The sequence below is a fragment of the Neoarius graeffei genome, chromosome 13 (genome assembly GCF_027579695.1).
Source record: "Neoarius graeffei isolate fNeoGra1 chromosome 13, fNeoGra1.pri, whole genome shotgun sequence".
Classification (NCBI taxonomy): domain Eukaryota; kingdom Metazoa; phylum Chordata; class Actinopteri; order Siluriformes; family Ariidae; genus Neoarius; species Neoarius graeffei.
In genome coordinates, this window is record NC_083581.1 from 62,922,769 (window position 1) to 63,066,947 (window position 144,179).

The window sequence follows — 144,179 nt, forward strand, 5'->3', positions numbered from 1 at the left end:
ACCTACCTGGGGAACATTGTATGTGAGTTTGACCAAAATTCAAATCAATTAATGCTGTAGGAGGAATAGCAATTTTTGTAAATTGTGGATAGACGACGACGGACAGATGACGCGTGATCGCATACACTCATCTGGCCTGGTCTATGGCCGGATGAGCTAAAAAATTATAAAAAGTATGATGTCCCGTCCATCCATCATCTGTAGCCACTTATCTTGTGCAGGGTCGCAGGCAAGCTGGAGCCTATCCCAGCTGACTACGGGCGAAAGGCGGGGTACACCCTGGACAAGTCGCCAGGTCATCACAGGGCTGACACATAGACACAGACAACCATTCACACTCACATTCACACCTACGGTCAATTTAGAGTCACCAGTTAACCTAACCTGCATGTCTTTGGACTGTGGGGGAAACCGGAGGACCCGGAGGAAACTCACGCGGACACGGGGAGAACATGTAAACTCCGCACAGAAAGGCCCCCGTCGGCAGCTGGGCTCGAACCCGGACCTTCTTGCTGTGAGGCGACAGCGCTAACCACTACACCACCGTGCCACCCAAAAGAAAGAAAGAAAAATAAATAAATAAATAAATAAATAAATACTGCTGTGGTATAAAGGAACAAAACACACTTTGGGATGTGGAAATACGCATTTTGTTTTTTTTTTATAGATTTGTAAAGTCACACATCCTTGTGCACAACAGTGATCAGGAGGTCCATCTCGTATTCTTTGAATCTTGTATTTTGTTTCGAGAACATCGGGCTACATTAGCCGACACATTATTACATCCCTGTATTCAGTCAAGTATAGTTTAACAGTCAAATGATTAAAAATACAGGTTACAATGCAGCCCACTTTGTGATTAGATTCTAAGCCAAGACTACACAACACAGCCTGAATTCTGTATATTACACTGTACTGTAGTTTATTTACGAGACACTTACTAGAAAACACTAACATGCAATGTGCAGCAGGCAGAAACGTAAGGTTCTGTCATTATTAATGGTGTTAACTGATGAGGGGAATAAAGGAAAAAAATCCGTTCTGAATGACATGCATACAGTGTCTTGCAAAAGTATTCATCCCCCTTGGTGTTTGTCCTGTTTTGTCACATTACAAGCTGGAATTAAAATAGATTTTTAGGGGGGGGGGTTAGCACCAGATTTTGGTTTGTGTCACAAAAAAAATGAATACTGGGATGAATACTTTTGCAAGATACTACTAACCTTTGTCATCAAGACCGGATCTTCAGTGGCGGCAAATTTATTTTATAAAGAATTTTCACACTAATACAGCAGTCCTTATCAGCTTCTAGATCACTGACGAGCCAGGCTGAAAAATGGTGAGAGAGAAAAGAAGGAGCTAAAAGAGAAAACCGGACCTGAAAGCGAGACAGCCTTTCGATTTCATAAAGTCGGTGAAATTTAGCTCCCTCTGAAAATTTGGTCATTGTGATACAACCCCGATTCCAAAAAAGTTGGGACAAAGTACAAATTGTAAATAAAAATGGAATGCAATGATGTGGAAGTTTCAAAATTCCATATTTTATTCAGAATAGAACATAGATGACATATCAAATGTTTAAACTGAGAAAATGCATCATTTAAAGAGAAAAATTAGGTGATTTTAAATTTCATGACAACAACACATCTCAAAAAAGTTGGGACAAGGCCATGTTTACCACTGTGAGACATCCCCTTTTCTCTTTACAACAGTCTGTAAACGTCTGGGGACTGAGGAGACAAGTTGCTCAAGTTTAGGGATAGGAATGCTAACCCATTCTTGTCTAATGTAGGATTCTAGTTGCTCAACTGTCTTAGGTCTTTTTTGTCGTATCTTCCGTTTTATGATGCGCCAAATGTTTTCTATGGGTGAAAGATCTGGACTGCAGGCTGGCCAGTTCAGTACCCGGACCCTTCTTCTACGCAGCCATGATGCTGTAATTGATGCAGTATGTGGTTTGGCATTGTCATGCTGGAAAACGCAAGGTCTTCCCTGAAAGAGACGTCGTCTGGATGGGAGCATATGTTGCTCTAGAACCTGGATATACCTTTCAGTATTGATGGTGTCTTTCCAGATGTGTAAGCTGCCCATGCCACACGCACTAATGCAACCCCATACCATCAGAGATGCAGGCTTCTGAACTGAGCGCTGATAACAACTTGGGTCGTCCTTCTCCTCTTTAGTCCGAATGACACGGCATCCCTGATTTCCATAAAGAGCTTCAAATTTTGATTTGTCTGACCACAGAACAGTTTTCCACTTTGCCACAGTCCATTTTAAAGGTCTCACTGCATCGTTTTTTCATTAATTGTGCGGTGGTCTCTAGTATGAATGAATGCCCTGTGAGCCGGTTTTGGTGGAAAAAAAATGCTGTGGTTCTCCTGTTTCAGGCTGTTCTAGTTTGGTGGAGGAGTGGGTGGCGGGAGAACGAGATGATTTCAGCTCTTACTCATTAATATTCATGACATGTAAACGTGTTACCTCTGATTGGCTAACAGCAATCAGTAAACATGTTACCTCTGATTGGCTAACAGCACTGTGATGCTACCTCCAGTGGGTCAGAACAAGCGGATGTGAGTGTCTTTGTAAAAACTGTCTTGATTGGCTATTATGGTCTCGACATCGATGTTTTGACCAATAACAATGTAGATAACACAAATTTTACATCACATTCAACGAGATTTAAACGAGACTAAAGATGGCGACTTACAAATAATGTGTAAACATCGTTGGAGTTAATAAAGTTTGAACAGCATGAAGGAACATACCCCAACCCCCCCGAAATTAATAAAAAAAAAAATTCTCAACGGATTTGGCATAATATAAAAAGGTCGTTTTTTACTCAGAAAAAGCGGAAATCTGCCGAAAAGCGGAAAACTCTCATCCCTGCCTAGCTTGTGACCATGTCATGCATGCTAACGTGGAGAATATGAACATGCTATTTTGTAACAAAAACCTTCGAACAAAAAGTTCATGTTTTACTTCCAGCTTGTGAGCTGGTGGTCGATCGTCTTGACGGTACAGATCCAAGTATTAAAAACAACCTCGAAGCAAAACCACTACTGAAGGCACCGAAGTTTGAAAAGTCACTGTGGTTGAAATGATCAGAACACTACTAGCATTGCATTATACTTCGCTGGTGGTGTTCCAAAGATAAATTCCAAACATTTCTTCTTCACCTCTTCTATCTTGGGCAAGAAATGCAACGTTGATGTGTTACTGCCACAAATAACACAGGCACGAACTTGTTCAGGCATGTTTTCAACTTGCTGTTAGGTCCTCTTTGTTAGCTACTGACGAGATGGGCTCTGCCATCTCTCCTCGTACTTAAATCGAACTTTCTTCCTGTGGGCGGTCGCAAGCCAAGGTGGGCAAGGCCATGAATACTAATTTTCGAAGTGACGCAAGTTCGTAGGGCTTTTTCAGATTCGCTCGTTTTTCCGACTATTTTCTTTCATAAGCTAATACAGGGAATGGGAGTAGAATTACATTTTCACATGCAGCATGTATATGCAACTCGGAGTGAACTATGGTATTTCAAAAAGAGCCAGTATTAAGCGTTTTTGGTGGAAGGGCACCTTTTAAATGAGCCTTGGCCCAGAGAAGACGTCTGCGCTTCTGGATCATGTTTAGATACGGCTTTTTCTTTGAACTATAAAGTTTTAGCTGGCAACGGCGGATGGTACGGTGAATTGTGTTCACAGATAATGTTCTCTGGAAATATTCCTGAGCCCATTTTGTGATTTCCAATACAGAAGCATGCCTGTATGTGATGCAGTGCCGTCTAAGGGCCCGAAGATCACGGGCACCCAGTATGGTTTTCCGGCCTTGACCCTTACGCACAGAGATTCTTCCAGATTCTCTGAATCTTTTGATGATATTATGCACTGTAGATGATGATATGTTCAAACTCTTTGCAATTTTACACTGTCGAAATCCTTTCTGATATTGCTCCGCTATTTGTCAGCGCAGAATTAGGGGGATTGGTGATCCTCTTCCCATCTTGACTTCTGAGAGCCGCTGCCACTCCAAGATGCTCTTTTTATACCCAGTCATGTTAATGACCTTTTGCCAATTGACCTAATGAGTTGCAATTTGGTCCTCCAGCTGTTCCTTTTTTGTACCTTTAACTTTTCCAGCCTCTTATTGCCCCGTCCCAACTTTTTTGAGATGTGTTGCTGTCATGAAATTTCAAATGAGCCAATATTTGGCATGAAATTTTAAAATGTCTCACTTTCGACATTTGATATGTTGTCTATGTTCTATTGTGAATACAATATCAGTTTTTGAGATTTGTAAATTATTGCATTCCGTTTTTATTTACAATTTGTACTTTGTCCCAACTTTTTTGGAATTGGGGTTGTACATGTTTATTTCTGTAATATCTCACAAAATATCAGGCCATTCTGTAGCTGGGAAGTTATTTAATTTGAGGTGATTCCCGAGCAAAAAACGTGCACGAAATCGCTCGCTTCGTACAGTCAAGCAGACAGAGGAAGTCCGTGTGCGCATGCGCAGGTTTACCTTGACCGTGCACTGACAATTACATCATTCCATCACTAAACAAACAGCTGATCACACCGAGGTGCTCGCTGACCGCCGATATTTATTAGTTTGGTCCTGCGTTTCCTTTCCTTCGCAACATAACGTCTTTTCTTCTTCCTCTCCGTTACTGTAGTCGCTTTCATGTTTCATTCGCACACTCACGTCCTCCATTTTTCTCTCCTGTTTCAAATTTGTATCCCACAATGCTTTGTGCAAATGAGGAAAGCCTGTCACGTGATTCATGACGTAGTATCTTGAATTGGGTCATGGTGAAGCAGGAAGAAATAGCGGAGAATTTAGGGCCATGTTTTTTTAAATTGTGTAAAAAAATCTATTTAAAAAAAAATAATAAAATTGGAAGTCTGTGATTCGAATTCAGTAGCTTTCGATCCACTAAACAAAAATAATTGGGTGTCTGGAAAAATTCTTTTTATGACCTACACTTGAAAAATCTGAAAGGCAGTCTAGCTTTAACTGTTGAATATTCATTGTGACTGTAATACCAATGTCATGACACACAATGAGTGACACACAACCACCAACTGCTCAGGAGAATAACAAAAACACAGTGCCAGAGGCACATCGCAAACATTTTAATATTAACTCTTGTAATCATATTTAACGTATTTCAAGGTGGGCTTAAACATAACAGACAAACGCATGATAATATGATATGATAATGAAACCACATTCATGAATAAAACTCAAATGCATTAACACAAAGACCACTATTACCTTCAGTGCCTTTTTCCAATTCTCGACCATCTTAGCTGTGACTTTTGTGGTCTTTTTGGCAGATTTTTTTGCCGCCTTCTCACCTTTCTTATCCACTTCCTCATCCGAGCTGGCAACCTGAAATCACAGAGAACTATTGGGTTAAAATGAGATTTTACTATTAGTCAACACAACATTGAAAGGACTGACACGGAATTCTCAGATCCACTAAGATTACTCTAAAAACTAGAACAGGGCTCAGAGAGCAAAGACCTCAGCCAAGGACACTTTACACGGTCCAGGATATGAAGTTTGTCTTCGACGGCATCACATCTCAAACTGCTATTCACATGAACACACGTGGCGCCATTAGGACTAATCACCATGCACCCAGGGCTCGACATTAAGGACTGCCTGATTGCCCGGGGCAAGTGAAACATGTATTCGGGCAAGTGGGATATGTCCTCGACATGCTCGACCGGGCAACCTGGAATGAGCATATATTACGATCTAGCACCACAAAAATTAGACTTTTTGATCTTTTATTTCAGTTCCCAAAAGCGTCTCTCACTACGTATTCGCCATTATGTCTTGGCTGTTTTCTTAGTCTTGGTTTCATTTACTGCTTTGCCAGTTATTTTATATACCCCGCAGTTGTAGCATGGTACGCATACTGTTTATAGACCCCTTGTGCATGACATCACGCATCACATGATAATTACAGCTGGGGTCAGACAGACACTGTCTTTCATGCAAGCAAGGCTTAATCCGTCTTCAATACGGTTAATTTTTGTGCTGTTTTTGCTTGTTCAAACAGAGAAATAGATAAAAGGCATTACCGTCTCCCCGCTATCAAGAAAAATGTTAACAAATAGAAGTAAATGCTTCAAGAACAATGAGGAAATGAGTGGTTACAGAATACGAGGAGAGGAGCTCAGCCTGAAAACTCCAGAGAAATTCACGATTGTATTTAAAATGCGTTTTACAAAAACAGAAAGTCGGAAGTGAGGATGGAAGAGTTTGTTTAAGAATCTTGGGGGGGTTTTTTTTCTGCTCGCATTTGAATTAGCGCCTTCATGAAAGTGTTTGACTTTCTTACAGGTGAAGCAGCTTCCTTGTTTGAAACCCAGATTGGTTTCAAGCAATTCGGGCATAAAAAAAAACTCAACAATGAGCGACATGCGCGATAAATCCTGAAAGAACAGAACAGAGCAGAGAGAGATGGAGCTTTGTTTCTGTTATCAAAGGAGTACAGTCCTGTGCAAAATATTAATATATTGTGTTTTTTAATAATATGTATCATCCACCTCTAGGTTTATTTAAAAAAAAAAAACGCGCTGTCTCAGGACGGACCAGCTGCACTGATTCAGTTACAGGTTGCCAGGTCTGTATAAAACACCCACAATCTACACACTAAATTTTAAACTCAAACATTATCCTGTCTCATGACAGCATGGGTATTTTTTCTTTAAATCTAGAGGAAGATGATATTTAAAAAAAAAAAATAAAGATATATAAATATTCTCAAACACAGTACTGTTCAAAAGTCTTGATACCCTCATTTTCTTCATATAAACTTTGTTAGATTTCTATTTTATGATTTCTACATTAATGAACCTACAGTCTGAGAGAGTTCTACACAAACACACTGAACTTTACAACAGCTGTATGCATGTGAAATGGAAATAAATCAACTAAGACAGGAAAAACTATTCTGGATAAAACGGTTATTGTCAGTTACAAGTAAAAGTCAAACGTAACCAAGAACCAAACTTAATAATAAATGATCAATAACTAAACTTCAACTCAACGTGTGATCTTCATTTTATGTTGCAATTCACAACTATTCTATGGTGTTCCTAACAAAAAGTAGTACTCGCAAAATAGGGGGAAGTGATAATGTTGGGGGACAAGTGGAAATTTAGTGGGCTTAAAAGTTCATGTCGAGCCCTGGCACCTGTTCCAAATTAGAGCGCAATCACAGCGCACACTTATAAGGACTCTCTAAACGCACAGACTTTGTGAAGTATATGTGCTAACCCTTTTGTCTCATGTTACCAAACCTTTCGTCGCACTGTGTCGATATTCTGGTTTCTGACTCCGTTTTGGATTTTGCCCTTTGTCTTTGATATCTTGTCTGTACCTCACTTGATTTTTGATTGATGATTTGGATCTGTTTGTCAGCATGTTTTTAAATCAAACTCTTCCAGCGATTACAGCCATCAATTGCCTGCATTTTCTGGCCAAGTTTACATTAGACCGTATCTGTCTCATTTTCTTCGCGGATGCACTGTCCGTTCACATTAAAACGCCGGGAAACGCCGGGAAACGGGAATCCGCCAGGGCCCACGTATTCAACCCAGTTCGTGTTTGGTCCGGTGCTGTGTAAACATTGAGGATACGCGGATACGCTGTGCTGAGCTCTAGCTGACGTCGTCATTGGACAACGTCACCGTGACATCCACCTTCCTGATTCGCTGGCGTTGGTCATGTGACGCGACTGCTGAAAAAAGGGCCCGGACTTCCGCCTTGTATCACCTTTCATTAAAGAGTATAAAAGTATGAAAATACTGCAAATACTGATGCAAATACTGCCCATTGTGTAGTTATGATTGTCTTTAGGCTTGCCATCCTTCCACTTGCAAGTGGTAAGTGACGCGCATGCCCGATATGCACTGGGATCACACACACAGCGGCTCAGTCCCGAATCACTGCTCGTGCGCTTCACTCGCGCGCTCTGTGAGCTGCGCAGGGCCGGAGTGAGTGCGCACCCTCCAGAGGGCACTCGCTGTTCAGGGCGGAGTGATTTGGAGCGCAGGATGCCTGCAGAGCCGAGCCACTGAGAAATTTACACATTACACATTTACACATTTCAACTTACGTGCCGTCTAATTAGCCATGTGATTAGCGTATCCGTGTATTGGCATTGCTGTGTGCACGCGAATCGTGTATTGGCGTTGCTGTGTGCACGCTAATCGTTTTTAAAAACGTTAATCTGATGATCCGCTGATACGGTCTAATGTAAACCCCACCTCTGACAGACAGAGAGTACCGTACGTTTACGAGTAGCCATGACAACAGTGCTTACAAAGTAAAGACTCAAGTAAATCTGCTTTTAGCTTGTAAAATAAAGCTCTTTTAAGGGATTATTTGAAGTCAACGATTGCTGTTCTCGATAACTGTCAGTGGTTGATACCTAAGTGAGTCTCTTTAAGTCTTTGTTTTACGGCATTAACACGTATTGTTAACTTGACTGAGGACTTGATTACTTATTGTTTGTCTCTAGTGGGAAGAGGGGCGCATGGCTCAGTGATGTTTTTTGAAGACTCTGACTCACTGTCATTAAAGTGCATATCACGGGTAAATTCAGGAGCAAGATCAATGTAATTCTCCCATTTTATATTAAACTTTGGTCAAATATCTGTAACATTCTGCATTCTCTGCCATTTTTTTTTTACCTTGCGCAATACCAGAAAAATTCAGTTGAAATCAAGCCATTTGAGGCGAATTGGTCCGCCTCTGAAAAAACTTGGCATTTGGATTTCCCAGCAAACACTGATTTTTGTGACGTCGCGTGCGGGACGCCTCCTTCTGAATTCTACGTCAGCGCTGGTTTGTTTATGAGAAAACGACGTGGTGGTTTTCTGCAAATTTCTTCAACGTTATCACGTAATTATTAAAATGGTTAACAGATGTATCGTAGGAGGGGTTAGTACTCATCGTTTTCCAAAAGACCGGACAATGAGAGAGAAATGGGAGCGCTTGGTCTACACAGGCTGTGCACTGAAACCGTGCAAAGCTCGCGCAGCCTGCTGGTGCTTCCGCAGGTAACATCACGAATCTGGCTCCAGACTCCCTTGGGATTTTTCCAGACGCGTTTTGTTATTTTATTTTTTTCTGCTGTAGACAGATGGCCTTGTGCAAAATTACCCTTCTGGATAAGTGTGTAAAGGGACATTCTTTCATATTAAAAAAAAAAAAGGTTTTAGTAACCTTATCTCATGACTCGTATTGGCAACTAATCGCAATTAAATATTATACTTATTGGCCTATTCGGTTTTTAGCCATGTTGAATTTAGTTCGTTTGGTCCACGGCAGGCGTCGCTTATCCACGCGATCTTCACGAGACGTGTGCGAGACTTCGAAACGTGAAGTGTCAGCCAGGTGTCAGTGCCGCCATTTTGAAAACTGTTTTCCAAACGAAATATTGCACAAAAATGAGTTTAAATGACGATTACTGCCTACTTTTTTCAAATTTTCCTGATTGCTATCAAAACAAACAAAACTTCCGGCTTGATCACATCAGCATTCGAAAGAGGGCGCGCACGTCTTTTGACAACGCTGGCAGATGTCTGTCACTTTGATTTCCGCTGTATGTTTTACTTCCGTCCTACAATGTCTCGCACAGGTCTCAACGAATCTCGTTTACGGCCGTTGCTTTGACATATAGACTGATATATTACAGAGCATATTTCAAAACACTCATAACTTGCTATAGCAGTGACAAAATAGCTGTCAAAAATGCAATGCTATATTTAATAAAATGAGGTAAATAGAATTTTGATAATAAAAAGTTTGCCTTCAGTTCTCCTTTAACATCAACAAGGTTCCAAATACAGCCATGTGTGCACTCAATTAACTCCTAATTATAACATTTGACCAATCAGATGCTTCTAAAAGTAATTAAATCAATCTACGAGATCTTTCAGACTGTTTAAAGAGACACTGTATGACCCACTGGATTTCTGATATGGTGAATTAAAGCTGAAATAAATCCGTCTCTGATCAATTGTTTTAAAACGACCGTTGATGTGAACGAAGTCAATGCCCTAACTGACTTGCCAAAAAAATAAAGTACAGTAACAAGAAATGGACGGAGTTATGAAAAACAGATTAAATATTTAGCTGAGATGCATGTAAATATTTTGCCTCAACTGTATATAACAAAATACTATATTCCCATAGTGTCCTGCTCATAATCTTTTCCAGGAGAGCCATCTACTAAAAAATAAGGACGTACCTCCAGGTGAGATGGAAGTTTGTGGTATTTCTCTTCCTCGTCATCCTCTGAACTATCCGTGTCATCGAAATTCAGAAGCGTCTGGTCGTTGTCCTGCAGAAACTTGTAGAACTCTGGATCCTTGTCTTTGAGCCTTGAAAGCTGATCTTTGTGTTGAGATGCTTTACCCTTATTTTTGACATTCCTTTAAAAAAAAAAATGCAGAATTTAGAAATCTGCTGATATGTGCCATGACAAATAATTTATAATAAAGAAAAAAAAATATCGAGATCATGACACTTTCTCTCACAGAATTAGTGAACACAGGGTTAGGATATACAGTCATGTCTATTATAGCACATTCAATTTAAAAGTAAATTTCTAATATTGTGAGATCTCTCGGTCATTATTCACATCTTATGAACCAGTAACACATTTCTGTACAATTTGCAATTAAGCGCAGCTATGATTTGGCTGTAGACACGAGCCTGGAGCTGGAATTCTGTTACATTTATTTATTTATTCATTTTTCGCGGTCCAAATCCTGCGCTCTGATTGGCTGGTGAGCAGGTCCATATCCTACGGTACGGACCCCGGTTATGGACCTCTGGCGACTCGCTCGTTCACAACAACAACAAACATAGTAGAATTTTTTGTCAACATTTATCTTTTTTTTTTAATAAGATTTATTTATAAGATTATCAAAAATCTTATAAATTTTTGCCAGCATTTCTCAGCATAATAGCATTAATTTTACAGCATGGATAGCGATAACGACAGTCTTCACAGCGAAAGCGAGTTTTACTACCCTGAGGAAGAAGAAATAAAAGAAAACATTTCAGGAGAAAGCTAAAACCTGTAACTTGCTAACGCCGAGCAAAAACATGGCTGAATCCTGAATGAGTCAATTTTGTATAAATAGGGGACTACATAGGCGGCAAAATGTAGTTTTTTTCCTGCCATGGAAGTGCACTTGTATACCGAGGAGGAAGCCATTTGCATTACAACCGTGAATGAGGATTCAAAATGGCGGCTCGGCTCAGTTTTCCCTTTCGGGCACTCTTGTTTTCTGTTAGAATTTGGTAAAGAAAAAATAAATAGATTATTTACCAGCTTAAGGTCGGTCCGTATGGTGAAATACCGTGACCTCGGCCTTGAATACTGACCTCGGCACAGAGGGCCTCGCTCAGTACTTTCAAGACCTCGGTCACGGTATTTCACGATACGGACCTCCCAGCTGGTAAATAACAAACACACACACACATTTTATATATATATATATATATATATATATATATATATAGTCTGACTTGGAGATTGCAGTCTGGCTGAGACCATGTGGTTATACAGAATGTATTTTAGTAATTAAATGGGAGTAATTTGTAAATATAGGACATAGTTATATCATTTAAACTGAAGTTTCAGCTATGGTCAACACACACTTTTGTTCCATTTTCATGACTTTGCAATTTTTTTTTTTTTTGTATTTGGTGTACTGCTCAAAGCGGTGAGGTATAAGAATCAAAATAAATCAAATCAAATGCTTACACTCAATTAAACGATGAAACTGAAATACAATGCAACAGGAAATAACACTCACTTCTGACGTGCGAGTGTTAAACTAGATAGAGATTGTGACTAAAGTCACAGTGATTTGCGGCAGCTGTTACAAACCAGGATGTCTGGTCACTGTACCTTATAGATCCAGAATGGTAAGAGACAAAGAATGACGCTTAGTGAGGAAAAGTTGTGCCCTGAACAAAATTTATTTAAAAAAAAAAAAAGATTGAGGAATTTTTTTTTTTTTAATCTTGAAAATTGACAGAGTTATAAGTAATTGCAAAAAAAAATCCTGTTTTTCATGGATCATTCTGGAAAAGTGGTCTGGATCAGCACCAAAAATCATAGCAACGCATTTCAACCCAGAGGTATTCTTCATGTGAAATGTGATGATGATTGGTTGAAAACTAAGGGAGAAATAGCATCCTAAAAATGTTCAAATAATAATAATAATAATAATAATAATAATATTATTATTAGTATTAAAGTAGAAAGCTCCTGAGTGAGAGTAACAATAGCCCCCAAGCATAGCATCATCATCACTTGTTCATCGCAGTGCATTATGGGGGATCGCCAGGGTCGGGAGCTGTGCAATATAGCGGATGTTAGATCAATTTTACGTGAGAGCAATGTGAGAGGAGCAATTTTGCCGTGCTCTGTCGTGGAAGACAAAGAAATTGGTGATTTAAAGAGGTGGATGGCATGTTGAGGGTTTACAGCAGGAACATCGGAATCCAAATCAAGCTTGGTGAGAAGGTAAGAGATAAGTGACAAGAACTCGTACGACCTAGAGACTGACCGAGTCGACCACATCATCAAATCTCAGAATGTCTTATCAAAACATTTATAAATGAGTGATTAGTTAAATAAAACTTGATATCAGGAAACATTACTACACAAATAAATAAATAAATAAATAAATAAATAAGTAAAATCTTTGGAAACCCGTTGATCTGCCATGTCATGTTCAGTATAAATGCATTTTCTTCAAAAAATGCTGCTAGTGAGGTACACTGAACATTATCCATACCCGAAAGAGAACCCTTCGTGGTTTGGGAGTTTTATCAGTCCGACAAGCTCGTTCGGCTGCCGAGTGCTTTGGTACATTGTGAGGGCAAAGGCAGAAGAATACTCCTTTGTTTTACAGGCTTTGGAATATCGCTAGTTTCAGACGATGAACAGTGTTGACTTATCATCATCTATAACCGAAAGGCTGTTCCGCAGACCGTGGAAATATCGCTGGGCCACAGTTTAAGTACATCTTTTTCCCACCAGACAAATGTAAGCAAACACTTATATTTCGATTCAGTTTGAAGGTTTTCGTTGCGGATTAAACTTAACCATTTCTTTCTTCTCGACTGGCAGCTGATAAAAGCTCAAATTAGGCGTTCTCTTTGCTGTGGAGAGACAGTAAAGCACACAGCAATTCACCTTAGACATGGTTAAAACCAGTCAGACAGAACAACGCAGTGTTTAACAAAGGCGAAAGTAAACAATACAACGGAGCTGACCCCGGGTATCGCCCATAATGCATTGCGGTAAACAAGCGATGATGTAATTATGGGTTAGCGTCATTGACAGAGTTATAAGTGATTGACGAAGGAGGAAAAAAAAATAAACACCCTTTTTTTCATGGATCATTCTGGATCAGTGATCCAGACCAGCACCAAAAGTCATAGCAAACGTATTCCAGCCCAGAGGTATTCTTCATGTGAAATTTGGTGATGATTGGTTGAAAACTGAGAGAGAAATAACATCCTAAAAACATTAGGATAATAATAAGAACGATCCTGAGTGAGAGTAACAATTTGTGCCAGCGCAAATTAATAAGAAATCCCCTGCTGACTGTTTTTCATTCAAACAATTTTGGAGAAATAAATTGAAGGTTTTGCTTTTCAGCGTGAAAGATTTTCAGCATGTTGCTACTGAATAGCAATAGTTTGTTGTTGTTTACTAGTGTAATTGCATTTTCTCTATAATACTCTCAATCGCAATTAAATCCATGCTTACTTGTGTTGGGATGCAGAGTTATCGGCCTCATTCTCCAAGCCTGAAGCCTCATCTTCAGACTCATTCCCCTCGAAAGAGCCAAATCCGGACAACAGGAATTCATCCACGCTCAGATCCTCCAACTTCCTGTGACACAAAACACAATACTGTACAAAAAAATGCACTTGATGTTCTAAATTAGAGGAGTAAAACTGAGCAAGCGTGTCCAGTTTGGGTCTCTTATTTTCACCTGATCCAACTTACTAGTCTAGTTCTGTACCAAGTTCAACAGGCATCATGTGAATCAGTGTAACTCTGTGTCATGAGCCTTAATACATAGTTTTCACTGACGTCACGGCATTCCGGGGAATGCCCTCCAGCCGCCATCTTGTGGGGCAAACAAAACGGACCATCGCTATTACCGGCTACGTTATCTCGGACGAATTTATGAAGTTATATAGTCAGTTTTCTAAAATAAAGATCAATGTCGGCAAAATCAAGCAAACGGAAGTATATAGATACATTGGACGACATCTCACGACAACGGTATGCAGCCAAACTGGCCTTGATTGGGGGAATTGACCCCTACGAAGTGGACAAAGATGCATTTTCAAGTGACTATGCAGGGCTGCCATCCATATCGTACCCTGATATTGTGAACTATTTCGTGAATAGTAAAAGTGCCTACACACTTGACGACCTCAAAGCATACAAGTCGCTGGAGTCGTACAATTATTTTGTCTGTGGCTGGGTCCGTGAAGTCCACCATATAAAAACAAGTGACAGTCGTGTCCTAATTACAGCCAAGGTATGTAAACATTGGAATTTTAGAGCTCTCAACACTGCATATAAATGTGTGTGTGTGTATAATATCGAGTTGATTTAAATCGGAATTGATTTACATCGGAAAGCTGCGCACATTTGCGCAGCTTTCCGATTCACTGTTTTTTTCTCATCCTTATACTTCCTATGTTTCATGGACTGTAACAGATTTGCAATTGATTGTTTATTTAAACAACTTACTAGGGCTTTGACCTTGGCCCAAAAATCATATTCGAAGTTCGTTTGGAAATTAATCTAGACATTCGAATAGTATTCGAACTTTTATTAATTATATTATTCTTAAATGCCTCACTAACACCTCGGCATCAAAATTAAATATGATATTCAGTCCACCAGGGGGCAGTGTTCAATGTCAATAAGATTACGTGTAGGAAATATGAAATATTCAGGCGTGTTTTTACAACCACTACTAATGAAACGTGCAGTGTCGCAGTAATTGGCATTATACCGGCTGACACTTTTAACGTTACATAATCCACAAACTTCGTCGTTTGTCCGTTGCCTTTTTTGTGTGAAACGCTGTTCCTTCGGTTTCCTGGTTGCTTGTACTGATGAAAGCCTCTAAACTGTAGCCTCACTGACAATCAAAGGGGAACGTTTACAAAATGAGCAGGTACTACTACGCCTACACCTAATCTGTTTTATAACACTGCCGTTCCGAGCCCATTCGTGTTGGCTTTTGAGAATGTTTGTTTTGAATGAGAGCGGTGTCAGCGGTCATGTCACTGCTTCCTGCTCACGTCTCTGATTCACAATTCAAACAAACACGGACACGATATAAGATCACAAATTAGTTTTACGTGCTCACTTCGTTAACTTATGAACTTCATGGTATGTAAATTCCACCATGTGTAGGCTAAATTAATTTAGGCCTATAGGCTACTTGCGCAAGTAAGCTAATAGTTTATTTTTATTTTTTAGCAACTATCCCAAGTTGACAAAAATAACAGCGCATGAAAGCATTACTGCGCAGTGTCGCATAGTCTACGTTAGTAATTTCATTTCTTATGTTATAACATCAGGTGTACAAAAACCAACCAAATATCTGCAGAAAAAAACAAACACCGATATTTTCAGAAGAAAAAGTCACATTTTATATTGCATTTAATCACATCAGCAGTTACATTACACTTCATTTATTGTAGGCCTATTTTACAGGTAACCTTTTTTTTTTAATCGCATTCTCCATCTTTTTTTTTCGAATCCAAAATTGCGCCACACATCACTTTTTAAATTCTCCGGAGTGCAAATCTCCAACGTGCTAGCATCTGACTCCATTGTTCAATGCGTGCCAGCTTGACGCTAACGTCTACAGGTGCCCAGATAAGACAAAAGACAATGACCTTCACGATTCACATAAATTCCACAGACGTTAAAAAAAAAAAAAAAAAAACCTGCGACCTGAACTGAAAACGTTTACAACCACATTCACAAAAATAAAAGAATTATGCCTAATGATACCATATACAGGTTCGAATATTTAGAGCTGCCTAATATTCGTTCGAACACCTCTTTTTTTCACAACATTCGAATTGTATTCGAATATCGAAGTTCGAAGTCAAAGCCCTACAACTTACCACTTATAAAATGATCGGAGCAGACTTTGCTGTGTTTGGAAGGCTGATAATCCTTGCGGTTGATTCTCGCAAGCCATAGATTTCTCCTTTGTATGCTGAGTTTCTTTGTTTGCTCGCCTTCGTGCTCCCGTACAGTGGGAATTCCATAAAAGCTCCGCTTGACTTCATCATCTGACCTATTACGACAGCTGTGAATACAACAGGTGTGCACCATTGCTAGCTTTAAATAGCCTGCTTGGGTTCTTTTGAAGACTTTGTACTCGCGCGTTACAATGTGTGCTCAGTGACCCGTATGGTAAGCTTGACCCGCAAGATGGCTGCCACTAGGGAATCCCCGACTCTGTGACGTCATGTGAAAACTATGTATAGGCTAAAGGTTACCTGAAATCAATAATTAGTGCATCTATTTTAACTCTACATAAATCAGGAAGGAGGTTTTTAGGTTCACATCACAGTGCTGAGTTTACAGTGTGAATTAGCTAAGAGAGTTATTCTGATTCTGTACAAACACCATCAAACCAAACACCGAGTTTAATACAGAAGACAAGATTTCAAATCATCATCATCATATTCCATACTCTTCTAAAGCTTCGGAGACTGTTTTCCTCCATTTGGACCTGTCAGCTGTCTTTCTTTTTGCCTCCTGTGGAGTGAGGCCAGTCCACTTCCAGATGTTCTCCATCCATGTTAGCCTTTGTCTGCCTCTGAAGCATCTGCCTTCAGCTCCTCCTTCTAGGACATGTCCATCCATCTGTAACCGCTTATCCTGTACAGGGTCGCAGGCAAGCTGGAGCCTATCCCAGCTGACTAGGTGCGAGAGGTGGGGTACACCCTGGACAAGTTGCCAGGTCATCACAGGGCTGACATTTTATAGAGACAAACAACCATTCACACTCACATTCACACCTACGGGCAATTTAGAGCCACCAATTAACCTAACCTGCATGTCTTTGGACTGTTGCCTGCAACCTTGTACAGGATAAGCGGCTACGGATAATGGATGGACGGATGGACGGACGTGTCCTAGAAGGAGGAGCTGAAGGCAGATGCTCCAGAGGCAGACAAAGGCTAACATGGATGGAGAACATCTGGAAGTGGACTGGCTTCACTCCACAGGAGGCAAAAAGAAAGACAGCTGACAGGTCCAAATGGAGGAAAACAGTCTCTGAAGCTCTAGATGTTGTTGATGATCTGAAATCTTGTTGGGGAAACCAGAGCACCCAGAGGAAACTCACACAGACACGGGGAGAACATGCAAACTCCACACAGAAAGGTCCTCGTCAGCCACTGGGCTCAAACCCAGGACCTTCTTGCTATGAGGCGACAGTGCTAACCACTACACCACCGTGCCACCCCTCTAGGACACGTCTCTCAAGGAAATTATAGTCTCTGGAGATATGTCCATAGTAGCACAGTTTCCTCATGATTATCATACTTAATATCACCGGTTTGGTGTTTATTCTTTCCAGGATGGTGTTGTTTGTTATCTTCAGGGTATCTTACACTGAAAGGATTCTTCTGTACGTCCACATCTCAAATGCTGTCAATGGAGCACTTGCATGTGACGTCACAGCCGATCCAGATTGTGACAGACGCCATCTTGTCAGTCAAACGCCATTTTCCGCCTTCTACTTCTACCTTTTCTTCTGGAAAACCCTACTATATACAATTCTACTACAACGGCTGCGGCTACAAGCTCTCCCTACCTGTGCACGTTTTTTATGTTTATTTTTGTGTGTTGTTCGTCTGTACCAGACTTCAATATCCACTACAACCGTATGGACTTACTGGACATTGGTTTCCAGCAGAAAATGACGGTTTGTAGCGATTTCCATCGCATGCACAACATTCCGGACGAGATAGCGAGACCAGCGGGGTCTCCGTGGATTGTTATCGGAAGCAAAGCGAAGGAGGCGGCGTCGGGAGCGGAAGCAAAAGCGAGGCTGCAGGCAGAGCCGGCCTGTTGACTAAGCTCAGAAAACAGCCACTCAAATCTCCACTGCTAAGCCTTTACCTCTCCAACGCCAGAGACGGACGATTTGGAATTACAGCTGGAATTACCTTATTCTATAATCGGCTGGTCAGTGCTATACTCAATACTTAAGTGACTTACCCGTCCAATGAGGATTATTTTCTTGTTTACAAGATGCCACGGTTGACAAATCCTGAATTTCTGTAAAGATAACTGTCCAGAGATTTATAAGCACGCAGTGCTTCACCACTGAACAGCGACGGAAAGTTAATGAGGTAATTATACACGTCTGGGTATTCCGCTGGCAGTTCAATATCCACTGACACGGTCGTGAAAACTCCGTCCGGTAAGCCATAAGGGTCACTAATCTGTAGATCGTTTATTTTAGACATATATCTAATCTGTTCATTAGAAAAATGAGCCGTGTAGTCTGTCGGTTGAAATTGATCCATTCTGTACATGAGTGCAGTAGTATTCAGCTGTGTTTTTTACCGACAAGATGGCGGCTGTGCACTTTCCGGTCACGTGACTGCAAGATCTCTATTGCTTTTCATCTGCTGCTTTGAGTGTCCATGTCTCACATCCATAGAGTGCAACTGACCATACCAGACTCCTTAAGAGACGTAGTTTGGTGTTGATGCTTACAGAGTGGTCTTTCCATATGTTCCAGAGTTTACTACAGATGGAGCATGCCATTCCTATCCTCCTCCTTATTTCTATGCTGCATTTCATTTGTGCTGTTTAATTCTTCCCCAAGGTATGTGAATCAATGCACTTGTCCAATTTTATTTGACCTGATGTATATATATGCTTGTACGGGTGACTTACTAACTACCATAACCTTGGTTTTCTTGACATTCACCAGCACCCCATAATCTGCCGAGACCTGAGCCACACGATCGAGAAAAGCTTGTAGGTCATCTTTGGTTGCGGCTAGAAGAGCAGTGTCATCTGCATATCGCAGATTGTTCTTCCTCCTATTTTGATGCCAGTGTTGTCAAGGATTGCGATCCTCATGATTGCCTCGGTGTAGATAGTAAAGAGGTGTGGGGAGAGGATGCATCCTTGTCTCACCCCTTTTCCATTGCAGAATGAATCAGTCTCTCCGAATAGGGTGTGAATGTGGGATGATTGTGCAGTATATGGTTTTTCGAAAAGGGCTACTAGGTGTGGTGGTACTCCTAGTTGGGTCATTGTCTTCCAAAGCTTGGCATATTGCTGGGTTTCAGTCACGTGACTTTTCTTAGCAGTTTTACCAGAAATGAAACAGCTGGTGGTCTAAACAGCTACCGTAGTGCAAACAACTAGTGATAACTTAGAGTATGCTCGTAATCTAGAAGCCACTGCTCGCTTTAGATATATTCAGCTATGTGTAATGGAATCCACCCCTACAGTCTGGGAAAGAAGGATTTCTCATATGAAAACGACCCTTCAGTCGAGTTCCCTGATATCTCAAACTATCTGGTGTTGCAGATGTATTTCTACAGCGCAAAACAGATGAAAGTGTCAGAGTACGGAGGCTTACAACTTTTTTGTATGTGGCTGGGTAAAGGACCTCGGTATCAAGTCGCTACCGAATTAATCCTGTATTGTTTTTGCCCGTGTAAGTATGTTTTTGCCCATGTAAATATGTTTTTTTAAGCTTTTCGTTCGCGTCCTTACTAGGGATGTTAACCGATGACCGTTTGACCGATGGTTGACCAAATCAACGTCAACCGGTTAATTTTTTTTTGGTTGTCGGTTAAAAAAAATCAATCGTTTTGAAGCTGCCGATTTTAGAGCGGAGAACCTGGAATTCTGTGTTGTAAACACTTGGGGCATGCCATGCGGTGTAAGGACGACAGCTGACAAATCAGAAACACCCATTCAGTCATGTCTCGCCCTCCCACCCCAGTTGAACACAGCTACCACTCGGCAAAAGAAAAGTGTAGACACAGGCTTTTTAGCTTACAAATTACTATTCTGTTTTTTTTTAAATTATTATTATTAGAAGGCACATCGAGTTTAGTCCTGCCTTGGCCAGTGCATTCTGAAAGTATGTTTCGGTCTGTAGCCAACAATGCATGTTATTGCAGATCATATCTCTCCACACAAACTAAAGGCGCAGATGCCGACTTTTTCACGGCTGAATCGTGCAGATCCGATTTTTTTTTGGGGGGGGGGGGGGGGGGGGGGGGGGGGGCGTTGGAGTGTCTGAATAATTTCATCAGAGTAAATTCTGTATTAAAATTACTAAATAAGCAAATGCCGTTACAGTCCATGAAACATAGGAAGTATGAGAAGAAAACAGTAAATCAGAAAGCTGCGCACGTTTGCGCAGCTTCCGTGAAAACGTGCGCAGCTTTCTGATTTACTGTTTTCTTCTCATACTTATACTTCCTATGTTTCATGGACTGTAACGGCATTTGCTTATTTAGTAATTTTAATACAGAATTTACTCTGATGAAATTATTCAGACACTCCAACGCCCGCCCCCCAAAAAAAATCGGATCTGCACGATTCAGCCGTGAAAAAGTCGGCATCCGCCAAAAGGCGCACCGTTTGCATCCCTGTTTAAACTCATAGGTTAACCGGCTAATGAGGCTCGGTGGTCGGTCAAGATTGTTTTTAGTTTTCGCCATCCCTAGTCCTTACAACAAAGTGCTGCAAGTGTAAACAAACAATAGTTCACTTGATTCTCACTTGTGTTGGCTCTTATCTCTCAGGTAAATCATTCACAAAGATCATCAGAAACCCCTTTAAAGACCTGGATCTTAGTTAAACAAGACGGAGAAGTGATCACGGCGCATTGTGACTGTACGGCTGGGGAAGAAATTTGTCGCGACCTTCATGCATATGGACTTTGCGAGGAGTAAACAAAGAAACAGCTGGGGACTTTAGCGCTTCGTGACTAAAAAAAGTACCATAAAATAATGACACGTAGCAAGAAAAGTACTTGGAAAACACTAAGGACATAGCAAAGAGGGAGATACAGTACAAAACTTTCACCAAGTGATCACTGCAAACTCGAGCATGCTTCGACTCGGCTCCCTTCGATTTCGGTGAGAGGTTCAAAAGCCACCTTTCTCGACATTTTTTTGTGAAATCCTGTGTTCGTTCACCCTTTTTTTTATTAAGTTTCTTCAGGGTTTCCCGTAAACTATCAGCTTCACAGTTTGGTTGATTCGAACAACCTAAAACAACGCAAGCATAAGGCATTTTTCACGCGAGCAATGAATCTTCTTCGTACAAACGCTTTGTCAACTGAGCTTTGGTTGACCACCAGTTAAAGTTTTGAATAAGTGATGAGGCGGATGTGACGTCACGTGAAACCCAACAATCGAAGGCTTTTGGATAACAGATGTATAAAGGAATGTCAGTTTCCCTTATTTTCTCCATTATCATGCACATGTTGAAAAGCTAGTCTCTGGTGCCTCTTGCACTTTTAGATTTCAAATAGCTTTCTATAAAACCCTGAATATCACAGTGTCCATAATTCACAGTGTAGGAATAGCTGACCAAGTTATATACAGAATCTCAGGTACAAACCCCAGTTTAAATCTCAGATTAAAGAATTTTTATTCACGAGATATTGTTCTCAGGAGTCTTCAGCTTTTATTCAGTTTTAAACATTTACTTACACTACCGTTCAAAAGTTTGGGGTCACCCAGACAATTTTGTGTTTTCCATGAAAAGTCACACTTTTATTTACCACCATAAATTGTAAAATGAATAGAAAATATAGTCAAGACATTTTTCTGGCCATTTTGAGCATTTAATCGACCCCACAAATGTGATGCTCCAGAAACTCAATCTGCTCAAAGGAAGGTCAGTTTTATAGCTTCTCTAAAGAGCTAAACTGTTTTCAGCTGTGCTAACATGATTGTACAAGGGTTTTCTAATCATCCATTAGCCTTCTGAGGCAATGAGCAAACACATTGTACCATTAGGGTGGGGTTTACATTAGACCGTATCAGCGGATCATCAGATTAACGTTTTTAAAACGATTAGCGTGCACACAGCAACGCCAATACACGATTAGCGTGCACACAGCAACGCAAATACACGGATACGCTCGGCTCTGCAGGCATCCTGCGCTCCAAATCACTCCGCCCTGAACAGCGAGTACCCTCTGGAGGGTGCGCACTCCGGCCCTGCGCAGCTCACAGAGCGCGCGAGTGAAGTGCACGAGCAGCGATTCGGGACTGAGCCGCTGTGTGTGTGATCTCAGTGCATATCGGGCATGCGCGTCACTTACCACTTGCAAGTGGAAGGATGGGAAGCCTAAAGACAATCATAACTACACAATGGGCAGTACTTGCATCAGTATTTGCAGTATTTTCATACTTTTATACTCTTTAATGAAAGGTGATACAAGGCGGAAGTCCGCGCCATTTTTCAGCAGTCGCGTCACATGACCAACGCCAGCGAATCAGGAAGGTGGATGTCACAGTGACGTTGTCCAATGACGACGCCAGCTAGAGCTCAGCACAGCGTATCCGCGTATTCTCAATGTTTACACAGCACCGGACCAGACACGATCTGGATTGAATACGTGGACCCTGGCGGATTCCCGTTTCCAGGCGTTTTAATGTAAACGGACAGTGCATCCGCGAAGAAAACGAGACAGATACGGTCTAATGTAAACTTGGCCTAGAACACTGGAGTGATAGTTGCTGGAAATGGGCCTCTATAGAGATCTTGCAGTCACGTGACCGGAAAGTACACAGCCGCCATCTTGTCGGTAAAAAACACAGCTGAATACTGCTGCACTCGTGTACAAAATGGATCAATTTCAATCGACGGACTACACGGCTCATTTTTCTAATGAACAGATAACTAGATATATGTCTAAAATAAACGATCTACAGATTAGTGACCCTTATGGCTTACCGGACGTAGTTTTCACGACCATGTCAGTGGATGTTGAACTGCCGGAGGTGGAATACCCAGACGTGTATAATTACCTCATTAACTTTCCCTCGCTGTTCAGTGGTGAAGCACTGCGTGCTTATTAATCTCTGGACAGTTATCTTTACAGAAATTCAGGATTTGTCAGCGACTCAGATGTGGCATCTTGTAAACAAGAAAAAAGCAATCCTCATTGGACGGGTAAGTCACTTAACTATTGAGTATAGCACTGACCAGCCGATTATAGAACAGAATAAGGTAATTCCAGCTGTAATTCCAAATCGTCCGTGCTGTTTACCATGGATCTGGCGTTGGAGAGATAGAGGCTTAGCAGTGGAGGTTTGAGTGGCTGTTTTCTGAGCTTAGTCAACAGGCCGCTCTACAGCCTCGCTTTTGCTTCCGCTCCCGGCGCCGCCTCCTTCGCTTTGCTTCAGATAACAATCCACGGAGACCCCGCTGGTCTCGCTATCTCGTCCGGAATGTTTTTTTTTTTTTTCTCGTCCGGAATGTTGTGCATGCGATGGAAATCGCTACAAACCGCCATTTTCTGCTGGAAACCAATGTCCAGTAAGTCCATACGGTTGTAGTGGATATTGATGTCCGGTACAGACGAACAACGCGCAAAAATACACACAAAAAACATAAAAAGCGTGCACAGGTAGGGAGAGCTTGTAGCCGCAGCCGTTGTAGAAGAATTGTATATAGTAGGGTTTTCCAGAAGAAAAGGTAGAAGTAGAACCAGAAGTAGGAAATATGGCGTTTGACCGACAAGATGGCGTCTGTCACAATCTGGATCGGCTGTGACGTCATATGCAAGTGCTCCATACACCTATGGAGATATTGCACCAAAAACCAGACATTTGCAGCTAGAATAGTCATTTACCACATTAGCAATGTATAGAGTGGATTTCTGATTAGTTTAAAGTGATCTTCATTGAAAAGAACAGTGCTTTTCTTTCAAAAATAAGGACATTTCAAAGTGGCCCCAAACTTTTGAACGGTAGTGTATTTTTATTGCATACTCTAACTTTTGTTCACGTGTTGATCATGTCACTCCTTTTGGACCACAATGGAAACAAACGCTTGGACTTTGTGTTATCCATTTATTATTATTATATTATAGTATAATTTTCATACAATGTCATTTTAATAATGAATAAATCAATTCAAAAACTCAAAAATAAGTGCTAATACTACTCCCATGTAGCTCTCTAGGTGGCTAATGCTAATGTTCAGTTCTTATTACATATTAGAGAAAGTACTTGTGTTAATCAATCAGCTCTCCATCCTGTAAACTCCCTCTATTATCTAGGAACAATCCGGATTAATTATTTACGCTGTTAAAGAAATACAAAAAACATCGCACTTCACGTTACCTCTTGGTCTTTCCTGCCATGCTGGATTGCAAACGTGCTTCCGGATGCACTACCCACAATGCACCGCTGTGCTCTGTTGATCTTTTGGGTCGCGTTGTATTCCAACACCGAGACTCAAAGCTTAAAATTAGCACAGAAAATTAAGATGACACTTTTTTTTAAAAGCTATGTACTTTTTAATATGTGGTTAAAATGTTTATTAGATAATGTAACTCGTTTTTTTTAATTGCTCAATGTTTGAAACTCCGCTGTAGGCGTTACGTAAAACAAAAAATTTATTTGTTTCTTTCGGCTTTCACGGCTGTCCAACAGAAAGAAGGGAGTCGGGGTTGCCAGGTGCGTACTTTTCGTGAAGGTACTAGCACAAGTGAATGATTTGAATGTGACTTTGCATCATTTGCATCCATATATAAACCATTAGTTCTGTACACTGCTGTCTGACTATCCATCCATTTATTATCTGTAGCAGTTTATCCTGTTCTACAGGGTCGCAGGCAAGCTGGAGCTTATCCCAGCTGACTATGGGCGAGAGGCGGGGTACACCCTGGACAAGTCGCCAGGTCATCGCAGGGCTGACACAACCATTCACATTCACACCTATGGTCAATTTAGAGCCACCAATTAGCCTAACCTGCATGTCTTTGGACTGTTGGGGAAACCAGAGCACCCCCACGCAGACACGGGGAGAACATGCAAACTCCACGCAGAAAGGCCCTCGCCGGCCGCTGGGCTCGAACCCAGGACCTTCTTGCTGTGAGGCGACAGTGCTAACCACTACACCACCATGCCGCACTGTCTGAATATATTAGGACTAATTATAGCACAGACTGTTAACTTTTTCTTCTTGGTCAGAAGGTAATAAATTAAGATTGGGGGAATGGTGTTATAGGAAAACAATTCACACAATGGGAAAGTGTCTTGTGGCTTTGCTACTACCTCAGTTTGGATTATTTTCCTATAACAGCACATCCAAAAGTGTTCCTCTTATAATATCATGACTTGCCAGCAATTATCATTTTCATGTATTAATAAAATGACATATTGTACTTAAATCAAAGCCCACCCACACTTACACCCAGGGTCTTGAATCACCCTGAAAGGGTTTATTTTGCAATAATGACCAACTCACTGTACATTATCTTGCTTATTACACAGCTACTTAGTAAATAATTCAATAGTCCATCCATCCATTATCTGTAGCCGCTTATCCTGTCCTACAGGGTTGCAGGCAAGCTGGAGCCTATCCCAGCTGACTATGGGCGAGAGGCAGGGTACACCCTAGACAAGTCACCAGGTTATCACAGGGCTGACACATAAACAAACAACCATTCACACCTACAGTCAATTTAGCCGCCAAATAGCCTAACCTGCATGTCTTTGGACTGTGGGGAAAACCGGAGCACCCAGAGGAAACCCACACAGACACGGGAGAACATGCAAACTCCACACAGAAAGGCCCTCGCCAGCCACTGGGCTTGAACCCAGGACCTTCTTGCTGTGAGGTGATAATGCTAACCACTACACCACCGTGCCACCAATTCGATAGTCTGACACACACAAAAAAAGAGATCTTGTGAGTGTATCGTGTGTGAGAAAACCACAAAATTGCATTAAATGGCTTCAAACCACCAAAATAACCACAAAAACTTTCTTCCTGATTTTTTTTATGTTAATACCTAACTAACCCTAACCCACACATGCTTGCACAAAGTACTTTTTGGTGTTATTGGTGCTAAAGTGCAAATTAACCCAAAATATTGCTTTAAAAATGATTTCGTTGCTTCTGCTAATGACATGGCCTAGAGTAATGGTCTGTTATTCACAGTAACAGTCTGTTATACAGAAATACTGACAGCAGAATGCCATAACTGACCAATCAGTATTGAATATTTAACAATGCCATGTAACACCCATGGCCTAAAGGTTAGAGAAGCAGCCTTGGGCCCAAAGGGTTGCTGGTTCAAGTCCCAGGGCTGACAGGAAAAATGTGAGGGGAATTGAGTGAATAAACAGCACTTTCCCCTCCATCTATATCATGACTGAAGTGCTCCAAATGCTCCCTGGGTGCTGTAGCATAGCTGCTCACTGCTCTGGGTATGTGTGTGTGCTCATTGCCCACTTATGTGTCTGTGTGTGTGTTCACTGCTTCAGATGGGTTAAATACAAAGGAGGAATTTCACTTTACTTGAGTGTACATGTGACAAATAAAGGCTTCTTCTTCAAAGAAGTAAAGGATAACACACTCCAAACTATTCTGTTATGCAAAAATGCCACCGGAGGGGGATGTTGCACCAGGTGCAAGTGGAGTGTTACAAAGTGCTTATGACTGAGTCTCCTTCCATAAAAGTCTCCTAAAGAAAAGAGTCGCCATGCCATTGAGTACAGGTTTTACTTTGTTAAACAATACGTTGTTGTTGTTGTTGTTGTTGTTTTTTAATCTGTTGATTATTAGTCTTGGATTATGTGGAGTGTCCACTGTACCAGGACCTCTATCTGAGCTGTTACTACAGAAACAATAAGGGCACATTAATATCATTCATGTTACAGCTTTTATACAAAAATAATGCACAACTCCTGACCAGAAAATATTGTGGTACAATATTCACCTATGATTACCTATGATCACCAAAACCCTTATGGAGAAACAATCGAGGACCGTGACGTTACTCGGTATGGCGCAGCCGGGGCCCCACCCTGAAGCCAGGCCTGGGGTTGGGGCTCGTATGCGAGCGCTTGGTGGCCGGGCCTTTGCCCATGGGACCCAGCCGGGCTCAGCCCGAAGAGGTGACGTGGGCCCGACCTCCTGTGGGTTCACCACCCACAGAGGTAGCAATAGGGGACTGGTGCAGTGTGGATTGGGCGGCAGTCGAAGGCAGGGGCCTCGACGACCTGATCCCCGGACACAGCGGCTAGCTGTTGGGACATGATTACAATTTGTATGTGTAAAAAAAAAAAAGTCTTTTTAAAGGTTTATTGTTATATTTAATCTTGTTGAATGTCCACAAAATAAGTTCCCAGCTATCAGTTACTGTAATCATAGATATACTTTAGTTATGACACATAATATGAGATTTTTACACAATGAGGAAATTAAGTACATTTTTGTTGTTGTTGTTGTTTTCAGAGAGCTTCGCTGAAATGTATTATGTATTATACCTACAGTGGTGCTTGAAGGTTTGTGAACCCTTTAGAACTTTCTATGTTTCTGCATAAATATGACCTAAAACATCATCAGATTTTCACACAAGTCCTAAAAGTAGATAAAGAGAACCCAGTTAAACAAATGAGACAAAAATATTATGCTTGGTCATTTATTTATTGAGGAAAATTATCCAATATTAGATATCCGTGAGTGGACCTCTAGGATTAGCAGTTCATTTGAAAGTGAAATTGGAGTCAGGTGTTTTCAATCAATGGGATGACAATCAGGTGTGAGTGGGCACCCTGTTTTATTTAAATAACAGGGATCTATCAAAGTCTGATCTTCACAAGGGCGGCACGGTGGTGTAGTGGTTAGCACTGTCGCCTCACAGCAAGAAGGTCCTGGGTTCGAGCCCCGGGGCCGGCAAGGGCCTTTCTGTGTGGAGTTTGCATGTTCTCCCTGTGTCTGCGTGGGTTTCCTCCGGGTGCTCCGGTTTCCCCCACAGTCCAAAGACATGCAGGTTAGGTTAACTGGTGACTCTAAATTGACCGTAGGTGTGAATGTGAGTGTGAATGGTTGTCTGTGTCTATGTGTCAGCCCTGTGTACCCCGCCTTTCGCCCGTAGTCAGCTGGGATAGGCTCCAGCTTGCCTGCGACCCTGTAGAAGGATAAAGCGGCTAGAGATAATGAGATGAGATGAGATGATCTTCACAACATGTTTGTGCAAGTGTATCATGGCACGAACAAAGGAGATTTCTGAGGACCTCAGAAAAAGTGTTGTTGATGCTCATCAGGCTGGAAAAGGTTACAAAATCATCTCTAAAGAGTTTGGACTCCACCAATCCACAGTCACACAGATTGTGTACAAATGGAGGAAATTCAAGACCATTGTTACCCTCCCCAGGAGTGGTTGACCAACAAAGATCACTCCAAGAGCAAGGCGTGTAATAGTTGGTGAGGTCACAAAGGACCCCAGGGTAACTTCTAAGCAACTGAAGGCCCCTCTCACTTTGGCTAATGTTCATGTTCATGAGTCCACCATCAGGAGAACACTGAACAACAATGGTGTGCATGGCAGGATTGCAAGGAGAAAGCCACTGCTCTCCAAAAAGAACATTGCTGCTTGTCTGCAGTTTGCTAAAGATCACGTGGACAAGCCAGAAGGCTATTGGAAAAATGTTTTGTGGACAGATGAGACCAAAATAGAACTTTTTGGTTTAAATGAGAAGCATTATGTTTGGAGAAAGGAAAACACTGCATTCCAGCATAAGAATCTTATCGCATCTGTGAAACATGGTGGTGGTAGTATCATGGTTTGGGCCTGTTTTGCTGCATCTGGGCCAGGACGGCTTGCCATCATTGATGGAACAATGAATTCTGAATTATACCAGCGAATTCTCCCCTCCTAGAACTGCCACCTTATTGTGGTGGAGGGGTTTGTGTGCTTGAATGATCCTAGGAGCTATGTTGTCGGGGGCATTACGCCCCTGTTAGGTTAGGGTCTCCCAAGGCAGACAGGTCCTAGGTGACAGGCCAACCAAGAGCAGTTCACCAAAACCCCTTATGGATAACAATCGATCAAGGACCGTGACGTCGCCCGGTATGGCGCAGTCGGGGCCCCACCCTGGAGTCAGACCCGGGGTTGGGGCTCGTATGCGAGCGCTTGGTGGCTGGGCCTTTGCCCACGGGGCCCGGCCGGACTCAGCCCGAAGCGGTGACGTGGGCCCGACCTCCTGTGGGTTCACCACCCATAGAGGTAGCCATAGGGGATTGGTGCAGTGTGGATTGGGTGGCAGTCGAAGGCAGGGGCCTTGACGACCTGATCCCCAAACACAGCGGCTAGCTGTTGGGACATGGAATGTCACTTCGCTGGGGGGGAAAGAGCCTGAGCTTGTGCGAGAGGTTGAGAGGTACCAGCTAGAGATAGTTGGGCTCACCTCCACGCACAGCTTGGGCTCCGGAACCCAGCTCCTCAAGAGGGGCTGGACTCTCCACTTCTCTGGAGTCGCCCATGGTGAACGGCGGCAGGCTGGTGTGGGTTTGCTTATAGCTCCCCAGCTCAGCTGCCATGTGTTGGAGTTTACCCCAGTGAACGAGAGGGTTGCCTCTCTGCGCCTTCGGATCAGGGAGAGGGCTCTTGCTGTTGTTTGTGCCTATGGGCTGAATAGCAGTATAGAGTATCCGGCCTTCTTGGAGTCCCTGGGAGGGGTACTGAGAGGTGCTCAGACTGGGGACTCCATTGTTCTACTAGGGGACTTCAACGCTCACGTGGGCGATGACAGTGATACCTGGAGGGGCATGATTGGGAGGAACGGCCTCCCTGATCTGAACCCGAGTGGTGTTTTGTTATTGGACTTCTGTGCTAGTCACGGTTTGTCCATAACGAACACCATGTTCGAGCATAGGGGTGTCCATAAGTGCATGTGGCACCAGGACACCTTAGGTCAGAGGTCGATGATTGACTTTGTTGTCATTTCATCGGATCTCCGGCCCTATGTCTTGGACACTCGGGTGAAGAGAGGGGCTGAGCTGTCAACTGATCACCACCTGGTGGTGAGTTGGATCCGCTGGCGGAGGAGGAAGCCGGACAGACCTGGCAGGCCTAAACGTATGGTGAGGGTCTGCTGGGAACGTCTGGCCAAGCACTCTGTCGGGGAGGTCTTTAACTCCCACTTCCTGGAGAGCTTCTCCCAGCTTCCGAGGGAGGTGGGGGACATTTGAGTCTGAGTGGACCATGTTCTCTGCCTCCGTTGTCGATGCGGCTGTTCGGAGCTGTGGCCGCAAGGTCTCCGGTGCCTGTCGTGGCGGCAATCCCCGAACCCGGTGGTGGACACCGGAAGTAAGGGATGCCGTCAAGCTGAAGAAGGAGTCCTATCGGGCCATGTTGGCCTCCGGGACTCCTGAGGCAGCTGACGGGTATCGGCAGGCCAGGCGTGCCGCAGCTCGGGCAGGGCAAAGGATTTTGCAAGGGATTAGCGACAGGCTGCCAGGTCGCTCTGTTGTGTGTAGTTGATGTTTATTTTAAAAGTAACTTGGTAAATTACAGGGTTAGTAATACCTCTGGGACTCCTGAGGCAGCTGACGGGTATCGGCAGGCCAGGCGTGCTGCAGCTCGGGCAGTTGCGGAGGCAAAAACTTGGAACTGGGAGGAGTTCGGTGAGGCCATGGAGGAGGACTATCGGTCAGCCTCGAAGAAATTCTGGCAAACCGTTCGGTGCTTCAGGAGAGGGAAGCAGTACTCTGCCAACACTGTTTACAGTGCGGGTGGGGAGCTGTTGACCTCGACTGGGGACATTGTCGGGCGGTGGAAGGAATACTTTGAGGATCTCCTCAATCCCACCATCATGTCTTCCATTGAGGAAGCGGAGGCTGATGACTCAGAGGTGGACTCGTCCATTACCCAAGCCGAAGTCACTGAGGTGGTTAGCAAGCTCCTCGGTGGCAAGGCACTGGGGGTGGATGAGATCTGTCCTGAGTATCTCAAGTCTCTGGATGTTGTGGGCCTGTCTTGGCTGACACGCCTCTGCAACATCACGTGGCGGTCAGGGACAGTGCCTCTGGAGTGGCAGACTGGGGTGGTGGTCCCTCTTTTTAAGAAAGGGGACCGGAGAGTGTGCTCCAATTATAGGGGAATCACACTTCTCAGCCTCCCAGGGAAGGTTTACTCCAGGGTACTGGAGAGGAGAATTCGGCCAATAGTCGAACCTTGGCTCCAGGAGGAACAATGCGGTTTTTGTCCTGGTCGCGGAACACTGGACCAGCTCTATACCCTTCATAGGGTGCTCGAGGGTTCATGGGAGTTTGCCCAACCAGTCCACATGTGCTTTGTGGATCTGGAGAAGGCATTCGACCGTGTCCCTCGTGGTATTCTGTGGGGGGTGTTTCGGGAGTATGGGGTTCGGGGCTCTTTGCTAAGGGCCATCCAGTCCCTGTACGAACGGAGCAGGAGTCTGGTTCGCATTGTCAGCAGTAAGTCAGACCTGTTCCCAGTGCATGTTGGACTCCGGCAGGGCTGCCCTTTGTCACCGGTTCTGTTCATAATCTTTATGGACAGAATTTCTAGGCGCAGCCAGGGGCCGGAAGGAATCCTGTTTGGGAACCACAGGATTTCATCTCTGCTTTTTGCAGATGATGTTGTCCTGTTGGCTTCTTCAAACCAGGACCTTCAGCATGCACTGGGGTGGTTTGCAGTTGAGTGTGAAGCGGCTGGGATGAGAATCAGCACCTCCATGTCCGAGGCCATGGTTCTCGACCGGAAAAGGGTGGCTTGCCCTCTCCGGGTTGGTGGAGAAGTCCTGCCTCAAGTGGAAGAGTTTAAGTATCTCGGGATCTTGTTCATGAGTGAGGGAAGGATAGAGCGTGAGATCGACAGCCGGATCGGTGCGGCTTCCGCAGTGATGCGGTCACTTTACCGGTCCGTCGTGGTGAAGAAGGAGCTGAGCCAAAAGGCAAAGCTCTCAATTTACCGGTCGATCTACGTTCCGACTCTCACCTATGGTCATGAGCTTTGGGTAATGACTGAAAGAACAAGCTCGTGGATACAAGCGGCCGAAATGAGTTTCCTTCGCAGGGTGGCTGGGCGATCCCTTAAGGTGAGAAGCACAGTCACTTGGGAGGAGCTCGGAGTAGAGCCGCTGCTCCTCCACATCGAGAGGAATCAGCTGAGGTGGCTCGGGCATCTCTTTCGGATGCCTCCTGGACGCCTCCCTGGGGAGGTGTTCCAGGCATGTCCCCCTGGGAGGAGGCCCTGGGGAAGACCCAGGACACGCTGGAGGGACTGTGTCTCTCAGCTGGCCTGGGAACGCCTCGGTGTTCTTCCCGAGGAGCTGGCTGAGGTGTCTGGGGAAAGGGAAGTTTGGGCTTCCATGCTCAGACTGCTGCCTCCACGACCCGGCCCCGGATAAGCCGAGGAAGACGAGACGAAACCAACGAATTCTAAAGGAAAATGTCAGGACATCTGTCCATGAACTGAATTTCAAGAGAAGGTGGGTCATGCAGCAAGACAACGACCCTAAGTACACAAGTCGTTCTACCAAAGAATGGTTAAAGAAGAATAAAGTGAATGTTTTGGAATGGCCAAGTCAAAGTCCTGACCTTAATCCAATCGAAATGTTGTGGAAGGACCTGAAGCGAGCAGTTCATGTGAGGAAACCCACCAACATCCCAGAGTTGAATCTGTTCTGTACGGAGGAATGGGCTAAAATTCCTCCAAGCCGGTGTGCAGGACTGATCAACAGTTACCGGAAACATTTAGTTGCAGTTATTGCTGCACAAGGGGGTCACACCAGATACTGAAAGCAAAGGTTCACATACTTTTGCCACTCACAGATATGCAAAATTGGATCGTTTTCCTCAATAAATAAATGACCAAGTGTAATATTTTGTCTCATTTGTTTAACTGGGTTCTCTTTATCTACTTTTAGGACATGTGTGAAAATCTGATGATGTTTTAGGTCATATTTATGCAGAAATATAGAAAATTCTAAAGGGTTCACAAACTTTCAAGCACCAGTGTAATACATTGTAATAACGTTATCTATGAAGGCTTGGGCTATTTTTCTCTCACGTGGATCTGGCAACCCTGGGAGTGAGTTCTGTGTTTGAATGCTACATGTAATTACCACATGTCCGTTTATTTATTTTCCCGTTTCGGGTCCAGTTTTAGCTGAGAGGAAGAAAAGGTCGCTCGGACGCTGTAACACCGGGGCTGTTGGTGAAACTGGAGAGAGCTTTTCACAGAAAGCAGAAGCAGGCGCTGTCACTCAGACCCAGGCGACGCCGTCAGGTGAGTTCTGCTCTGTCTGAGGTGTTTAATTAGCTGAAGCCTCTTTGATTGTAACCTTCACTGTTAGCTAAGATAGTTGGTGAGTCATGGTGTTTTGTTAGTTTGATGGCGGAAAGTAAGAATGATCCTGAGCTGCAGTAAACGGGAGTGAAATGAGGCGCAACTTGTTTTCTCTCAGCGCCTTTGTTCAGGTTTTGACAGACCGGAGTGCAGCTGTGAGGAGGAAACCAGTCGCCGCTAGCCGGGTTGCTAACTGCATTTTAAAAAGCTGCTACCGGTGAACTGGTGCTGGGTCAAGATCATGGCTAGGTGCTAGCTAACTGCTACCTATCATTTCCTGGAAAACAAACAAACAAACAGATAAACGAGCAAACAGACAGACAGACTGATTGATAGATAGATACGCAAGCAGACAGATAGATAAACGAGCAAACAGACAGACAGATAGATAGATAGATAGATAGATAGATAGATAGATAGATAGATAGATAGACAGACAGACAGACAGACAGGCATATATATAATGAGAGAGAGAGAGAAGCAAACAGACCAATAGATAGACAGACCGATAGATAAATAAATAAGCAAACAGACAAATAGATGGATAAACAAACAGACACAGGAAGATAGATAGACAGACAGACAGACTGATTGATAGATAGATACGCAAGCAGACAGATAGATAAACAAACAAGCAAACAGACCAACAGATAGATAGATAGATAGATAGATAGATAGATAGATAGATAGATAGATAAACAGACAGGCATATATATATATATATATATATATATATATATATATATATATATATATATAATGAGAGAGAGAGAGAAGCAAACAGACCGATAAATAAATAAATAAATAAGCAAACAGACAAATAGATGGATAAACAAACAGACACTGGAAGATAGATAGATAGATAGATAGATAGATAGATAGATAGATAGATAGATAGATAGATAGACAGGCAAACAGACCAATAGACAGACTGATAGATAAATAAGCAAACAGATAAATAGATGGATAAACAAACAGAGACAGACAGGAAGATAGATAGACAAACAGACCGATAGACAGACAGACAGACCGATAGATAAATAAATAAACAAATAAGCAAACAGACAAATAGATGGATAAACAAACAAACAGAGACAGACAGGAAGACAGACAGACAGACAAGCAGGGAGATAGATAGATAAGCAAACAGACTGATAGATAAATAAATAAACAAACAGACAAATAGATGGATAAACAAACAGGAACAGGAAGATAGATAGATAGATAGATAGATAGATAGATAGATAGATAGGCAAACAGACAAATAGATGGATAAACAAACAGATAAACAAGCAAACAAAGATAGATAGATAGATAGATAGATAGATAGATAGATAGATAGATAGATAAATAAACATACAGATAGACAGACCGATAGATAGACAAACAAACAGATAGATAGATAGATAGATAGATAGATAGATAGATAGATAGATAGATAAGCAAACAGACAGATGGATAAACAAACAGACAGGCAGATAAATAGATAGATAAGCAAAGAGACATATAGATAATTAAGCAAACAAAGATGGATAGATACACAGGCATATAGATAGATAGATAGATAGATAGATAGATAGATAGATAGATAGATAGATAGATAGATAGATAGATAAGCAAGGAGACAGACAGACGGATAGAGAGATAAGCAAGGAGATAGATAGATAGATAGATAGATAGATAGATAGATAGATAGATAGATAGATAGATAGATAGATAGATAAGCAAGGAGACAGACAGACGGATAGAGAGATAAGCAAGGAGATAGATAGATAGATAGATAGATAGATAGATAGATAGATAGATAGATAGATAGATAGATAGATAGATAGATAGATAGATGAGCAAACAGACAGATGGATAAACAAACAGACAGGCAGATAAATAGATAGATAAGCAAAGAGACAGATAGATAATCAAGAAAACAAAGATGGATAGATAAACAGGCATAGATAGATAGATAGATAGATAGATAGATAGATAGATAGATAGATGAACAAACAAAATAAAATAATAATAATTAATCCGTAACATTACATCTGAACGTCCAAGCGATAATATTCACCTTTACATGTCCGCACTAAAGGATTTCGGGGGGAAATAAACCCAGTTTGGATTTAAAACCCAGTTCGTCAACTTTTAAGGTGGACGGATTTCCGCTTGTGAGAGCAGGACATGCCATTTACTTTCTCTCAAATATGTCGCGAGATATTTTCAATATTTGTGCTTGAGGAATTAAATCGGTGCATAATTATTAATCGACGGCTTGAATATGGTTATAAATGATATCAATACAAATATTTCAGTGCGCGCTACCTTAAATTATGACGTCAGCGCGCAGCACTCGCGCGGCTGCATTTACGTCAACAACATACAGAAAGCGCAAACTGGGTCTGTGTGCGCGCTTCATGCGGACTGGGACTGGCACAGCTCAGCTGGCGGACTGAAGCTTTCATTCCACTCATTAGCAGAGGAAACAGGCGTCGGTTGTTGTCCCAGGTAAGAAAGCAGTGTTTCCCCGGGGATCCTGAGTGTGGAGTAAATGAGCAGGGGGTTTGGGGAGGAAGTGTGTGTGAGGTGAGGAGGAGATGATGCTCAGTCATTTTCCAGAGCAGTGCTGAGACTCTGCATTGCTGAGCCATAAGGCATTATAGTCACTCTAGGCTATAAACTAAATGGACAGCTGTTATTATCAGGCTTGGGGGGGAGAACATGCAAAGCTGCATTTAGTCATTGCATCTGTTGTTGTGATGTGACTCAGTATGCTGAGTCAGACAGACGGGTGATGATGCCTACAGGGATGGGGGTATTGGCATGGAAACAAGTGTGTCTACACGGTGTAGTTAGTGTGTGTGTGTGGGGGGGGGTGATGGTGGTCTTTCAGAGGAAAATGTTTCAGTAAGGTCACTTGCAGAAACAGCGCTTGCATGAGCAGATTATTCTTTGCCAGCTTTAACAAGTTAAAAGGTTGGGTTGTTTGCTTTAGGTTTTTGTTTGACAAAAGGGTGCGTTAGAGAGAATAGAATAGGTGTAGATGTCACTCAGCAACTGCACAAAACGTTCTTGTTCCGTGTTCATTTCATTTGTTTTCATCTTTTCTTTTCTCAGGCCCAGTGACACTCTTATTTAAGGGGTGAATGAGAGCAGCCTGTGGAAACATCATTAACACTGCTCACCTCGATCTAACTTGCTGTTCACAGGTCATTTAAGGCCAGCTATATGATGATGATGATGTCCTACTACATCTAGTCTACTTGAAATCCATGGACCTCAGTGACCTCTTGAAAGAGAGAAAAAGTGCTTTGTATTCTAATATTATTATTATTATTATTATTAATTCACTGATTTACCGGTCGATCTACGTTCCGACTCTCACCTATGGTCATGAGCTTTGGGTAATGACAGAAAGAACAAGATCGCGGATACAAGCGGCCGAAATGAGTTTCCTTCGCAGGGTGGCTGGGCGCTCCCTTAGAGATAGGGGGAGGAGCTCGGAGTAGAGCTGCTGCTCCTCCACATCGAGAGGAATCAGCTGAGGTGGCTCGGGCATCTTTTTCGGATGCCTCCTGGACGCCTCCCTGGGGAGGTGTTCCAGGCATGTCCCCCCGGGAGGAGGCCCCGGGGAAGACCCAGGACACGCTGGAGGGACTATGTCTCTCGGCTGGCCTGGGAACGCCTCGGTGTTCTTCCCAAGGAGCTGGCCGAGGTGTCTGGGGAAAGGGAAGTTTGGGCTTCCATGCTTAGACTGCTGCCTCCACGACCCGGTCCCGGATAAGCGGAAGAAGACGAGACGAGACAAGACACTGACTGATTAAACTATTTGGAAGTGAAAATTCATGAAATCCTTTTGTACAGCTGCCTTTCTTATTCCTGTTTGCTCGTACAGCAGGCTCATTCTGCTCTGTGAAAATGTGTTAAAGGAGCTGTTTATTATTTTAGTGCCCTTTACTGATTGCAGTGTGAACTGTAATTTCTCCCTCCATTAAAACCATGCAGAATGGTCTGACCGCAGAGCTGCAGTTTCAGGCCAGTGGCATTGAAACGCATGCGTAGTATGATAACATATGCACCTGCTAATTTGCATGATTGTACCGTATAGACAGTAACCATTTGTGCTGGTTGTATGTGTCGCCATGCATTACCATCCAGGAGCAGATCTCATTGCCCTAACCCTAACCATAACACACGCCCAAACCTAAAACGATTGAAATCTTGTGTAGCTCAACAGTTGCCAAGATAAACAAAACAAAAGTGTCGGTGCATGCACTGAATGCCACTGGGATTTGTGAAACCCATGATGTACGTAAAACTGTGGGGTGTAAAGGCCTCTGCATGCTCTTGCGACAAGGCTTTCGCAGATAGCTTTTCGCAGACAATTGTAATTTATCGTTGAGCGGGGAGTAATAGGCGTGTGCGATGTTATTCACCGCCACAACGCAAGGGGGCACAAAGTCGCGAAATCGCTAGGAGTAGTTGGTGGGTGTGGTTAGTGGAGTGTTTATCCTCCGGTTACTTATAATGACTAGAACTGGAGTCATATAGATGTACGTACTTCCTCACTTCCTCGATCAACCGCTCTTCGTGCTGCTCCATCTTCGCTCGTGTTTTTAAAAATGGCGGTCGTGAAAACAAACCAAACCGGGAAAGTAGGGAAGCGGAAATGCGTGTACAGCGGATGTAGAGTGGACCAATCAGAGCCCTCTTGTCTGCAACGCTGTCTGCAGTGGTCACAATTTTTGGGAGGTGCGCGCAGAGTGTCTGCGAAGGGGGGGGCTTCGCAGACGCCATCTGCGAGGACTGGGTTGTCAGCATAAATTGGCCTTGAAGCTGCAGCTCTGCAGACAGATATTATTGATCTCATGGGTTATCTTGGGAAAAGGGTCGGAGCTGTTTCATCTAAGGGCGGAGCCAAAAATCATGTCAGACAATTGCAAACGAAAGCTTAAAAGAAAGAAACTAGTGAGATCTATTGCACTGCCATATTAAGTCATTCTAAGGTTACATTTAAACAGGATTATTGTGTTCAGACTTGTTTTTGGATCCCTGCGCTGGCCTGTTTCTGAAAGAAGGATTTGCAAGTTCGCCTGATAAAATAAGTCAAGATTTATGAACATGTGGTTTCTTCTGTTCCAGATAGAACAATTACACCAAATCAAGATCAGATACCTGGGCAACTTGTACTGCGCAGTATAAATATGTCAAGTGTCACATTGTATGTGATGATGCCAATGAAATATTTGAACGAGATCAGTTAGGCTCACGTGTGCCACAGAACAAATTATAATAATTAATACAGGGTGGCCGCGGGTCCTTAAAAAGTCTTAAAAAGTCTTAAATTTAATTTTCCTAAAATAAGGCCATTAAAATGTCTTAAATTGTCTTAAATTTCAAACCCCGTGGTCTTAAATTTTCAATCTTAAATTCATGGAAATTTTACTCAGTCATACCGTTAAAATGTGGTACACTTTGGATGGGGAAAAAGTTTAATTGTTTTTGATGCTCACAGTTATACCGCGCAGGCTCCGAATCCACCGGTTGCTAGACACACGCGTGCTTGACAACCACTCAGTGCCTGATCTGTTGTGTAAGTCCTATCGTTTGAGAGAGAGAGCAGCCCCGCCCCTCTCTGCTCCCTGAGTGGAGCTCGTCGCCTTGGTAACGGTGCTCGCAGGTGCAGGGAAGAGACACTTACACTACGTTCACACTGCAAGGCTTAATGCTCAATTCCGATTTTTTTGTGAAATCCGATTTTTTTGTGAGGTCGTTCACATTAACGAATATATGCGACTTGTATGTGATCCTCAGTATGAACGAAAAGCGACCTAAAAGTGTTCCGCATGCGCATTGCAGGATACGACGATGTCACACGCAGTGAGCATGGCCAGTGTTTACGGGAGTAACCTAAAGTTTCCTGTGTATGACAGTAGCCAGCATGGAGTACCTGGCGATGATGCAGTTGTTGTTGCGACGGAGCCAGAACATGCACAATAGCCTGATGTTAAGGAGGAGGTTGAGAAGGAAGAGGGCAAGGGTTTTGGCTCAGGCATTCTGCGGGGTAGTGACTGCAACCTCCGTTCAAAGGAACGTGTGGGTGCGGAGTCGCATTGATGTCATGCGCCATGTTGTTGTAACTTTTTTTTGAGAGACCCGCCGCCTACTTCAGTGCAGAATAGTGACATTTGTGGCTTGTTGATGACGTGTAAGTCGGATGAATGCGACCTGGTGGTTCAGACTGAAGTCGCATATGAAAAGATCGGATAGGAATCGGAATTAGGACCACATATCCAAACGGCCTGGGTCGGATTTGAAAAAATCGGATCTGTGTCGTTCATATTGTCAATAAAAGATCGGATACAGGTCACATATGGGCGAAAAAATCGGATTTGAGTCACTTCAGCCTGCAGTGTGAACGTAGTGAATATGACAAGCAAAGAGCGCTTTTTCTCAGAGTTCCCTCTCCTCGAACAACGCTGATTTACACGGAAACGAAAGGAGCTATTCACAAAATTCTTTCACATTGAGTGCTACAAGGCTCCCATGAACACATTGATGTAAGTTTTTTTGTCCCTAGTGTAAAAAATGTGGACACTAGAGCGAGTTAAAAACAAGTGACATTTCTGATGTTGCAGTCAAAGTGCTGCCAGGTTTATAATGGGAGTCTATGGGGCAGCGCGCCTGTCCTCTCCTTACTTTCAGGCTTCTCATTCAAAAACTGTAAATCCTATCGCTCAGGTAGACACATTGTGTGAATCAAGACAAGTGTGGCTACTACTTTTGAGAAAATTGTGTGTAGAGTGAAAATTGTGGCTGAAAACACAGTTTAAATGAGAACGTTAGAGCTTTTTTTTTCAAGCTCTCTACACTCTAATGGCCCTTTTCCACTACCCTTTTTCAGCTCACTTCAGCCTGACACGGCTCGCGTTTCAACTACCTCAGAGCAGCGCGACTCAGCTCGCTTCAGCCCTACTTAGCACCCAAAACTCGCACGGTTTTGGAGTGGGGCTGAAGCGAGCCAAACCGAGCCGAGTGGGGCTAGGGGCGTGAGGAGACACTCCCCTGTGCACTGATTGGTGAGGAGGAGTGTCCTCACATGCCCACACATGCCCCGCGAGCACGCTGGGATCTGTAAACACCGTAAACCCAGAAGAAGAAGAATTACGAATTACGAGAATTATGAAGCCTTATGCGCCTCGCCTCATCTATATGCTCTTGCCAGTATCTGTTGGCGTTGTCGGTGACAACAAGCCACAGCACCAAGACCAGCAACATTAACAACTCCATGTCCTCCATGTTTATTGTTTACTCTCCGGGTTGTGAGACTACCGCTTAAAAGGCCACTGATGTCACTGTTTGCGCCGCCTAACGACATCACGTGACATCCACCCACTTTCGCTAACTCCACCCAATGTGTCCACCCATTTCCAGCCAGCACGGTTCAGCGCGGTTGTAGTCGAAATGCAACTCCAACAGCCCCGCTCAGCTCGACTCAGCCCAACTCAGCACGGCACGGCTCAGCCCAACTCAGCCGCGTTGGTAGTGGAAAAGCGGCATAACTTCCTGAGCCCCGCTGGTGTGTAACGCCATAGACACCCATTATAAAGTCTGAATTTCTCCAAGTACGCACATGGTGTTTGATCTGTGACTGATCAAAAAGTATAGAACCTAGGAAAAAAGTTGAATGCCAGATCCACACAGGAGAATTTTGTCTCCGTTTTAAAGTTTGAATCATGTCTCTAGGTGAAAGCACGGCAGAGCAGCGGATGTTTGAAAAACATTGAAAATGTGCGATTTTTTCAATTAATTCCATAGAAAATGAATGGGAAATTTTGTGTGATTTTTTTCGCGACTATGTCGTGAAAAAAATTGTAGAATGCTGAACAAAGTAATAGCATAGCGAGTCCGATTGAGCCGCACTTTTTGATGTATTGTTTGTCTGTGTGCGATGTACGGTTATTGGGTTATTCGAAATCTAAATTTGTACAGAAGATGAAAAACGGAAGAACAAGAGTTTGCTGTGCTTTGCTCCCTATATGGGAGTCAGTAGTTTGCAATGCATAGCACTGCATCACTAATAATAAACTCCTGTGCACGCAGTTCCCAGGATTAACTGTATTTTCCACAGACCATTTATTTATTCACTTTACTCAAATACAAAGTAAAATGGCAGTAAATCTTCTTTCTTTTCTTGCGTATTGCATCATGAGGCGTTCCTGGCTTGTAAATCTCTTATTTTCGGTGCATGACACATTCACGCAACTGAGCATGCTATGAATTAACAATGACAACGGTCTGCAGTGGGGCTACACAAACACTCAGTGAACATTTCTCCATTTGTGTATGCAAATACACTCCAACGACTCAGTTTGGTTTCATTTACAACCAACGGTGTCTTTTGATGCCAGCACGTAATTGAACGAGAGAAGACTGGTTTACCGATGACAAAATAAGCGTCATCTCTGCTTCTGTTCCCTCCGATGTCGCCTCCGACGGCCCCGACACACTACTGCCTCTGCCGAGTGTGCGCGCACACACCGCATGTCGGGGCTGCGGATGAGTTACTCTCCCTTGATCAACGAAGTTGGCGGGGAATTTGTGGTTATTATCGGTACAAACAGCGCGAATCACAACTTAAATGAGTGCGGTTCAGTTTGACATTATTGTCAGTCCGTTAGATAAACATTTTATTTTATTAAAATCAAAAATTAATATTTAGAGCCTGTGGGCTACAAAAATAATAGTCATTAAAGTAGCCGGCTGGACTTAATTGTGTAGTCGGCTGTATGGCCGGCAGCCGGCGCTTGTGGAAAGCCCTGTCGAATCAGCTCTGCGCATGCGCTGTGCAGCACAAAAAAATGGCAGCCACCATGAAGGAAGGAGATCCGGAGTTTTCAAACATTTGCTTAAGTGTGAAATCGCAAAATGGTATTCTAGCGAACAACAAAATAGTAAAGATTCAGAAAAACAAATCATTCAGTGATCATTTTAATAGTGTAATGTCATCCGAACTAGGCCTAACGCTCGATTCAGAACTACAAAAAGTCCGTGTGTCGGACATTTTAAGTACCTTTGTAAAAGTTTTGCAAATGTTGCAGTCAGCATTTAAAATGCTAACTTAAAGTTTTTGTACAAGTTTCAGTTGATTAAACCGTCATTTTATTAAATGTGTCTGCTTTTGTAATAAAAAAGTACTGAAAGAAAAAGCAAACACAGCATTGCGATTTTCTTATCCAGCCATTAAAAAAAAAATCCCTCCCTCCCTACTGAAAATTTTTTTGCTGACCCGGTGGACAGGAAACGGATTTTTTTTTTAAGGATGGCCTTGGATTCAAACATTGTGACTGCATTCTGATTGTCACATAGTTACAAGTTTATCCGATCCTTATATTGTGTTCCGAGTGTGTGAATGCCTGTCAAGGAAAAGAAATGAAGTACTTCTACTAGAATAGCGTTTTCTGGTGAATGTTTACAAGAACAATAAGTTACATTAAATTATGTACAGGGTTTTTTCTAGAAAAATTTAGTATGAGGGCGCTCACCATGGCGAGGGAGCGAAGCGGGGGGGGGGATGGCGCCGGTTGTCCGTCCCCCTCTCCGCCGTGTGAAGCCTTTGAAAAATTGAGGCTACAATGGGACATTCTGAGGCTATCTGAGAGGGAAATTGTAACAAATTGTCTGTCAACATTGAAAAAGAAAGAAGTAATCATCTTCTGCCCCGGACAGTCTTTGGCTTTCTTCCGTTTCGTGCCGCCCGCGGGATGACATCTTTAAATGCCCAAGTGTCAACAAAAACAACTCGCGAACTACTTCTGTCAAAAGCTCCCGCGCCGGTGGGTGAAAGGTCATTCAGTCTCGAGAAATCTCGCTCTACAAGTCAGCTGACCTTGTATGTAACCCATGTCAAATCTCGCGAGAGCAGCCGCGACAAGTAAACAAACATGGCGCCTCAGTCTGGAAAACGCCAATTCGGATTGTTTTTGCACCGTCTGGCGGTGTATCTACTATGATTGGAATATTTTTGGAGTAATTATAACGTATTTGATGATCAGACACATTGTCATGTGGTGTTGCTGGGATGTTTTCACGGAGAAAAGATTGTTTTGAGAAAGATTGCATGTTGTGCAGTAGCATATAAGTGCATGGCCTAAGTGTGACTTGGGGTTCAATCGGCACTTCGGTAAGGGGGCGCACGCCGAGAGTAAGAGGGCGCAGCGCCCCTGTTCCCCGGTTTAGACGAAAGCCTGATATAGTTTTTTTTTTTTTTTTTCAAAAGAGTACGTTTTTGCGTGACTTTAGATTTGGTCTTAATTTTTTTTGGAACATGGTCTTAAAAAGTCTTAAATTTAACTTGGACAAACCTGTAGACACCCTGTAATAGGTTCTCTCATAACTTGCATCATAGCAGGAGGTTTGGTTAAACATTTCTGGCACTTCCAGAGCTTGTTGGTTGCAAAAGTCCCAAATCAGCCAACCATCATGTTCAGTGATCTGAAACGGCCAATTTTAACTCGCAGCAAATTAATTCTTTCACAGTTTGTGATGTTTATCTGCAACCATTTTAACCTGCAAACTGTTAGCTTTAGTTAAGTTAATCCCAACCTCACAGGGCTCGACATGAACTTTTAAACCCACTTGCCCTGGGGGACAAGTGGGGGTTAATTTCCACTTGCTCCCCAATATTATCACTTGCCCCCTATTTTGCGAGTACTTCTTTTTTAATTTTTTTTTATTTATTTAAATTTTTTTTAGGAAAACCATAGAATAGTTGTGAATTGCAACATAAAATGAAGATCACACATTGAGTTGAAGTTTGGTTATTGATTAAGTTTATTATTAAGTTTGGTTATTGGTTACTTTTTACTTGTAACGGACAATAACAATTTTATAATTGTTTTTCTTCTTAAGCAAACTCTTCCATCCTCACTTTTGACTTTCTGTTCTTGTAAAATACATTTTAAATACAATCGTGAATTTCTCTGGAGTTTTCAGGCTGAGCTGCTCTCCTCGTATTCTGTAACCACTCATTTCCTCGTTGTTCTTGAAGCATTTGTTTCTATTTGTTAACATTTTTCTTGATAGCGGGGAGACAGTAACGCCTTTTATCTATTTCTCTGTTTGAACAAGCAAAAACAGCACAAAAATTAACCGTATTGAAGACGGATTAAGCCTTGCTTGCATGAAAGACGGTGTCTGTCTGACCCCAGCTGTAATTATCATGTGATGCGTGATGTCATGCACAAGGGGTCTATAAACAGTATGCGTACCGTACTACAACTGCGGGGGTATATAAAATAACTTGCAAAGCAGTAAATGAAATCGAGACTAAGAAAACAGCCAAGACGCAATGGCGGATATGTAGTGAGGGACGCTTTTGGGAACTGAAATAAAAGATCAAAAAGTCTAATTTTTGTGGTGCTAGATTGTAATATATGCTCATTCCAGGTTGCCCAGTCAGGCATGTCGAGGACATATCCCACTTGCACGAATGCATGTTTTACTTGCCCCGGGCAATCGGGCAGTCCTTAATGTCGAGCCCTGCCTCACCTGTAGTATTTAAAGACCTAATAATCAGTATGTGTTTAATCAGTGCCTTAAATGTCTTATGCTTCATCAGTTTGCAGGGATTTACCTATTAAAAGACTTATTAAATACGAATATGATGTTCTAAAACGCTTTAAAGTAAGGTTCAGCTTCCTTTAGCTGAAAACATACAGCACTTGCATACAACTTTTGTGCAGTCTGTTGTTTTTTTCCAACATTGTAGCTTGTATAGATAGTGAACATTTGGGGAATGTGTTGTTTGTTGTATTATGCTTTTAAGGAGATATTACCCCAGCTCAATCTGGTCGAGTGCCATTAAATGTGTATACGATGGCAAGTTGCGTTTTCAGAGGAATTGCTTAATTTCTGCTGTTATTAGTTTTCCACAGGCAGCTGCTGCTTTTTATGACCGTTCTATCACCAATATCGCCAATCTTCATAGGATTGTTTTAGTCCACGGTGCATGTCGAGCCATCAGTTTCTAATAAGAAACATTTTATACACGTTCTTATTGTTTTCCAAAGACACAAAGCAGTTATTATTTAGTCATAATTCACCATCATTTAAATTATGAAGTAGTACTCATAATTTATTAAGGCACTTGGTTACTGCAGCAGCTCTGATGAGGCCGCTTTCATAAATGATGCTGAATCTGCTCTTCGGGGAGTGAAAGATGGTGGTAGGGAACTACTTCCTGGTGGTTAAAAAATGAAAGGAGCCTATAATGTGTGGCTCCAAAAGGTGCTAGAGTTAGCATTAGCAAGGACTGTCATGATCTCATTTTCAAGTGCACTCAGCCATTCATCTACTTGAAAACCAAGTTATGTACATGTGAAATTCAGGACGTACTGATTTACGAGTGGTCAAGAGTATCTTTGTAATGAGTTCTCATGAACTTTTAAGCATTGGTGTTAGCATCATCTCATCTCATTATCTGTAGCCGCTTTATCCTGTTCTACAGGGTCGCAGGCAAGCTGGAGCCTATCCCAGCTGACTACGGGTGAAAGGCGGGGTACACCCTGGACAAGTCACCAGGTCATCACAGGGCTGACACATAGACACAGACAACCATTCACACTCACATTCACACCTACGGTCAATTTAGAGTCACCAGTTAACCTAACCTGCATGTCTTTGGACTGTGGGGGAAACCGGAGCACCCGGAGGAAACCCACGCGGACACGGGGAGAACATGCAAACTCCACACAGAAAGGCCCTCGCCGGCCACGGGGCTCGAACCTGGACCTTCTTGCTGTGAGGCGACAGCGCTAACCACTACACCACCGTGCCGCCCTGAGCTTGATTTTATTTTTTATTTTATTTTTCATGGTTTATTTAATAGGGACCATGCATATTGATGAACATTGTTGTATAAGAATACAGCATGTAAATATGCCAGAATTAGTAAAATAACTACTTTTCATCTGCAGTCCCCAGACAGGTAACATAAAACAAAGCATAAAAGAGACAGCTAAACATTCATCTAGCACTCACTCACTATAATGATGACATAGACATTGCCACAAAAACAAATACACACACAAAAAAAACAATGACAAGCAACAAAGAAAACAAGGACATTAATACTCATTCACCTGTACATTGACATTTAAATGGTGAAATATTTGGCAATTAATAGCGAGTGCATCTCTGGTTTTCTAGGAGCCACTGTTTTAAATGAGTTTTCAAAGTGTTGTATGTTGGACACTCTCTTATTGGGATGGGCAAAGTATTCCAGAAATTACCTCCTATTATTGACAATACATTTTGCCCAAAAGAGGTGTGTCTAAATGGAATTATACAGTCCCGTTTTACAGAGGCCCGTGTGCTACCTCCACTTTCAAGTCTTCTAAAAAAGCCATGCAGTGGAGGGGGTGCAAGATTGTATAACACTTTGTCTTTGTACAAAAAACAAACATACTTGAAGTTTTTAAAATTCTCAAAACTTAACAGTTTGTGTCTCTCTAGGATGCTGCAGTGATGAAATGACAGAGGCTTTTTATCTAATATTTTTATAGCTTTCTTAAAAAGGGATTCAATACTCTTAAGCGCGGTTATGTTAGTTAGTGACCAATTCGTAAAACAATACTCAATATGTGAAAAAATCATAGTATGTAAAAACAGCTTGGCAGCTTTTGTGTCAAGATATGGTCTAACTTGTTTAAAATTCTGCAGGTTGAATTTGACTTTGCTTACAACCTTTTTTACATGACTTTTAAATGTTAGGGTTGAATCATAAATCACTCCTAGATATTTAAATTCGTTAACAATTGATCTTGCAATTGTCCTCTTCCTTATACTTCTCTTACTGCTTTATAATTTGACTTAAAAATCATCTTTTGCATACACTTTGAGAGTGAATAATACAACAGTCACTGGTTAAGCAGGAGCCGTGTTTTTGTGTGCAGTTGCTGAAACCGAGGCTCAGGCAGCAGCAGGCCTCGGAGCGCAGCGCCATGATGGAGGGAGGCATGCAATTGCTGAATCGTGATGGCCACAGCATCTCGCACAACTCCAAACGCCACTACCACGACTCCTTCGTGTCCATGAACAGGATGCGGCAACGTGGCCTGCTCTGCGACATTGTGCTGCACGTAGCCAACAAGGAGATCAAGGCCCACAAAGTGGTGCTGGCGTCCTGTAGCCCTTACTTCCATGCCATGTTTACGAGTAAGTGATCTGACAGTTTATCTCATCAAATACAAAAAAAAAAAAATTTGAGAACTGTTTAAAATAAATTGGACTATCTCAATATGTTGGTTAAATATTTTTCAGGCTGTGTGTTTTTCTTATCTCTACATTATGTATAATTTGGTCTGTATGAATATGCGCATCTAATTCAATCACACTTGCATTCCAACTGCACGAAATCCTTTTAAGTCACGAAAACAAATACAAAACCTCTTATTATAAATATTTGAAACAGTTTCTGATGTCATTATAGTTAAAGTTAATACTCTTGGTGTTTGTCTCAGAGCTGAATTTGTTTCAGCTTCATCCTGAATCACTTCCTGTTTCACCTCCTTTCCCATCGGCCTATGTTTTCCGTGTGTATTCTTTTCCCTTTCCGGTCTTGTTCTGTGTTTCTTATTTGTCCTCATCACCACTGGTATGTGATGGGACATCTCAGGACAGAGTGGACAGTAGTTGTTGGGGTTCACCCAGTCGGAAACGGTCAACTTACTTCTCGGGACCCCCGCTCTCGTACCACCCAGACGTCTGGGGGGGGTTAGTCGCCAAGAAAGACAGGAACCCCAATGTAGTTCACATCTTTATTCGCAAGTTCCCCCTCAATTGGACAAGAATACAGAGGGTTATTATATACGAGTGTTATCTGTGTGTAAATGACATCACTGTTTGATATCTATGTGTGTGTGTGTGCATAAATGTGTGTATGTGTGTGTCTATGTGAGTGAGTGACATCATTTTGATATCTGTGTCTGTGTGTGTGTGTGTGTGTGTGTGTGTGTGTGTGACATCTTAATTACATCACTGTTCTAATGGAATGTTCAGATGTATGTGTGTGTGTGTGTAAATCACAACATAATGACATATTTCTGATGATACGACATGATAGCAAGGTACAAACAGATTTTAAAGGTCATTGCTTACGTACACCCCTTCAGGTCAGATAGAACATAGGGCGATATGTACTTAAGATGGTGATGGAATTTTTCAACAAAGATATGTTATAAGAAAGTAAACAAAAAATAAGAACAAACCTAAACAAAGACAGTCATAAGCAAAACATCTCATATCAAGAATATGTTCTTAACAATCCTAAATGATATTCTGTAATTATAAAACTAACTTAAAACTATAAAACTAACTTAAATCATTGAATGCATCTTATATCTAACAATTAAATCTAAATCACTGCCATAGTATATGCAATAGTCCAAAAATAATAAAGGATCTTAACACTTTGTTCAGCAATAAGGCTACCATTACATCCAACATTCAATCATTTCAACTTCAGATTCAACATTAAAGAAACTGGTTAAGTCTAACAATCTTAAATCACAATCCTAGCTATAAACTAACTTAAATCATGGCTTTAAATCTAACTTTTAATTCCCAATACACATTGGCTATGCAGCTGTGGTTGTGTGTGATATCAAAGGCCATTGTGAGTGTGTGTGATATCATCGCAGACCCTGTCGCCATCTAGACACATCTCTGATCAACAATACACATTTCATATCAAAATAAACAAAATGTTCACAAACAATGTCCAGCCGAGACATAAGGTCATTTTAACTGAACAAAATTAATCCTTAATTTTGTCACAAATAAATTACTGCCTTCTTGGTCAAGAATTCTACTTATATAAACCTAACAGTAGTGTACCTAGTGTTCTGATCTTCCCATACACCAACAGTCCTCTGACCTCATCTCTAACCTCTGAGCAGTTCATTTCAACCAAAGTGGATGAGTAACCCTTTCTGTGATGAGGAGAAAGTACTAGAAAGAGACAAGGCGAAATACAGCTTTTTTTCTCTATATATGTTACCTCTGGGTGATATTATTCGTAAACATTGTCTTAGTTTCCACTGTTATGCTGATGACACACAGTTGTATGTTTCTGCAAAACCTGATGAGAGACACCAGCTTAATAGAATTGAGGAATGTGTGAAGGACATTAGACACTGGATGCTTATTAACTTCCTTCTGCTTAACTCTGACAAGACTGAAGTACTTGTACTAGGACCACATGCAGCTAGAAGTAAGTTTTCTGATTACACAGTAACTCTGGATGGCCTTTCTATTTCTTCACGTGCAGCAGTAAAAGACCTCGGCGTGATTATTGACCCCAGTCTTTCATTCGAAACTCACATTGATAACATTACCCGGATAGCTTTCTTTCATCTCAGAAATATTGCTAAGAAATTTAATGTCACTACATGACGCGGGAAAACTAGTTCGTGCTTTCATTACTTCCAGGTTAGATTATTGTAATGCCTTACTGTCTGGATGTTCCAATAAGTGCATAAACAAGCTCCAGTTAGTTCAAAATGCAGCAGCAAGAGTCCTTACTAGAACTAGAAAATATGACCACATCACCCCTGTCTTATCCACACTGCATTGGCTCCCAGTCAAATTTCATATTGATTATAAAGTACTACTATTGACCTTTAAAGCACTGAATGGTCTCGCACCACAGTACCTGAGTGAACTTCTGCTCCTCTACTATATGACCCGCCACGCCTACTTAGATCAAAAGGTGCAGGCTATCTGCTGGTACCTCGTATAGTGAAGGCTACATCAGGGGGCAGAGCCTTTTCTTACAAAGCCCCACAGTTATGGAACAGCCTTCCAAGTAGTGTTCGGGAATCAGACACAGTCTCAGTGTTTAAGTCTAGGCTGAAAACATATATCTGTTTAGTCAAGCCTTTTGTTAATGGTGTTTATGAGGTAAAGGTGTAGACCTGGAGGGTCTTCAGACAGAGTGTTTTGGTAAACTGGGATGTACGGATGCTGTCAGTCCCCCACTCGCTTGCTCACTCGAGTTTGTTGACGGTGTAGTGGCTGGCTGCTTTATGTCCCGGGGCTCCCTCATGCCTGTGTTACCTTCTGGCTCTCCCCTTTTAGTTATGCTGTCATAGTTAGTTGCCGGAGTCCCTGCTTGTACTCAGTGCAATATGTAAACTGTTCCTACTTATTCAGGTGACACTGGGCATACCTAACAACCTGTGTTTTCTCTCCCCCCCCCCCCCCCCCCCCCCAAAAAAAAAAATCTTTCCCTCTGAGTTACATGTCGGTCCTGAGATCGAGATGCTGACCTCTTCTGCTCCTCGGACCTGCCTGATCCATCCTGGTGCCCTGCGTCTGGTTGGAGTCTCATCGCATCGCTCCTGTGGAGGACGGCCCCATGAGGACAGTTGAAAGTCACACCTGGAGGACGCTCTGGACTCTTACAGTAATGCTTTTATGGCTGAGGACTACAGTTGGCTTGCTACCTTTAGGACTGCAGTTGTCATGAACGGTTTTTCACTCAAGTTTCCATCAATGAAGAGTTTATAACATCAACGAAACCGACTTCATGTTAAAACTGTTAATGTTATAGTCATGCTGTCTGTTGTTGCCCAAATGAGGATGGGTTCCCTTTTGAGTCTGGTTCTTCTCGAGGTTTCTTCCTCATGTCGTCTGAGGGAGTTTTTCCTTGTCACCGTCGCCACAGGCTTGCTCATTAGGGATAGATTAGGGATAAAATTAGCTCATGTTTTAAGTCGCTTAAATTCTGTAAAGCTGCTTTGCGACAATGTTTATTGTTAAAAGCGCTAAACAAATAAACTTGACTTGACTTGAAATACTATACATATAAATGTGAATAAAATGCCTCTTTGACTCTGGAGCTGGATTTGATACACACCTTGTTTTGCTCAAGTTACTTAATTTAACTTAAATGCCAGGCTTTATTATCAGCATGCCTTCTAACCTCCTGTCAACCTGACCTTTCTTTTATGTCAAATGTGCTACTTGAAAATGTGTGTGTGTGTGTGTGTGTGTGCTTGCAGATGAGATGTCGGAGAGCCGGCAGACCCACGTGACGCTGCATGACATTGATCCACAGGCGCTGGAGCAGTTGGTGCAGTATGCCTACACTGCTGAGATAGTAGTGGGGGAAGGCAATGTGCAGGTACAATTTAAGGGTGTCTCGAATGGCAGAAAAATCATAGTATGATGCTCGAAACCATTTTCACAACAAGTACGCATCATTTCAATCTGGGCAATATGAGATTATATCAATATTGTGATCTACAGTGGGGTCAAAAAGTCTGAGACCACATTGAAAATCTGGGATTTATTACCTCTGGTTATGTTTTCAGTGCGGTTTGTTTGTCTGCCTGTAAACAAGATTGCGCAAAACTGATTTCCATGAAACTTGGTGGAAGGGTGTAGCATGGGCCAAGGAAGAACCCATAAAATTATGGAGAGGATCCAAGTCACGGACTGTATCCATGAATTTAGTTTCCTTTTCACTAACGTTGTGAGATACAGCATTCGACCTTAGCGGAAGGCTGCACTCAACAACGCCATCCATCCATCCATCCATCCATCCATCCATCCATCCATCCATCCATCATCTGTAACTGCTTATCCTGTTCCACAGGGTCGCAGGCAAGCTGGAGCCTATCCCAGCTGACTACGGGCGAAAGGCGGGGTACACCCTGGACAAGTCACCAGGTCATCGCAGGGCTCACATAGACACAAACAACCATTCACACTCACATTCACACCTACGGTCAATTTAGAGTCACCAGTTAACCTAACCTGCATGTCTTTGGACTGTGGGGGAAACCGGAGTACCCGGAGGAAACCCACGCAGACACGGGGAGAACATGCAAACTCCGCACAGAAAGGCCCTCGCCAGCCGCTGGGCTCGAACCCGGACCTTCTTGCTGTGAGGCAACAGTGCTAACCACTACACCACCGTGCCGCCCCATATATCTTAAAATCTAATTTTATTTATTTATTTATTTAGCTAGCCTTTATTTTTCCAGGAAGGTCCCATTGAGATACAATATCTCTTTTGCCAGGGAGTCCTGGCCAGAAGTAGTGGATGGCAGTCGTGTTCACTAATGACGAAATATAACCAGTGTAGAAATAAGATTGAAGATGAGCAAGATTATACAACACGATGTGGACTCATTTACAGAAGGATCATAAATTAATGTTACACCATATTCAAATGCACACACAAACATTTACACTACGTTCACACTGCAGGCTGAAGTGACTCAAATCCGATTTTTTTGCCCATATGTGACCTGTATCCGATCTTTTATTGACAATATGAACAACACAGATCCGATTTTTTTCAAATCCGACCCAGGCCGTTTGGATATGTGGTCCTAATTCCGATTCCTATCCGATCTTTTCATATGCGACTTCAGTCTGAACCGCCAGGTCGAATTCATCCGACTTGCACGTCATCAGCAAGCCACAAACGTCACTATTCTGCGCTGAAGTAGGCGGCGGGTCTCTCAAAAAAAGTTACAACAACATGGCTTTGATGTTCCTTTGAACGGAGGTTGCAGTCACTACCCCGCAGAACGCCTGAGCCAAAACCCTTGCCCTCTTCCTTCTCAACCTCCTCCTTAACATCAGGCTATTGTGCATGTTCTGGCTCCGTCGCGACAACAACTGCATCATCGCCCGGTACTCCATGCTGGCTACTGTCATACACAGGAAACTTTAGGTTACTTCCGTAAACACTGGCCATGCTCACTGCGTGTGACGTCGTCGTATCCTGCAATGCGCATGCGGAACACTTTTAGGTCGCTTTTCGTTCATACTGAGGATCACATACAAGTCGCATATATTCGTTAATGTGAACGACCTCACAAAAAAATCGGATTTCACAAAAAAATCGGAATTGAGCATTAAGCCTTACAGTGTGAACGTAGTGTTATACTTAAATAAAAAAAAAAAAAACACAAAAAGAAATGCGAGGTCTCAAACTGGAATAAAGCCGGAGTGTGATGAGTTCCCGGAATCCAAAAACTGGATTATATTCCATATCACAATCTGCATCATTATATTCCATATCACAATCCAATAGTAATCATCTGAGATCCACATGAAGGCACATAATTCTAATAGGTTTAGAGATAAAATACATATAAAGTGTATCCAGACACATTAAGTGGTTGTGGTTGCTGATTTGCATATCGTAGAAGGGTCGACTGTTGTCCTTGGTTGTGGATTATGCTCTCTGAGTGCCCATCTAGGTTTTATTTAAAATTGGAACTAAACAGAAGGTTTTAGAGTGTTTTGAAATATTTGATATGAAGAATATAACAGTTCAATACCTTGGATATTTAATATTCAAAATTCTGCACTGTTTCCACGTCCAAGTGTGATCTTAGCCAGGTTAACTGCTTTTTACAAAAAGTCCGATTTTCCTCAAATTCTTATCTCTTCTACTAAAGTATGTGTTCAGACAACACTGATAGATTTGATCGAAAATGGATCAGCAGGTTTCAAGGAGTCCATGCCAGCTCAAGTGCACACTGTCATTAAAGCAAAAAGGGGACATACGAAATACTAAAAATTCAAATAAATATTTCCAAGATTCTATTTTTCACTCAAGTTGTCAGTAATATAGAGCGGCGGCTACAATTATCGACACCTTAACCATCTTTTGGCCATTGCCAAAGTAGAAAAGACTTTCAATATGGACATTGTGCATGAATATTTACTCAAACTTCAACTGGAAAAAAAATAAAGTTGATTCCCGATTACTTAGCGGATCAGATCATGTGACACCGTTCCACAATTATTGACACTTTTGTCCACGGTTATCGACACCGTTCCATAATTATCAACATCCATATGATTATTTATAAAAAAAAAATAGTCAGTATGTGATATTAAGTTAACAAAACATAATTTTTATTTAAAATTTGTTTTCCATAGACTTATATTTAGTACAAAATACCTTTTTATATAAATATATCGGGGCGGCACGGTGGTGTAGTGGTTAGCGCTGTCGCCTCACAGCAAGAAGGTCCTGGGTTCGAGCCCCGGGGCCGGCGAGGGCCTTTCTGTGTGGAGTTTGCATGTTCTCCCCGTGTCCGCGTGGGTTTCCTCCGGGTGCTCCGGTTTCCCCCACAGTCCAAAGACATGCAGGTTAGGTTAACTGGTGACTCTAAATTGACCGTAGGTGTGAATGTGAGTGTGAATGGTTGTCTGTGTCTATGTGTCAGCCCTGTGATGACCTGGCGACTTGTCCAGGGTGTACCCCGCCTCTCGCCCGTAGTCAGCTGGGATAGGCTCCAGCTTGCCTGCGACCCTGTAGAAGGATAAAGCGGCTAGAGATGATGAGATGAGATGAAATAAATATATCGGGGCGGCACGGTGGTGTAGTGGTTAGTGCTGTCGCCTCACAGCAAGAAGGTCCGGGTTCGAGCCCCGTGGCCAGCGAGGGCCTTTCTGTGCGGAGTTTGCATGGGATAGGCTCCAGCTTGCCTGCGACCCTGTAGAAAGTGTATAAAGCGGCTAGAGATAATGAGATGAGATAAATATATCGATGTCGGTGTTTACGTAAATGAGGAAGTAATTCTAATGTTTGTAAACAAATGAACTGATAATCTCATCTCATTATCTCTAGCCACTTTATCCTGTTCTACAGGGTCGCAGGCAAGCTGGAGCCTATCCCAGCTGACTACGGGCGAAAGGCGGGGTACACCCTGGACAAGTCGCCAGGTCATCACAGGGCTGACACAGACACAGACAACCATTCACACTCACATTCACACCTACGGTCAATTTAGAGTCACCAGTTAACCTAACCTGCATGTCTTTGGACTGTGGGGGAAACCGGAGCACCCGGAGGAAACCCACGCGGACACGAGGAGAACATGCAAACTCCACACAGAAAGGCCCTCGCCGGCCACGGGGCTCGAACCCGGACCTTCTTGCTGTGAGGCGACAGCGCTAACCACTACACCACCGTGCCGCCCTAATCAGGCGTGCAAACGGCGTGCTTTTCGGCGCATTCCGCTTTTTCCCTGGCATTTTGGGCGACTTGTGTAATTCGTGCAGATCCGAAGAGTTTTTTTTGGGGGGAGGGGGGGGGTTTGCTCTCCGGTAATCCACTCTGGTAGTAATGATAGACCCGAGTACTGTGCAGACCATACAACATTTGGTTCCCCCTGGTGGATATATGGAACCATTGACAGCAGAGATAATAAGATTGACAGTGTAGCTGCTGGCTGCTGTTATAATATTCAACAGCGTTCCGTTACAAACTGCTAGCTGCTACACTGTCAGTGGATGGAACCGATGGCTGGGCAATCTGGTTGCTAAGGAACGTGACTCCCGGACTTTTCCTCAGATAGTTGTGTTCATTTATCAACTTGCTGAATTTCATCTACTAGTGTGTATTTCTTTGGAGCCTCGGTGACTGGGAGTAAACGATCAGCGTTGAAGTGGAAGTCATTTACTCGTCTACAATCAAAGCGTAAGTGTTAAAATAATTGTGCATATATATATATATATATTATTAACTTTGTCTCTCGTAACCTATCCTCCTTCATCTAACCATATTAGCCATGACCTATCCTTGGGGTAAAAAACGCCCGAAAAACGTAATGTTATTTGAGGAGTTGCATGATGACTGTATATGTTCTCAACGTAGTGTCTACATGGGTTAATGACTATTGTTTTTTGTTCCTAGATAATATTTAAGTGCCGTAATACCGTTCTATACGTGCAAGAATTGGTCTTATTAAAGCTTGTGGCTGTCTGGCTTAGTTAAAATGCTAACCATTAGCACCCGACTAGCTGCTGTTTTAGAACATCGAGTGATCAAATGGTAATGTGTAACCCATGTGTGTGTGTTATACGAGTTCGTGGTGCATACATCCAAGGCACTACACAAACTTCAGGAAGTGGCAAAGAAAAGGAAGAAAAAGGAGTAAAGATGGACTGACTTTGGGGTGGGGAACTGAATTAATAAATAATAGTAATTAATAAATGTTCTGTTTTGTTGAAGCTGTTGTCTGACTGATATTTTGTGTGTGTGTGTGTGGTGGGGGTGGGGGTCTGCGTCGCCGCGCTACCTCACTCTTTTTTGACCATGGTTGTGTTTGCATCCCTGCCTAATGTTTAACCTGCGTCAGAAAATTTTTTTCTTCCACTTTCTAAGTATTTTCATAGATCACATTTTGTTAATCATTGGCTGTTGTCTGTCTGTATTAATTTCTAGTTTTGTAGTTTACCAATAATTCAAACAATGCTCCAAGTTGTTATAATTAGATTCATATTGGTGAAGCTTCAGTATTTTCAAACAAGGTTTTTTTATTTTTTTTTTAAATTGAGATTTTAAATTCACATCTAAAAATATAAAATGTCTATTGATATTGTAATATGTGCTAGATATTTACAACAAACTGTTTTCTGAATGGAATAGAAAAATCTGAATATTACAAGCATGTAATTTTTATATGCTAGGAATTTAATTCTGGTCGAATTCTATTTATTGCAATACGATTCCATATACTCTATAAACATTCCATTCTGTTATGAATCAGAAAAAAAATTCTTATAAGTCACAGCACTTTTTTTTTCATCTACTTCAGTAATGTTACGTAAAGATTTATGGACAACAGTTGTAAATGTCACTTAATTCCACAGGGTGTCGATAATGGTGGACACCGGTGAAAGTGACTTCTATTATCGACACCTCACGTGACTTCTCAAACGCGCGTTTAGATACAAAATGGTGACTGTCAAGCGAAAGAGTAAAAAACAAAGTAGGTTTTGACAAGGAGATCATGAAATATCGGTGAATTTGAGAAGTAAAAACATGTCCATGAACTTTTCACCATGCTTACCTGCGACGATAACGTCCGGGTTTTCCTCAAATTGCTGATTGTGCTGAAAAAAAACCTCCATCACAGGCAACGAGCTGTGTCATCAGACAACAAGATCAAAGGGCGAGGAGGGTTTTCCGGTTGATTAATTAACCAATAATAACTGTTGTAACTGAAATTCACCTTTGTAAAATTGTTTTTTATTGGTAAATCTGAAAAGGTGTCGATAACTATGGACTGTCGATGATTGTAACCGCCGGTCTAGTTTGTAATGAAAATGGTTGTATTAAATTAGAAAAGAATGCAACATAGAAGCATTTTCACGAGTGGTCTCAGACTTTTGGACCTCACTGTATAAAATGTAAAGATGGCTTTTCTGAGAGTATTGTGATTGTCGGGTGTTAGTGGGGTGAAATAATAATGCTGAAGAAATTCAGACAGCATAAAAAATTGTAGACCTCCGCAAGTCTGGTTCTTCCTTAGGGGCAATTTCCAAACAATGTAAGACACCACGAGCATCTGTACAATGATTGTATGCAAATATATACATTTTGGGACCAAACAGCCACTGCAATGTTCAGGACGGAGGCACAAATTAACTCCAAGGGATTAAGAAATTAACTCCAACTTTGGTCTGAAAGGTTCAACTGCAGAGATGCCTACTAGTACGGATTGGCCGTATTTTGTACGGAAAAGTTACGTAAATACGATGTTACGGCAAACAGTGTTATTCTGTACGGAATTATTATAAAGTCTTAAATTCCAGTGAGTTGTTTTTAAATGTCCAAGCGACTTTTTCAATCCATGCGCGATTCACGGCTAGGCTACTTATTTTTATGACAACCACACATGCTGTGTGTGACATGCGCAGATTCCGCGCATGCTGTGTGTGACATGCGCAGATTCCGCACATTTGTTCGCGCTGTTTTCGATACGGTAGAATGGCCGTGCATTACACCCAGTCAAAAGGGCAATGGATACGCGCACTGCAAACTGTGTAGAACTGACATTAACATCACTCATGGTGGTTGCGATGACTGCACGCGGCATGTCAACTACAAAAAAAAAAATGTGGAGTATGCTGAAATGGTGAGTCAGGCGGAAAGTAAATCTGGGGTTATCCAGCAGTTTTTTACGAAATCTGTGTATGAAAAGACACGGAACGTGACACGTGCTGAAGCGGTGATGGTTGACCTGTGCTTGGACTTGAACTTGCCAATTAGTGCCATGAAATGTGAGTTAAACTTATTCAGTTTCTTTTTACATGTCTGATTTTTATTCACTGAAATATCAAACACTGGCTGTACTTCTTTAATTCAAAGTCTTTTCAGTGTTGCAAGTACAAATGTACATGTAGTCTGATCAAAAACAGAATTTTATGATTAGTGCTGTTGGGATTGTGGCAAAAAATTGATCATTCCACTGTTTTAAATACAATTATAAATGTCATTTTATTCAATGTCTCTTCTGAAGCATTATGCTGAAGTATTTATATATTGGGACATTAAGATAACAATGTCGGACTCTCTTTGGCATGAAATAAGAATTTTTTTTTAAATTTTATTAGAATCCGTTAACAGGTAGAACATTTTGCCAGGCAATATAATATAATACTTTTGAGGAGTTACATTCAATACCAATGATTGGTAGTCAACCGTAATGTCTGCAAACAGGGAACACTATTGTATTTATAAAAATGTGATATATTGTATGCTCTAGAAATTTGTCGAGTGGAAATTCAGTTGAGATGGCTGCTCACGTTTTGTTTATTCAATTCACACAAAACAGTTCTTTTTAATAATTTAAATGTTAAACATATTGGTATATACACCTCTTTATAATGGAAATGCACATAAATTAATGTTACTGAAAGTCATTCCAAAATACTGAAAAATGTTTTCAAGAATACTGAAATTCAAAATTTGGGGTAGGCATCTCTGCAACTCATCCCCAAGCAAACAACAAAATTAAAACTTGGTCACAACTCCGTCTTCCAGTAGGACAGTGATCCTAAGCATATATCCAAAGTTGTAATAACATGGTTTCAGAAACAAAGTGCTGACCTGAATCTTAGAGAAAATGTATGAACTGAACTAAAAAAAAAAAAAACACGTCTGAGCAAAGAAGCTTACAAACCTGACTGAGTTATAGTACTTCTGTCAGGAGGAACGAGCAACAACTCTGCATTGTGAGCAGCTTGTGGAAGGCGATGCTAAGCATTTGATTTAAGCAATTAAAAAGGCAATGCCACCAAATACAAAGTCTATGAAAATTTTTGACCCGCTGAATATCTGATACAGTATGACGGTGTATACGACGGGCCATTATAGGAAAAAAAATGGAGCTGAGGAAGGGGGTAATATTCTGAGAAACAAAACCCGCAGCATTTCCAATATTAAAGTCATACATTTTATGAGGAAAAAAACTTGGATATTCTCTGAGATTATAAAGTCATAAATTAGCGAGAGAAATAAACTCAGAAGTTCCAAGCTTAAAGGAACAGTCCACCGTACTTCCATAATGAAATATGCTCTTATCTGAATTGAGACGAGCTGCTCCGTACCTCTCCGAGCTTTGTGCGACCTCCCAGTCAGTCAGACGCGCTGTCACTCCTGTTAGCAATGTAGCTAGGCTCAGCATGGCCAATGGTATTTTTTGGGGCTGTAGTTAGATGCGACCAAACTCTTCCGCGTTTTTCCTGTTTACATAGGTTTATATGACCAGTGATATGAAACAAGTTCAGTTACACAAATTGACACGTAGCGATTTTCTATGCTATGGAAAGTCTGCACTATAATGACAGGCGTACTAACACCTTCTGCGCGCTTCGGCAGCGCATTGATATCTGAGCTCCGTATCAGTGCGCTGCCGAAGCGCGCAGAAGTTGTTAGTACGCCTGTCATTATAGTGCGGACTTTCCATAGCATAGAAAATCGCTACGTTTCAATTTGTGTAACTGAACTTGTTTCATGTCACTGGTCATATGTAAACAGGAAAAACGCGGAAAAGTTTGGTCGCATCTAACTACAGCCCCAAAAAATACCATTGGCCATACTGAGCCTAGCTACATTGCTAACAGGAGTGACCGCGCATCTGACTGCGTCTGACTGACTGGGAGGTCGCGCGAAGCTCGGAGAGGTACGGAGCAGCTCGTCTCAATTCAGATAAGAGCATATTTCATTATGGAAGTACGGTGGACTGTTCCTTTAAGAAGTCACTAATTTACTAGAAGAAGAAAAAAAAACACCTCAAAAATTCTAAGATTAAAAAGTCTCAAATTTTCAAGGAAAAAAAAGCCCCTTGGGAAATGGTGTTTTTATCAAGGAATCAGATTGCTTCACTTTGCAATGTTGGATCGTAATCACACCACTGATGCCATGAATGAGCCAAGAGTTATTGGAAATGCACTTTCCTATCAGTAGGGATAAAATTAGCTCATGTTTAAAGAAGATACGCAGAACCATGACCTCACTTTTTGACTATAAATGCCTTGAGACCTCAAGAATGGCACAGGAATAGTTTTAAGTGTTAACAATAAATGTAATATAGTAATTTTTACGATTAACGTGATTCATATAGGTAGCGTTCTGAGTGAATGACCTTGACATCTGCAACATCACAGCAGGAAGTCTGTCGGTCTCATCGCCATTTCCGCTATACTAAAACACAGAGCTGACTGCAACTCCAATCCTCCATTTTGAGCTAATTTATCGCCATGTCACGTAGATGTGTTTTTAGCCGGTGCAGCAACATGACAGAAGGTGGATTTACGTTGCATTCATGGCCCAAGAATGTTCAAACTGCAAAGATTTGGACGCGTTTTGCGAGAAGTTCACGGGCACATTGGGTGCCTACGAAGTGGTCTCTCCTGTGCTCAGCACATTTTACTGAAGACTCGTACGAGACCTCTGATCTGTTGAGGAGCGTTGGCTATAAGCCCGTATTGAAAAAGGGTGCAGTACCAGCAATTAAAGGAAAAGAAAACTACAAGAAAAGTATTTATTTATTTAAAAGGAAAGTAAGTTCAGTTGCACCAGTTCTCCCGGAGTGTGAGCCAAGGGTTGTTGCTAAAACACTGAACGGGACAGGACGCAACAAGACACATTATTGCTCGGGCAGTGACCTCCATGTCGTTGTTGCTAAATCCGGTGATGTCCCGTCCCGGGTTTTAGTAATTGCCTGAGCCGAGCAGTAATGGTGGAGTACTCAGTATGGAGAAAATGGAGAATGAGTTGACCAGCCATCTGATTTCTCCGCTGGATATGCTTGCCTCAGCAGCAATATCTCGCCCTTACGTGGAAGAAGTGAATGAATGGAGAACTGAATGAACAACTGAAAGTCAGATTGTTTCAAAACAATCGGCCACAGGGTCGGCCTTCAAGAAGCGAGAACACAGACGGGTAAAAAGCGACTCTCATTTGGTTACAAGACAACAAAAACAACAACACTCGTTGTTTACCTGCATTTAGATTATACATGTAACTTGTATTGTGTGTTTAAGTTCCCGGTATAAGATTATTTAATTTGCTTCAGAATGTGATTGTCTCAGTTCATCTGATTATTTAATTAGCCTTTTACGTTTTATCAGTGAAAATGCATGCATGTACATGTATGTTGCATAAGTTATAACACCTATCCTGTTTTAATGAGAGTCAACCCACAATCAATGAAGTCAAACCAGTCTTAGTTGAGCAAGTCGGTGACGGTATTTCTTACTTTCACCATAAATGTTTATTTATATGACTTTGGTCTACAGCTGTCAAAGGCCTCGGCCTTAAAACCGGTTCCCGCTGCGCCGTCACGCACTCAGGGCTGGCTGGCTCAGCGGGGCGGCTCGAATGCCAACTTTGCGGTCGATTTTAACTCTCAAAAATATATTTTTTTTATTCCCATTTATGCAGCATAAAAGAGTCAAGGATGGAGATACTATCCACTCGAAATTTATTTAAAAATAAAGGTTCTGCGTATTTGCTTTAAAGTCTTTTTTTAAATTTCTGTAAAGCTGCTTTGCGACAATGTCTATTGTTAAAACGCTATAAAATTAACTTGACTTTTCTCCTCAATCACACAATATAAAAGAATAAATCGCTAATCGAATTTCAATTGCATTTCTCAGAATGCTTTACAGCCAGGAAACACATGATTGATTTCACGTGCTTCCTGGATGCAGCTAGAGATGAATGTATATATAAACCGCACAGGTTTTTTTTTTATCCACATTTTTTTTTTTTTTGCCTGTTTATAAATGTATAATTATTGTGCAAGAGCAGTTTCCCATGACATTCACTGCATGGATTCTTCTTCCTAAATCTTTGCTACTTTGAAACAGCTGAGCCGAGAGTTCTAGGAAATGAAGTCTTTCCTCATCTAGCGTGCCATATAAAAGAATAAAGTGCAAAGACATTTTCTCCTACATTTCTCAGAATGCACTGCAGCCAGGAAGCAGGAGAGTTTATATATATATATATATATATATATATATATATATATATATATATATATATATATATATATATGAGTGATTCCACGCTTATGGGTACTGAAATGGGGACATGAACTTATTCACCTAAAACCATTTCTTTTTTTACCATCAGGTCACAAAACATGTAATCTTTAATGAATGATATGTTAAAAGATAACTTTAATTTTCTGAGATGTAATAAAAACATATTTATATGCCAAAGTCAAGCCTATGAGTTCCAAAATGATGTCTGTTACATTACTTCTGTTACGATTGTCCATCTTGCGTCTGTTACAAATTAATTACAATCTAGCTATATACCATGTTAATCTTATTGAAAGAATGTGTATGTTTATTCTACTACACATGTTTATTAATTATATTTGCTAAAACATCACCTTCCTATGTTTCAAAAAGTAATTCTACATTGTCAAAATTGAGAATATATATGTCCACAACACTTCTGTTACGTTCTGACTTTGGCATATAAATATGTTTTTATTACATCTCAGAAAATTAAAGTTATCTTTTAACATATCATTCATTAAAGATTACATGTTTTGTGACCTGATGGTAAAAAAAAGAAATGGTTTTAGGTGAATTTTTAAAAATAAGTTCATGTCCCCATTTCAGTACCCATAAGCGTGGAATCACTCATATATATATATATATATATATATATTGTTAGGGTTTTGCTGGGATTCGAACCTGGTTCGTTGGTGTGATAATCCAGCAAACCCCCACTAGGCCACCAGGGGGATGACTCAAATGCAGAGGCGTGAGGCGGAAGTAGAAAAAGAATCAAAAGGTTTATTTAAACTATATACACTATATACAGGGCAAAACAAAAGACAAAAAAAAACCAAAGAGTATAATCCAAAAGAAAAGCAAAGTGCAAAAATTCAAAAGCTAAGAAGATCAAAAAACACAGTACAAAGGAAACTGGAGATAAACATAACAGCACAAAGACTCCGTGACAAGAGGACTGAACTCAGGGGTATAAATAGACAAACTAATTAAGGACACAGGTGAAGATAATTAGGCAATTAACACAAACACAAGACACAGGAACAGTGGCGGCCTCTAGAGGCCAAAATAAACACGACATGAAAAGGAAATAACAGCGGCCTCTAGAGGCCAAAACAGTCCTAGTCCTAACAGGACCCCCCCCTCTAGGAGCGTCTCCTGACGTTCCCAGGGCGATCCGGATGGGCCGAATGGAAGTCCCGACATAGTTCTTTATCAAGGACATCCCGAGCAGGAACCCAGCAGCGCTCCTCAGGACCATAGCCCTCCCAGTCCACCAGATATTGCAACCCGCCGCGGACCCGGCGGGAGTCAAGCAGGCGATTCACAGTGAACACAGTCTGCCCCTGGAAGATGCGGGGGGGTGGGGGGTTCCTAGGGGCAGGGGCATACGTAGACGTCAGTACGGGCCGTAACAGGGAAACATGGAAAGTGGGGTTGATCCTCAGAGTCCGGGGCAACTGGAGCCGGTAGGAGACAGGGTTCACCCTGCGCACCACCTTGAAGGGGCCAATGTAGCGAGGAGCAAGCTTGCGGTTCTCCACCCGCAGTGGAAGGTCCTTAGTGGACAGCCAAACACGCTGCCCAGGGCGGAAAGCGTGTGCAGGTCTTCTATGGCGGTTGGCCTGAGTCTGGTTGGTTCTGGAGGTCTGTATGAGGGTCTTCCTGACCTTGCTCCAGGTCTTGCGACACCGTCTCACATATTGGTTGACCGAGGGCACCCCCGCGTCCTCCTCCTGGTCCGGGAACAGAGGTGGCTGGAACCCGAATTGGCACTGGAATGGCGACAGCTTGGTGGCCGATGACTGCAGGGTGTTGTGGGCGTACTCCGCCCATGGCAGCCAGGTGCTCCACGATGTCGGGTTATCCATAGCCAGGCCTCGCAGGGTGGTTTCCAGGTCCTGGTTGAGCCTCTCCGTCTGACCATTGGACTGTGGGTGAAACCCAGAGGAGAGGCTGGCAGTGGCTCCGATGACCTTGCAGAACCCGTGCCACACTCGGGAGGAGAACTGGGGCCCTCGGTCTGAGACGATGTCCTGTGGAAGACCAAAGACTCGGAAGACATGATTAAACAAAAGTTTCGCAGTTTCAAGAGCAGAGGGGAGTTTGCACAGTGGTATGAAGCGGCAGGCCTTGGAGAATCTGTCAACTAAGACCAAAATGACCGTGTTACCTTGTGACTCAGGGAGACCCGTGATAAAGTCGACTGCCACGTGGGACCAGGGACGCCGGGGAATGGTCAGAGGATGCAGGAGACCCTGGGGACGCTGTCGTGGGTTCTTGGTTCTGGTGCAAACCTCACAGGACAGGACAAATGACCTTACTTCCTTCTCCATGTTAGGCCACCAGAAGCGTCTTTTCAGGAAGTCCAGGGTCCTCCGAGCTCCCGGGTGGGCGGTGAGAGGGGAAGAGTGACCCCACTGGAGAATCTTGGCCCGGGCTTGATGTGGGACGTACAAGAGGCCTGGTGGCCCCGTCCCAGGACCGGGGTCCTGGCGTTGGGCTCGTCGGACAGCCTCCTCAATACCCCAGCGGACAGGGGCCACAATCCGGGACACAGGGATAATAGGCCCGACTTCATTCTCCCTGTTAGTGGCAGAGAACAGTCTGGACAGTGCGTCAGGTTTGGTGTTCTTGGAGCCGGGGCGGTATGAGAGGGTGAAGTCAAACCGACTGAAAAACAGGGCCCACCTAGCCTGTCGAGGGTTCAGTCTCTTGGCTTGCTGGAGGTACTCCAGGTTCTTGTGGTCAGTCCAAACCAGGAATGGATGTTGTGCTCCCTCCAGCCAGTGCCTCCACTCCTCAAGGGCCAGTTTGACCGCTAGCAGTTCTCGATCCCCCACATCGTACCGGGACTCAGCAGGACTCAGGCGGTGGGAGAAGTAAGCGCAGGGGTGCAGCTTTCCTTCCGAACGTTGAGAGAGCACCGCGCCGACACCACTGTCCGAGGCGTCCACCTCCACGATGAATGGTTGGGAGGTGTCCGGGAGAACCAGAATGGGTGCCGTGCAGAAGCGGTCCTTGAGGTCTTTGAACGCCTTTTCTGCCTGAGGAGACCAGCCATAAGATCCACCTGTCCCTTTGGTGAGGTCTGACATGGGTGCTGCCACAGAACTGAAGTTCCTGATGAACTTGCGGTAGAAGTTAGCGAATCCTAAGAACCGCTGAACCTCCTTAACGGACTTGGGAGTAGGCCAATCCCGGACGGCCAGGGTCTTGGCAGGGTCCATTTGGAGTTGGCCTGTCCGTACAATAAATCCCAGAAAGGAGACCTCGGGAACATGAAATTCGCATTTCTGGGCCTTGGCGAACAGATTGTTCTGTAGCAGCCTCTGGAGAACCTGGCGGACATGGTGGCGGTGCTCCTGCACGGTCTTGGAAAAGATAAGGATGTCGTCGAGGTAGACAAAAACGTATAGGTTAATCATGTCCCTTAAGACGTCGTTGATTAGGGCCTGAAAAACAGCTGGTGCGTTGGTGAGTCCGAAGGGCATCACCTGGTATTCGTAGTGCCCAGACGGGGTGTTAAAGGCAGTCTTCCACTCGTCTCCCTGTCGGATACGGATGAGGTGGTATGCGTTCCGTAGGTCCAACTTGGTGAAGACGGTGGCGCCTTGGAGCAGGTCGAAAGCTGTGGACATCAGCGGAAGGGGATATCGGTTGCGCACAGTGATCTTATTCAGGCCCCTGTAATCAATACATGGTCGGAGCCCCCCATCCTTCTTGCCGACAAAGAAGAAGCCGGCTCCAGCAGGTGAAGTGGAGGGTCGAATAAACCCAGAGACCAGGGCATCTTTGAGGTATTCCTCCATGGCCTTGCGTTCTGGCTGAGAGAGTGAAAACAGTCTGCCACGAGGAGGGGTAGTCCCAGGGAGCAAGTCGATGGCACAGTCGTAGGCCCGGTGCGGAGGAAGAACGGCGGCCCTGCTCTTGCTGAAGACCTCCTTGAGATCCCAGTACTCTGTGGGAACTTGAGATAACTCGGTGAGATCAGGGGGCTCGGCAGGAGACACAGGAGAGCTAGAGAGCAGACAAGAGGCATGGCATGCAGGGCCCCATTCCACAACCTGGCTTGTTACCCAGTCTATGCGAGGGTTGTGGCGAGTAAGCCAAGGAAGGCCTAGAATAACTGGGAACTCAGGTGAAGGAATCAGGTGCAGGGATATTTCTTCCTTGTGACCTTGAGACTGGAGGAAAACTGGAGAAGTAACTTGGGTGACTCTTCCATCACCTAACGCTTGGCCATCGAGGGCAGACACAGACAGTGGGACTTCAAGAGGTGCAGTCGGAATATTGATGCTTTGGGCGAAGTGAATATCCATAAAGTTCCCAGCCGCCCCTGAGTCTATCAAAGCTTGACAAGAGTGGACAGACTCACCCCAGGAGATGGAGACCGGGATGTAGATTCCTTGGCCAGGGAGTCCGGGAGAGAGGGTAGGCCCCGTCACAACCCTCCCTCGGCTGGACGGGGCGGTCCTTTTCCCAAGAGTTCGGGACATGATGCTCGGAAGTGACCAGGCTTGCCACAGTAGATGCAGCACTTGTCCCTCCTTCTGCGCTCCCTCTCAGATGCGGAGAGGCGAGTACGACCCACTTGCATGGGTTCTGGACAGTCACTGAAGGAGGTAGACGGTCTCCAGGTAGAGGTAGGGAGGCTGGGGGGGCTCAAGGCTTGGTGGCGTTCTCTCATCCTGTTGTCCAGACGAATAGCATGTGAGATGAGGGTTTCGAGGTCACTTGGGCATCCAATAGAGGCCAGACCGTCCTTGATGGGGTCAGACAGACCATGGTGGAAGGCTGACACCAGGGCAGTCTCGTTCCATCCACTTACTGCTGCGAGTGTTCGGAACGAGATGGCGTAATCTGCGACGCTTCCTCCTTGCCGGATGGACATGAGCTTTCGGGCTGCGTCGGTACTGATGTCTGCCTGATCGAAGACCCGAAGCATCTCTTCAGAAAACAGCTGGAAATCAAAGCACTCAGGTCCCTGTCTTTGCCAGATAGCAGTAGCCCAGGCTCGCGCCTTACCAGCTAATAAGGTGATCACAAAGGCAATCTTGCGGCGATCCGTAGTGTAGGTGGTAGGCTGAAGCTCAAAGGTGAGTTGACACTGGGTAAGGAACTCTCGGCACTCACTGTGCTTGCCGTCATACCTCTGTGGTGCAGGAAGGCTGGGTTCGCGAGGTGAAGAAGGCAGCATTGCAGGAGGCACTGGAGCAGGAGTGGGAGCTGGATCAGGAGCAGGAACTGGATCAGGAGCAGGAGATGCAGGCAGAGATGTCAGCTGTGCCAGGGTTTTCCCAATTTGCTGAAGCAGTTCCTCGTGGCGAGCGAGGGCCTCACGTTGGCTGGTGAGCGTACGTCCATGAGCGTCCATGGTCGCTCCGAAGCGTGTCAAAGCTGCCATAATTCCCTGAAGGTTGGCCGGGTAGACAGTTGAAGCAGCCTCTGCTGAGTCGGTCATGACGGAGTCTTTCTGTTAGGGTTTTGCTGGGATTCGAACCTGGTTCGTTGGTGTGATAATCCAGCAAACCCCCACTAGGCCACCAGGGGGATGACTCAAATGCAGAGGCGTGAGGCGGAAGTAGAAAAAGAATCAAAAGGTTTATTTAAACTATATACACTATATACAGGGCAAAACAAAAGACAAAAAAAAACCAAAGAGTATAATCCAAAAGAAAAGCAAAGTGCAAAAATTCAAAAGCTAAGAAGATCAAAAAACACAGTACAAAGGAAACTGGAGATAAACATAACAGCACAAAGACTCCGTGACAAGAGGACTGAACTCAGGGGTATAAATAGACAAACTAATTAAGGACACAGGTGAAGATAATTAGGCAATTAACACAAACACAAGACACAGGAACAGTGGCGGCCTCTAGAGGCCAAAATAAACACGACATGAAAAGGAAATAACAGCGGCCTCTAGAGGCCAAAACAGTCCTAGTCCTAACATATATATATATATATATATATATATATATATATATATATATATATAATATTTATTTCATTTCCTTCTCATAAATTTCTGACTTCTTAATCTTTGAATTTCTGGCTTTTTAATCTCAGATTTTGAGGGTTTTTTTCCCTCGCAAATTTATGATTTTTATAATCTCAAAGAATATGAGGTTTTTTGGGGGTTTTTTTCTCGTAAATGTACAACTTTAATCTCAGAAATTCAGTTTTTTGTCAGAATATTACCCCCTGCCTCAGCTCCGTGTACCTACAATGGCCCTAATATGCCATCGTAGATATAGTAAATAAATCCGTCTCTTATTTTACAAGGACGTCTTATGGACGTAAAGCAGATTGCCAGCAAATAGCACTGATTCATCAAAACTTTTTTACAAAACTATACTTTTAATCAACATCTGCAAAAAGAAATGAATTCCTAAGGATAAGGAGTTAGAATGAAACATCCACAACATTTATTTGATTATCTAATCAGCAGCTTGTTACTGTGAGAATAAAGAAGTTATGAAGGTATCGGCGATGCCTGATACTCTCAGAAATATTTATTATTAGTTTATGTTAATTGCTTTTATATTGCATCATCATATTGCCCAGACGTAATGCATCTTATTTCTTTCATTTTTAAAAAAAAGTGTATGCATTATATACTTTCAGTTAGCATCTTAATGTTCTATAAAGATACAGACACAGACGTATGGAATCAATTTTGTGCCAAAATGTTCATACAATACTTTTGAAATATCAAACAAAAACGACAAATCAAAATACAAAAAAACAAAAAAAAAGTCAATTTTTTTAGACTGGCAAACAAATTATTCATGTAATCGTGCAAAATATCAGTCTATTACTCTTCAGAAACCTTTTTTTTTTGTTCTGCATCTTTCTCGGTTTTGCTTGACGTAATTTATTTTGGTTGCGATTCCAGCTTTCTCGTTTGCGCTCCCTGACTTTTTGCTTGCAGTTTTGGCACAAACTTCACGTGTGGGTGGGCTGTCCAGGAATGCATTCCCATTGGCTAACTTGTGTTTGACTGACAGCTACGCTCAGCCATTCCCTACTCGGATTCTGGCGGACTGTTTGACGAGTGACCGATCCATTGACGGTAAACAAGGATCGAGTGGACTTCAGTGGCGACTATGATATTTAATTAATTCAACAAAGTGTAAATTCAATATCATAGTCGCCACTGAAGTCCACTCGATCCTTGTTTACCGTCAATGGATCAGTCACTCGTCAAACAGTTCGCCAGAATCCGAGTAGGGAATGGCCGCAACAGCCTCCGGGGGAATCGCTGAGCGTAGCTGTCAGTCAAACACAAGTTAGCCAATGGGAATGCATTCCTGGACAGCCCACCCACACGTCAAGTTTGTGCCAAAACTGCAAGCAAAAAGTCAGGGAGCGCAAACGAGAAAGCTGGAATCGCAACCAAAATAAATGACGTCAAACAAAACTGAGAAAGACGCGGAACAAAAATAAAAGGTTTCTGAAGAGTAATAGACTGATATTTTGCACGATTACATGAATAATTTGTTTGCCAGTCTAAAAAAATTGACTTTTTTTGTTTTTTTGTATTTTGATTTGTCGTTTTTGTTTGATATTTCAAAAGTATTGTATGAACGTTTTGGCACAAAATTGATTCCATACAGACGCCGACATTTCCCAAGTAATCACATCAAAGTGTCTAGACAAATAATAAGATTTGTCCCAATTTAGACTAAGATTCCTGGCTTCTGTTCATAAAATCAGTGTTGAATTCAGCGTCTATTCATATTCAGTCTTGGTATTAATATCCAACTCAAGTGATGCATTCATCCGAGTGTGAACTGCAGTACATCCATCAAAAGTGAACTTCAAAAGACCTCACCGGTGTTGCCATGTTCACAGTTTTCATGTGGAATGAGCTACTTTTGTGTCCAAGGACTGTAAAAAACATAGAAGGCGTGGCTCCATGTTCTCCATGGCCCTTCTGTTCTATAGAAATGAAGCCAAAACTCCTCCGCCATGTTAAATTTGGAGTCTGCACAGTAGGGATGAGAGTTGAAGTCAAGTACACCTGCTCATTTGGTAGACCCACCCCTTCTCCCAATACCAAGGTCCAGCGCATCACAGAGGCTGTCAGTCATTTAATCATTTCATTCCCAAGTGGATCCACGCCTTCATACGATATAGTAGAAAAACTAATTTCTTAGGGAAAATAAAAACTGCGGGTGGCACGGTGGTGTAGTGGTTAGCGCTGTGTCCTCACAGCAAGAAGGTCCGGGTTCGAGCCCCGTGGCCGGCAAGGGCCTTTCTGTGTGGAGTTTGCATGTTCTCCCCGTGTCCGCGTGGGTTTCCTCCGGGTGCTCCGGTTTCCCCCACAGTCCAAAGACATGCAGGTTAGGTTAACTGGTGACTCTAAATTGACCGTCGGTGTGAATGTGAGTGTGAATGGTTGTCTGTGTCTATGTGTCAGCCCTGTGATGACCTGGCGACTTGTCCAGGGTGTACCCCGCCTTTCGCCCGTAGTCAGCTGGGATAGGCTCCAGCTTGCCTGCGACCCTGTAGAACAGGATAAAGCGGCTAGAGATAATGAGATGAAAATAAAAACTGCGCAGATATCAGCATGGGGAAAACTAACTGTTTGAAAGATAGTTGAGATGAGAAAAGTGACATGGAAAAATAGGCTGTTTTGTCACTGAAACGCATGAGGATAAGTGGTGCTACACATTATACTGCAGCCAGCCAGCAGGAGTGCTAGTCCAGTGGTGACTTCACTTTGTAGAGATGTTATCCTGTCGATGGTGTGTTTTTTTTTTTTTTTTTTTTGTCCCCCCGGCCATTGATTGTGTCTGATACCAGTTTTTTTTTTGTTGTTTTTTGTCTGTGGATTGATTTTTACTTCCCCCCCCCCCCCCCCATACATACACTGAACATTAATTTGAACTGCTACCAAGCAAAATAGTAAGCACTCTTTAATTAAATCTCCAACTTGGATTAAAACGCCTTCTTCTGTACAACTTTAAGTTTTGCCTCCATACTAGGTCAACTGTAGCTTCATATGTCTCGGAAGAACCATTTGCTAGCCTTCACCCTCCCTGGCTACAGTTTGGGACTTTACAAATGGTCAAACTGAGCATACTTGCCAACCCTCCCGATTTCGGTGGGAGGCTCCCGATTTTAGCCTCCGTCTCCCGCCTCACAATCGTATTTGTTAAAAACTGGATAATCTCCTGGTTTTGGGAAATCCCTACTGCCAAGTTAAAAATACTCCTGATTATGTCCAGTCAGAATCGTATGAGAAACACTGCTGACGTCAACTGATTTTTAACCAATCAACGAACAGAACGACAGTCACTTCCGTAATGTAGGATTCACCCAGGCTGTCCGACATTTTTTGCAAGCAGTCATTCATCATGGCCACTAAACCCAATACCAAATGGCAAAAATATGAATGCAAATACCACATTGCATGGGAGAATGAATTAACATGGATAAGCAAATGTTCGACCAGCCAGTTACACATTTTAAGGTAAAGATACCTTAAATCAGAAGATAATGGACATTTGAGTGTGAAATTAAACTAGTCTTCTATACCATTTCAGAAACAAACTGTACAACTTCTAAAGTGTTTAGTGAAATTTTGCATGACCGAGAATTTGTTTGGTGAGCGTATTTGAATAGTGTGGTCGTGTCTTAGTGCTATTTTGATTTATGTTTGAAAGTTTTAAGTGAAAGTTTACAAGTGAATTATCTGGAAAGTGACTGATTTTGATCGAGTTTTGATGTTTTAAGTGAAAGATTACGAGTGAGTGTATTTTGGTCGTACTAAAATTTTGCATTCGAGTGAATTTCTTTGCGGAGTATATTTTGATAGTATGGTAGTATTTATAGTGCCATTTTTACATTTTGTTTGAAAACTTTCAGTCAAGGGTGGCACGGTGGTGTACTGGTTAGCGCTGTTGCCTCACAACAAGAAGGTCTGGGTTCGAGCCCCGTGTCCGGCAAGGGCCTTTCTGTGCGGAGTTTGCATGTTCTCCCCGTGTCCGTGTGGGTTTCCTCCGGGTGCTCCGGTTTCCCCCACAGTCCAAAGACATGCAGGTTAGGTTAACTGGTGACTCTAAATTGACCGTAGGTGTGAATGTGAGTGTGAATGGTTGTCTGTGTCTATGTGTCAGCCCTGTGATGACCTGGCGACTTGTCCAGGGTGTACCCCGCCTTTCGCCCGTAGTCAGCTGGGATAGGCTCCAGCTTGCCTGCGACCCTGTAGAACAGGATAAAGCGGCTAGAGATAATGAGATGAGAACGTTCAGTCAAAGTTTTCAGATGAGCAAATTCCTTTAATACATTCCGATAGGATTTCTAGTGCTTTTTAAAAATTCTGTTGGAAAGTGTTTAGCGAGAGAGATGCATTTTAGTAGTACTAAGACAGTGCAGTATTTATTTAATTGAGTTGTTACTATTTTGGTTAAATCTTATTAAAATTTTATTTAATTTATATATGATATTATAGTTCTCTGTACAACCCTGATTCCAAAAAAGTTGGGACAAAGTACAAATTGTAAATAAAAACGGAATGCAATAATTTACAAATCTCAAAAACTGATATTGTATTCACAATAGAACATAGACAACATATCAAATGTCGAAAGTGAGACATTTTAAAATTTCATGCCAAATATTGGCTCATTTGAAATTTCATGACAGCAACACATCTCAAAAAAGTTGGGACAGGGGCAATAAGAGGCTGGAAAAGTTAAAGGTACAAAAAAGGAACAGCTGGAGGACCAAATTGCAACTCATTAGGTCAATTGGCAATAGGTCATTAACATGACTGGGTATAAAAAGAGCATCTTGGAGTGGCAGCGGCTCTCAGAAGTAAAGATGGGAAGAGGATCACCAATCCCCCTAATTCTGCACCGACAAATAGTGGAGCAATATCAGAAAGGAGTTCGACAGTGTAAAATTGCAAAGAGTTTGAACATATCATCATCTACAGTGCATAATATCATCAAAAGATTCAGAGAACCTGGAAGAATCTCTGTACGTAAGGGTCAAGGCTGGAAAACCATACTGGGTGCCCGTGATCTTCGGGCCCTTAGACGGCACTGCATCACATACAGGCATGCTTCTGTATTGGAAATCACAAAATGGGCTCAGGAATATTTCCAGAGAACATTATCTGTGAACACAATTCACCGTGCCATCCGCCGTTGCCAGCTAAAACTCTATAGTTCAAAGAAGAAGCCGTATCTAAACATGATCCAGAAGCGCAGACGTCTCCTCTGGGCCAAGGCTCATTTAAAATGGACTGTGGCAAAGTGGAAAACTGTTCTGGGGTCAGACGAATCAAAATTTGAAGTTCTTTATGGAAATCAGGGACGCCGTGTCATTCGGACTAAAGAGGAGAAGGACAACCCAAGTTGTTATCAGCGCTCAGTTCAGAAGCCTGCATCTCTGATGGTATGGGGTTGCATTAGTGCGTGTGGCATGGGCAGCTTACACATCTGGAAAGACGCCATCAATGCTGAAAAGTATATCCAGATTCTAGAGCAACATATGCTCCCATCCAGACGACGTCTCTTTCAGGGAAGACCTTGCATTTTCCAACATGACAATGCCAAACCACATACTGCATCAATTACAGCATCATGGCTGTGTAGAAGAAGGGTCCGGGTACTGAACTGGCCAGCCTACAGTCCAGATCTTTCACCCATAGAAAACATTTGGCGCATCATAAAACGGAAGATATGACAAAAAAGACCTAAGACAGTTGAGCAACTAGAATCCTACATTAGACAAGAATGGGTTAACATTCCTATCCCTAAACTTGAGCAACTTGTCTCCTCAGTCCCCAGACGTTTACAGACTGTTGTAAAGAGAAAAGGGGATGTCTCACAGTGGTAAACATGGCCTTGTCCCAACTTTTTTGAGATGTGTTGTTGTCATGAAATTTAAAATCACCTAATTTTTTGCTTTAAATGCTAAATTTTCTCAGTTTAAACATTTGATATGTCATCTATGTTCTATTCTGAATAAAATATGGAATTTTGAAACTTCCACATCATTGCATTCCGTTTTTATTTACAATTTGTACTTTGTCCCAACTTTTTTGGAATCGGGGTTGTAATTAAACTGTCAGATGCTTAGGTTGTTCATATTGTCATGAATCAGTGACATATAATTTCTTAAAATTATATTTAAATTTCTTAAAAACTTTTTTGGATTTGGGGTTGTAAGATATCCTGTACCATGGCTGGGCACCGTCACCTCACAGCAAGAAGATTCTGGGTTCAAACCTCTTGGCCAACTGGAGCCTTTCTCTGTGGAGTTTGCATGTTCTCAATTTGCCTGTGTGGGTTTCCTCCAGGTGCTCTGGTTTCCTCCCACAGTCCAAAGACATTTGGATTAGGTCAACTGTGTATTCTAAATTGCCTATAGTTGTGAGTGTGAATGGTCGTTCATCTCTGTGTTATCCCTATGATAGATTGGTGACCTGTCTAGGGTGTACCCCAGCTTTTGTCTTAAAGCAGATACGCAGAACCTTTATTTTTAAATACATTTCTGAGTGGATAGTATCTCCATCCTTGACTCTTGGATGCTGCATAAATGAGAATAAAAAATATATTTTTGAGAGTTAAAATCGACCGCAAAGTTGGTATTCGAGCCGCCCCGCTGAGCCAGCCAGCCCTGAGTGCGTGACATCACAGCAGTAACCGGTTTTAAGGCCGAGGCCTTTGACAGCTATAGACCAAAGTCATATCAATAAAAATTTATGGTGAAAGTAAGAAATACCGTCACCGACTTGCTCAACTAAGACTGATTTGACTTCATTGATTGTGGGTTGACTCTCATTAAAACAGGATAGGTGTTATAACTTATGCAACATACATGTACATGCATGCATTTTCACTGATAAAACGTAAAAGGCTAATTAAATAATCAGATGAACTGAGACAATCACATTCTGAAGCAAATTAAATAATCTTATACCGGTAACTTAAACACACCATACAAGTTACATGTATTCATCTAAATGCAGGTAAACGTGCTGTTTTTGTTGTTTTATATCCAAATGAGAGTCGGAGCTTACCCGTCCGTGTTCTCGCTTCTTGAAGGCTGACCTTGTGGCCGATTGTTTTTAAACAATCTGACTTTCAGTTGTTTGTTCAGTTCTCCGTTCATTCGCTTCTTCCACGTAAGGGCGAGATGGCAGCAATATCCAGCGGAGAAATCAGACGGCTGCTGCACTCATTCTCCATTTTCTTCATACTGAGTACTCTGCCATTCCTGCTCGGCTCAGGTAATTACTAAAACCCGGGACGGACGGGACGTCACCGGTTTTAGCAACAATCGCGGGGAGGTCACTGCCCGAGCGATATGTCACGTCCCATTCCATCCCAGGTTTTACCAACAACCCTCGGCTCACACTCCGGGAGAACTGGTGCAACTGAACTCACTTTCCTTTTTAAAAATAAATAAATAAAATAAATGCTTTCCTTTTCTTGTAGTTTTATTTAATTGTTGGTACTGCACCCTCTTTCAATACGGGCTTATAGCCAACGCTCCTCAACAGATCAGAGGTCTCGTACGAGTCTTCAGTAAAATGTGCAGAGCAGAGGAGAGACCACTTCGTAGGTGCCCAATGTGCCCGTGAACGTCTCGCAAAACGCGTCCAAATCTTTGCAGTTTGAACATTCTTGGGCCATGAATGCAACGTAAATCCACCCTCTGTCGTGTTGCTGCACCGGCCAGCAACACATCTATGTGGCATGGCAATAAATTAGCTCAAAATGGAGGATCGGAGTTGCAGTCAGCTCTGTGTTTTAGTATAGCGGAAATGGCGATGAGACCGATAGACTTCCTGCTGTGATGTTGCAGATGTCAAGATCATTCACTCAGACCGCTACCTATATAAATCACTTTAATCGTAAAAATTACTATATTAGATTTATTGTTAATGCTTAAAACTATTCCTGTGCCATTCTTGAGGTCTCAAGGCATTTATAAACAAAAGTGAGGCCATGGTTCTGCGTATCTGCTTTAAGTCAGCTGGGATCAGCTCCAGCTTAACTGCGACCCTGATGGATACGTGGTATAGATAATGGATAGATGGATGGATGGATGTTCCATGGCTAAATATACACACTTTTTTGGGGAATGATCCTGATACCTGGCAACCCTGCTATCATGGGTCATGAAATGCAATCACAAGTGAAAATGCATTCAAGACAAATGAAAATGCCTATTGTTCTCTGCTATTCACTTGAGATTGGATCACCAGAGACAGATATTAATACCAAGTCTGAACAGGGCTTTACCTATTCAAGCCCTATGATAATACAGGAAAAAAAGGTTGTAATGGACAGTATATATTGGCTATGGCTAAGCTTCATGGCTCTTGGTTGTGTGTATGGTGCGTGAAGACGCTGCTCCCGGCGGCCAGCCTCCTGCAGCTGAACGGGGTGAGAGACGCCTGCTGCAAGTTCCTGCTCAGTCAGCTAGACCCCTCTAACTGCCTGGGCATCCGTGGCTTTGCTGACACACACTCCTGCAGCGACCTGCTCAAGTCTGCCCACAAATATGTCCTGCAGCACTTTGTGGAGGTCTCCAAGACCGAGGAGTTCATGCTGCTGCCACTCAAACAGGTGAGGACAGAATGGTGGACTCAGATTTCCAAAATGTGTTGTTCAGGAATTCAGCAACGGCAACTCAGTCCTACAGATAACATATAGTGACAGCTTCTTTGTAGTATTTAACTGTTGGTTAAATGTTTTTCAATTAAATTTTTAGGTTTAATTTGTTTACTGAATGAAAAAAAATACTATCATCAACCTATTTATAACCCCAATTCCAAAAAAGTTGGAACGTTGTGTTAAATGAATAAAAACAATGTGATTTGCAAATAATGGAAACCTATATTTAATTGAAAATAGTACAAAGACAGCATATCAAATGTTGAAACTGGGAGAAAAAAATATTTTTAATATATGCTCTTTTATTTAGTCCCAGCAGCATGTTTCAAAAAAAAAATTAGAACGGGGCAACAAAAGACTGGAAGAGTTGTGTAATGTTTATTAACAACAAAAAGAACTAATTGGCAACAGGTCAGTAACATGATTGGATATAAAAAGAACATCCCAGAGAGGTGGAGTCTCTCAGAAGTAAAGATAGGAAGGGGTTCACTGCTCTGTGAAAGGCAGAGTGTAACAAATTAAGAATAATGTTCCTCAACGTAAAATTGCAAAGAATTTGGGGATCACATCATCTACAAGACATATCATTAAAATATTCAGAGAATCTGGGGAAATCTCTGTATGCAAGTGACAAGGCTGAAAAGCAGCATTGGATGTCTGTGATCTCCAAGCCCTCAGGTGGCACTGCATTAAAAACAGACACGATTCTGTAGTGGAAATCGATGCATGGACTCTGGTTTTAGGAAGTGTTCCTTTGTCTGTGAACACAGTTTGTCACTGCATCCACAAATGCAAGTTAAAACCATTTATAAACAATATCCAGAAACACAACTGCCTTCTCTGGGCCCGAGCTCTTTTATGATGGACTGAGGTGAAGTGGAAAACTGTCCTGGGGCCTGATGAATCGAAATTTAATTATTTTTTTCCTGAGTTAAAGAAGAGAGAGACCATTCAGCTTGTTATCAGCACACAGTTCAAAAGCCAGCATCTGTGATGTATGGGGCGCATTAGTGCACATAACATACGTAGCTTGCCCACCTGGGAAGGCATCATTAATGCTAAATAATATATACAGGTTTTGGAGCAACATGCTGCCCTCCACACGATTCTTTTTTCCCCCAGGGAAGGCCTTGCTTATTTCAGCAAGACAATGCCAAACCACATTCTGCACATGTGACAACTGCATGGCTCTGTAGTAAGAGTCCAGGTGCTAAACTGGCCTGCCTGCAGTCCAGACCAGTCTTCCACTGAAAACATTTGGCACATTATGAAGCGCAAAATAAGATAAAGGAAACCCTGAAATGTTGAGCATTTGAAATTCGATATCAGGCAAGAATGGGACAACATTTCACTTTCAAATTTACAGAAATTGGTCTCCTCAGTTCCTAAACATTTACACAGTGTTGTTAAAAGAAGAGGTGATGAAACAGTGGTAAACATGCCTCTGTCCCAACTTCTTTGAAACTTGTTTCTGGCATCATTTTCAAAATGAGCATATATTTAAAAATAAATAAATTCTGAGTTTCAACATATGTTGTCGATATACTATTTTCAATGAAATACAGAGTTTCCATGAATTTGCAAATCATCACATTCTGTTTTTATTTACGTTTTACATAGCATCCCAGCTTTTTTGGAATTGGGGTTGGATATAATTTTCCGAATTTAAAGTAAGGCTCTCTGGAGTAACATGCTACTGTCTGAAGACATTTTTATCTGAAAGCCAACTCAGTGGCTGTCCTCTCCGTGTCAAGAATACTTTTATCCTAAACACTCCTTTTTTTTTTTTTAACCCAATCTTACTTGAGAATTCTGCCTCTGTACTTCACCTTAAAGTGCCATTCCACCATTGGATGTATTCTTTGGCATAAAATACAATATATTTTGACAACATATATAAATGGTATCACTAGATAGAGAAATCTTTTAGCTTCAAAATGATATATCAAACATAATTTTTTGACGACAAGTATATTAATTTTGCGACCAAAGTCACCTACCCTTTTAATTTCCGCGCGTGATGTCATCGGCAGGTTCCCCTTCTTGTGTACCACGTGACGTGTAACGTGGCACATATTATCAGCAATGGCGGATAGAACACGATAAAAATAATACCAATAAATCTAGCTAATACCAATAAATCTAGCTAACTGAAAGATTAACTCAAAATTTTTTGCAATTTTTTTGGCCCCCATATACGAGGAGAAATGACTCTCTCACTTTGGGGGTTTCCTGGTCTAAAAATAGACCGACACGTGGTACACAAGAAGGGGAACCTGCCGATGACATCACGTTTCACTACCGCGCGGAAATTAAAAGGGTAGGTGACTTTGGTCGAAATTATGTTTGATATATCATTTTGAAGCTAAAAGATTTCTCTGTCTAGTCATGTTGTCATAAAATATATTGTATTTTATGCCAAAGAATACATCCAATGGTGGAATGGCACTTTTTAATGCTGTCCCAAAAGTATAAATTGGAGCAGGACTGCAAAGATTAGGGTGACTTTTGAGACAGCAGCAAATCTGGCCAGGGGGTCTTTTTTTTTTTTTTTCTTAATTTGGTTACAGTGGTAGAAAGCCTGCTTCACTGCTCCCTTGAACTGAATGGGTTTAAGGCCTCTCAGTAACGTCACCATGGAATTAATGTGTTTTGTCACTGGAAATTCAGGAGCAGAAATCTCTAAAGGCATAATAAATAGACAAAATATTACGGTATACATTTAAATACAATACATCTGTAGTATACAATACATCTGAAATTCAGTTTACAGTTAAAGGTGTTCCTGGCTACAAAACGTTTGAGACCCCCCTACTCTAATTCATGCCTCATTCCGACATCTTTTCAGTCCATGACCCTGAAGTCAGATGAAGTGTGCCTTCATTAAGGATGCATTAGTCCTTTAAATAGACTGAGAGGAATTGAGGGGCGAGGAGGCTCTTCAAGAGAGGATACACAAGCTTCCTTGTTATTGTAGGATGTGATGCAAGTGTGTGGTATAAATTCTCAAACCTGACAAGAATGTCGAAATACAAAATAAGATAGTAAAGAACAACTAACACTGATTAACAAAGGATTAACAATAATAGTGAAATAGAAATGGGCTGAGCTTCCCATAATTGCTCCCTGTTGTGAATAAGCAGATCTGTTATGACCAGTGACAGGTTATACAGTTGGGCAACAAGTCAGTAATCAAGTCAAGTCAAGTCAACTTTATTGTCAAATATGCTATACATGCTCGACATACAGCACAGATGAAATATCAGTCCTCTCTGACCCACGGTGCAAACAGGTAATACAATAAATAAAAACTAGAATAATTGAAATAAACAATATAAACAGTATAAACACTCTAGATAAGAAATAGACGTAGACTAAACACTAATATTATCATCTTAACAGCTGCTAGTTTGTCTATACTGCTTATTTCATGTTTACCTGCTATACCTCAAGTGCCCTTGTCTGTTTGGTTATTTGAACCAATTTGTGTGTGTGTGTGTGTGTTTTTAGTCTACACTTGTGTTCAAAATAATAGCAGTCCAACATGACTAACCAGATCAATCACTGTTTTTGGTGGAAATTATATTACTACATGGCAAATAATTTACCAGTAGGTGTAGTAGAGTCATAGAAAACCAACAGACCCAACATTCATGATATGCATGCTCCTGAGTCTGTGTAATCGAATAATTAAGTGAAAGGGACGTGTTCAAAATAATAGCAGCGTGGAGTTCAATTAGTGAGGTCATTCATTCTGTGAAAAAACAGATGTCAGTCAGGTGGCCCTAATTTAAGGATGAAGCCAGCACATGTTGTCCATCCATTTCTCTCTGAAAACCTGAGAAACATGGGTCGTTCCAGACATTGTTCAGAAGAACAGCGTGCTTTGATTAAAACGTTGATTGGAGAGGAGAAAACGTATACTGTAAAGAAGTGCAGAAAATGATGGGCTGCTCAGCTAAAATGATCTCCAGTGCTTTAAAATGGACAGCAAAGCCAGAGAGACGTGGAAGAAAACAGAAGACTACCATTCGAATGGATCGAAGAATAGCCAGAATGGCAAAGACTCAGCCAATGATCAGCTCCAGGGTGATCAAAGACGGTCTGAAGTTACCTGTGAGTACCGTGACAATTAGAAGACACCTGTGTGAAGTTAATCTATCGGCAAGAAGCTCCCGCAAAGTTCCACTGTTAAAAAAAAGATGTGCTGAAGAGGATACAATTTGCCAAAGAACACATCGACTGGCCTAAAGAGAAATGGAAAAACATTTTGTGGACTGATGAAAGTAAGATTGTTCTTTTTGGGTCCAAGAGCCGCAGACAGTTTTTCAGACGACCCCCAAACACTGAATTCAAGCCACAGTACACTCTGAAGACAGTGAAGCATGGTGGTGCAAGCATCATGATATGGGGATGTTTCTCTTACTGTGGTGTTGGGCCCATTTATCGCATACCAGGGATCATGGATCAGTTTGCATATATCAGAATACTTGAGGAGGTCATGTTGCCTTATGCTGAAGAGGAAATGCCCTTGAAATGGGTGTTTCAACAAGACAACGACCCCAAACACACCAGTAAGCGAGCAGCATCAGGGTTCAAGACCAACAAAATGAAAGTTATGGAGTGGCCAGCCCAATCCCCGGACCTTAATCCGATAGAAAACTTGTGGGGTGACATCAAAAATGCTGTTTCTGAGGCAAAACCAAGAAATGCAGAGGAATTGTGGAATGTTGTCAAATCATCCCGGGCTGGAATACCTGTTCACAGGTGCCAGAAGTTCTCAGAAACCGTGGTTATACAACTAAATATTAGTTTAGTGATTCACAGGAATACTAAATCCTTAAGATTTTTTCAGTTTATACAGTAAATATTTGGAGTTTGTAATGAAAAATGCAGACACTGCTATTTTTTTGAACAGCCCAATGTTCATTTTTCTTCATTTTCTGTAAAGTAATTAAAATATTCATACATTTTTCTTCATGTTTTGATGTAGGATATAATGTGCAGTGTTCCCAATGCATGGAAATAAAAACTATTATAAGGATTTTGAGCTTTACTCACGTTTTTAAACACACTGCTATTATTTTGAACACAACTCTATGTCTAGTTCATATCAAGAGTGTTTATACTGTTTATATTGTCTGTTTGAGTATTTAGTCTGTGTGTAGTTCTTATCTAGTGTTTACACTGTTTATATTGTCTGAGTGTTTAGTCTGTCTTGTTCTTATCTAGTGTTTATACTGTTTATTTATACTGTTTATATTGTTTGAGTGTTTAGTCTATGTCTAGTTCCTGTCTAGAGTGTTTATACTGTTTATATTGGGTTTTTTTTCCAATTATTCTATTTTTATTTATTGCATTGCCTGTTTGCACCGTGGGTCAGAGAGGACTGAAATTTAATCTGTGCTGTATGTCGAGCATGTATAGCATATTTGACAATAAAGTTGACTTGACTAATATACACACACACACACACACACACACACACACACACACACACACACACACACACACATATAACAAGTAATGAGCAACACATAGTAAAGTGAGGCATCAGTGAGCAAGGAAGTCTCTGATGAATACAATTGCTGCACTGCTTCCTTTCTTCTTGTCCCCAGGTGGAGGAAAGGAAGCAAGCAATGCCATGCAATTATACAAATGAGAAGCTGAGATCTCTGCCAGTCATCACTGAGCAGTGTAACTCTTATGAGACTAGAATAGGCAAATTCTATGCAAGGCCAGCATCCTGATTCTTTCAGGCGTCATGAATGTTCTTCTGTATTATATCAAATTATCTGCCTGTTCCGCACATTCTCTGATGTGCGATGTTTGTTTGTCTGTTCTTAATCCTCTCTCTCTATTCAAAAAATAACTTTTATTTTAATCTTTTGCTTCGTCGAGGTCTATCACTCTCATCTTGACAGGATGTTTTCCTTAAATCCTTTTTTAAAAATCCCTTTTCAGGCACTGGTGTTCTACGACTGACAGTAACTGATGAAAAGGGCTGCGCTGCTTGTTTTCTTTCGCGTTCTCTCTGTCCTGCTCTCTGTAGTTTTCACAGCAGGTGTCGGTGGCTTGTGTCACTGCAGCAGTATGCAATTTATCCCTGCGCCCCCTCAACTGTGCCATATGCCGAGATTTAAGGCTTAAGACCAGGGAAACCCATGATTGTTTCCCTAGCACCAACAGACATTCACTCAACAAGGACTTTATTACAAACACTATACTAATACTGGGTTGGGCCTCCCTTTACTCTCAAAACCACCTGGTTTTTGTGGCATGGTGGAAACACTCCTTTCAGATACTGGTCCATGTTGGCATGATTGCATCACACAATCCCTGCAGAACTTTCAGGGGGACTTTCATGCTACGAATCTTCCATTCTACATCATCCCAAAGGTGTTCTATTGGATTCACATCCGGTGACTGGGAAGAATACTGAACTCTTAATGTTCATGAAACCAGTTTGAGACAAATTTTGCTTTGTGACATGATTCATTATCATTCTGTATGTACAGTTGTGGTCAGAAGTTTACACACGGTGACATGAACGTCATCTTGGATATGAATGTCATGGCAATATTTGGGCTTTCAGTAATTTCTTTGAACTGTTCTTTTTCTGTGGCAGAATGATTGTACAGCATACGGTACATCTCATTATCTCTAGCCGCTTTATCCTGTTCTACAGGGTCGCAGGCAAGCTGGAGCCTATCCCAGCTGACTACGGGCGAAAGGCGGGGTACACCCTGGACAAGTCGCCAGGTCATCACAGGGCTGACACATAGACACAGACAACCATTCACACTCACATTCACACCTACGGTCAATTTAGAGTCACCAGTTAACCTAACCTGCATGTCTTTGGACTGTGGAGGAAACCGGAGCACCTGGAGGAAACCCACGCGGACATGGGGAGAACATGCAAACTATGCACAGAAAGGCCCTCGCCGGCCACGGGGCTCGAACCCGGACCTTCTTGCTGTGAGGCGACAGCGCTAACCACTACACCACCGTGCCGCCCCAAAATTACACATACAGGGTCAAAAATTTACATACGCTCACTTAGATTATTAATCAGATAAAAATGATCACTCTCAATCAATCAAGTCTCTATCAGTTATGCAAGGTTACTGTGTCAACGCTACGACACTAATATCCAAGTGCAAAAAAAAATTAAGTGAAAATAAAAAGAGATTTCTTTTACAGATTGGAATCAAAAAGCATGTACTATTTACAGACTTGTTTTGATGTTGCATGAGACGTGAGAAATGATGGAATCAATTTTAATGGTCCAAAAAACAATTTTCCAGAGAAATGCACCAAAGTAAGCTTTGTCTTTTCCACAGAAATGTGGCTCATATCATAACATGAGAGCAACTCGTGTTACTCATGTCAGAGGATGAGTGTAGTCTAATACGAAACGTTAAAACGACAGCTTTTCCGATCACCCGCAGCCTGGATAAACTAGTGTTTCATTTCTCATTGAAGTAATTAACTGAAACTCTCTAGGTTTAGCCTTTACTGTCATAGATGCAGATATAATATAACAAATACAGTTGTGGTCAGAAGTTTACATACAGTGACATGAATGTCATCTTGGATTTGAATATCATGGCAATATTTGGGCTTTCAGTAATTTCTTTGAACTGTTCTTTTTCTGTGGCAGAATGATTATACAGCATACATCTTTAATAAATAAAAAAAACACTAGAATTTAGTGCACAAGTTTTAATTTTCTCTGGGTTTTCTGAAATCAACACAGGGTCAAAATTATACATACAGGGTCAAAAATTTACATACACTCACTTAGATTATTAATTCAGAGGTGCTGAAACTTCCAAAACGTCTCTTATCTTGCCAAGGCTGAGGCCTCTTAACTTCCTGTTAGTGATCATGACTGACTACAACTGGTAGCTTCTCTGTGCCTTCATGAAAAGGGTTTGTGTACAGCACTCTTTCGATTGACCAACACACAGTAAAATGGGAAAGTCCAAGGAGCTCAATGCAGATCTGAGAAAGAGGATCGCAGATATATACAACTCTGGAATGTCTCTTGGAGCCATTTCTAAACAACTGCAAATTCCAAGATCAGTTCAAACAATTGTATCCAAGTTATCGTGAGGTGTAGTCACTTTGCCAAGCCACTTTGCTTCAAGAAAACCTAAACTGTCACCCTCAACTGAAAGGAAATTGGTTTGGATGGTCAGGAACAACCTGGGAACCACCATGGCACAGCCCTGCCATGAACTGGAAGCTGATGGATCACTGTCTACAGTTCAGATCACCATGGACTAAGAGGCTGCTATCCAAGAAATAACCCTCTGCTCCAAAATTGACACCTTCAAGCTTAACTAAAGTTTGAAGCCGACCACACAGACAAAGAACAAGCCTTCTGGAGGATAGCTGTGTGGTCAGATCAGACAAAGATTGAGTTGTTTGGCCACAATGACCACCATGTACAGAGGGACACTGTACCAGCTGGTGGTGGTGGAAGGATCATCATGCTCTGGGGCTGTTTTGCTGCCAGTGGAACTGGTTCATTGCACAAAGTGGATGGAATAATGAAGAAGGAGGACTACCTCAGAATTCTTCAGCATAAACCATCAGAAACTTGAACATGACTTGGAACTTGGGAGTTACAACAGGACAATGAACCCAAACACGCATCAGAGCTGGTTGTGGAGGATAAAGCAGGCTGACATTAAGCTTAAAACAAGTCCTGACTTCAACTCTGTTGAAAATATATGGACCGTGCTTATAAGTCGAGTCCATGGCAAGAAAAAAAAATTTAATTGAACTCTACCAATTCTACCATGAAGAGCCATGAAATATCCAGCAAGAATTCTGCCAGAAGCTTGTTCATGGTAAACAAAAATGTTTGGTCAAGGTAAATCTTGCGAAGCAACATTTTACCCAAATATTAGGTGTGCTGTATGTATATTTTTTTGACTCTGTATATATAATTTTAACCCTGTGTTGATTTCAGGAAACCCAAAGAAAATTAAAACTTGTGCACCGAATTCTAGTGTTTTTTTAATTAAAGATGTATGCTGTACAATCATTCTACCACAGAAAAAGAACAGCTCAAAGAAATTATTGAAAGCCCAAATACTGCCATGACATTCATATTTGGCGGCACGGTGGTGTAGTGGTTAGTGCTGTCGCCTCACAGCAAGAAGGTCCGGGTTCGAGCCCCGTGGCCGGCGAGGGCCTTTCTGTGCGGAGTTTGCATGTTCTCCCCGTGTCCGTGTGGGTTTCCTCCGGGTGCTCCGGTTTCCCCCACAGTCCAAAGACATGCAGGTTAGGTTAACTGGTGACTCTAAATTGACCGTAGGTGTGAATGTGAGTGTGAATGGTTGTCTGTGTCTATGTGCCAGCCCTGTGATGACCTGGTGACTTGTCCAGGGTGTACCCCGCCTTTCGCCCGTAGTCAGCTGGGATAGGCTCCAGCTTGCCTGCGACCCTGTAGAACAGGATAAAGCGGCTAGAGATAATGAGATGAGATGAAGACATTCATATCCAAGATGGCATTCATGTCACTGTATGTAAACTTCTAACCACAACTGTAGCCATTAGGAGATGGGTAAGTGTGCCAAGAAAACATTCCCCACACCAGTACACCACCTCCACCAGCCTGGACTGTTGACACAAGGCAGGTTGGGTCTATAGATTTATAATTTTGGTGATAAATGCTTCCCATATACCAGCTTATTATCAGATCTGTCGAAGTCCTAACATGATACAGGTTTATTGGATCTTTATAGTTAAAAGCAAGCACCCCAAGTGTAGGATTACATACTGGAACTATTCCACTAGAGACCAGTTTCTCGTAATTTCATATACTCAGGTTATTTCTTGCATTATGATGATGCAACTGTTCTCTGTGAGCCCACTAAGGCTGGTTTCAGAATGACTCACAAACGTGGCTGCATGTACTCGTGTTACCGGGCCATCAGTCTTTTTGGAAAGTATCAGAAGACAAAATCAATATTTCTTAGCATCCAGTCTGTCCCTTATTTCCTCTTGCTTGTCTTGCTAATCCTTAAACAGCTTCTTGAGAACCTTTTTACCTTGGCTCCTTGTCCGCCAGTTTCTCTTCCTCCTTTTTGCCTTGGCCCTTTTTCAACTGGTCTTGGGATTCTCTCTGCGTCAGGGACTAAAGGCAGATTGATAATAACATTGTGTGCCGCAGCAGAAATCAAGGTTCATCAGACAAGGTTACACTTTTACAGTCTTGAAGTGCTCAGTTTTGGTGAGGCTGTGCCCACTGCAGCATCCACTTTCTGTTCTTGGCTGCTTGTTTTCTGCTACTGTAGCCCAGGTTCAACCTGTTGTGCATTCTGAAATGCTTTTCAGCTCACCATGATTGTATAGAATGTTTGAGTTACTGCAGCCTTTCTGTAAGCTCGAACCTGTCTGCCCATTCTCCGTTGACCTTTCTCATCAGTAAAGCGTTTCCATCCACAGAACTGCCGCTCGGAGGATGTTTTTTCTTTATTGCACCATTCTGAGTAAACACTAGAAACTGCTGTTCGGCAGCCGAGTAGAAATACTCAAACTACCCTGTCTGGCACCAGCGATCATGGTCAAAATCATCGGGATCCCCAATCTGATAGTTGATCTGAACTACAGTATACTCAAAGCTGTTGGTCCATATATGCATGGTTTTATACATTGCACCATTGCTGCACGATTGTTTGATACTGTATACTGTTTATTGGTATCTTTTTGGCGGCATGGTGGTGTAGTGGTTAGCACTCTCACCTCACAGCAAGAAGGTTCTGGGTTCGAGTCCAGCGGTCGACAATGGCCTTTCTTTGCGGAGTTTGCATGTGCTCCCCGTGTCAGCGTGGGTTTCCTCTGGGTGCTCCGGTTTCCCCCACAGTCCAAAGACATGTAGTTAGGTTAACTGTCTACTCTAAATTGTCCTTAAATGTGAATGGGTGAGAGGAGAAAACCTTTATAATAATCCAGTAGAAGGCAACGGGAAACCACTACTGTAATGTTCCCTAGACACTTTGATGGCTGAAGCCGTCAGAGCGTCCACGTCACTGTAGTGGTATGCCAAAATGGATGGATGGTATCTTTTTGTTCTTCCATACCATCAGTGGATATGCACAAACTAGAGAAAACGCTATACTTAATAGCCGAATGTACATTGTGTGGACTGTGCTGTTATAAATAACTACCAAATAAATGTCCATTAGATTAAATTAAAAGTTGTAAATTGAACATTAATGACTGTAGAGATGTGTATAGTGTGTATTTTGAAAGACACTCGATGATTAACTGATTTATGTAGATTTAGGCCATTATTAAAAAATGTTCTGTTTCCGGTCCACCGGCTGGGTGAGTGCCGTTTGTGCGGTTGAAATTTTTTTTTTTAACGCCGTTTTTTCGACATTTTTTTCGGGTTCGTAAATCTAAAATTTATATTCTATTCCGCGCAGAATATAGAATCGAATCAGCTCTGCGCATGCGCCGTGCGGCACAAAAAAATGGCAGCCACCATGAAGGAAGGAGATCCGGAGTTTTCAAACATTTGCTTAAGTGTGAAATCGCAAAATGGTATTCTACCGAACAACAAAATAGTAAAGATTCAGAAAAACAAATCATTCAGTGATCATTTTAATAGTGTAATTTCATCAGAACTAGGCCTAACGGTCGATTCAGAACTACAAAAAGTCTGTGTTTTTGTACAGGTTTCAGTTGCTTAAACTGTCATATTTTATTAAATGTGTCTGCTTTTGTAATAAAAAAGTACTGAAAGAAAACGCAAACACAGCATTGCGATTTCTTATCCATCCATATATATATATATATATATATATATATATATATATATATATATATATTAGTGCTGTCAAGCGATTAAAATATTTAATCGCGATTAATGTCACGACTGTCATAGTTAACTCGCGATTAATCGCAATTTAATCACGCACTTTTGTCACATGAAAAACCATTGTAATTCTCTTATCAGCATAAAAAAGTGAATGGGCTTGCTCACCGTTCGAACTACAGGGGTACTCGGGGGATCCGAAATCCCCTGAAACAGACATGAGATCCCTTGAAAACATGATTTGGGAAATGTTGGGGGGTCTCTAAAATATTGGCAAAATGATGTTTATTGACATAGCAATCGTGTGTAACGGGAAGCATTTGCATATCCGAAGTGAGCTCGCGATGGAGATCCGCGCTCTGAGACAAGCGCAAGCACCCCCCCCCAAGGGAAAAAAAGGGACCCCCCCCCGAAAATATCGGCATAGTTCGAACACTGGTTGTACCAGTGTTTTTTGTTTTTTTTTATTGCAGAGCATAACACGTCTTGTCACAGCCACTGCAAAGTTGGGCTGGAGCCGCCGATGGGAAAACGAAACCTAAGCCGAGCACCGTGGCTCTTCGGGGGAGGGCAGAGGACTCTGGCTGTGCGGGGCGTGGCATTACAGTCTAGCTGCTATCGTTTTTCTAAGCAAAGTCTCTGTTCCAAGTTCCTGGCAGTTTCAAAAGCTTATGAAAAACCTACATCATGTCACAGAGCGTTAATCTCGCGATAAAAAAATTATCGCCGTTAAAATTGAGTCAAGTTAACGCGTTAATAACGCGACATTTTTGACAGCACTAATATATATATAAATAAAAATCCCTCTCTCCCTACTGAAAATTTTTTTGCTCACCCGGTGGACAGGAAACGGATTTTTTTTTAAGGATGGCCTTAGATATTTTCCCATTATCAAATTATTTTTGTGCATATGCAAGTGTCATATAAGCAAAATTGAAAATATATACATGTGGGTGTGTTGCAGGTGCTGGATCTTATCTCTAGTGACAATTTGAATGTTCCATCAGAGGAGGAAGTGTACAGGGCCGTATTGAGCTGGGTCAAACACGATATTGATGGGCGGAGACAGCATGTACCCAGAGTGAGTCTGTTCCTGCTTGTCAAGTATACAGTACTTTATATGTGTACAGCGCTCGCTCTCTCTCTCTCTCATATATATAAAACCTATTGCTCAGTCATCCATTCTCTGGGTCCCTCCCTCTGATACCCTGTCTGCTTCAATCTCACACCCTTGGCAATGTTCTCCTCCAGCTGATGAAGTGTGTGCGTCTGCCGTTGCTGACGCGGGACTTCCTGATGAGTAACGTGGACACGGAGCTGCTGGTGCGCCACCACTCGGAGTGTAAAGATCTGCTGATAGAGGCGCTGAAGTATCACCTGATGCCCGAGCAAAGGGGTGTGCTGAGTAATTGTCGCACTCGGCCCCGTCGCTGTGAGGGTGCCAGTCCTGTGCTGTTTGCTGTGGGTCAGTACATCAAGATGATACATTTTCAGTATGTTGATGAGAAGCCGGTTTCTAATTGATATCATTTAAGCAATCTGTTGTGATGTCTTTCAGGTGGTGGCAGTCTCTTTGCTATACATGGAGACTGTGAGGCCTACGACACCAGGACAGACCGCTGGCACATGGTGGCATCTATGTCTACACGACGAGCCCGAGTCGGAGTTGCTGCTATTGGGAATAAGTTGTATGCTGTGGGCGGGTAAGGAGCCTCTTAGCCCTATTTCTGGTATCTCTGTTATTCTTGGAGTACATGCACCTGAGCTTGTGTTAACACATCAGTGGCTTTCTAAGAAATTTTGAAAATTCAAATGAATAACAAGTCACGAATTAATTGTCTGGCTCTTTCCTCCTGATGTAAATTCTGGTTTAAGCTTTAATTTCTGGATTCCAGGTATGATGGCACATCTGACTTGGCCACTGTTGAGTCATATGATCCTGTGACCAATGGTTGGCAGCCAGAAGTGTCTATGGGAACCAGGAGGAGCTGTCTGGGTGTGGCAGTGCTTCATGGTCTGCTCTATGCAGCTGGAGGCTATGATGGTGCCTCCTGTCTTAACAGGTAAGATATTTTCAAGGGTTGGAAAGAAAAACAGTAGGTAATAAACCATACAAATAAACCTCCTTTTCAAGGAATGTCAGTCTTTTTCTTTGGACATTGTTTTTTTTCCCCCACTTGTGAGATTGATGTGCATAGGTTAAACCGACAGGGTTAAGGGCCTTGCCCAAGGGCCCAACAGTAACCCAGAGCCTTCACATGGAATTTAATCCAGGAATCTCAATACTGTATTTGTAATTAATAAGAGATAGAGATTCCCTAAAAGAATATTACCACCCTATACTTCAGAGGACAATACTTTTTTTCTTTCTTTATTAAAATAATTTCAATTTTGCAATCTCTCTTTTTTTTTATTTGCTTATTTATAATATTTGTAATAGAAAACAGGCCCAGCTAACCCATTGCATAATATACTATAAATAGGTTTCATATGACTTCATGAAATGAAATGCTGTTAAATGTTTTGAAACAGAACTTGAACATTAAATACAATAAAAGCCATATATACTGTATGCCCATGATCAGGCTCCCCTAGCCTCACATACATTTTAATATTCTATAGTTTAAATAGTCTTTACTGAGAATTCCTGTTCTGCTGAACATAATATCGACATGAAATGCTTTGGGTGACCATTTTAAATGATATGTTTTGGCCAGGAGTTTCCAGTTATGGTCCTTTTGCAGCGTTTCTCTGATGTACTAAACTGAACTCGCTAAATATTGTTAGATAACATAAGCAACCATCTTCCAATTTTACCCTTAATGTACACTACTATATGGCTCAAGATTTGTTGACACCTGACCATCAAACCTGCATGTGGGCCTTCTCTAATCTGTTGCCATGAAGTTGGAAGCATACAATTGTACTGGATGTCTTTTTTTTTAATGCTGTGGCATTACAATTTCCCTTCACTGGAGCTAAGAGGCCCAAACCTGTTCCAGCATGACAGTGCATCAGTACACAAATCAAGGTCCATGAAGACAAGGTTGGAGTGGAAGAACTCAAGTGGTTTGCACAGAGCCCTGACCTCAACCCCACTGAACACTTTTGGGATGAACTGGAGCACTGACTGCACCCTCCTTTCCCAACATCAGTGAACAATTTCACAAATGAATGGGCAAATCCCCACAGCTGTGTTCCAAAATTGAGAGGAAAGCCTTCCCTGAAGAGTGAAGCCGAAGAGTTATTGCAAGCCACACTGACATCAAGTTTGAAGTATGTAGACTGTACAATGATAACACCGACTGAAATGTAGGCTACGACACATCAGCGTACATCATCCATCTGTGCTGCTACAGTGGTAAACAATGAAGCTAAACAAGAATGTTTTTTTTTTTTGCCAGTGTTGCATTGATCAATGCATTATTTCATGCTGAAATGCTATTGTTGGTTAGTAGACATAAGCTGTAGCAGCAGTCACATTGTCAGGTGGTTATTCTAAATTTCTGACACTGTCAGAATTTTGTCCCAGGCTTTGGTTTTTTTTTTTGGCAAGACCGTGTCAATGGCCATCTTTGAACCTCTTTCTCAATGTGACATGGGACCACCATTTTGGAGCCATGACCAAACATAATGCCACGTTTCTTTAACACTGGCCATCTTTCATCTAGGACAGCCCAAAATCGCATAGTGCCATAAATCAGAAATGGGATGTAGAAAAAGCACATATGGGTGTGATGGGCAAGTGTGCATAAACTTTTGGCCGTATAATCTATCAGTGCTTTTAAAGAAATAGATTGTTTTTCCTTTGCTGTATCCCCTAACATTTTATTGCCATTATAAACGCTTGCTTTTCTTCTTTTATCCTCTAGTGCAGAAAGGTATGACCCATTAACTGGCACCTGGACCTCCATTGCTGCCATGAGCACCAGGAGAAGATATGTGAGAGTGGCTACACTGGGTGAGCTTTTCTTTGGAATCCTGTCTGTGTAACCTACCGCAGAATGATTTCATGACTATGCTTGTGAATGATGACACTTAGGATCATCAGAGTTCCTACAAATAGGACTGATTCATTTGGCAAGAAAAGACCTGTAATTTGTAATACAGTAGGTTTCACAAGTTTTATTTCTTTTCTGAAGTGCCTGCTATCTGCTAGTGCCGAAAACAACGTTACATTTTTACTTTTTAGCAGAGGTGGACAAAGTACCCAACTTCATTACTTAAGTCAAAGTACAGATCCCACTGGTCAAATGTTACTCTGATACAAATGAAAGTTGTCCAGTCGAATTTTTACTTAAGTTAAAGTACTAAAGTACTTGCTTTTAAAAACACTTAAGTATTAAAAGTACATTTTCCGTTAACGCATCGTTGTATTATTGCCACAACGCTTACAATACAGCATGCCGCTACCAAGGACAGAAATATGAATTCACAAAATGAACGCATGCTGTGCCATCATGGTGGTTTAATATTAAGCTACTGTAGCTAGTCAGTGAAACTCCACCTGACACTAGCAAACTCTTTTCAAACTTGAAATCATATTGCGTAGGTAACGCTACTAGAAAATAAAGATTTCTACATTCTGTTTATTTGGCAAGATTATGCTAAAACATCGTCGGCTCTTCAACTGTCACATCCGGCAGAACTTCAACTGCATACCGGGGAGGATGGGGACATTGAGTCCAAGTGGACCATGTTCCGCACCTCCATTGCTGAGGCAGCCGTGCAGAGCTGTGGCTGCAAGGTTGTTGGTGCCTGTTGTGACGGTAATCCCCGAACCCGCTGGTGGACACCTGTGGTGAGGGGAGCCGTCAAGCTGAAGAAGGAGTCCTACTGGGCTTGGTTAGCCTGTGGGTCTCCAGAGGCAGCTGACAGATACCGATGGGCCAAGCAGAATGCGGCTCTGGCAGTCACTGAAGCAAAAACTTGGGTGTGGGAGGAGTTCGGAGAGGCCATGGAAAGTGACTTTCGGTCGGCCTCGAAGAGATTCTGGCAAACTTTCCGATGGTTCAGGAAAGGAAAACAGTGCTCTGTCCCTACTGTTTACAGCAAGGATGGAGTGCTGTTGACCTCAACTGGGGACATCATCCAGTGGTGGAAGGAATACTTTGAGGATCTCCTCAATCCCACCTTCATATTGTCTGAGGAGGACGCAGAGTCTGAGGATGCTTGGGAGGACTCGCCCATCAAAGGGGCTGAGCTTGCTGAGGTGGTTAAAAAGCTCCTCGGTGGCCGGGCTCCGGGGGTGGATGAGATTCGTCCTGAGTTCCTGAAAGCACTGGATGTTGTTGGGCTGTCTTGGCTGACAGGCCTCTTCAACATTGCGTGGAGGTCAGGGACAGTGCCTCTGGATTGGCAGACTGAGGTGGTGGTCCCCCTTTTTAAAAAGGGGGACCGGAGAGTGTGTTCCAACTATAGACCCTTTTCAGTCACATGACCTTCGTAAACGCGACCACCATTTTGGACATGTAGCAGACTTCGGCTCGAATTGGTTTGAATGCGAGGAAGGCGACAAACGGAGAACATACAAGAAAAAGGAGCGAGATGCAGAAAACACCTTCGCTATCCAGCGACGTAGGGCATTTACAGGGCGAGCAGAGGGAGAAATAACAGTAACGACACATTAGCAACGCCGTACAGAAATAACGGTTTATGGCACAGACCCTTTCGGTTCTCGCTCATCTAGCTGCTACAATGACTGCTTAGACTGCAACAATAATACCTAACACACATTTAAGTATCCGTCGTAAAGACGTGAAACTCGTCGAGTGACGAGTGTGTTCATTGATAAGCTAACACAATCTAAAAGTAGACATACCATCACACTGCCCTGGCGCTGTGTACAGTTTACCTTCTATGGTTTGTGCACTCACTATTTGCCATTACTTTCTCCAACCGCTGTTAGAGATTACAGGGAACGGCCTGGATTTAAGAGACAAATACATGTTCCTCTTGCTTTGAACACTTAGCCCATGTTTACATTAGACCGTATCAGCGGATCATCAGATTAACGTTTTTAAAAGCGATTAGTGTGCACACAGCAGCACCAATACACGATTCGTCTGCACACAGCAACACCAATACACGGATACGCTCGGCTCCACAGGCATCCTGTGCTCCAAATCACTCCGCCCTGAACAGCGAGTGCCCTCTGGAGGGTGCGCACTCCGGCCCTGCGCAGCTCACACAGCGCGCGAGTGAAGTGCACGAGCCACGATTCGGGACTGAGCCGCTGTGTGTATGATCCCAGCGCAGATCACTTACCACTCGCAAGTGGAAGGATGGCAAGCCTAAAGACAATCGTTTTTTTTTTGTTACATAGTCAAGAGAGGTGTCGGATCACTGGATCCAGTGTAAATAGCTGCCGGAGCCAACGCCCGAGGTTCCGGAGCGCGCTCCGGCTTGCTCCCCCTCAAATTAAGCGCTGTTTGTAGAACACTGCCTCTGATCTGTCCTACAGTCTACCAACAGCAAAGGAACACAACGCTAGCTAATGTCGTTAGCTAATAGCTACTACAGAAGAACAAAGAGGTTACAATGGGTTATTTTAGCCTATTTGGTTACACACTCGCCGCCACAGAATGTTAATAGCAATGTAATGCCTTTTCTGGCTAATTTTATTCGTCTTACCTCCAACAAAGTGGTCACTACACAAGCGCTGGTATGCCGAGGGCTGCCAATCTGTTTATGGCCGCTATCCATCTTCTCCGTCGGGATCCGATAAAATGATAACCCTTGCCTTGTTTGTTGATGGTTACTACATCCAGGTGCACAACAATATAGTGGCATGATGGAAGTCTTGCTGAAAATAAACGCTTTCTTTGCTGCCGTTCCTCAATGCTGGCTGTGGTAAACTACTGGTAGTACATGTCCAAAATGGCGGCCGCGTTTGTCGTGACGTCACGTGAAAAGGGTCCATAGGGGGATCACACTTCTCAGCCTCCCTGGGAAAGCCTATGCTGGGGTGCTGGAGAGGAGAGTCCGGTCGATAGTCGAACCTCGGATTCAGGAGGAACAATGCGGTTTTCGTCCTGGCCGTGGAACAATGGACCAGCTCTTTACCCTTGCAAGGGTACTGGAGGGTGCATGGGAGTTTGCCCAATTGGTCTACATGTGTTTTGTGGACCTGGAGAAGGCTTATGACTGTGTCCCTTGTGGCGCCCTGTGGGGGGTGCTTTGGGAGTTATGGGGCTCAGGGCCCACTACTGCAGGCCATTCATACCCCTTTTTCACCAAATCAGAAAATTGTCTTTCCTCTGGCCCAGCAAAGAGCTGGTGCTAGCCTGGAACCAGTTTTTCAGGCCCCAGAGCCAGTTCTTTGTCAGTGGAAACAGAAAACCCGGTTCCAAACTAAGCACTAGCCCCGAACCAGCCCTGGAAATGCTTTGGTGGAAAAGGGGCAATAGTCCCTGTATGACCGGAGCAGGAGTTTGGTTTGCATGCCGGCAGTAAGTTGGACTCGTTCCCGGTGCATGTTGGACTCCACCAGGGCTGTGCTTTATCACCGGTTCTGTTCATAACTTTTATGGACAGAATTTCTAGGCTCAGCCAAGGGGCAGAGGGTGTCTGGTTTGGTGACATCAGGATCATGTCTCTGCTTTTTGTGGATGATGTGGTCCTGTTGGCTTCATCAATCTGTGACTTACAGCATGCGCTGGGACGGTTTGCAGCCGACTGCGAAGCGGCTGGGATGAGGATCAGCACCTCCAAGTCTGTGGCCATGGCGTTCAGCCGGAAACGGGTGGAGTGCCTACTCCAGGTCAGGAGGGAGTCGCTACCTAAAGTGGAGAAGTTTAAGTATCTCAGGGTTTTGTTCATGAGTGAGGGTAAGGGGGAGCAGGAGTTGGACAGAAGGATCGGGTCAGCGTCAACAGTGATGCGGACGCTAAACCAGTCTGTTGTGGTAAAGAGAGAGCTGAGCCAAAAGGCAAAGCTCTCAATTTACTGGTCCATCTACGTTCGCACTCTCACCTATGGTCACGAGCTATGGGTAGTGACCAAAAGAATGAGATCGCGGTTACAAGCAGTAGAAATGAGTTTTCTCTGCAGGGTGGCTGGGCTCTTCCTTAGAGACAGGGTGAGAAGCTTGGTCATTCGGGAGAGACTTGGAGTAGAACCGCTGCTCCTCCACATCGAAAGGAGTCAGTTGAGGTGGTTCGGGCACCTTGTTAGGATGCCTCCTGGACGCCTCCCAAGGGAGGTTTTCTGGGCATGCCCCACCAAGAGGAGACCCCGGGGCAGATCCAGGAGACGCTGGAGAGATCACATCTCTCGACTGGCCTGGGAACGCCTCGGTATTCCCCCGGAAGAGCTGGTGGAGGTGGCCAATGAGAGGGAAGTCTGGGCTGCTCTTCTTAGGCTGCTACCCCTGCGACCTGGATCCGGATAAGTGGTAGAAGATGGATGGATGGATGGATGGATGGATGGATGGATGGATATGCTAAAACATATTTCTGAAAGGACTTCAGATAAGTTAACGTTATTCATCTTAGCGTAACTCTGTTTTTACATGCTAACTAACAGTGTCCAAGTTAACTAGCTATGTATTAACGTTAGCCGTGGACAAGGTGATGGCAACTTGGCGGGAAAATCTATAGAAAGTCATTTGACTAATAAAACTGCATGGCTATTGCAACATTATCGCTAGCTCTAAAAGCATAGACAACTTTGTTTTTGTAGGCCGTGGTGTGGTTCGTTTTCAGCAAACAAAGCAAACATTTAAAACGAAATGCATCTTTAATCCTTTCAGAAAACTGAAACATGGGTTCTGTTTAAAGCCATGGGTGCGTACGTTCTCCAGAAGAACTGCCTCCTTCCATTCTGCCATCAACTGATCATGTTAAATAATGCTGCAGAGAAATAAGTGAACTTGAATGTGACGTGACCCTAGTGATTACTGATAGGCTGTCAGTGTCACCTGAGAAAAAAAACAATCACGTTTTGGAAAATAAAATAAACAGCCACTTCATAGTAACAAGTAACAAGGACCTTGATAGAAATGTAGTGACGTGAAAAGTAAGATATTTGTCTTTCTGTCATAGTCCTACCTGTAGGCTTCTCTCTTCAGGTAACATCTCCACTCAGCATTACCGGCCACGCCCGCACTCACTTCCTCTTATTATCTTTCAGTGACTGTCATTGGCTGTCACCGATCACCTGCTTCCCCCCTGTGTGTATTTAAGCTGCAGTCCTCCCAAGCTTCTGTGTCAGATCGTCTGCAACTCTCAGCCTGATAACCTGCTCTGTGTTCCTACTACTCTGACTCCTGAAATTATCCTGTTCCGTCTGACTCTGTCTGCTCTCCAGCCCCGGTAACCTGATCTGCCTTCTGTTCTGTCGACTCTGCCTCTTGCCTGCCTCTCCTGTACCTTCGCCTGATCTCCAGCTCGCTTAGCCCTGCTGCTCGCCTGCCTCTCCATCTGCCTGGTCCTGCTCTCTAACTCCTGCCTGCTGAGGTACTGCTTGCTGGGAGACTGCCTAAAACCCAAGCACTGTCAGCCTACAGCCACACCTCTCTGACTACGCCTGATCCCGTCAGATCTCAGCTGCTAAGCAGGGTCGGGTCTGGTCAGTACTTGGATGGGAGACCTCAGACGCCACCACCAGCCATCCCTGCCTCTCGGTTCTCCTGCCACTGGACTTCACCCACACACATTCTCCCAACTCCCTTTTCCCCTGTTATTAATAAACTGTGGTTTGAGCGCATTTGATCTCCTCTCCTGTTTGGCCTCTGACACTTTCAAATGTAGTGAGGTTAAAGTCACAAGTTTCCCAAAAAAATAATACTCAAAGTACAGATACTCAAAAAGTGTACTTGCGTACAGTACTCAAGTAAATGTACTTTGTTACTGTCCACCTCTGCTTTTTAGTACCTTTTTTTGTTACTCCCATTAACAGTATAACTGTCTCTGTTTTCAGATGGCAGTCTGTATGCAGTTGGTGGATACGATAGCTCCTCACACCTAGCCACAGTAGAGAAATATGATCCACAGGTACTTTATACTAAGTTTTGCAGTAAAACTCAATAAAGTTATGAAGCTATTCTGCTATCATAAAAAATATACAATTTATTTTGATATCAGGTTTCAGTTTTAAGATTTATAAGGAAAGAGGTTTTAATTTTCCAAATGTTTCTACTGTATTCGGGTAATTTTAAGATATCTTCCATATAATGGATCTAGCTAGCGACTTTGAATTTTATTTATATTTTTCTAGCCCAGAAATTAGCTCCACCCTCAGTTGGAAGAGAGCTGCTCTGCACTGGTTATTTTCCTAAGTAGTTTCACTAAGGGGTTTGGGAAAGTCCATGTTTTTGTTGCAATTGCAGTTCACCTCACAGGTAGCAGGGGTTTTACCCCCAAAGCCACTCATCATTGCCATGCTATTTTTCTGTCCATAGAGTAATGCATGGACTGCCATAGCCAACATGCTAAGCCGCAGGAGCAGTGCTGGCGTTGCAGTATTGGAGGGAATGCTCTATGTTGCTGGAGGAAATGACGGAACCAGCTGCCTGAATTCAGTGGAGCGGTACAACCCCAAAACCAACACATGGGAAGGCGTGGCACCAATGAACATCCGCAGGTAAGCAGCTGCAAGTGTGGGCACTGGATGTAGTGCTCCTTGAAAAAATCAGTTGCACTTAAAGGAAAAGAAAGCACATGGTTATATGAAGATAGATTATGATATAAACTAACGATTCATGCAAATAATTGAAAATAAGGAGTTCACACAACTAAGATATCCATCTCCGAAAGTCACTTTCTATGCAGAATTCCCCCATCATTGACGATTTCATAAATGCCGCCATTGAAAATTATTTTAACTAATCAGAAAAATCCCCCACACCGATCGTTTGCTTCAATGCTCTGACGTCACTTGGGCGCAACACATGGAATCTCCATGTGGCGACTAAGACTTGATGCATTGGGATTGTAGGCCATTACATCAGCTGTTGTTTTCACCATTTTCCTGCGCTAAAGGACACTGTTAGTCTCAAACAGACCTTACTAAGCAGGGAAATTTTTCAAGAAGGCTGTTCAACGACCGAGAGAGAACGAAATGCCTAGCTGTACCAAGGTCGGGTGCACATGCAGGACTGGATCAGGTCAGCGGCATGGCTGCACATTCTATGGCTTTCTGCTGAAAAAAACAGACTTGCTCAAGAAATGGCTAGTCAACATGAAAAGGGTGGGCTTCGTTCCTACAATGAATTCCTGCTTGTGTTCAGCACACTTTCTGGATACCTGTTTTAAGGAGGATTTGTATGCCAAGTATGTTGGTGTGGCGGAAGGCCAGAAGAGACAGAGACAACTGGCACAGAGAAGATGCTGTGCCAACAGAATTTGAACATGGCAAGGGCAAGGCTCTAAAAGAACGGGCAAGTACGGTGTCAAGGATACGAAAACGAGAAGGGGAGGGCATTATTAAAGAGGTATTTACAGTGGTGCTTGAAAGTTCATGAACCCTTTATAATTTTCTATATTTCTCCATAAATATGACCTAAAACGTCATCAGATTTTCACACAAGTCCTAAAAGTAGATAAAGAGAACCCAGTTAAACAAATGAGACAAAAATATTATACTTGGTCATTTATTTATTGAGAAAAATGATCCAATATTACATTTCTGTGAGTGGCAAAAGTATGTGAACCTTTGCTGTCAGTATCTGGTTTGACCACCTTGTGCAGCAATAACTGCAACTAAATGTTTCCGGTAACTGTTGATCAGTCCTGCACACCGGCTTGGAGGAATTTTAGCCCATTCCTCTGTACAGAACAGCTTCAACTCTGGGATGTTGGTGGGTTTCCTCACATGAACTGCTCGCTTCAGGTCCTTCCACAACATTTCGATTGGATTAAGGTCAGGACTTTGACTTGGCCATTCCAAAACATTCACTTTATTCTTCTTTAACCATTCTTTGGGGGAACGACTTGTGTGCTTAGGGTCATTGTTTTGCTGCATGACCCACCTTCTCTTGAGATTCAGTTCATGGACAGATGTCCTGACATTTTCCTTTAGAATTCGCTGGTATAATTCAGAATTCATTGTTCCATGAATGATGGCATGCCGTCCGGGCCCAGATGCAGCAAAACAGGCCCAAACCATGACACTACCACCACCATGTTTCACAGATGGGATAAGGTTCTTATGCAGGAATGCAGTGTTTTCCTTTCTCCAAACATAACGCTTCTCATTTAAACCAAAAAGTTCTATTTTGGTCTCATCCGTCCACAAAACATTTTTCCAATAGCCTTCTGGCTTGTTCACATGATCTTTAGCAAACTGCAGATGAGCAGCAATGTTCTTTTTGGAGAGCAGTGGCTTTCTCCTTGCAATCCTGCCATGCACACCATTGTTGTTCAGTGTTCTCCTGATGGTGGACTCATGAACATTAACATTAGCCAATGTGAGAGAGGCCTTCAGTTGCTTAGAAGTTACCCTGGGGTCCTTTGTGACCTCACGGACTATTACACGCCTTGCTCTTGAAGTGATCTTTGTTGGTCGACCACTCCTGGGGAGGGTAACAATGGTCTTGAATTTCCTCCATTTGTACACAATCTGTCTGACTGTGGATTGGTGGAGTCCAAACTCTTTAGAGATGGTTTTGTAACCTTTTTCCAGCTTGATGAGCATCAACGACGCTTTTTCTGAGGTCCTCAGAAATCTCCTTTGTTCACACTTCCACAAACGCGTGTTGTGAAGATCAGACTTTGATACATAAATAAAACAAGGTGCCCACTCACACCTGATTGTCATCCCATTGATTGAAAACACCTGACTCGAATTTCACCTTCAAATGAACTGCTAATCCTAGAGGTTCACATACTTTTGCCACTCACAGATATGTAATATTGGATCATTCTCCTCAATAAATAAATGACCAAGTATAATATTTTTGTCTCATTTGTTTAACTGGGTTCTCTTTATCTACTTTTAAGACTTGTGTGAAAATCTGATAATGTTTTAGGTCATATTTATGCAGAAATATAGAAAATTCTAAAGGATTCACAAACTTTCAAGCTCCACTGTATATTGTTTTTATCTAGTAAAAGTAATTTTGTCAGTCTGTCTGTTTAGATCTGTTCATGTGAGGAAGACCAAATGCGCTAACTGATCACTTGATGCCCAATTATTGCTCAGGACGAACCACATCACATGGCCTTTTTGAAGGCCCGATTTCTTTCCATAGTATTGGACCCTTTGTACATTCGTTTGAGACCCCCTAAAACTGAACTGATGGCAGTGATGTGTCAGCCATAACACTAACAGGTCAACTTGCGACTAAGGTGGTGTTTACATTAGACCGTATCAGTGGATCATCAGATTAACGTTTTTAAAACGATTCGCATGCACACAGCAACGCCAATACACGATTCGCGTGCACACAGCAACGCCAATACACGGATACGCTAATCACATGACTAATTAGACGGCACGTAAGTTGAAATGTGTCAGTGCGGCTCAGCGCTTCCTCCTCAGCGGCTGCGCTCCAAATCACTCCGCCCTGAACAGCGAGTGCCCTCTGGAGGGTGCGCACTCCAGCCCTGCGCAGCTCACAGAGCGCGCGAGTGAAGCGCACGAGCAGTGATTCGGGACTGAGCCGCTGTGTGTGAGATCCCAGTGCATATCGGGCATGCGCAAGTCACTCACCACTTGCAAGTGGAAGGATGGCAAGCCTAAAGACAATCATAACTACATAATGAGCAGTATTTTCATCTTACCATGAACAACATTAAGAATGGCAAAGCATTATATTCATACTTTTATACTCTTTAATGAAAAACAAAAAGGTGATACAAGGCGGAAACAATAGCAGGAAGTGAAGTCCGCGCCGTTTTTCAGCAGTCGCGTCACATGACCAACGTCGCATGACCAACGCCAGTGAATCAGGAAGGTGGATGTCACAGTGACGTTGTCCGATGACGACGTCAGCTAGAGCTCAGCACTGCGTTTCCTTGTATCTCAATGTTTACACAGCACCGGATCAGATACGAACTGGGTTGAATACGTGGGCCCTGGTGGATTCAAGTTGTTCCGCTTGTGGAGTCGTTTCCCGGCGTTTTAATGTGAACGGACAGTGCATCCGCGACGAAAACGAGACGGATACGGTCTAATGTAAACACCACCTAAATGACTCGCCCTGGTCTGCGGAAGTTGATTACCGCTTAATGCTTTGCCCCTTCAGTACTGAAGAGCGACACTCAGCCTTGCACCCAAGTGACGTCACGCATCGCCCTTCCAACAGGCTGCATGGCAGCTTACTGGTGGCATTAGAGCAGCGATACAAAAACGCTCACAACTTTCTCATAAATGGTCAAACATGCCTGAAACTTTTCTTACAGGCTCTCAATATTACAAGCTACCAACCCATGCATGTATTTACATTACATTTTCCATTCCTTTAAGAAAAACTGGGTGACACTCTAAGATCAGAGAGGTCAGGCTGAACTATAGCAGCTAATGGCACAACAGCCAATTTAATAATAAAGAGTTTCTGATTACAGAGGAAGCAGTTCAAATTGGACAAGTAGCAAGAGGTTTGTTTTCACCAAATTTTGGAAACTTTTTGTGGGTTCCAGAAATCTTCTGAATGAGAACTACACACTTTGAACTCTGACTGTACAAAGTATTCAACATTAAAATCGCTAACATAGCAAATAAGGAGAAGGGCTGACATTGTGTTCTTTATTATATTGCTAAGATTAATGTTGCTTTTAAAACCAGCTGCACAAAGCACAATTTCAGTTTCTTTCTAGCTTTTTATTCTTGCTAGTAACTGCTTCTACAGCAAATAAACCCTTTCCTAGAACACACTTCTTTGTGTTAAAATCAGAAAGGATCACGAATAAATTGCTGGTCGTGCCACTTGTTAGCTACACACAGGTTAAAAAAATGCAGGGTGTGAGGGCTGGTCATGCTCGGAAGATTATCTCGTTTGAGCAATCAACAATCTCAACCTCAGTGTTTCCCAATCCACAGAAATTCAAAGGTACTCCCGTGCAGGTGCTAAAAGGTTCAGTCTAGATATATAGCCCAGGTAGTAAAATTTGGCACTGGTTCCTGTGGTAGAAACGGACTGAACATTTCAGAATATCTTCAAACGTTTCTCTAAGGTCCTGTCTCAATCTCCCTGCCATCCCAATGATTTTAGCCTATGCCTATACAGTTAGATAATATAGATATTTAGGCAGTGAATAAAAGCGGAGCTCCCGATCAGTGTATGAACCAAATATTTACAAGGGTACAAAATCAATCTGAATAGAATAATATTATAGCATATGAACCATCGAATAGTGTAGTGTATTTTGCATCAATATAATGCATTGTCTTGTGACCGTGATACCAATAATGCGATGCACATCGCAATTATGAATACATATTTATTCCTTTCTTTGACACTGCATGCCATGCGCCAGAAACAACACCACGACATTTATTATGTTTTAAGAACAGTTACTTGCATGTTTTAAGAACAGTTACTTGCCTTCTTGCATTAGAAAATGGGATTATGTTTCATAAATTTACTTATGTTTTGTCAAAGACTCTCTCTCTCTCTCTCTCTCTCTCTCTCTCTCTGTATATATATATATATATATATATATATATATATATATATATATATATATATAAAAATTTTTTTGAACTAGATTTGTAATATCCTTGAGTTTTTCAATTTCAATCATCTCTGATTGTTAATTGCAAGTCAAGTTTAATAAAGTTATTATTATTATTATTATTGTAAATTATATTGTGACTCTGCTGAGGGCAGCACGGTGGTATAGTGGTTAGCATTGTCGCCTCACAGCAAGAAGGTTCTGGGTTCGAGCCCAGTGGCTGACCGAGCCTTTCTGTGTGGAGTTTGCATGTTCTTCTCATGTCTGTGTGGGTTTCCTCTGGGTGCTCCAGTTTCCCCCACAGTCCAAAGGCATGTAATTAGGCTAACTGGCTACTCTAAATTGTCCATTGATCAAGCTCCACCAAGTTTAAATGCCCAAGACACACCAATAATGGACTGTTAAAATGTCATCAGTGGTGCCCGTACGGCCCTATGGGACAAAAAACAAGACAACGACTCTGCTGATGTACAGCAGTGAACCAGCACTTTGACTTTACAACCCCGATTTCAAAAAAGTTGGGACAAAGTACAAATTGTAAATAAAAACGGAATGCAATAATTTACAAATCTCAAAAACTGATATTGTATTCACAATAGAACATAGACAACATATCAAATGTCGAAAGTGAGACATTTTGAAATTTCATGCCAAATATTGGCTCATTTGAAATTTCATGACAGCAACACATCTCAAAAAAGTTGGGACAGGGTCAATAAGGCTACATCCACACGACAACGGCAACGAGATGTTATTTAAAAATATATCGCGTCCAAATGGGCAACGATCAGTAAAATATCAGGTCCATATGGCAACGCAACACTTGCTGAAAACGATGCAATACACATGCCACACCTCTAGGGGCGCTGTAAGACGGTCCCTTCGGAGACACCAGAACAATAGAAGAAGTAAGGACGCATGCGCATAAACTGTTATGCGCGAGACTTCATATTAGCCACAAAGTCAGGAAAATCTGTTCGTAAAATTGCATTATAATGACCAAATACAATGAAAAGTATTTTTCCAGTCTCACCTGTGAAAGGTAATCCCATGTGATCTCGTTTGGACGGCAAACCTGTTGGTACAGTTAAACGCAGCTAATCTTTATTCTCCGCTTTGACCTATCCAATATGGCGGCGAGGATGACGTATGATTCTACGCAGAAGGCGGCATCTTTAATGGTCTGGAATAAATTGAATGCTACACGTTGATGGATTAATTTGTTGTTTCTCACCTGTGAAAGGTAATCCCATGTGATCTCGTTTGGACGGTAAACCTGTTGGTACAGTTAAACGCAGCACATGAATCTTTATTCTCTGCTTTGACCTATCCAATATGGCGGCGAGGATGACGTATGATTCTACGCGGAAGGCGGCGTCTTTAATGGTCCGGAATAAATTGAATGCTACACGTTGATGGATTAATTTGCTCTTCTACGCCCTTTTTGAGGAATGTATTGTAGGACTTAAACCAACATCTGAAGAGGTGAAATCGCTCCTTTTTTTCCCTATTTTTGCTGGCGGGATTGACTCTGCCCTAAGGGCAGAGTCTCTCTCTCTCTCTCTCTCTCTCTCTCTCTCTCACTTTGCACCATTACACAATAAATATTCACAGTGAAAATATTTTGTAAGCGCGTTTCATGAACCAAGTTATAGGATTTGTTGACAACTCGCATCGAGTTCGTTACACTTCTACCCGGCGTGAAGCACTCACAGTCATGTGGTTGTGACATCATCATAAACAAATCCGTTCTACTCATCCAGACGACTTCACAACGGCAACGTAGCCAGATCTTTCCACTCTGGAACCCGTTCTCAAAAAGATTGCGTTTTGGGCACCCAAAACGCCGGTGCCGTGTGGACGCCAGGCCTAAACGATAAGCAATTGTATCGGAGTCACCTGAATCCGTTGCCGTGTGGACAGGGCCTAAGAGGCTGGAAAAGTTAAAGGTACAAAAAAGGAACAGCTGGAGGACCAATTGCAACTCATTAGGTCAATTGGCAATAGGTCATTAACATGACTGGGTATAAAAAGAGCATCTTGGCGTGGCAGCGGCTCTCAGAAGTCAAGATGGGAAGAGGATCACCAATCCCCCTAATTCTGCGCCGACAAATAGTGAAGCAATATCAGAAAGGAGTTCGACAGTGTAAAATTGCAAAGAGTTTGAACATATCATCATCTACAGTGCATAATATCATCAAAAGATTCAGAGAATCTGAAAGAATCTCTGTGCGTAAGGGTCAAGGCCGGAAAACCATACTGGGTGCCCGTGATCTTCGGGCCCTTAGACGGCACTGCATCACATACAGGCATGCTTCTGTATTGGAAATCACAAAATGGGCTCAGGAATATTTCCAGACAACATTATCTGTGAACACAATTCACCGTGCCATCCGCCGTTGCCAGCTAAAACTCTATAGTTCAAAGAAGAAGCCGTATCTAAACATGATCCAGAAGCGCAGACGTCTTCTCTGGGCCAAGGCTCATTTAAAATGGACTGTGGCAAAGTGGAAAACTGTTCTGTGGTCAGACGAATCAAAATTTGAAGTTCTTTATGGAAATCAGGGACGCCGTGTCATTCGGACTAAAGAGGAAAAGGACGACCCAAGTTGTTATCAGCGCTCAGTTCAGAAGCCTGCATCTCTGATGGTATGGGGTTGCATTAGTGCGTGTGGCATGGGCAGCTTACACATCTGGAAAGACACCATCAATGCTGAAAGGTATATCCAGGTTCTAGACCATATATGCTCCCATCCAGGCGACGTCTCTTTCAGGGAAGACCTTGCATTTTCCAACATGACAATGCCAAACCACATACTGCATCAATTACAGCATCATGGCTGTGTAGAAGAAGGGTCCGGGTACTGAACTGGCCAGCCTGCAGTCCAGATCTTTCACCCATAGAAAACATTTGGCGCATCATAAAATGGAAGATACAACAAAAAAGACCTAAGACAGTTGAGCAACTAGAATCCTACATTAGACAAGAATGGGTTAACATTCCTATCCCTAAACTTGAGCAACTTGTCTCCTCAGTCCCCAGACGTTTACAGACTGTTGTAAAGAGAAAAGGGGATGTCTCACAGTGGTAAACATGGCCTTGTCCCAACTTTTTTGAGATGTGTTGTTGTCATGAAATTTAAAATCATCTAATTTTTCTATTTAAATGATACATTTTCTCAGTTTAAACATTTGATATGCCATCTATGTTCTATTCTGAATAAAATATGGAATTTTGAAACTTCCACATCATTGCATTCCGTTTTTATTTACAATTTGTACTTTGTCCCAACTTTTTTGGAATCAGGGTTGTACATCATTACTATATAGTTACAATCAAATATTATCGGGCATAAGAATGAATCAATAATCAATCCTTGGTAGGTTTAGCTGATCTAAAACTAAGGAAAGATGCTCAATTGCTATTGAACGATATAGTAATTATACGAGTATGCAGAGAAAGAAAGAAAGCAAGCACAACTTTATTCATCACACACTTGTGAAATTCCTGTCTGCATTTAACCCATCTGAAGCAGTGAACACACACATGAGCAATGAGCGCACACGCATACCCAGAGCAGTGGGCAGCCATGCTAACAGCATCCGGGGAGCAGTTGGGAGTTCGGTGCCTCGCTCAAGGGCACCCCAGCCCAAGGCCGTCCCATATTAACCTAACCGCATGTCTTTGGACTGTGGGGGAAACCGGAGCACCTGGAGGAAACCCACGCAGACACGGGGAGAACATGCAAACTCTACACAGAAAGGCCCTCGCTGGCCGCTGGGCTCGAACTAAGAACCTTCTTGCTGTGAGGCGACCGTGCCGCCCAAGAGTAAGAAATTGTTCAGGTTAAAAAAAAAACACACACACAATGCAGATATGTTGCCTATTAATGAAAAAAAAAATTTTTTTTTCATCAGTATTTTTTGTAAAATGTGTTGGTAAATAATCCCATGTTATCTTTTTAAAAAAGCAAGCTAAAAATAAGCGCTGGATTACAAACCCATGTATCTCGTGTAAATTTTGTTGTCCAGTGGTAAAGTGTTTGAGATACGTCGCCTTGCACTTATGATCGGGTTTCCTGTAGTGGTACAGCATGTCGTGTGTACATAAGGATGTCATACGGTTGCAAAAGCCATCAAAAATCAGGTCGAAACTGTACCATATTCTCTTAAGTATGGAGCTTTGTTCTGCACGCTTTGCGCGTAGGGAGCTCCGCTAAAAATGCATTAATCTTCAGTAGTTACTTTATGTCCAGAGCTGAATGGGATGTGTGTATCACAGACAGTGATGGGAATAACGGCGTTAGAAATAACGGCATTACTAACGGCGTTACTTTTTTTAGTAACGAGTAATCTAACTAATTACTTTTTACATCGTTATAACGTCGTTCCCATTACTTACAATAAAATACTCTGCGTTACTTTATTAAAGCTGTTTTCATCTGGCACGCTGCTCGTTCAGCCTTTCTTTCTTCTGCTTTAGTGTGGGGCGGGGAGACACGAGACAACGGCACAGTAAGCCAATCAGAGTAGATTTGGACAACAGACGTAGGTAGGCCACGCCTACTGCACTACTGCGCGCTCTTTCAATCGGAAGACACAGCGATGGCGAGCGGTCAGCCCAGCACTGCGCTTTCACATTGGAAATACAGCCATTACTTTTCATTACTTGAAATAAAAGGCAAGAGTGTTTATGTGCAATGCACATTATGTCGAGGAACAAAGCGTTTGTCCTCGTCAGTGGCCAGTAATTAGTAACATAATTTTAATAACTACAAAAATATATTACATTTGATAGATGTCTTATCTCACATTGTCCCACAAAAATATTAATATAGTGTAGATAACGTTACTAATTGGTTCTGTTAAGTGTCCATTTCAGTCATTAAACACATTTAACATTCACTTTTATTATGATTACACTAATTGAATTTGATTTTTTTTGAGGGGGAACAAAATGTAACGGAATAATTACTTTCCCTGGTAATTAGTTACTTTTATGACAAAGTAACTCCGTTACTAACTCAGTTACTTTTTGGGAAAAGTAACTATAACTAATTACTTTTTGAAAGTAACGTGCCCAACACTGATCACAGAGCACCATGAACACACATTTGTGCACTCATTTACACCTCGAGGTAATTTGAAGCAGAAAACTGCACCACTTGCATCACTATGCCTAGCTGAGTTCATTGTACGTAATGAATATTGTAAATCTTCAGGAGTACTCATGACCTGGTGGCCATGGACGGCTGGCTCTATGCTGTGGGTGGAAACGATGGCAGCTCCAGCCTGAACTCCATCGAGAAGTACAATCCACGCAGCAACAAATGGGTGGCAGCGTCGTGCATGTTCACACGCCGCAGCAGTGTCGGAGTGGCCGTTCTGGAGCTGCTCAACTTCCCTCCACCCTCCTCGCCCACGCTCTCCGTCTCCTCCACCAGTCTTTGACAAAGGGTGAAGACCCGGCTGAGCTCCAGCGGCCTGCCCTGCGTGGCCAAGAGGCGCAACTGCTCAGTGTGAGCTCTGGTGGGAGAGACGCAGTCCATGGACCATAGCACAGATGAAGAGAGGTAAAACAGGTTGAGTAAAATATGAAAAGCGAAGCCGTCACAACTTCTGCCCTCCCTCCTCACCCTGCACCTTCCTTCCGCCCCAATGCTTGAAAGTGCGGAGTCCGTCTGCCATTTTGAAGTCACTTGTATATAATGTATCTTTGTTTTTGAAAAGAAAAAAAGATCATGATATTGCAATAATATATAAAAATGAAAGATTTCACGTAGGAATGTAGTTCTTTGGTTCTGCCATGCATGTTTACTGAATTTTTGTCTTGGCAGAATAAAACATGGTAGTGCTGCTGTGCCACACTAGGTGGCAGTGATGTGCAATGCTGCCACATTTCACCATTGTGCATGGATGCACAGAAGCAGAGAGACTTCATACAGTACTGATATTAACAATGATCGAAACATACTCGACCAGAGAATTCAAGTACATTTTGAATATATTTTCTTATTTATATAATTTATTTATTATACTAAATGTAATATATAAGCATATGACACTAATTCAGAGATGTTTTATGTCGAAGGACCAATTTTGGGGGGGAACGAGATGTCTGATATGTAAATATCAGAGATGGCAGAAGATGCGATTAGCTGAAAATGTCAGGGTTTTTTTTTTTTTTTCAGTGTAGTAAAAATATTGAGTGTATAGCCATGTGTCCGAAGCCTTGAGAAGATATTGTATGACTCTGTAGTCATACAATAACAAAAGGGGGATGTTGTAGTCGGAGGCTGCGCGATTAAAGGGTATAGCCATACTAAAAGTCTATGTGACCTACCGTACAGCAACCTCACATTACCTCACGTTAATTTTCATGCAGTGTTCGCAGGTTTGTCTCGAGAAAGCAGAACCCTGCGTTCAGTGATTGAGTCTAGTCTCTCAGCACAAACATGACTCCTGTATCAGCGTGACGATTATAGATACTTTATCCTGTTTCCTTCACTCGTGTAGGATTCGCTCATGTGTATATACTGCATTTCAGAACATTCGCTGCTTTTGCACCACAGGGTTAAGTCTGGTTAGCATGTGCTGCTGAGATGTCATGGGTATTAGCAACTACCACTGCATCCTACTTTAGAGGAGAACACGGACATGTATGAAGTCGGATAGCGAAGACGCAGGATTACAAAACCCTTACTCATCGTTGCATACACTTTTCCTGAAAAAAAAATGTAGCATAACTTCTGAGAAGTTACAACCTTTTTTTCCTTTTTGGAAGGATTTTTGTTCTTGGGGGGGAAAAAACCCCACCCATGCTAGGTCAGAAGAAGCTTATATGCAGGGAATGAGTGCTAAGTCAGTTTATAGAGGCTCCTGGTCAAACCAGAAAAAAAGACTATGTACATAAATAGATATCCATATTGAAATGTGCAATGTGTATGTAAACATGGCTTTTTTTTTCAATTTATGTTGTTTTAATGTGTTGTGGTTGTTTGTTTATTTATAACATTTGTTATATTTATGAAGGAAACTTAATTATTACTTAATTATTTTTTGCACTATTGTCAGATGGAGCAATATACTACTGTACACAAAAAAATAAAGCTGTTTTCAAATGTAACGTGAATGTATTTTAATTTAGTACTCAGATGTTTGAGTCAGGCGGTGTAGTGGTTAGCACTGTCGCCTCACAGCAAGAAGGTCCGGGTTCGAGCCCAGCGGCCGGCGAGGGCCTTTCTGTGCGGAGTTTGCATGCTCTCCCCGTGTCCGCGTGGGTTTCCTCCGGGTGCTCCGGTTTCCCCCACAGTCCAAAGACATGCAGGTTAGGTTAACTGGTGACTCTAAATTGACCGTAGGTGTGAATGTGAGTGTGAATGGTTGTCTGTGTCTATGTGTCAGCCCTGTGATGACCTGGCGACTTGTCCAGGGTGTACCCCGCCTTTCACCCGTAGTCAGCTGGGATAGGCTCCAGCTTGCCTGCGACCCTGTAGAACAGGATAAAGCGGCTAGAGATAATGGATGTATGGATGTTTGAGTCAAAATAAAATGTACCTTTTTGTTTGAAGCCTTTGAATTTGTGACAATGATGAAACAACCATTTTAGGTTATCTCATCTCATTATCTCTAGCCGCTTTATCCTGTTCTACAGGGTCGCAGGCAAGCTGGAGCCTATCCCAGCTGACTACGGGCGAAAGGCGGGGTACACCCTGGACAAGTCGCCAGGTCATCACAGGGCTGACACATAGACACAGACAACCATTCACACTTAGATTATAAACCATATATTAAATGATTATTTTTCTTCATAGGAATATTTGTTAAAACACACACACACACACACACACACACACACACATTACATTTATAAATGTTAGAAAGAAAAAGAGGCCCTTTTCTGCTTGCCCTTTTTGTCTTTGATCCTTGTTGAGCTCAAGTTGACAGACCCACAACTGATATACCTGACGACAAAGCTAATTTAATTTACATATTCGCCCTTTAATCACTAATGATCTAGGAATAGTTACAGGCTAAATAGCTGTAAGTGTGAGATATGTTAGTTTCAAGGAGTGTATGATTGAATTAAAGGGGAACTGAAGTCATTTTTAAACTTGCTTTATTTCTTAATTAACGTGTTATTCAATTACGTTTTCGGTTTTATTAACCTTATATCATGGCTCGTATTGGCATATTATATTACACTTGTCGGCCTTTTCGGTTTTTAGCCATGTTGAACGTAGTTCGTATGGTCCACGGCAGGCGTCGCTTATCTGCGCGATCTTCGTGAGACTTGTGCGAGACTTCAAATGTGCCGCCATTTTCAAAACTGTTTACACAGCGGCCAGATCGCCAGATCATTCCAATTTAGATTAATTTCGAGATTTGCCAGCTTCATCAGTGATGGAGATTATTCTATACAACTTCGAACCACCGTGGAGTAGAGAAGAATTGGAAAGACGACAGGATAAGGACTAGTCCGTCACGCTAGTATGTACGTCATTACTGTCGCACAATTAAAACGTGCCGGATCAGGCGGCTGGTGGGTTTTCAAAATAATAAATACATGCATGGATGTATTTTTGTGATAAATATATATATTATACTGAGCGCATTTCCCACGCAATCCTCACTAAGGTTTCGGACAGCGCAACAAAATGGCGTCCCCACTATACAGTGCCCTATATAGTGAGTAGGGAGCGATTTTGGACACGGAAAACTTCCGGCTTGATTACATCAGCATTCGAAAGAGGGCACGCACGTCTTTTGACGATGTTGGCAGATGTCGGTCACTTTGATTTCCGCTGTACGTTTTACTTCCGTCCTACGATGTCTCGCACAGGTCTCGACGAATCTCATTTACGGCCATTGCTTTGACATATGGACTGATATATTACAGAGCATATTTCAAACACTCATAACTTGCTATAGCGGTGACGAAATAGCTGTCAGAAATGCATTCCTACGTTTTATAAAATGAGAAATTGAATTTTGATAATAAAAAAATTTGCCTTCAGTTCTCCTTTAACTGTATTGTGGTGGTCGAGGCTGCATGGCCATCTACAGGAATGGTTTAGTGCTCTCCAGTATCAGTTTGTCCTCTTGCTCTCTGACTGATCCACGCAGACAGCTGAGCATTCTCACTTTACCCTCCATGACTTCAGTTACACGGCATGCACACCTGCGAGCTCTTACACTCTTGCGCACGCACACACACTGAAGTGGACAGTGTGTCTAATAGGAATAAGATGGGACCTTCACTCTGAGGAAGTGGCTCACGTCTGGAGAGTAGGGGGTAGTCCGGGTGCATTACCCTTGTTTGTACCGTAGGTGTTTATTGTCAGGCTGGATGTATGTGTCCAGCAGCATGTCTCTGAGCACGTCTAACAACTAGCACTCCTTAAGTGTGTGCTGATTTGAAGGATTTTGATGACTTTACAGCCTGGAAAGACAACCACAGGTTTAGATATGCATTACAGACAAAGTGATGACAGTTTTTCCAACTCAATCCTGTGCTCATTCCCAAACATTTGCGTCAGATCCAGTCCATATACAACCCTAATTCCAAAAAAGTTGGGATACTGTGTTAATTTGATGCAAAACATGGGTCAAAAGTGACCCGGCTGAGTTTTTATCTTCTATATCTTTGCAATAAATTAATTCCATCATTCAGTATTCAAGGTATTCCTCAATTAACTTGTTTTTGATCATCATACATCCTTATTTTATTTTTTCCTTTCTTACTTTTTGAATAAAACCCCTTTTTGTATCACTACCCTTCTAATGCACAACATGGGTCAAAAACGACCTGCATTCATTTTCCAGGTTATTTCATGTATGGCTGAGTGTTTCTAGGATATACTTTTGAAATAAATTCATTTTGTCATTTACTTTTCCAAATATGGAGTAAATATCTTGTTTTTGTTTAGCACAAATCATCATTTTTATTTTTCCTTTCTTAAGTTATGAACAAGCACAGCTTTTGTAATTCTACATCAAGTTTACACACATGGGTCAGAAACGACCCGCATGCATTTACTCCAGCGTTTGGTGGGAACTGTGAATTGTGCTTGTGTCAGACATTTCACAGCTCAGCACAGCGCCCTTTGCCCATCTAATACATGGAAGTAATGTTTTTCAATTGTTCTAACGTTATCTTAGAAAAAAATTGATTAGGTTACCTTGAGAGCAAGGGCGGCTGGTACATAAGGGCGATTGGGCGACGCACTGCCAAAACGAAAAAAAAAAGTTTTTTTTTTCTTTTTTTAAAACAAACTTTCACCAGCACTGCTCGAGGCTGTTTTAATCTGTCTCTGGGTATCATTGTCCAATCAGGGTGGTCTTGCTTCTAGAGTACCGCCCCTTTTGGGGCGATTTCAGTCACGCTGAAAATCGCCCAAGAGTTCACTGATAGAGTCCCATGTTAATATATTTTTTTTCTCCTGACTGACACTTCAATGCAATCTCTATGGGTTCCGGGGGGGCTTGCCCTAACGTGCTTACGTCACTGCGAAGCGCGGCAAAGTTGCGTTCGATCCGCTCAGTTTCTGAGGTGAGATGGATGCGGAAAGCAATTCAGTGCGGTCCTTAAAAGAAGTTCCATTTAGTCAGCGATCAAATCGAGCTAAATTGGCAACAAAACAAGCTGGACCCCCCTCGACCAAATCTAAACATAAAACAAATTTCGACAAGGGGGCGAAATCATATACTTGAGGTTTTACTTCAACATGGTCCCAGCGCAAATCTTGGCGAGCTGGCTGCAAGGACACCTCAGCGGTTTTCTGCTACCCCTGCTTACTTTTCCACCCTGGAGGTGGCTCCACGGACAACACTGCCTGGACGGTCACTGGAGTTTCGGGTATGCATCATTTGTCGGAGAAAATAAAAAACCATGAGTCATCAAAGATTCACATGGGCAGCTGCCTGAAATTTTCGGCTTTTGGGAGAGTGAACATCGCTACACAGCCGGATGAGGGCTACAGGCTAGCAGTTCGCCGCCACAACGATGAGGTGCGCAAGAACAGGCACATATTAAACCGGCTCATCCAATGCGTGAAATTTTGTGGAGTGTTCGAGTTAGCTCTACGAGGCAAAGACGAAACTGAGGGCTCCAGTCACCGTGGTGTTTTTCTGGGTTTGGTTGACTATTGACTTGCTACCTAGGTCAATTTACTTCAGTCCTGTGGACATTTATGGTCCGTGTAGACATAACGGGGGAAAATTGCCCCCCCGAAAAAAAATTCAGGAGCCGCCACTGCTTGAGAGTGAGTAGATTACTTGTCAGAAAGTTACAAGTAATTACTATTAGCTACCTAGCTGTTGATATATTCTACTTTAGTTAGCTAATTTTATTGTAGTTGGCTTAGCTAACTACATAGTTAATAAATAAATAACTGGCCCCATTCACTGCTAAAGTAATTACTTGAAACAAATTATTATTATAGTATGAAGACATTTAATTTTAAATCACACTTGGATGACCCATGTGTAGTAATATAAAAAGTATTTTTGTTCATAAAGTAGGAAAGAAAAAATTAAATTAATGATTTGTGGTAATTAAAAACAAGATATTTAAAGAATACTTGGAATATTCAATCATAAAATAAATTGGTTTCAAAAGATAGAGCAAAGAAAAACTCAGTCAGCATAAAATAACCTGGAAAATGAATGCGGGTTATTTTTGACCCATGTTGTGCATTAGAAGGGGTGTGCATATGTTTTGCATCAAAGGGTTAAATTCCTCGGATCTGCCTGATCCATCGTGGTGCCCTGTGTTTGGATGGAGTCTCATTGCATCGCTCCTGTGGAGGACGGCCCCATATGGACAGTTGAAAGTCACATTTGGAAGACGCTCTGGACACTTAGGCCAAGTTTACATTAGACCGTATCTGTCTCGTTTTCTTCGCGGATGCACTGTCCGTTTACATTAAAACGCCGGGAAACGGGAATCCGCCAGGGTCCACGTATTCAATCCAGATTGTGTCTGGTCCGGTGCTGTGTAAACATTGAGAATACGCGGATACGCTGTGCTGAGCTCTAGCTGGCGTCATCATTGGACAACGTCACTGTGACATCCACCTTCCTGATTCGCTGGCGTTGGTCATGTGACGCGACTGCTGAAAAACAGCGCGGACTTCTGCCTTGTATCACCTTTCATTAAAGAGTATAAAAGTATGAAAATACTGCAAATACTGATGCAAATACTGCCCATTGTGTAGTTATGATTGTCTTTAGGCTTGCCATCCTTCCACTTGCAAGTGGTAAGTGACTTGCGCACAGCGGCTCAGTCCCGAATCACAGCTTGTTCACTTCACTCGCGTGCTCTGTGAGCTGTGCAGGGCCGGAGTGCGCACCCTCCAGAGGGCACTCGCTGTTCAGGGCAGAGTGATTTGGAGCATAGCCGCTGAGGAGGAAGCAATGAGCTGCACTGACACATTTCGACTTACGTGCTGAATTAGTCATGTGATTAGCGTATCCGTGTATTGGCGTTTGCTGTGTGCACGCGAATCATGTATTGGCGTTGCTGTGTGCACGCTAATCATTTTTAAAAACGTTAATCTGATGATCCGCTGATACGGTCTAATGTAAACCCCACCTTACAGTAATGCTTTTATGGCTGAGGACTACAGTTGACTTGGTAACTTTAGGACTGCAGTTGTCATGAACAGTTTTGCGCTCAAGTTTCCATCAATGAAGAGTTTATAACATCAACAAAACCGACTTCATGTTAAAACTGTTAATGTTGTCTGTTGTTGCCCAAATGAGGATGGGTTCCCTTTTGAGTCTGGTTCCTCTCGAGGTTTCTTCCTCATGTCATCTGAGGGAGTTTTTCCTTGCCACCATCGCCACAGGCTTGCTCATTGGGGATAGATTAGCAATAAAATTAGCTCACGTTTAAAGTCATTCAAATTCTGTAAAGCTGCCTTACAACAATATCTATTGTTAAAAGCGCTATACAAATAAACTTGACTTAAAGGTAAATAAAAACAGAATGTAATGATTTGTAAATCATTTTTGACCTAGATCCAGTTGAATACAATAAATGCAATAAGATATTTAATGTTCAAGCTGATCAACTGTATTGTGTTTTTTGTAAATATACACTCATTCTAAATTTGATGCCTGTCACACGTTCCAAAAAACTTAAGACAGGGCCGTATTTACGTACAAGTGTGTTATACAGCATCTTTTCTTTTAACAACACTCAGTAAGAGTTCAGGAACTGAGGACGCTCATTGTGTAAGTCCTGAAAGTGAATTTCTTTCCCATTCTTGCTTAATATACCATACGAGTTAAAGGAATTGGCTCACCCTTCCCAGAAGCTTTTGTGGCAGTTAGCGAGTCACCACTTTTGCATCCCTGGATATTCCACTGTTTGAAAGACAATCTGACAACATACTAAAAGGAAACTGAAGGCAAATTTTTTTTTATCAAAATTCTATTGATCTCATTTTATTAAATATAGGAATGCATTTTTGATCGCTATTGCGTCACTGCTGTAGCAGGTTATGAGTGTTTGAAATATGCTCTGTAATATATCAGTCCATTTGTCAAAGCAATGGCCATAAACGAGATTCGTTGAGACCTGTGCGAGACATCATAGGACGGAAGTAAAACATACAGCGGAAATCAAAGCAACCAACATCTGCCAACGTTGTCAAAAGATGCGCGCGCCCTCTTTCGAATGCTGATGTAATCAAGCCGGAAGTTTTGTTTGTTTTGATAGCAATCAGGAAAATTTGAAAAAAGTAGGCAGTAATCGTCATTTAAACTCGTTTTTGTGCAATATTTCGTTTGGAAAACAGTTTTCAAAATGGCGGCACTGACATCTGGCTGATACTTCACGTTTCGAAGTCTCGCACAAGTCTCGTGAAGATCGCGCGGATAAGCGACGCCTGCCGTGGACCAAACGAACTAAATTCAACATGGCTAAAAACCGAATAGGCCGATAAGTATAATATTTAATTGCAATTAGTTGCCAATACGTGTCATAATATAAGGTTACTAAAACCGAAATTAAGAACGTTAATTAAGAAATAAAACAAGTTTAAAAATGACTTCAGTTCCCCTTTAAGCCATAGATCATAAATTGTAACGGGAAATTGAAGATATTTTGTCAAATAGATGTATTTGCACATCATTGCATTTTATTTTTATTTATATTTTAGACAGCGTCCCAACATTTTGTACTACAGACCTTCATACAAACACTTAACTGTGCTGAGAGGATTGAACATTAACTGTATATACAAGGCATTACAATAGTTTAGACAAGACGAAATAAAAACAAGAGCTCCAAATTGGAAAACTGCTTGAGTTGATTTGATGATCAAATCTGAAGTCAGCGTCAAAAAATACCCCCAAGTTCATGACAAATAATATATATTATATGGACACGAGTGTTTTACTGGGAAATACACCACTTTTTCATACGAGCTACATCCGGGACATGGAAAACCAAAACCATGACATAAATCTCTATATGCCACTCTTGAGGAAATCGATGAATTGTTTTGATAAATTTGGGTACTTTTTGTTTGTGAATGTGTCGATATAATAACATCATCACATATTGGCTTGAAAATACAAAGTTTATCTTTTAGTGATGAAAAACTTGCATTTTTCATATGAAATACATCGCAGATCTGAGTGACATTTAAATAATATTGGCTGGTGTTGAGTGGTCTATCAGATATATTCCATTCAGCTAGCATGATACTGAACGAGTCGAAGATGAGTAGCTGAAGGGAATATATCTGATATACCACAAAAAAGCCATTATTATTATTATTATTATTATAGATTACTTGCAGCCACATGATCAAAATGTGCTACGTCATGAGCGTCCACCATGATGGTGGATATACAAAGCAACTAGGATGGCAGCCGCTGAAAGCGTGTCTGTAAAGAATGCTGAATTTTCTCAGTATTACCACGATTTGAACGATCGAGCGAAGAGTCGATACGAAGAGAAGATAGATATGTGTGGTTTTGACCCATATTATTTAAAAAAGTTAAACTTTTCTGAAGATAAGACGCTTCTGCCGACCATTGAATACCCAGATATCGCGTTCTATCTGGTTTGGCTGCCAAAGAATCAAGTCTGACCTTGAATGAAACAGCCCATTTCCGGAGTGGGTGCCCAGTCTAGATTATTTCTATCATATAATTTTTTGGCACTCCAAGAAGCGAAATGGTAATACATGTGTTAAAATTATAACGACGACCGAATGAACCACGACAAGAGAACGCTCATTTTATAACAAAATTCTAGCAACACGAAATAAAATTCTTCCCTGATATTATCGAGAAAGCTTTTGAATCTGACCCGAGATAAAATGATGACTGCAAACACGAGCTGTTTTGGTTTTAGCCTCATAACTTCATAACTGTATTTTAAAGGACCCATGGCATGGTGGTTTGTTGATGCTTTAAACGGGCTCGTGGAGGTTTCCGGATGTTATATCCGCAGCTTTTCTCGAAATGAACCCTCGGCACGTAGATATAGCCTCCTGGGAGAAAGCCCCATTTCAGCCCTTTTCCCAGTGCGTCGTTTTGCTAATGAGAAGCAGGAGGCGGGGAAGGGTAGAGGGTGGGGGCGGGTCTTATTAATATTCATGACATGTAAATGTGTTACCTCTGATTGGCTAACAGCACTGTGACGCTACCTCCAGTGGGTCAGAACAAGCGGATGTGGGTGTCTTACTATGGCGAGAGAGAAGGAACAAACCACGAAGGGAAAAATACCACGCGCTGACGTCATTAAGGTGCGACGCGAGGAAATAAAATAAATTCAACAAATGTTTGGGTTTTTACTGAACAAACAAACAAATAAAATGAACGAGTGACTTAGAATATGGGTGTCTTTGTAAAAACTGTTTTGATTGGCTATTATAACAGCATGCTGCATGCTTTTTGGTTTTGTAGCGCAGAGTACCTGGCTAACTGCAGGAAGCGGTTAGCTGTACAGCTAATGTAGCCATTGCAAGGCTAACGTGGCACCGATTTTAAAAGACGGCAAAACATAAGCTCATAAGTTAGTCAATTTCCAGACTAAACTCAGTTTAACAGAGCATGCTGCATGCTTTTTGGTTTTGTAGCGCAGAGTACCTGGCTAACTGCAGGAAGCGGTTAGCTGCACAGCTAATGTAGCCATTGCAAAGCTAACGTGGCACCGATTTTAAAACACGGCAAAACGACTTAACAGTTATACACTTACTTGTTCGCTGTTTGTGGCTGATGCGGCAGGGATGCTTGGTACGGACCCAGGCTTCAGTGACAGTTGATGTGCAAAACCTGCCCTGTACTGTCCCAAGTTGTGGAAACATTCCTCAGGAAAATGCTTCCGACAAACATACACCGTCTTAGGTAGACTCGACGGTGTATTATTGAAGTAAATAAAATTAAGCCACTGCGTCTTCAGGGGCTCTCCCGTCGGCAGTAAAAACAGACTCCTTTCTGTGTTGTCACATCCATGTACAGCGCAATTTCCATGTTTCGCTCGCTTAGGTGATTCCATGTTGTGTCCTCCCTCTATGGTCTCCTCACTACAACTGGGCGGGCAATTCATACAGTGGGTGGGAATCCAGAGGGGGGGCGTGGGGATCATCTCCCTTGCTGACGTAGTAAAGGGAAGTGTTTATCAACGCGACGTTTTGACGCGCCATTCTCAAATGTTGGGCATAGTTTGGTTTACACATTATGAAATTTCTAGCCACTGGGGTGACTTAAGAAGGTCAGAGGAACTCATTTTAACTTTAAAAAACCTCAGAAAGTGAACATTTCATGCCATGGGACCTTTAAAAATGGGTTTTCTTTTCTTTTAAATTATTTTTCTTGTGCATTGCATGTACATCAAGTTAATTATAAAATAAATATATACAAAACATTATGACTATATTTCAATGTGTTATAGAATTATGTATGATATCATAATGTCACATTGATATCACCACATTTTAATCAAATTTAACTCCATTAGCCAAGTGATTGTCATTTAGTGTCTTACATTTCTGCACCTGTAACACTGTGTGTGTGTATATAGAGTTGTGGTCAGACGTTTACATACAGTGACATGAATGTCATCTTGGATATGAATGTCATGGCAATATTTGGGCTTTCAGTAATTTCTTTGAACTGTTCTTTTTCTGTGGCAGAATGATTTATACAGCATACATCTTTAATTAAAAAAAACACTAGAATTTGGTGCACAAGTTTTAATTTTCTTTGGGTTTTCTGAAATCAACACAGGGTTAAAATTATACATACAGGGTCAAAAATATACATACAGCACACCTAATATCTGGGTAAAATGTCTCTTCGCAAGATTCACCTTGACCAAACATTTTTGTTTACCATGAACAAGCTTCTGGCAGAATTCTGGCTGGATATTTCATGGCTCTTCATGGTAGAATTGGTAGCGTTCAATTAAATTTGTTTTTTTTTCTTGCCATGGACTCGACTTATAAGCATGGTCCATATATTTTCAACAGGGTTGAAGTCAGGACTTGTTTTAAGCTTAATGTCAGCCTGCTTTATCCTCCACAACCAGCTCTGATGCGTGTTTGGGTTCATTGTCCTGTTGTAACTCCCAAGTTCCAAGTCATGTGCAAGTTTCTGATGGTTTATGCTGAAGAATTCTGAGGTAGTCCTCCTTCTTCATTATTCCATCCACTTTGTGCAATGAACCAGTTCCACTGGCAGCAAAGCAGCCCCAGAGCATGATGATCCTTCCACCACCACCAGCTGGTACAGTGTCCCTCTGTACATGGTGGTCATTGTGGCCAAACAACTCAATCTTTGTCTGATCTGACCATATAGCTTTCCTCCAGAAAGCCTTTTCTTTGTCTGTGTGGTCGGCTTCAAACTTTAGTTAAGCTTCAAGGTGTCAATTTTGGAGCAGAGGGTTATTTCTTGGATAGCAGCCTCTTAGTCCATGGTGATATAAAACTCACTGAACTGTAGACAGTGATCCATCAGCTTCCAGTTCATGGAAGGACTGTGTCATGGTGGTTCCCAGGTTGTTCCTGACCATCCAAACCAATTTCCTTTCAGTTGAGGGTGACAGTTTAGGTTTTCTTGAAGCAAAGTGGCTTGGCAAAGTGACTACACCTCACGATAACTTGGATACAATTGTTTGAACTGATCTTGGAATTTACAGTTGTTTAGAAATGGCTCCAAGAGACATTCCGGAGTTGTGTATATCTGCAATCCTCTTTCTCAGATCTGCACTGAGCTTTTTGGACTTTCCCATTGTAGTGTGTGTTGGTAAAGCCAATGAGTGCTGTAAATAAACCCTTTTTATGAAGGCACAGAGAAGCTACCAGTTGTAGTCAGTCATGATCACTAACAGGAAGTTAAGAGGCCTCAGCCTTGGCAAGATAAGAGACATTTTGGAAGTTTCAGCACCTCTGAATTAATAATCTAAATGAGCATATGTAAATGTTGACCCTGTATGTATAATTTTGACCCTGTGTTGATTTCAGAAAACCCAGAGAAAATTAAAACTTGTGCACCAAATTCTAGTCTGCTTTTTTTTTTAAATTAAAGATGTATGCTGTACATTCTGCCACAGAAAAAGAACAGTTCAAAGAAATTACTGAAAGCCCAAGTATTGGCGTGATATTCATATCCAAGATGACATTCATGTCACTGTATGTAAACTTCTGACCACAACTGTATTTGTTATATTATATCTGCATCTATGACAGTAAAGGCTAAACCTAGAGAGTTTCAGTTAATTACTTCAGTGAAAAATGAAACACTAGTTTATCCAGGCTGCGGGTGATCGGAAAAGCTGACGTTTTAACGTTTCGTATTAGACTACACTCATCCTCTGACATGAGTAACACGAGTTGCTTTCATGTTATGACAGGAGTCACATTTCTGTGGAAAAAACAAAGCTTACTTTGGTGCATTCCTCTGGAAAATTGTTTTTTGGACCATTAAAATTGATTCCATCATTTCTCACGTCTCACACAACATCAAAACAAGTCTGCAAATAGTACATGCTTTTTGATTCCAATCTGTAAAAGAAATCTCTTTTTATTTTCACTTAATTTTTTTTGCACTTGGATATTAGTGTGGGCGGCACGGTGGTGTAGTGGTTAGTGCTGTCGCCTCACAGCAAGAAGGTCCGGGTTCGAGCCCCGTGGCCGGCGAGGGCCTTTCTGTGCAGAGTTTGCATGTTCTCCCCGTGTCCGTGTGGGTTTCCTCCAGGTGCTCCGGTTTCCCCCACAGTCCAAAGACATGCAGGTTAGGTTAACTGGTGACTCTAAATTGACCGTAGGTGTGAATGTGAGTGTGAAGGGTTGTCTGTGTCTATGTGTCAGCCCTGTGATGACCTGGCGACTTGTCCAGGGTGTACCCCGCCTTTCGCCCGTAGTCAGCTGGGATAGGCTCCAGCTTGCCTGCGACCCTGTAGAACAGGATAAAGCGGCTAGACATAAATGAGATGAGATGAGATATTAGTGTCGTAGCGTTGACAGAGTAACTTTGCATAACTGATAGAGACTTGATTGATTGATCATTTTTATCTGATTAAATCAATTTCAGGAACTAACAAACTCGAATTAAATCATTCACAGTCTTTTGAGCTTCTTTTCAAAGAAATCCCTTATAAGACGAATGCAGTGTGTGTGTGTGAGAGAGAGAGAGAACTACAGCACCAAAGGTTCTTTCTCATACACCTGATGCAATAGTTCTGTCCCATGTTTTCCACTAAAAGAGACGAAGGTGAAGTTAGCACCCTGGTTACCTCTGCTGAGTCTGTAATAACACTGAGGGGAATACCACACGAGTCCATTCATCATTCCATCAATGTGTCTGCTGGTGACTCACTCTGAAATATTTATGAGTATGGAAAAAGACAAATACACTGATACTTTGTGCAAAAGAAAAGCACAAAAATCAGGAAATTAAACCTGCACTCAAAGAAATGAAACATGCATGTTGCTGGAGTTAAATAACTAGTTCATGTTAAATTTATTAAATATTGTCGTGTTTAACTATTAAATCAAGTGAGTTTTGTTTTAATAACCTAACAGTATTGGTTTTTATGATTATTAGACCTTATTGAGTTGGATTTATGTAATACAGTTGATTAAACTGCATTAAGGTTGTCCCAATGCGCTCTCCGTACTTTCTTGCACACGCTCAGTAAGGCAGACGGGGGGAGCAACGGCCTTTTTTGTAGAATTCCAGCGCATGGTTCGGCTTGATGCAGATCAGTGTGAAGACATAGAGTAGAGTGGGGGGAAAAGCCCCCCTTAAGGAAAATTCAGTTTTTCTCCAAGTTGAAATGAACCATGTGTTTAGTTTTAATCATAGTTTTTGACAACAGTGACATGAACAATAATGCCACCTAAAGTTTGCCTAAAGTTAATACTTAATTTTTTTTTTAACAAAAACAAACATTGTGCCAAGGGGGCCTTTTACCCCCCCAGTGGGGTAAAAGGCCCCCTGAGGTGGGGCAATAGGCCCCCTCACTCAAAAAAAGCTGTTTGGATAGCAAAAGTGTTTACTTAAGCCTATAATGTGAAAGAAACAAGAAAATATCCCTGAATTAATGAATAGATGCATTATTTTATTATATTTCGCATTTTAATTTCAATTTTTTTTTTATTTCAATTATTTTTAATATTAAGTTCAAATTACTTGCGTTACTCAACCAGGTACTGTAAGCGAGATGTTATTAAAAACTATGTATCTGCTATTCAGAAATGTATGAAATACAGTAATTATGATAAAAGGAAACGATGCCCCCTGGGGGCCATTTACCCCGCCATTAAGGGGGCGTTTTACCCCCCAGACTACACTTTTACAAAAAAGGGTCTTACTTTCAAAATGTGATTCAACTTTTTATACCTAATGTATTTTTTTTAACGTACTGACTTGTCTACTCATACCACATACACAGCTGTGATATCTGACGAAATAGCAGCTATCTAAATACAGTTTTACTGATATCTGAAAATTATATCACTTACCATGAAATTTGATTTCTCTCCGCTGCGTTGCTGATATGCGAGCCACAGTGGATATTTGTATATCCCCGTTGTCAAGCCAGTCCATAGCAACAATAGAAATGTAACTTTACGCCATCTGGTGGTTATTTTGGGTAAAACAGGCCAGGGGCGTATTACCCCACTCTAATGGTTTTCTTGGTTATCTGATATTTTGATAATATATTTGTTAATATTCAATTTTTAAATGAAAGTTGTCATTTAACCCAATTGATACCACATTGATACTTACGACTTAAGTCTTGAGCTTGTTTTGGGCTGTTACACATTTTGTTTGCATTGGTAATGCTGCCAAATGTTTTCTGTTTATAGATAGCCTAAGGCTTTTTTATGCACTTAAAGATGCCCGTGCACTTTACAATAAAGGCGAAGGCTTTTTTTTTCTTTAAAGTAACTTGAATCACCTTTCTATTTTTTTTGACATTGTAATCTGCCAAATGTTTAGTTTTTCAAATTGAAAGATGCACTTGGGCAAACAAATAAAACTGAGTTAAATGGTTATTTTGTGTTGTGTACGGTACTTTAAGTAGATATTGTTGGAACAAATGCAGACAGTACAGAACTCAGAAATGTAAATTAAACACAAGTTTATTAAATAAATCCAACATAACTCTGTTCACCAAATGCAACGTGATGTTGTTAATTAAATCCAACATGGCTTTATTTAATACCTTACATGCAACTTTGTGTAGTAAATCTAACATAACTCTGTTGAATAAACTCAACTGTATTCAATACATCTAAATTAACACAGTTTCGTGGGACCGGTTGCCATAACTTGGTTAAGTAAATCCAATGTTTTATTTTTTTGTGTGTGTATATGAGGGCCATACTCTATGTACAGTTCCTTCCACTATTATTGCCCTCTTTATACAGACTAGTAAAAAATACTGAGGGAAAAAAAAAATCCACCTTCTGGTAAAGTAGCTTAACCTCACACTGAAAAAAATGAGAAAAATCCAACCTTTAATTTAAATAAATTTATTCAGAGAAAAACAAATCCCTCATCGAGAAATGATTATTTTCAACAAAAACACGTGCCAGTATTATTGACACCCCTTATTGGCATTTAATGCTTTGTACAATCTCCCTTTGCCAGTAAAACAGCACTGAGTCTCTCCTATAACATTTTGTAAGGTTGGAGAAACAGAGCAGGGCATCTCAGACCGTTCCTCTTTACACAATCTCTCCACATCATCCAGGGTCCTCGGCCCTCTCTTGTGGTCTCTCCTCTTCATCTCACCACAGGTTTTCAATGGGGTTCAGGTTAGGGGACTGAGATGGCCAGGGCAGAAGCTTTATTCTGTGCTCAGTGAACCATTTTTGTGTTGATTTGGACATATGCTTCAGATCCAGTTAGTCCTGCTGGAAGATCCAGTGACGATCCAGTTTTAGTTTCCTGGCAGAGGAGCCAGATTTTGATTTAAAATATCCTGGTATTTCATGGACTCCATGATGCCATGTACTCTAACAAGGTTTCCAGGACCTTTGGAGGTAAAAACAGCCCAAAAACATCACAGAACCGCCACCATATTTTACAGTTGGGATCGGGTTCTTTTCATTATAGCCATCCTTCTTTTTACACCAAACCCATTTTGAGTGTTTATTACCAAAAAGCTCCATTTTTGTTTCATCAGACCACAGAATACGGTTCCAGTCAAAGTTGTAGTAGTGTTTCGCAAATTTCAGGCGCTTACGTTTGTGGTTAACTGACAGAAAAGGATTTTTTTCTGGAACCTTCCAAATAATCTGTTGGCATGGAGGTGGCGTCTGATGGTGGTTTTGGAGACTTGGAAACCCCAAGATTTTACTTTTTCTTCTAATTCACCAACAGTGAGCCTTGAGAATTTTTTTTTTTTTTGCCTCTCTTACCCTCCTCCTCACTGTACCTGGGGCAAAATAAGCTTGGATTCTTGTTCAGGCAAGTTTGTAACAGTTCCCGTTAGTGTCCACTTTTTTTTTTTTTATTATTGCTCTAACAGTAGAAATGGACATTTTCAGGCAAGCAGCTTTTTTTCATAACCATTCCCTGACTTATGAAGATCAACACACTTCTCCCTCATTTGGTTTGCGTGTTCTCTTATCTTTCTCATGCTGATGGATGACTTACGGCCCTTTTCCACTACCCTTTTTCAGCTCACTTCAGCTCGCTTCAGCTCACTTCAGCCCGACACGGCTCGCGTTTCGACTACCAAAAAACAGCACGATTCAGCTCGCTTCAGCCCTGCTTAGCCCCTAAAACTCGCACCGTTTTGGAGTGGGGCTGAAGCGAGCCAAACCGAGCCGAGTGAGGCTGGGGGCATGAGCAGACACTCCCCTGTGCACTGATTGGTGAGGAGGAGTGTCCTCACATGCCCACACACGCCCCGCGAGCACGCTGGGATCTGTAAACACCGTAAACCCGGAAGAAGAAGAATTACGAGAATTTCTGAAGCCTTATGCGCCTCGCCTCATCTATACGCTCTTGCCAGTATCTGTTGGCGTTGTCGGTGACAACAAGCCACAGCACCAAGACCAGCAACACTAACGACTCCATGTCCTCCATGTTTATTGTTTACTATTCGGGTCGTGAGACTACCGCTTAAAAGCTCACTGATGTCACTGTTTGCGCTGCTTAACGACATCACGTGACGTCCACCCACTTTCGCTAACTCCACCCAATGTGTCCACCCACTTCCAGCCAGCACGGTTCAGCGCGGTTGAAGTCGAAATGCAACTCCAACAGCCCCACTCAGCTCGACTCAGCTCGACTCGGCACGGCACGGCTCAGCCCGACTCAGCCGCGTTTGTAGTGGAAAAGCGGCATAAGGGAATTTGGTCTCTGTGTCACTTCGTATTCATACCCAGTTAATCAGGAAGTCATGGATTACAGCTTGAAAGTTCCTACAAACTCCAATCAACTCAAAAATGTACAATTTAAATGTGAAACATGCTTCAGTTACATTGTGTTCACTATAATTTCCAAGAGTGCCAATAATCATGGCACATGTTTTTGTTGAAAATGATTATTTCTTGATGAGGGATTTGTTTTTCTCTGAATAAATTTATTTCAATTAAAGGTTGGATTTTTCTCATTTGTTCCAGTGTGAGATGAAGCGACTTCTTCACCAAAGGTGGATTTTTACTAATCTTTAAAAGGGGTGTGAATAATTGTGGAGGGCACTGTATAATGACTTATGCATACATTCCTAGCATGTTATAAAGTATTTATTATGCGTTTTCCACAAGTCAATGCACTTTATAGCAGTGGATAGATATGAATTATGAATTTACACAATGTGTTGTAGGTACTGTTTGTAACATATTACATCACCAGTAAGTGAGGAGCAGACCCAATGAGACCAGCCCTGAATTTTTTTAAACAAGTACCTTACTGCAGATACTTTTCATATGTGCAAATTATTGACAGGAATATAATAACCAAATTAAAATACGTTGTAAACTGTATATGCGAGTTGCAAGTAACTTGAGACCTATTCGAAACAAAACATATAGTAGCAGTCAAAAGTTTGGTCACACCTACTCACATATAGGGTTTTTTTTATACCACCCGCAAACAGAGTTTGGGGGGTATATAGGAATCACCCTGTCCATCCGTCCACCTGTCTATCCACCCATCCGTCTGTCTGTCCATGTGTCTTGTAAGCGCAACTCCTCCTAAACAGTTTGATGGATTTTGATGAAACTTTACATAGTTGCAGTATACCACCTGAAGATGTGCATGAAGGAAAATAATCCTGATCTGATGTTTCAAAGGGGAGATAATTCAACTTATTCTCTTACATAGGGCAATATATGATGACAGGCTCGTAAGCTATAGTGAGTTTACTCAGTTCTAGTTCTGTATTGTGACTATTTTCTACATTGAAGAACAATACTGAAGACATCAAATCTATGAAATATCATATGGAACATATATGGAATTGTGTGTTAAACAAAAGAAGTGTTAAAAAACAAAACGTTTCATATTTTAGATTCTTCAAAGTAGCCACCGTTTACCTTGATGATGCTTTGCACAGTATTAGCATTATCTTAACCAGCTTCATGAAGTAGTCACCTGGAATGCTTTTCAATGAACAGGAGTGCCTCGTCAAAAGTTAATTAGTGCAATTTCTTGCCTTATTAATGCATTTGAGATCAAACAGTAAATAATAAAAATACAGTAAATAGCCCTAGGACTTTGCATGTTCTCCTGATGTCTGTGTGGGTTTCCTCCAGGTGCTCCAGTTTCCCCCACAGTCCAAAGACATGCAGATTAGGTTAATTGGTGGCTCTAAATTGACCGTAGGTGTGAATGTGAGTGTGAATGGTTGTTTGTCTCTATTGGCCCTTTTCCACTACCCTTTTTCAGCTCACTTCAGCCCGACACGGCTCGCGTTTCGACTACCAAAAACCAGCACGACTCAGCTCGCTTCAGCCCTGCTTAGCCCCTAAAACTCGCACGGTTTTGGAGTGGGGCTGAAGCGAGCCAAAGCGAGCCGAGTGAGGTTGGGGGCGTGAGCAGACACTCCCCTGTGCACTGATTGGTGAGGAGGAGTGTCCTCACATGCCCACACACGCCCCGCGAGCGCGCTGGGATCTGTAAACACCGCAAACCCGGAAGGAGAAGAATTACGAATTACGAGAATTTCTGAAGCCTTATGTGCCTCGCCTCATCTATACGCTCTTGCCAGTATCTGTCCGCGTTGTTGGTGACAACAAGCCACAGCACCAAGACCAGCAACACTAACGACTCCATGTCCTCCATGTTTATTGTTTACTATTCGGGTCGTGAGACTACCACTTAAAAGATCACTGATGTCACTGTTTGCGCCGCCTAACGACATCACGTGACGTCCACCCACTTTCGCTAACTCCACCCAGTGTGTCCACCCACTTCCAGCCAGCACGGTTCAGCGCGGTTGTAGTCGAAATGCAACTCCAACAGCCCCGCTCAGCCCGACTCAGCATGGCACGGCTCAGCCCAACTCAGCCGCGTTTGTAGTGGAAAAGCGGCATATGTGTCAGCCCAGCGATAACCTGGTGACTTGTCCAGGGTGTACCCCGCCTCTCGCCCATAGTCAGCTGGGATAGGCTCCAGCTTGCCTGCGACCCTATAGAACAGGATAAAGCGGCTACAGATAATGGATGGATGGATGGATAAATAGCCCTATTCCACAACTGGAGTAACCCATACAGTATTATGTCAAGAACTGCTCAACTAAGTAAAGAGAAACAACATCCATCCTTACTTTAAGACATGAAGTGTCTTCATCTCATCTCATTATCTCTAGCCGTTTTATCCTTCTACAGGGTCGCAGGCAAGCTGGAGCCTATCCCAGCTGACTACGGGTGAAAGGCGGGGTACACCCTGGACAAGTCGCCAGGTCATCACAGGGCTGACACGTAGACACAGACAACCATTCACACTCACATTCATACCTACGGTCAATTTAGAGTCACCAGTTAACCTAACCTGCATGTCTTTGGACTGTGGGGGAAACCGGAGCACCCGGAGGAAACCCACGCGGACACGGGGAGAACATGCAAACTCCACACAGAAAGGCCCTCGCCGGCCACGGGGCTCGAACCCGGACCTTCTTGCTGTGAGGCGACAGTGCTAACCACTACACCACTGTGCCGCCCATGAAGTGTCTTTTAATTAATAAAAAAAAAAAAAAATCCATTCAATTAGAAGGTGTGTCCAAACTTTTGACTGGTACTGTATGTTTATGTAAACCAGTGTTTTATTTTCTGATGATTTTCTACTAAGATCTGTTGATATTACAAGAGCAAAAAACACCAATGCAGGTCAATGTACCTATGATATCAACGTGTTACAATCACTTGATTATACTACCACATGTTAAATAAGAAAAAAACATACCACAGCAAATGATTACAACTCTTAATTTATTAATGAACGACACATTGTGATGTTCTGGTATTGCTCATGTTATCTTTTTCTTTAGTGTTCTGCCTGATGGCAGGTCCGACTCTAGCATCCATCAGAGTTTCTAGGGAACATTACAGTAGTGGTTTCCTGTTGCTTTCTACTGGATTATTATAAAGGTTTTCTCCTCTCAATCATTCACACACACATTCACACTTAAAGCAGATACGCAGAACCTTTATTTTTAAATAAATTTCTGAGTGGATAGTATCTCCATCCTTGACTCTTGTATGCTGCATAAATGGGAATTTAAAAAATATATATTTTTGAGAGTTAAAATCGACCGCAAAGTTGGCATTCGAGCTGCCCCACTGAGCCAGCCCTGAGTGCGTGACATCACAGTGGTAACCGGTTTTAAGGCCGAGGCCTTTGACAGCTGTAGACCAAAGTCACATAAATAAAAATTTATGGTGAAAGTAAGAAATACCGTTACCGACTTGCTCAACTAAGACTGATTTGACTTCATTGATTGTGGGTTGACTCTCATTAAAACAGGATATGCAACATACATGTACATGCATGCATTTTCACTGATAAAACCTAAAAGGCTAATTAAATAAATCAGATGAACTGAGACAATCACATTCTGAAGCAAATTAAATAATCTTATACCGGGAACTTAAACACACAATACAAGTTACATGTATTAATCTAAATGCAGGTAAACAACGAGTGTTGTTGTTTTTGTTGTTTTGTATCCAAATGAAAGTCAGAGCTTACCCATCTGTGTTCTCGCTTCTTGAAGGCCGATCTTGTGGCTGATTGTTTTGAAACAATCTGAATTTCAGTTGTTCATTCAGTTCTTTGTTCATTCACTTCTTCCACGTAAGGGCGAGATATTGCTGCTGAGGCAAGCATATCCAGAGGAGAAATCAGACGGCTGCTCCACTCATTCTCCATTGTCTCCATACCGAGTACTCCGCCATTACTGCTTGGCTCAGGCAATTACTAAAACCCGGGATGGGACGTCACCGATTTTAGCAACAACCATGGGGAGGTCACTGCCTGAGCGATAATATGTCATGTCCCGTCCCGTTCCATCCTGGGTTTTAGTAACAACCCTCGGCTCACACTCCGGGAGAACTGGTACAACTGAACTTACTTTCCTTTTCTTGTAGTTTTCTTTTCCTTTAATTGTTGGTACTGCACCCTTTTTCAATACGGGCTTATAGCCAATGCTCCTCAACAGATCAGAGGTCTCGTACAAGTCTTCAGTAAAATGTACAGAGCAGAGGAGAAACCACTTCGTAGGTGCCCAACGTACCTGTGAACTTCTCACAAAGCCCATCCAAATCTTTGCAGTTTGAATATTCTTGGGCCATGAATGCAACATAAATCCACCTTCTGCCGTGTTGCTGCACCCGCCAGCAACACATCTACATGGCATGGCGATAAATTAGCTCAAAATGGAGGATCAGTGTTGCAGTCAGCTCTGTGTTTTAGTATAGCAGAAATGGCGATGAGACCGATAGCCTTTCTGCTGTGATGTCACAGATGTCAAGGTCACTCAGACCACCACCTATATGAATCATTTTCATTGTAAAAATTACTATATTAGATTTATTGTTAACGCTTAAAACTATTCCTATGCCATTCTTGAGGTCTCAAGGCATTTATCAACAAAAAGTAAGGCCATGGTTCTGCGTATCTCCTTTAAGGACAATTTAGAGTAGACAGTTAACCTAACTGCATGTGTTTGGACGGTGGGGGAAACCGGAGCACCCAGAGGAAACCCACGCAGACACGGGGAGAACATGCAAACTCCATGCAGAAAGGCCCCTGTCAGCCACTGGGCTCAAACCCAGAACCTTCTTACTGTGAGGTGACAGTGCTAACCACTACACCACCGTACCACCTGCATATATTATAGCAGCTACAAATAATCGTTCACTCACCAATCTGTTTTTGTCTTCTCTTGAAGTTCATAAGAGAAAAAAGCAGCTTGTCATGTTACTTAAAGCTAGAACACACAAACTCCTCTCCCATGTTGGGAAACATACTGATTATCACAAAGAGCTGAGACTCCTTCCTTAAATGTTAAAGAAACATATCCTAACAGAAACTTAACAAGTATACATTTTTCTTTGTTGAACAGCAGCACTTAAAAAAATTATATATAGTCAAGTCAAGTTTATTTGTATAGCGCTTTTAACAATAAACATTGTCGCAAAGCAGCTTTACAGAATTTGAACGACTTAAAACATGAGCTAATTGTATCCCTAATCTATCCCCAATGAGCAAGCCTGTGGCGACGGTGGCAAGGAAAAACTCCCTCAGATGACATGAGGAAGAAACCTCGAGAGGAACCAGACTCAAAAGGGAACCCATCCTCATTTGGGCAACAACAGACAGCCTGACTATAATATTAACAGTTTTAACATGAGGACAGTTTCGTTGATGTTATAACTCTTCATTGATGGAAACTTGAGTGCAAAACTGTTCATGATAACTGCAGTCCTAAAGTTAGCAAGACAACTGTAGTCCTCAGCCATAAAAGCATTACTGTAAGACTCCAGAGCATCCTCCAGGTATAACCCTCAACTGTCCTCATGGGGCCGTGCTTCACAGGAGCGGTGCGATAAAACTCCGACCAGACACAGGGCACCAGGATGGATCAAGCAGGTCCGAGGGGCAGAAGAGGCCAGCATCTCAATTCCAGGACCAACATGTAACTCAGAGGGACAGATTGGGGGGGGAAGAGAGAGAGAAAGAAAACACATGTTGTTAGGTATGCCCTAAAAATGACAAGTATTAAATCTGTGTGGTAGGCTCGCAGAGACGAGAGTCTTTACATCAGGCATAACACACAACAATGGCATGTTAATATGGTAAAAAATATATTATGACCTGCTCTGGCTGGATGCTTGATTGGGTGATGGGAGCACACTCCTCAGCAATGATGAGATGCAGATGGGACCCTTAGGGCTGGCCAAGACAATTCAGTGACATTTCACTGGGTCTGGGACATGCGACAGAAAGTCTAATGGCCGATTCCCTGCAGGCTACGATAGCCAGTCGAGGTCTCCACCCTCTCCACCAAAAGATTTCCTGTTGACTCCATGTAACTCAGAGGGACAGATTTGGGGAGGGGAGGGAAAGAAAACACAGGTTGTTAGGTATGCCCAATGTCACCTGAATAAGTAGGAGCAGTATACATATTGCACCGAGTACAAGCAGGGACTCCGGCAACTAACTATGACAGCATAACTAAAAGGAGAGAGCCAGAAGGTAACACAGGCATGAGGGAGCCCCGGGACATAAAGCAGCCAGCCACTACGCCGTCAACAAACTCAAGTGAGCAAGCGAGTGGGGACTGACAGCATCCATACATCCCAGTTTACCAAAACACTCTATGTCTGAGGACCCTCTAGATCTACACCTTTACCTCATAAACACCATTAACAAAAGGCTTGACTAAATAGATTTGTTTTCAGCCTAGACTTAAACGCTGAGACTGTGTCTGATTCCCGAACACTACTTGGAAGGCTGTTCCATAACTGTGAGGCTTTGTAAGAAAAGGCTCTGCCCCCTGATGTAGCTTTCACTATACGAGGTACCAGCAGGTAGCCTGCACCTTTTGATCTAAGTAGGCGTGGCGGGTCATAGAGGAGCAGAAGTTCACTCAGGTACTGTGGTGCGAGACCATTTAGTGCTTTAAAGGTCAATAGTAGTATTTTATAATCAATATGAAATGTGATTGGGAGCCAATGCAGTGTGGATAAGACAGGCATGATGTGGTCATATTTTCTAGTTCTAGTAAGGACTCTTGCTGCTGCATTTTGAACTAACTGGAGCTTATTTATGCACTTATTGGAACATCCAGACAGTAAGGCATTACAGTAATCCAACCTGGAGGTAATGAAAGCATGGACTAGTTTTTCTGCGTCACGCAATGACATTAAATTTCTTATCTTTGCAATATTTCTGAGATGAAAGAAAGCTATCTGGGTGATGTTATCAATGTGAGTTTCGAATGAAAGACTGGGGTCAATAATCACTCCGAGGTCTTTTACTGCTGCACGTGAAGAAACAGAAAGGCCATCCAGAGTCACTGTGTAATCAGAAACCTTACTTCTAGCTGTATGTGGTCCTAGTACAAGTACTTCAGTCTTGTCAGAGTTAAGCAGAAGGAAATTAATAAGCATCCAGTGTCTAATGTCCTTAACACATTCCTCAATTCTATTAAGCTGGTGTCTCTCATCAGGTTTTGCAGAAACATACAACTGTGTGTCATCAGCATAACAGTGGAAACTAATACAGTGTTTACGAATAATATCACCCAGAGGTAACATATATAGAGAAAAAAGCAGTGGACCCAAGACAGAACCTTGTGGAACACCAAACTTTACCTCAGTACATCTAGAAATATCACCATTTATATCAACATACTGATAACGATCAGTTAGATAAGACCTGAGCCAGGAGAGGGCTATTCCCTTAACTCCCACAACATTTTCTAGTCTATCCAGAAGAATGGAATGATCAATGGTATCAAATGCTGCACTAAGGTCAAGCAACACAAGTAGCGAGACACAGCCCTGATCAGACGCCAACAGTAGGTCGTTTACTACTTTAACCAGTGCTGTCTCTGTGCTATGATGAGGTCTAAATCCTGACTGATACATTTCATGGATGTTATTCCTATGTAAATATGAGCATAACTGCTGTGCCACAGCTTTTTCAAGGATCTTGGAGATAAAGGGGAGGTTTGATATTGGCCGATAATTGGACAGCTGACAGGGATCAAGGTCAGGTTTTTTAATCAGGGGTTTGATAACTGCTAGTTTAAAGGATTTGGGTACATAGCCAATCGTAAGAGAAGAATTTATTATTTTTAGAAGCGGTTCAATTACTCCAGGCATTATCTGTTTGAATACTGTAGATGTGTAGGTAAGGGATCTAGTACGCAAGTTGAGGCTTTTGATGTAGAGATTAATGAAAGTAATTCAGTTTCTTTAAGGGGAGTAAAACATTCTAACTGATGATCTGATACAGTTATATACAGTGGTGCTTGAAAGTTTGTGAACCCTTTAGAATTTTCTATATTTCTGCATGAATATGACCTAAAACATCAGATTTTCACACAAGTCCTAAAAGTAGATAAAGAGAACCCAGTTAAACAAATGAGACAAAAATATTATACTTGCTCATTTATTTATTGAGAAAAATTATCCAATATTATATATCTGTGAGTGGCAAAAGTATGTGAACCTCTAGGATTAGCAGTTAGTTTGAAGGTGAAATTAGAGTCAGGTGTTTTCAGTCAATGGGATGACAATCAGGTGTGAATGGGCACCCTGTTTTATTTAAAGAACAGGGATCTGTCAAAGTCTGATCTTCACAACACATGTTTGTGGAAGTGTATCATGGCACGAACAAAGGAGATTTCTGAGGACCTCAGAAAAAGCGTTGTTGATGCTCATCAGGCTGGAAAAGGTTACAAAACCATCTCTAAAGAGTTTGGACTCCACAGTCAGACAGATTGTTGTCAAATGGAGGAAATTCAAGACCATTGTTACCCTCCCCAGGAGTGGCTGACCAACAAAGATCACTCCAAGAGCAAGGCGTGTAATAGTCGGCGAGGTCACAAAGGACCCCAGAGTAACTTCTAAGCAACTGAAGGCCTCCCTCACATTGGCTAATGTTAATGTTCATGAGTCCACCATCAGGAGAACACTGAACAACAATGGTGTACATGGCAGGGTTGCAAGGAGAAAGCCACTGCTCTCCAAAAAGAACATTGCCACTCATCTGCAGTTTGCTAAAGATCACGTGGACAAGCCAGAAGGCTATTGGAAAAATGTTTTATGGATGGATGAGACCAAAATAGAACTTTTTTGTTTAAATGAGAAGCGTTATGTTTGGAGAAAGGAAAACACTGCATTCCAGCATAAGAACCTTATCCCATCTGTGAAACATGGTGGTGGTAGTATCATGGTTTGGGCCTGTTTTGCTGCATCTGGGCTAGGACGGCTTGCCATCATTGATGGAACAATGAATTCTGAATTATACTGTTAGGGTTTTGCTGGGATTCAAACCTGGTTCGTTGGTGTGATAATCCAGCAAACCCCCACTAGGCCACCAGGGGGATGACTCAAATGCAGAGGCGTGAGGCGGAAGTAGAAAAAGAATCAAAAGGTTTATTTAAACTATATACACTATATACAGGGCAAAACAAAAGACAAAAAAAAAAAAACCAAAGAGTATAATCCAAAAGAAAAGCAAAGTGCAAAAATTCAAAAGCTAAGAAGATCAAAAAACACAGTACAAAGGAAACTGGAGATAAACATAACAGCACAAAGACTCCGTGACAAGAGGACTGAACTCAGGGGTATAAATAGACAAACTAATTAAGGACACAGGTGAAGATAATTAGGCAATTAACACAAACACAAAACACAGGAACAGTGGCGGCCTCTAGAGGCCAAAATAAACACGACATGAAAAGGAAATAACAGCGGCCTCTAGAGGCCAAAACAGTCCTAGTCCTAACAGGACCCCCCCCTCTAGGAGCGTCTCCTGACGTTCCCAGGGCGATCCGGATGGGCCGAATGGAAGTCCCGACATAGTTCTTTATCAAGAACATCCCGAGCAGGAACCCAGCAGCGCTCCTCAGGACCATAGCCCTCCCAGTCCACCAGATATTGCAACCCGCCGCGGACCCGGCGGGAGTCAAGCAGGCGATTCACAGTGAACACAGTCTGCCCCTGGAAGATGCGGGGGGGTGGGGGGTTCCTAGGGGCAGGGGCATACGTAGACGTCAGTACGGGCCGTAACAGGGAAACATGGAAAGTGGGGTTGATCCTCAGAGTCCGGGGCAACTGGAGCCGGTAGGAGACAGGGTTCACCCTGCGCACCACCTTGAAGGGGCCAATGTAGCGAGGAGCAAGCTTGCGGTTCTCCACCCGCAGTGGAAGGTCCTTAGTGGACAGCCAAACACGCTGCCCAGGGCGGAAAGCGTGTGCAGGTCTTCTATGGCGGTTGGCCTGAGTCTGGTTGGTTCTGGAGGTCTGTATGAGGGTCTTCCTGACCTTGCTCCAGGTCTTGCGACACCGTCTCACATATTGGTTGACCGAGGGCACCCCCGCGTCCTCCTCCTGGTCCGGGAACAGAGGTGGCTGGAACCCGAATTGGCACTGGAATGGCGACAGCTTGGTGGCCGATGACTGCAGGGTGTTGTGGGCGTACTCCGCCCATGGCAGCCAGGTGCTCCACGATGTCGGGTTATCCATAGCCAGGCCTCGCAGGGTGGTTTCCAGGTCCTGGTTGAGCCTCTCCGTCTGACCATTGGACTGTGGGTGAAACCCAGAGGAGAGGCTGGCAGTGGCTCCGATGACCTTGCAGAACCCGTGCCACACTCGGGAGGAGAACTGGGGCCCTCGGTCTGAGACGATGTCCTGTGGAAGACCAAAGACTCGGAAGACATGATTAAACAAAAGTTTCGCAGTTTCAAGAGCAGAGGGGAGTTTGCACAGTGGTATGAAGCGGCAGGCCTTGGAGAATCTGTCAACTAAGACCAAAATGACCGTGTTACCTTGTGACTCAGGGAGACCCGTGATAAAGTCGACTGCCACGTGGGACCAGGGACGCCGGGGAATGGTCAGAGGATGCAGGAGACCCTGGGGACGCTGTCGTGGGTTCTTGGTTCTGGTGCAAACCTCACAGGACAGGACAAATGACCTTACTTCCTTCTCCATGTTAGGCCACCAGAAGCGTCTTTTCAGGAAGTCCAGGGTCCTCCGAGCTCCCGGGTGGGCGGTGAGAGGGGAAGAGTGACCCCACTGGAGAACCTTGGCCCGGGCTTGATGTGGGACGTACAAGAGGCCTGGTGGCCCCGTCCCAGGACCGGGGTCCTGGCGTTGGGCTCGTCGGACAGCCTCCTCAATACCCCAGCGGACAGGGGCCACAATCCGGGACACAGGGATAATAGGCCCGACTTCATTCTCCCTGTTAGTGGCAGAGAACAGTCTGGACAGTGCGTCAGGTTTGGTGTTCTTGGAGCCGGGGCGGTATGAGAGGGTGAAGTCAAACCGACTGAAAAACAGGGCCCACCTAGCCTGTCGAGGGTTCAGTCTCTTGGCTTGCTGGAGGTACTCCAGGTTCTTGTGGTCAGTCCAAACCAGGAATGGATGTTGTGCTCCCTCCAGCCAGTGCCTCCACTCCTCAAGGGCCAGTTTGACCGCTAGCAGTTCTCGATCCCCCACATCGTACCGGGACTCAGCAGGACTCAGGTGGTGGGAGAAGTAAGCGCAGGGGTGCAGCTTTCCTTCCGAACGTTGAGAGAGCACCGCGCCGACACCACTGTCCGAGGCGTCCACCTCCACGATGAATGGTTGGGAGGTGTCCGGGAGAACCAGAATGGGTGCCGTGCAGAAGCGGTCCTTGAGGTCTTTGAACGCCTTTTCTGCCTGAGGAGACCAGCCATAAGATCCACCTGTCCCTTTGGTGAGGTCTGACATGGGTGCTGCCACAGAACTGAAGTTCCTGATGAACTTGCGGTAGAAGTTAGCGAATCCTAAGAACCGCTGAACCTCCTTAACGGACTTGGGAGTAGGCCAGTCCCGGACGGCCAGGGTCTTGGCAGGGTCCATTTGGAGTTGGCCTGTCCGTACAATAAATCCCAGAAAGGAGACCTCGGGAACATGAAATTCGCATTTCTGGGCCTTGGCGAACAGATTGTTCTGTAGCAGCCTCTGGAGAACCTGGCGGACATGGTGGCGGTGCTCCTGCACGGTCTTGGAAAAGATAAGGATGTCATCGAGGTAGACAAAGACGTACAGGTTAATCATATCCCTTAAGACATCGTTGATTAGGGCCTGAAAAACAGCTGGTGCGTTGGTGAGTCCGAAGGGCATCACCTGGTATTCGTAGTGCCCAGACGGGGTGTTAAAGGCAGTCTTCCACTCGTCTCCCTGTCGGATACGGATGAGGTGGTATGCGTTCCGTAGGTCCAACTTGGTGAAGACGGTGGCGCCTTGGAGCAGGTCGAAAGCAGTGGACATCAGCGGAAGGGGATATCGGTTGCGCACAGTGATCTTGTTCAGGCCCCTGTAGTCAATACATGGTCGAAGCCCCCCATCCTTCTTGCCGACAAAGAAGAAGCCGGCACCAGCAGGTGAGGTGGAGGGTCGAATGAACCCAGAGACCAGGGCGTCTTTGAGGTATTCCTCCATAGCCTTGCGTTCTGGCTGAGAGAGGGAAAACAGTCTGCCACGAGGAGGGGTAGTCCCAGGGAGCAAGTCAATGGCACAGTCGTAGGCCCGGTGCGGAGGAAGAACGGCGGCCCTGCTCTTGCTGAATACCTCCTTGAGATCCCAGTACTCTGTGGGAACTTGAGATAACTCGGTGAGATCAGGGGGCTCGGCAGGAGACACAGGAGAGCTAGAGAGCAGACAAGAGGCATGGCATGCAGGGCCCCATTCCACAACCTGGCTTGTTACCCAGTCTATGCGAGGGTTGTGGCGAGTAAGCCAAGGAAGGCCTAGAATAACTGGGAACTCAGGTGAAGGAATCAGGTGCAGGGATATTTCTTCCTTGTGACCTTGAGACTGGAGGAAGACTGGAGAAGTAACTTGGGTGACTCTTCCATCACCTAACGCTTGGCCATCGAGGGCAGACACAGACAGAGGGACTTCAAGAGGTGCAGTAGGTATATTGATGCTTTGGGCGAAGTGAATATCCATAAAGTTCCCAGCCGCCCCTGAGTCTATCAAAGCTTGACAAGAGTGGACAGACTCACCCCAGGAGATGGAGACCGGGATGTAGATTCCTTGGCCAGGGAGTCCGGGAGAGAGGGTAGGCCCCGTCACAACCCTCCCTCGGCTGGACGGGGCGGTCCTTTTCCCAAGAGTTCGGGACATGATGCTCGGAAGTGACCAGGCTTGCCACAGTAGATGCAGCACTTGTCCCTCCTTCTGCGCTCCCTCTCAGATGCGGAGAGGCGAGTACGACCCACTTGCATGGGTTCTGGACAGTCACTGAAGGAGGTAGACGGTCTCCAGGTAGAGGTAGGGAGGCTGGGGGGGCTCAAGGCTTGGTGGCGTTCTCTCATCCTGTTGTCCAGACGAATAGCATGTGAGATGAGGGTTTCGAGGTCACTTGGGCATCCAATAGAGGCCAGACCATCCTTGATGGGGTCAGACAGACCATGGTGGAAGGCTGACACCAGGGCAGTCTCGTTCCATCCACTTACTGCTGCGAGTGTTCGGAACGAGATGGCGTAATCTGCGACGCTTCCTCCTTGCCGGATGGACATGAGCTTTCGGGCTGCGTCGGTACCGATGTCTGCCTGATCGAAGACCCGAAGCATCTCTTCAGAAAACAGCTGGAAATCAAAGCACTCAGGTCCCTGTCTTTGCCAGATAGCAGTAGCCCAGGCTCGCGCCTTACCAGCTAATAAGGTGATCACAAAGGCAATCTTGCGGCGATCCGTAGTGTAGGTGGTAGGCTGAAGCTCAAAGGTGAGTTGACACTGGGTAAGGAACTCTCGGCACTCACTGTGCTTGCCGTCATACCTCTGTGGTGCAGGAAGGCTGGGTTCGCGAGGTGAAGAAGGCAGCATTGCAGGAGGCACTGGAGCAGGGGTGGGAGCTGGATCAGGAGCAGGAACTGGATCAGGAGCAGGAGATGCAGGCAGAGATGTCAGCTGTGCCAGGGTTTTCCCAATTTGCTGAAGCAGTTCCTCGTGGCGAGCGAGGGCCTCACGTTGGCTGGTGAGCGTACGTCCATGAGCGTCCATGGTCGCTCCGAAGCGTGTCAAAGCTGCCATAATTCCCTGAAGGTTGGCCGGGTAGACAGTTGAAGCAGCCTCTGCTGAGTCGGTCATGACGGAGTCTTTCTGTTAGGGTTTTGCTGGGATTCAAACCTGGTTCGTTGGTGTGATAATCCAGCAAACCCCCACTAGGCCACCAGGGGGATGACTCAAATGCAGAGGCGTGAGGCGGAAGTAGAAAAAGAATCAAAAGGTTTATTTAAACTATATACACTATATACAGGGCAAAACAAAAGACAAAAAAAAAAAAAACCAAAGAGTATAATCCAAAAGAAAAGCAAAGTGCAAAAATTCAAAAGCTAAGAAGATCAAAAAACACAGTACAAAGGAAACTGGAGATAAACATAACAGCACAAAGACTCCGTGACAAGAGGACTGAACTCAGGGGTATAAATAGACAAACTAATTAAGGACACAGGTGAAGATAATTAGGCAATTAACACAAACACAAAACACAGGAACAGTGGCGGCCTCTAGAGGCCAAAATAAACACGACATGAAAAGGAAATAACAGCGGCCTCTAGAGGCCAAAACAGTCCTAGTCCTAACATATACCAGCAAATTCTAAAGGAAAATGTCAGGACATCTGTCCATGAACTGAATCTCAAGAGAAGGTGGGTCATGCAGCAAGACAGCGACCCTAAGCACACAAGTCGTTCTACCAAAGAATGGTTCAAGAAGAATAAAGTGAATGTTTTGGAATGGCCAAGTCAAAGTCCTGACCTTAATCCAATGGAAATGTTGTGGAAGGACCTGAAGCGAGCAGTTCATGTGAGGAAACCCACCAACATCCCAGAGTTGAAGCTGTTCTGTACGGAGGAATGGGCTAAAATTCCTCCAAGCCGGTGTGCAGGACTGATCAACAGTTACCGCAAACGTTTAGCTGCAGTTCTTGCTGCACAAGGGGGTCACACTAGATACTGAAAGCAAAGGTTCACATACTTTTGCCACTCACAGATATGTAATATTGGATCATTTTCCTCAATAAATAAATGACCAAGTATAACATTTTTGTCTCATTTGTTTAACTGGGTTCTCTTTATCTACTTTTAAGACTTGTGTGAAAATCTGATCATGTTTTTGGTCATATTTATGCAGAAATATAGAAAATTCTAAAGGGTTCACGAACTTTCAAGCACCACTGTAGTTAACTACAAGGTCACTTTCATTGTCTGACCTTAAATTAGTAGTTTGAATTTTTTGTCGGATATTCTCAATTTTGTCATTAAAAAAAATTCATGAAGTCGTTGCTACTACATACTGCAGGTGTGCATGTGTCGATAGTGGACTTATTCCTGGTTAATTTTGCTACAGTATTAAATAGGAATCTAGGATTATTTTTGTTATCTTCTATTAGGGAGGAGAAATATGTTGATCTCGCAGCACTAAGAGCTTAGCCTTCATATAAAAAGTGTTACCTGTTAAAAGAATGCAAAAAAAACCCCTGATTTATTGCTTATGGATGATTCAGAGGAAACCCAGTTTTTTCAGGGAAAACTAAACATTCAGTTTGCATACAGGAAGCACAGTCATATCATCTTATAA

The 144,179-nt window shown here is 42.6% G+C and overlaps 2 protein-coding genes across 6 annotated transcripts in view; one reads left to right on the forward strand and one right to left on the reverse strand.

The window, feature by feature from the left end:
• The window catches only part of noc2l (NOC2-like nucleolar associated transcriptional repressor), a 152,046-nt gene extending 127,532 nt beyond the window's left edge, over positions 1 to 24,514 (reverse strand). The window contains exons 1-4 of one of the 3 annotated variants that reach the window (XM_060938295.1): positions 24,466 to 24,514; positions 13,829 to 13,954; positions 10,280 to 10,463; positions 5,281 to 5,397 (exon numbers count right to left, since the gene is read on the reverse strand). In XM_060938295.1, the coding sequence (XP_060794278.1) occupies positions 5,281 to 5,397; positions 10,280 to 10,463; positions 13,829 to 13,954; positions 24,466 to 24,485 (447 nt within the window). In that variant the 5' untranslated portion in view covers positions 24,486 to 24,514. Of the gene's footprint in view, positions 1 to 5,280; positions 5,398 to 10,279; positions 10,464 to 13,828; positions 13,955 to 17,730; positions 17,775 to 23,145; positions 23,166 to 24,465 lie in introns of those variants that run through there. The other 2 variants (XM_060938296.1, XM_060938294.1) reach the window with 2 other exon arrangements.
• Positions 24,515 to 33,204: 8,690 nt separating this feature from the next.
• On the forward strand, positions 33,205 to 111,940 carry klhl17 (kelch-like family member 17). Of its 3 annotated transcripts, none has more exons than XM_060938307.1 (12): positions 33,205 to 33,392; positions 47,399 to 47,660; positions 51,509 to 51,630; positions 77,180 to 77,401; positions 90,256 to 90,372; positions 90,543 to 90,756; positions 90,850 to 90,994; positions 91,187 to 91,354; positions 93,164 to 93,252; positions 99,213 to 99,286; positions 99,694 to 99,875; positions 110,131 to 111,940. In XM_060938307.1, the coding sequence occupies exons 2-12, from the start codon at positions 47,447 to 47,449 to the stop codon at positions 110,357 to 110,359; spliced, it is 1,776 nt and encodes a 591-aa protein (XP_060794290.1). In that variant the 5' UTR covers positions 33,205 to 33,392; positions 47,399 to 47,446; the 3' UTR covers positions 110,360 to 111,940. The 3 variants fall into 3 exon arrangements, with proteins under 3 accessions (XP_060794290.1, XP_060794291.1, XP_060794292.1); XM_060938309.1 differs by lacking the exon at positions 33,205 to 33,392 and adding an exon at positions 35,848 to 35,951; XM_060938308.1 differs by lacking the exon at positions 77,180 to 77,401.
• Positions 111,941 to 144,179: the final 32,239 nt, after the last annotated feature.

Bases quoted from the DNA above. Each gene is read 5' to 3' on its own strand.
- klhl17 (XM_060938307.1), top strand. From the start codon at position 47,447: ATGATGGAGGGAGGCATGCAATTGCTGAATCGTGATGGCCACAGCATC. The intron at 90,757-90,849 runs GTCAGTACATCA...GATGTCTTTCAG, and splicing joins TCCTGTGCTGTTTGCTGTGG to GTGGTGGCAGTCTCTTTGCT. The intron at 91,355-93,163 runs GTAAGATATTTT...TTTATCCTCTAG, and splicing joins GGTGCCTCCTGTCTTAACAG to TGCAGAAAGGTATGACCCAT.